Consider the following 144,179-nt stretch of genomic DNA (forward strand, 5'->3'; position numbering starts at 1 on the left):
AGCTGATTCGCAATGTTTACAGCTTTGATGGGATATATACAACTGAATATACCTCCAAATAAGCGAATCCCTGATGTGTGGTTAATTACGGAAAACTAACACAAATAAAAAATACGACAGCCATTTTTGCCTCGGAGCCGCTATGTCCCCTACTACGTCCGCACTCGCTGTATAAATAAGCCGACCGTGAGAGAAAAAAGTCAGTTACCGGCAGACTGCCAACCAAAGCGGATCGCCTCGCTGACGGTATCAGCAACAGCAGCCACGCCAGTTCCCCTCAGCTCTTCCCAGCAGCAGCAGCAGCAGCCACGCCAGTTCTCTTCAGCTCTTTCCAGTAACAGCAGCAACAGCAGCAGCAGCAGCCACGTCAGTTCTCCTCAGCTCTTCCCAGCAGCAGCAGCCACGCCAGTTCTCTTCAGCTCTTTCCAGTATCAGCAGCCACGCCAGTTCTCCTCAGCTCTTCCCAGCAGCAGTAGTAGCAGCCACAGCCGTTCCCCTCAGCTCCTCCCAGCAGCAGCAGCAGCCACAGCTGATCCCCTCAACTCTTTGCCGCAGCAGCAGCCACAGCCGTTCCCCTCAGCTCCTTCCAGCAGCAGCAGCGGCAGCTCCCCTCTCGGCGACAGCAGTTGATTCAAAGGTGCTTAGTCACCTATCACTGTTCGTTCCCTGAGGCCTACCACCAGAGGACTCCAACCTACTATAACACTTGGATCCCTACTCCGGCCTTCCTGACGCCTAGTAGACTGTGTATATCAATTCACCTTGACCCTAAATAAAGGTTTGAACTGAATTACTTTGTTTGTTCTCCTTGCTTCCATACGCTCGTGTTATTATACAACACATAGAAACAGAAAATTTCCGATATCTCTGGAGATTGTTCACGCAAAATACTGCCAACCTAGAATACAGCTTTTTCTTCTCCCTTTGTCAGAAAAATCACTCATCAAAAATGGGGGCTGAGGGACAAATTAGGAGAAGTGAGAGTAACAGTGGAAGCTGCAGATAACACATCTACAATACATTGTCTACTCTCCATTAAAAAAAAAAAAATTATAATAACAATGTTAAGTTTTCTACTTTATAAGTTCAAGTGATGCGTTTAACGAAAAGTGTGGTGATAGATTCCTCTTTCATTAACTGAAAATGAATAGAATTGTCAAATCTATTTATGCTATAAAACAATCAAATAAAAAATATTTAAATTAAAAACTGAAATAAATAGAAATAATTTTAACATTTGCCTGCACTAAAACAGAGAATACATATCACAATTAAACAACTTATGTGTGACAACTAGGTGTCTCAAGAGGCCATGCTCAGGCATTACCCCCCTCCCCTTCAAATGAGGGATAGGTCTATGATTTGTTGCCCGAAGCCCCCTTATCTGTGAGAAAATGCTGACAAGCCTGTAGACTAATATTTTTGTTATCAGTGTAACAGAATGCTCCTTTGGAGGGTAGGACTGGATTTTTCGTATTATTTAGATTCTTCAGACTACTGTTCTCATTTTGAGTGTCATTTTCACAACATTTCGGTTGATATAACCTCCAACCTTCTTCGGGTGTATCTTATTGAACTCGGGAATGGTTATGTCAAACTCAGGAATTTGGATGGAATTTCGAACAGAGTCCTTTACTTACTTCACGTGTGTAGCATGCTCTTGTTCCATCAGCCATGGCAAGATAGAAGTCCTAAGTAATTCGTAATTGTATTTTTTCGGTCACTCACACTGAGAATTGAACCTTCAACCTTCATGAAAATATCACTTTTACAATTGATTTTTCCAAGTAAACCAGTGTATTATAAAATTGATATTCTTTTGAAGGTTGAAGGTTCAATTCTCAGCTTGGGTGATCGAAAAATGCAATTGCGAATTACTTAGGACCTGTATCCAGTGATGGCTGACGGAACAAGATCATGCTACCCCCGTGAAGCAAATAAAGGGTTCCATTTGAAATTCCATCCAAATTTCTGAGTTCGACAAGATACACCTGGAAATGATTGACTGTTACATCAACCGACACGTGAAAATGATACTTAAGATGAGAACAGTAATCCAAAAGTTCGAATAATATGAATAACCACTCTTTAAAAATTCAGAAGTGTGACTGGATTTTTGTCGTACATGAAAAATTGACCTTGCATGAGGAGTAAACAGACACACAAGACAAAGAAATAGTGATTTTTTTTTTTTTGCTTATTTAGAATTAAATCTATTCAAAAAAATTAAATTGCTGAAAATTTTTTACGATGTATGTACTCGTAACGGAACGAAGATGTCATATTCCAAAAAATCACGTAAATTTATCAAAAAAATATTTAGAAAATCATTTTTTTTTAATGAATTTTAGCGATTTAATAGGAAATCGTAGCCATTACAATGCTGATTTTTTATCTCAATAGTTTGAATTGAGTTGTCTCTCCCTTAGTTATAAAATGTGGCGGACCAAAACACAACATCTCGCTTCGTCAGAAAATTTGATTTCTATTTTTAGTTAAAAAATAAAAACAAAAAAGCTACTTGATAAATTTACGTGTTTTTGTTTTTTTTTGGAATATGACATCTCCGTTCCGTGATTTTTGTTTTGTTTTGAAAATAGGTTTAATTATAAATAAGAACTGATGTTTGGAAGAAGAAGAAGAAGAAGAAGAAGAAGAAGAAGAAGAAGAAGTTGAAATAATAATAAGGAAAAGTAGAGAAAGAAAGTAATGAATGAATAGATTAAGTTCATCCATTTCACCCTCTCACCCCGTTCTAACACATGTAGGCGTATTTTGCGAATGTCTTTCACTCACGCACGCATACATGTGTGAACACACACATACACACATGTGGTAGGATTTAACAACAGCTGTTAGCTGAGTGGATGCTAAAAATTCATAACAAATCTCGGCTTTTCCCCCCCTTTCTACAATGGTGACAAAAACTTCTGACTTTCATTGGAAACCAACGAAGGTAAATAAATAATTGTCACTAGTTTTTATTTATTTATTTATTTTTACTTTATATCAAAGTCCACTTCATATTTGTCCCCCCCCCCCTTGTTTTTCTTTTTTAATCGTCAGCAGTATTTTTTGTGTGTGTGTCCTATGTTTGTTTTGGTTTGCAACCTTGCAAATTCGGGGATCACTTTTCAACCTAGGTTGCCTATTAAACAGGACCCTGACTTTTTGACCGTTTTTTGGTTCGCTTTCGTGTTCAACAAATCGTGGACTAAAACTGATCCCTGACTTTGTGGCCTACAAAATGGCGTATATGTATCACGAAGGAAAGCAGATATGCGGCAGCTAATTGACTTTGGTAACTCTTTTCTTTATTATTTACTCGATTTTCACTTGTAAATACCTTACAAAATCCAAAGCTCCCCCGAAAGGCGAATTTAATGGTTGTTCGATAATCCAATGCCATGCAAAGAAAGAAAAATAAACGACTACCGTGTTAGCATAGAATTATAAATAAATGCACAAGCCAACGTGGCCACAAACTGGAGGATCATTCTGTAATGTTGTTTACGTTTATAATTGATCCCTGATTTTGTGGCCATTTTTAGAAATGTTCTATTTTGTTTAAAAAAAAAAACTAGTACAAAAGAAATAATAATTTGATTATTTTTGTACATTTTTAAAATTTCTATTTTGTTGTGATTTAAATCTATTACAAATGAAGAGTTAATTAAAAAAAAAAAATTGATGTTTTTTTAATTAAAAAAAAGTCTGTCTTTAAAAGAATCGGACAATTATTGTGGGTTTTGTTTTCGATTTTGCCAATAATATTTGTTGTCCGTATTTTATGTTGATTGCCTTATTTGTTTCGTTCTCGATGAAACCCGACTTTTTTTACTCGTTTTATTTGAATTATTTTTTACTTAAATATTTTATTTTTAATCATGAAATATCGATGCCCCCCCCCCAATTATGTTTCGGAATTTTTTTAGATGACGATGATCGCTAATTTCTATTTGAATTATTCTCTGCTTGTTATATTCATAATCCTTCGGTCGATGTGATCTTCGACCTTCTTCAGGTGATTCTTTTCGAACTTTGAAATCTTTATGCCGAACTCGTGAATTTCGAACTTGTACTTTTTCGCCAATTCGACGAGACGGTTTCTAAGTTCGAAAAGATTCATCCGAAAGAAAGTCGGAGATTACATCGGCCGAAACGTTGTGGAAACTAGATGAGAATAGTAGTTAGAAAAAAAATCAAAATTATGATTTTAATTACGAGCAACTGCTAAATGGTTAAAAACAAACAACTTTATATATATATATATATATATATATATATATATATATATATTTTTTTTTTTGGCGTCGATTTTTAGCTACTATCTATACAATCCAAAGAATTGCCATTTTTTTTTTTTCTTATTCCTTTGAAAATTGAATAAAATGGTCGATTTAACTCTTTTCATTGTGAGTTCGTTTTCAATTGAATCTAGTTTCCTTGCAGATATTTTTTTGCTTTTAATCCGGAGCCCCCCCCCCTCCTCTCTGTTTGGGAACTGTATTTTCTTCACATTAAAAACTGACCTTGTGCCTAACTTTGCTCTTGTTGGGGGGGGGTTATTATATAGGTTTTTAGCATTGAAAATTCTCTTCTAAAAAGACCATTGATTTATTCGATGATTCGAAGTTCTAAAATAATAATGGTCTAACAATGTTAGACTCTAACATTAACAAAGAAATATTCAGAGGTTTACATTCATTTTTATTTTATTTTGTAGAGAAATATGTGTGTGTGTGTTCTTTTAAAAAATCGGTGCTTATGCACTTTTGTTACCGCGCTAAATCATGTTAAATTCCAGTTTCACGATATCTTTTATTATTTAATTGTTATGTAGAAGCACAGAATAGTTACAATGTTAAGAATGGCTTTCAAAATAACGTTATTATTTCAGCACGGTTTTTGATCTATCGCCTTTCTCCGTATCTGTGACTACTTGGGTTCTTTTTCTTTCTCTCCCATTAATATTATTTTCTTTCTAAAGTTTAAGTTAGCAAAACAAAATACTAATCGATCTTTTAAAAAAAAATCGATATTAAGTATTTATCGATATTTTCCTTTGTTGCTAAAGCTTAAATTTCGAAGTAATTTTAAAAACTACGGTTACAAATGAATAATGACCGTCTTTTGAGAAAAAGACCTTGGTTACGTTGAAAATGCACAAACGTTGCTAGAAAAATATAAATATATTTCCAAATACTCCTCTGGCCTTTTCGTAAATTAGTGAGTAAAACCATGCCCTTCTTTTCACACTTTGTTTATTTCAGCTTTATATATATATATATATATATATATATATATATATATATATATATATATATATTAGTACTAGTGCAGAGAGTGGATCCGGACGTAAATAATAACGTTATTATTTAAAAAGCTATTCTTAACATGGGGAGGGTGTTTTGTACCTATTCTATACTTCAACCTTACAATTGAATAAAAAAAAAACATATAAAACTTTAATTAAACTTGGAAATACGATTTAAAAAATAGCGCGGATCACTCTCTGCACTAGCATCATGTATCGCTCGAATTCTTTTATCCCAATCACCCCCCCCCTTCACCCTTAACAGTAAATTCTGCCAAATATTTAACAGGAGTGCATCAGTACTAAATACCCTTTAATTTATTCAGCTAACAATTTAATAAACAAGAAACCGTCTTGGCCAAGAAGATCACAGTGTGGTATCTGTTTCTACACTTCACCTTTTCTGTCCTCAGTCAGTGAAGGAAAAATCCTTCATAACTGAGACTTTTTGCTCCTATCCAGAGTGGCAGTGCCCCTTTTTTGGGAGCTGGATTTTCCCCACATTGAAACACCGATCTTGTGTCTAACTCTTCTCTCAACATAATACCGTAAAACATTGGATATGACTTGAAAATACGAGCTTAAAAAATATAGCAAGCCTCGTAAACTGCACAAGTACACATAAAAAAATCAATAGCATAAAATAACCTGGATTTTTAAAAAGTGCTGCTTTGAAAAAGATTTTATGGCAAAATTAAATCCACTATAATGTATTTCCGTTTTATTCGTAAACAAGTCCGCCATGTTTAACCTTTTTAATGATTGTGGGAAAAAATGAATTATTTTGTGGCCCAACAAAATTGGGAAAGAATTTCGAAGCATTTGTACATTCGATTAGAAAGTCGTTTTTTTTTTTTTTGTTTTGTTTTTTTCCATTTTGTTTAATTTTCGATTTTTGAACGATTTCTTCAGATGACCGTCTCATGTCGGCCATCTTTTTTATTGTTCTAACTTTAGAATCAGCAGCAGCACTACTTGTACTTCAAACTAAATAAACGCTTTAAAATAAGTTAAATCATACACACACAAAACATCTTGTCTTTCGTAACGTTTATTTGATGTGTATTTATTTATTTTTACCACTTTTCGTTTTGTTGTCTATACTGCAAAATGCCTTAAAATTTCTTAATCCGCATCTAATAAAAGGTTGAAAGTTTTGGAAAATGTTTTCGTTTTACATTCAATAATTTCATAAAATTTTTATTGGTTTTAAAACCATTTGATTCAATTAATAATTTAATGGCCAAATGATAACTTTCAAAGTCCCATTAAAAAAAAAAAACAAATACAAAAAAAAAAAAAAAAAAACTCTCAGGTTACTTCTGTAGGTAAGCCAATATATTCTTGTTCTTATAAAAACATGTACGTGTATAATAACTAATTAATTCTCTGTGTGTGTGTGTGTGTGTGTATATATATATATATATATATATATATATATATATATATATATATATATATATATATATAAAATAATTTCATTTGTAACCACGTGTAATTTGTTTTGTTTTTATTATATTTTAAATTATAACATTGTTAAACAATGATTTATTATTTATTTACGTATTTTTAGATTAATTCTAGGACATCATTTTGTATTCATTTGCTTTCCGCGTTGTTTTTTTAATTCAAACTTGCTAGTAATAATCGTTTTTGTTGTGTGCAAATAATAAAGAATCGTTGCATGTTTTATTTATTTTTATTTTACAAATTTTTGCCATTTGTTTTGTTTTAATATGGTCAGACTTGGAGTTATCTCCCCTTTTGATTTATTTATAGTACTATATTTGGTACGTGATCTTTAGGTACCTTCAACGCGCACCACAGATTTAACCCCTACATGTAACACGATGTAACTAATTTAATATATCTTTTGTAGGGTTTGTATTACTGTACACATAAATTCGAAAAAGTTATCAAAAAGCAAATATATAACAAATAAATGTTATCAAAAACAAGATAAGTTACTTTTCTACCAAACTGGATATATTTTTCGTGTTTTTATTCAATGTATTGTAGCAATGTAGCATGTTTATTCAGCTCGAAAAACATAGCGTTTACCGATGTATTGGAAAATTCAAGATGGCGTCTGACTCCCTCTTTAACACGGTAAGTTTGGGAAAAGGTGTTATAAATAAAAAACTAGACAACATATTATTAAAAACCCGCCGAATATATGTCAACCTATGTCACGGTAACATATATTGAGCGAGTTTTAACAGTATTTTATCCAGTTTTTATTTATAATACCTTTTCCTAAACTTACCGTATTAAAGAGAGAGTCAGACGCCATCTTGAATTTTCGAATACATCGGTAAACACTGTATGGTTTTCGAGCTGAATAAACATGTTATATTGAATAAAAACACGAGAAATATATCCAGTTTGGTAGAAAAGTAACTTATCTTGCTTTTGGTAACATTTATTTGTTATATATTTGTTTTTTGACAACTTTTTCGAATCTATGTTACACAGTAATACAAACCCCTTTTGTACCATTTCAAAGAAAAATATACAAATAAACTAGTATTATTTTATTTTTTTACATCGTACGAAAATAATGAAAATGCGAGACTAAAATCGTGTTTACATTATCGACGTTTTAAAACAACGTTCTTATGTAGTGATCATTTCGAAGCTATAAACACACCCATGTTTAAAAAATCTAGCAAAAATCAACTAATGATTAGATTTTCATGAAATTTTCGATACGTATTCAATTTTAAACTAACATTTAAATGCAGTTTTCGTTAAATATGTGAGGGGGGGGTCTTAGGCGTTCTGCCCCCCCCTCCTCCATGTTACGAAGACTAAACAAAATAAAGTTAGGTTGATAAAAAATTGCAACATTTTTTTAAAGCTGAAGAGTTTAAATAATTAAAAATAGTTTTATATATATAAACCATTATTTATTTCACTTACCTTGAAGTTGTAAATAAAAATGGGACATAAAATCAATATTATATAAAAAAAAATCGGTAATCGTGAAGAAAGAGAGAGCCTGTTTCCTCCGTTCGACTATAGGTGGCGTTACTGTCTGTCCACCCAGTTACGGAAGTACAAAATGTATATAATGCCACCCTTGAAATAAAAATAAATGTTTTTGTGATATTTTAATTTTAAACATGTTTCTTTTTTCTTTTTTTGTGCAAACATATTTAAGTTTTATTTTTTTGCAAACATATTTAAGTTTTATTTTTCCAAACATTTACGTTTTGATGCTTGTTTATTTTTAAACATTTACGTTTTTTTTTTTTTGCAAGCATAAACTAAATGTTTTTGCTATATTTTTCTTTTAAACATATTTATGGGTACAACCGTTTTTCCGCGAGTATTTTTTACGCTCTTATGATAATAATAAAAAAATCAACGTTTTTTCTTTTATCTTTTTTATGGACCCCCCCCCTTTTTTCTTAATTTTTCTGCACTTATTTTACCAATGTTTATTTAAATAATCGTTCGGACAGGTTAATTTCGGCCACCGATTCCGTAGTCAATGGGGTAGGACTGCCGACTGTCATCACGACGGTTCTAGGTTCGATCCTCGGCTTGGGAGAGGTGTTAGTCTAGCGGCACTGATGAGTTGTGATACAACGAAACAGGTCTGTATGTCGATGACTAAAATATATTTTATATATATATATATATATATTTGAAAAAGGATATTGTAAAACCTGAATCTTACTTGAAACTACTATTAAAAAATAGCGCGGTACCAATAAGTGCATAAGCAAACTTTTCAAAAAGAAAAATATTTCCAAAATATTTAGTTTATGCTTGCAAAAAAAAAACCGTAAATGTTTTAAAATAAACAAGCAACAACACGTAAATGTTTGGAAAAATAAAACTTAAATATGCTTGCAAAAACAAACAAAAAAAAACGTAAATATGTTTGAAAAAACAAAAAACAAAACTTAAATATGTTTGCACCCCCCCCCAAAAAAAAAACATGTTTAAAATAAAATATAACAAAAACATTTATTTTTATTTCAAGGGTGGCATTATATACATTTTGTGCTTCCGTAACTGGGTGGACAGACAGTAACGCCACCTATAGTCAAACGGAGGAAACAGGCTCTCTCTTTCTTCACGATTACCAAAAAATCAACCTTTTTTTTTTTATCAATATTATGAATATTATAATTAGTTAAATTACAAAAAAAAAAAAAAATAAATAAACAATTCTAAAAAATTAATTTTTAAAAGATAAAAATGACTATTAGCAATTATAAAATAGCAAATTCAACTACAACTTAATATTAATTGTTAAAAGATGTTTATTTGGGAGTGCGGGGAGTCAGCGTGAAAAAAATGTACAGAGGTCTCTCATTATTAAAATTAACACAAACCATAAATAAATAAAACGTTGCTTTGCTTCCCTGATTCAATTAAAGTATCTAGCGGCTTCCGTAAAAAGTATGCACAATTATACGATAGACACAGTATGATGACGTAGCTGATAGTGCGTAAAATGTTGGTCATTTTACACAAAACTTTGAACATCTCAACATCACTAGTGATGTGTATTTTATTCATCGGACTACTGTTCTCATCTTGAGTGTGATTTTCACAACGTTTCGGTCGATATAATCTCCGACCTTCTTCAGGTCTATCTTGTCGAACTCAGGAATGTTTGTCGAACTCGGGAATTTGGACGGAATTTCGAGCGGAACCCTTTATTTACTTCACGGGGGTAGCGTGCTCTTGTTCCGTCAGCCTAGTGATCTTCTGAGCCAACGAATTTCAGATTACAGCATTGCATTATTACCTACTTACGTGGCATGTCGAAATTAATATAAATTCAAAAAATTACGAAAAATAATCCAGTAAAATATGTGATGTATTTTTAACAAAACAAAAACAAATCACCCACAATTACGTTTAAATAAAATCCTTAATTTAAATCAAATGCAATCAAGAGGTATAAGCCAGCTAGAATTGGTCACACAATTGTTCCCCATTAAAACTCGATCATTCGGTAAAATCTTTTTTTACTTAATTTTCTGCTGGATCATTTTTCGTAATTTTTGGAATTTATACTAATTTCCACATGAGTATGTAGTGTTTTCACCTGAAATGCGTTTGTTTACAAGATTACCAATGTAAACAAACACCATGGTTTTAAGTAAATGTGAGCAAACAACATCTAGCTGCCCCTCCCTCCTCTCCTATAAATCTGGCCTCTACCACAAATAGCCTCTACTTGCACTTCAGTGGCAATATATCTTTTGGGAGATAAATACAAAGTGGGAAATAACGGTACTTATTCATACGCAGGTGAAAATCACAGTTCTATTAAAATTAACAAGAAAGTCCTTTGATATAATTACAAAATATTAGGCAAAAATAAGTATCTACACAAAAAGTTATATAAAAAAAAAAATTGAGTAGAATTTTAATCGAAAATCAGTTTTTATTGTATTTTTCGCATTTGCCATTCATTATGACTGCGAAATGGCAGATTGACTTATCTCCCTTGTTTTACATATATTTGTGTCCTTATCAATGCCAAATCGGAAAAATACTGTAAAACTGAGTTTATTTTTAATTAATTAAACAATAAAAATTAATTATTAATAATAATAATAATAATAATAAAAGATTCGAAGACGATTTTAGTGAAAATTAAGTTTTGGCAAAACAAAACAAACTGGAGAGTTCGAATTGTAACAAAAGGGAGGTAATTATTTTATGAAGACAACACTTTGGCCAATTGGTTATAGTATGAAGATGGGGTCCGAAAATTCAGCCTCGTTCTAAGTTCAGTTTTTTTTTACATAAGCATCACCACTTATCAAGGCCAAGAGGCCACTCAAGGATAAGGTTACGTGATACTGGTACTCTGTTACCGGTGTCCAGGGAGAACCTTTGAATAAAGTGCCGAGTTGTTAATTTCGAACAACAGGAAAACAGAAAAGGTGTAATATACAATAAATAAATGCTACCAAAGGTAAAATAAGTTAAAAAAAGAAAAGTGATTCAAAGAATTAAAGAAAGAAGCAGTTTAAAGAATTTTCGAGCATTTATTACTATAGACATTTTTTTTTTTTTTAAATTAAACAGTTCAAAGAATTCGAATTTTTTTTTGTGTGTGTGTGTTTATGCATTTTTGTTACCGCGCTATCAAAGTAGGTTTCGTTAAATATATTAAAGGAAATATTTATTTATTTATTTTTTTTTTATTTTATTTTTTTTTTTTTAGGTGTTCTATCCTCCCCCTATATTTCATGTTATGAAAACTAAACAAAATAAATGTAGGTCCATAAAAATTTCAACATTTTTTTAAAACTGAAAAGATTAAATAATTAAAAAATAGTTATTTTAATTATTATAGTAAAAAAAAATAATTATGACAGCCCCTTTAAGAAATACGTTTCTTATCGTTGAGCACTTTCTGTTGAATAAAAGTCGGTCAATTTAGCTCTTATGCGTAGATCGTCGTATAACGATTTGATCACTGTCTGTCTGACGTAATGAACATTTAAATTAAAATGTTTAAAATTCAACGCTATTTCACACGATTAATGGTAGCCGAATGGATACGGCCTCCGCTAATCGAGCCAGAGATGTCTCGTGTCGCGGGGTTCGAATCGTTCGACTGGTAGTAATTGTGACACCCTGCACTGAAGAATCCCGAAAGGATGAAACACTAGTGTCTGTAGGTATTTAATTATTATAGTAAAAAAAAATAATTATATATATATATATATATATAAAAAATCCTTTAAAGTTGTAAATAAAATTGGACATAAAATCAATATTATGTTAAAAGAAATAAACACTTTCTTGATAATTTTTTTTTTTATAATTACTTGAATTACAACAAAAAAAAAAATTCTAAAAAATAATTATTTTTAAAAAGCTTTAAATGATATTAAATTCCAATATTTTGCGATATGAAGTTTAAACAAAGATTTTTTTTATAACAGTTTTCCAATATTAAAAAATATATATTCATATAATAGAATATATGATTCCTGATATAATAACAATCCAAAATTGGCCTAAAAAAAGTTTGTTTTGATTTGATTATTTAAATTGATAGAGGGTGAACTTTATTTTTTGCACCTTTTTCCAAAAAAGTATGAAAGCCTTTAAGCAACATTATCTTTATGTACATAAGTGTCAACAGAAGACATTAAAATTAATTTTATTTTATTTACTCTCGTCTGTGTAGTTTGTTAAAAATATGTATTTATTTTACAATGTAAATATGAAAATCCGATAGCAAAAAAAAAAACGTAACTTCCATTAACCATTATAGCACCAATGCACATCCATAGCAATTGACAGAAACTAGTAAACACAGGAAATGATGACGTTGCTGTTATTGTGTAAAATGCTGACGCTTTACACAAAGCTGTGAAGGTGCCTATAAACCTGGCTGCAAGTGAAATGAAACTAAGAACGGGAAGTCCAGTCTGGGAAGCAGAACAATTTTACATTAGTATAAGCGCTTTTCAACTGACTCCGGCTTTGCTCGCCCATTGTTACGTTTTTTGTAATTTTTAGATATGTTTGTTACTGCGACATACCATTGCTTTTACTTGAAATTCACTATTTCGATTTTCATTATTATAATGAAGAACCTTTTGTCTTTATCACAGAGTTGAATAAGGAAGTTAAAAAAAAAAAAAAGTCACAAATTATTTTGGTGTTTGTTTCGCCGAATGTTGATTACGACCAGAGACTGTTTTTGTTTCCTGAAGAAGTCTTTTTAGACTGAAACAGTAGATTTATTGTTGTGACTAATGGTAATTTTGTTTTTGTGAGCCTGTCTTTGTTTTATTGTTATTTTCCATGGCAAGTGCTCGTCTGAGCTCCAATCTCTGGTCCCCCCTCGCCAATCTTTCATGAAAAGCACCTGTCTAGCTGAAACCACTGTCAGTGATTTTCCCCACTCTTTATCTGTGCTTAAATCAAAACGTAGATTCCACTAACAAAGTTTCTTTCTTAGAACTGCACGTCTGTGGAACTCTCTTCCATCTGCCTGTTTCCCACCTGACTACAACTTGGATGTCTTCAAGTCCAACATAAACAAATTTCTGATGAATCACCCCCTTAAGTAAGACACTTTATCAAATCTCCAATACTAACTATTACTACGATACTATCCCATTGCTTACTGTACACACAATAACCCTTATCCCTGAGTGGCTTCCAGGCCTTGATAGGTGGTGACCTCCATGTAAAAAAAAAAAATAAATAAAAAAATAAAATATCTTTTTTTTTTTTTTATTATTATTGAGCACTATCAACAACCCTGTTCAATTCAGTGGTTTTTACTTTTTGATGCTTTTAACCTTGAACAAATTTATATATGTAAATGACCTTGTTTGTCTGAGGAACAGCTTATACCAAATTCCTGTCAATTTTTGGTCTATAGATCTAAAACTATATATATCAGGGATTTGGACCTGTTGAACAAATCTAATTTAGTCTTTAGCCAGTAAAAATAACTGCTAAGGAGGTCAAAATTTAAAAAAAAAAAAAAAAAAAAAAAAAAAATGGCAGCCGTAAGTCGACTTAAAATACTCTTGTACTCGTGCGCAAATATACATGTATAGGTCAAACCTTATTTTTTGTATTCATATGGATTTAGGTCAGACGATAATGGATAAGGCTGGAGCACTATGTTTTGGTTTCGATTCTAGCTGATGGCACCCAAATCATATTTTTATTTACTTTTGAAATCACTTCTATATATTAGGTACACTAATTAACTCTGTAAGAATAAATACAAAATTTGCATGAATTTAGATATAATATCTAAGCACATTTTATGACCGGGCAATGCTAGGAAGCCTGCTAGTATGTATGTATATATATATATGCATAAATTCTGATATTTCTTTATCCTTTCAGAAAGTTTTTGATGAATTTTTATTAATTTCATATCTTGCTGCTTTATTATTTTGTGGTCAATCCCATTGAATTTTTAAAGTCTTCCAGGCCAACATGCCCTAAAGAGAGAAAACTTTCACATATGAAGTGCGATTACATGGTTAGAGTTAAAGTTAACTAGATCAACTCTGCAAGTCATTTGCTAGTTTTTTCTTTTTCTTTAATTTAAATTATTAATACTTTATATTTTACACTGATTAAAGGACATAACGTAGCCTCAATGACCTTCAACAAAACAACATGAGCCAGAAATGACCAAGCCACTGGATTAGTGCGCATTTGTTTATATACAAAGAAAGATCCTTGTATTATGCTGACTTTTCAAAAATAATTCTTATATAGCATCGGGATGTGTTGAAAAGAAATAAATGAAGTACTCAATTGAAAATGTGAAAGCTGAAATACAAATTATTTATATAAAAACTGTATTACATATTTCAGATGTACCATGGTTTCATTGCAGTAGATCTGCCGTTTAAAAGGCTTTTTAAAATTCAAACAAATCATCAGCAACTTATGAAATGAAAAACAAATCGAAAAATTTGTATTTCATTTCATGAGTTGCTCATGATTTGTAGGATTTTTAAGAGCCTTTTAAACGGCAGATCTACTGCAATGAAACCATTGTATATCTCTGAAATATGTAACATATAGTTTTTATTTAAATAATGTGTATGGGGGGGGGTCTTGGAAGTTTCTTTTAAAACTAAAAAAATTCTCCTTCGTTGGAACATTATTTTGTCAGTACATCAATTAATCTCCCGTATCACTTAATAGTTTTACTTACATGAACAAACAATAATACTAATGTTCTTAAAAGGATCATCAGTTGTTTACCATGAAACACACATACACATTATGAGTGAAGTTACATAGGAACTTTATTTCATTATCAAGTCTATGAGTTATAGAAAAGGAAATAAAGGAGAAACTTCTTTAGGCCATGGTATTTTGAAGCTAAATGCTCTTCATCAGAAGAGAAAAAGCCGACATTATACAAATGTAAAGACAAAAAGGCAAAACCAACTTTAAAACATTCAGATTAGAAATGACCAAAAAATTTTTTTTTTTAATACAGTTTATATAAGTTCAAAACAAAAATTGAGATTATCTTCACCAGAAACAAATCCATGTGACAACAATGCTTGCATGCAGCAGCCCTGTTGTTTTAACAATGTCAGTGACCACGGCTCTTCAAATTGTAGAGCCATGGTAATCTCAGGACTACAAGTAAAGACAGTAGTTTCCTGTTGCTTTCCATCTTGATTCAGGGGTGTATCTCTCTCCGTAAGTTAAACGCACCCCCAGATACCAACCTGGAAATTCCTACGACTCGGCGCAGTAGATACAGTGCCTAGCCTTCCCAAATGGTCACCCATCTGGTACTGGCTAGGTTCAATCATTGCTTAACTTTGGTGATGTGGCAAGAATTGGTGTGTCAATGTGATTGTGACAACAAGTTACCACTAAAAAGCATAAAATTTGATTTTCTTAAATAAAAAAAAAACCTACTTGATCAATTTTTGTGATTTTTGGAGTATACCATTTTCATTCCGTGACAAGTAGGCATATGATAAAAGTTTTTAAATTTTTGTTTATCGCCATGATTGCTATTTGGAATAAGCTAGAGAGATCAGGATGCTAATCTCTCCTTTTCAGTTCTGTTAATTACAGTTAAACATATCTAATTGGATGGAGTCACTTGTTCATTTTTTTTTTTTTTTTTTTTTATCTTTACGAACTCTACTCGTCTCTCATGAGGAATAAAATCTTGGCAAATATTTACTATTGGCGGCAGAAAAGATTTAAAAGAAAATATAATTGGGAAATTCGTTCAAAACAATTTATTTCTGTTTACCTACCAAGATGTGATGTATTTGCGTTAAAAATAATTTAATAGAAAACATGGTGCTGTCTAGACCCCCCCACCCCCTCGCTTCCCCTGAAAAGACAAAAATAAAGAAAATTACATACATACCCATGACAGAAAAAAAAATATTGTGTATTAGAAATTGCGTAAATTGATAAAGTAGTTTTATTTTTATAAAGAAAATCATTTTAAAGTGACGTTGAGTGTTCAATGCTCCTTCTCCACATGTTAAGAATGGCGTTTTAAAATCTTGCTTAGGAGTTATTTCCCTTTATCTTTCAGACTGTTTTCAAGATGTTGCGCGATCAACACACATAGTTGAACCATAAAATTTGATTTTCTTATTTTAATCCAATTTATGTTATTTTTAGAGTATGTTTTTTTTTCCCCCCATCACGGGTACATACATCATATAGATTTTTCTTTATTTTTTAGGGGAGGAGTAATCTGGATAAGCACCTAAAATATAAATATACCATTAATAGTTAGTCATTCCTCTAATTTTTATTTTATTTATTTATTTATTTATTTATTTTTTTTTTGACGTGAGTAGAGAAACTAAAATAAATTTCACGCTTATATTTCCTTTAAAATATTTTATGCCGCCAATAGAAACATAACCATTTGTACATTTTAGGTTTGGAGAGCAATTTTATTTTTATTTTTAAGAATTTCAAGGGGAGACAATTAAAAGAGTTTTTGGAGTTTTTCATAACGTATTGATAAAAGCAAAACAAAATAATAAAAAAAAAAAACTAAATAAAAAAAAAAACGTAAAATAAAAAATTATCTGAACATTTATTGAATTAAAAAAGAAATTGTTAGCTTTGATAAAATAATTAGAATTTCGAAATACATTACAACAGACAAGAACTTCTTGAATTGTCTCCCCCCCCCCCTGGATATCTTTAAAAACGAAAACAAAAAAATTCTCCTCCAAACCTAAAATGCACAAGTGCCGAAACATTTGTTGGTGAGCATACTGGATGACGTCACAAAAAAAATTGATAACATAAAAGGGTGAATGTAAAAAAAAAAAGTTTTATTTTTTTAAAACACTGGATGTGACATGAGATCAACCCTTTAATGTGATAAATCCCCTCCCACCCACTATAAATTAGCAAAAGCTACCATTCATTCTTTATGACGTCATCTATTTTCAAGTAAATACTTGTAAAAACATGGTTCATCATATAGGTGAGAAATTATATATTTAAATAATATTGAAACTTGGCCTTTGCGCGCAGATAACAGTATTTGTTCTGATGCTACACTTCACTTTTTCTGTCCTCGGTTAGTGAGGGAGAAATTCTTCCAGACTGAGGAAATTTTTATTTTTTTGTTCCTATCCAGAGTGTCCCTTTTTGGAGAGCTGGATTTTCCTCAAACTAAAAACCGACCTTCTGAGGAGGCAAGTAGATAGGAATATATACTAATTTAACAGGTCATGAATCGTTTATTAATAATTTATGAAAAATTAGTTTGAAACTAAAAACAAAAATATTCTGATTTTATTATGTGGGTTGAGATTTAAAAAAAAAAAAAAAAAAAAAAAAGTTGTGTTTTTAGCTTTCCTGCATTTTTAATTTCAAATATTCAATTAGTGATAAACAAAAATAATTAAAAGTGCATTTATCATGGTTATGCAACAGACAAAAAACAGATGAAATCTTGACTGATTTATACAAAAAAGTTCCTGTCTTTTTAAATTACATAGTTTTTATTTATGGCCTGTTGAATAAGAGTCTGTTGAACTGGCAAAATGAAACCATTTTTTTTTTTTTTTTTTTGTAATATACAAAAAATTTTTTGTTTTAATTAACATGACGCCTTATTTTCATAAAAAAGCAAAAAAATTTATGCATATTTTTTCATTTTTTTTTTTTTGTTCTTTTTAAGTACTTAATAATATAGCTTTAGTAAAGATGTTTTTCTTAACACAAAATAATACATTTTCACTAATATTAAAAGAAAAGAATAATGGATTCATTATATTCTATGCTCATTAATTGATAAATGAATAAAATTTGAAAATTTTATTTATTTCATGAATTTTAGTGAATTTTTTTTTAAGTGAAGGAAGAGCTCAAAATGTTTTCCAATCCCCAAAATCGGAAAACATTAATTTTGCATGTATGTAGTACTACACAGAGATTCAATTTAACAACAATCTCTTTTAATTATTAAAACGAGTGTTACTAAATTGAAAAACATTGAAAACTAAAAATAGCATAATATTGAAGGTATTTTTACCATAAATAGTGTTTGTAATCATAATTTAATTCAGTTATTAAAAACATGGTTTTTGCCTTTTTGGTTAAATTAAAATTTTAAAATTCATGAAAATGCTTAAATATTTAGACACGTCTACGCTTCCATACTTTGAAATATCTTACAATCTGCCCTGATGCTGTTATCATTTGTTTACGATATTTTCTAGTAAATTAAATTATTTGAAGTTCAGGTACTTATATTCGAATATTTTTGCATATTCTTATATCAAATATCCGCTATCTTATTTAGACATGAAAAATAGTTTGATTGAGAAATATTAAAATTTTATTTTAGTCTTCAGTTAAAATTACAAAAATTGAATCAAGTATGTTTTTTTTTGGGGGGGGGAGGGGGGGGGGGGTTAAATTCTATTAAAAATTATAGAAAAAGTATTATTCTGCTTTTAATATAAAATTCAGGGTTTTCATTTTGGAAAAAAAACAAGTTGTTCAGAAATAATGAATTTTAATAGATTTTAATTAGTTAAAATAAAAGAGTAACTGGATTTTTCTTAGTCTGTTGGCCTGTGCTATTTTAATATGTATACACAAATAAACGTAGGTATTTTACAAAAATAAATGTTGCTAAAGTAATTTTGATTTTATGTTCTAAATTTAGTTTCTCCTCCTCATTTGTTTATCATGTAATTACCAGATGTCTATTATTATTTATCTTTTATTTTAAAATGATAGCCATGTTTTATTTGTTCAGTATTCACTCAAGCGACATGGTAGCAAAAAATAGACAAAAACGGTAACAATTATTTGATATTAATTCTTTTTACTCTTCAGTTTTGGTAAATTTCGATTCCAGTCATGGAAATCATGTAGAATGAAATAGGTTTCGATATTATTCAGAAAGAACTTGTCCTGCTTTGATAGAGTTCAAAATAGACTTTGTAGCCTCGTAGGAGATGTCCTTTTCTCTTCCCTCCAACCTCTATCTCACAGAAGAGATGTTGCAAGCTTGTCTCTGATGTATCGTTATTTTCATGGAAAGTGTTCGACTGAGCTTCAGTCTATGGTCCCCTCTCGCCAAACTTTCACAAGAAACACTCGTCTAGCTGAAAACACTATCAATAATTCCCCCCACTCTTTATCTGTGCCTAAACCTAAACGTAGATTCCATGACCAAAGCTTCTTTCATAGAACTGCACGCCTGTGGAATTGTCTTCCGTTTTCCTGCTTGCCAGCTGATTACAATATGGTTGTCTTCAAGTCTAACGTAAACAAGTTCTTGATGAGCCGTTCCATATAAGTTAACAAATTTACTGAATTTTCATTACTAATGATTACTATATTTTCCAATTTCTACTGTACACTCTTTAACCCTTATCCTTGAGTGGCCTCTTGGTCTTGATAATGTGGTGATGCCTGTGTAAAAAAAAAACAAAAAAAACTATATTCTTGTGTGTGTTCAAAACTAAGTGGCTAGCTATCGAAGAACAATGATTCTACTTCATAACTCCATATCACCAACAACCAAAAATTCAACATGGCAGCGTTCATATTAACTTAGTAAAAAATCTATTATGGCGCCATGAAACTGGATATGAAATCTGTACAATTAGTGCCCTTCATTGACCCAACCACTAACCCAAAGTCAGGGTTGGTGCATTGGTTGGGTTAATTTAAGTTTATTTTTCAGAACACCAATTGTACCAATTTCAAATCCAGTTTCATGACAGCATAGTTAACTTTTACTTCATTGATCTTAACTAAACCGTGTTGGATTTTCAGGTTTTGGTAGTTTAGGACACTAAAAGTAAGCAAAAGTCAAGTATTATAATTTATTTGTGCTTCTAATCAAAAGAAAAATGTGAATTTTCGAACACATATATCAAACTTTTATATTTTGAAATATTTTTATTTATAACTAGCAGGACCCATTAACCAGCGATGCCCAGTGGGAGCATTCCCTCCTCCCTTGTAAAAATTTATAATATGGCTGCTGTTATTAATTAAAAAAATTTTTTTTTTATTTTGTTACCACCTGACGAAGGCCAGAGGAATAGTTGTGAAACAACATCTAAGAAAGATGAGGATAATAGTCAGCAATAAAATAAAAAAAATTAATAATTAAACTTAACTCAATAATGAATTCCAATTAAATGATATATATGGCTGCTGTTGTTTTTGTTGTTTGCCAACCCTCAACCTCCTCATGTTAAAAATTTCATAAGCACCAAGTTATGCTGGCATATGGTCACATATGGTATCGCGATCTGCCATCATATGCATCCGAGATCAATATCTACTTTAAAATTTGGTGTTTATGCATTTTTTTGTACCGTTCTATTTGTAATAAGTGTTTTCAGGTTAAATTCGACTTTCACGCTATTTTTTTTTTTTTTTTTTTTTTTTTTCAATTGTAAGGTGGAAGAATATTTACAGAAGACCATCCCCTCCCCATTTGTATTATTTGATTATAAATTATAAAATGAAGTACATTTACTCATTGTAAAACTTCATCTGGCATTATTTCTTTATTTGGTAAATATGAAGAATGATTACACCCTCCAAGAAATCCTTTAAAATTACCATTTTTAAAGGTTTTCGGGGGTGCTGAAAATGAAAATAATGTATAAAAATCCGGCATACGCGTAGTTTCCAAGATAGAAATAAATGTTAGTTTCTAAAAAGTGGGGGGGGGATCACTTTTTTATCATGATTTAAAGCGAAATGAGCACCCACTTTATGGCCGCAATTAGTTTTTTATTTTATTTTTTTTCAGGGGCGGGGGTCAACGTACAATGAACACAATTTAACGTAAAATGAGCACCGACTTTTTTTGTTTGGGGTTTGTGCACGTGAAATCGTTTATTAATGCCTGGTAGACCCCCCCCCCTCCTAGAAAAAATGAAATATATGCGTCTTCAGTTTACGGTAAATTGTGTTCATGGTACGCTGACCCCCCCCCCCTCCGTCCCAAACAAAATATGGCTATAAAGTGGATTTACATTAAATTATTATATACAAATAATCTCTTTTTTAATTTTTTTTATTTGAAACAAACATTTCTTCATATATGTTAAAGTACTCATTGGCCTGAATTGTAAACGTGATTCTTAAGGATTAATCGAAGGTTGAAAGAATCCTCGTATTCCCCATTGTTTTTGTTTTTTTTTGTATTTATTAAATAACGTGGTAAAGTACTTGTTTACCGGAATTTTAAACGTGATTTTTGTTTTCAGGGGTGCTGAAAACATAAGTCGTAATTTTAAAAGCTTGGTCGAAAATGGAAATAATCCTCATATTTACCCTTTATTTTTCTATATTTGTTAAATAACGTGTTTAAGTGTAATTAAAATTTAATGACATCCTCACATGTATAATAATAGTGTGATGGAAATTTATCCATTTTTATAGTTTGTGTATATAAACATGCAAACATAAATCGAATCAGAAACTGGAAAGCCAAATGAAATGAACTACTATTGAGGTATCTTTATTTATAAAATAAAAGGTTAATACAAATTAATTCTTTACCATGTCTTAACATGTGAAATAATATGGTGAATTAATTTTAGCCATTTATAGTTTGTGAAGCAGTTATAATGCAAACAAACGTGCAAATTTAAGCATCGAATATCCAATTATAGTTTGTAAGTATATAAACAAACAAGCAAACATATAAATCGGATCCGTGACCAGAAAGCCAAATGAAACGAAATAATTGTTAACCACATTCTAACATGTGAACTAATAGCGTGATTTAATTTTTTAGCCATTTATAGTTTTCTCTCTGTCTGTCTGTCTGTCTCTCTCTCTCTCTGTACCACTCAGCAAGAGGTGAATGAGTTATGTTTTGGAGTGTAATATCTTCACAAATAAACAGTAAAAGTATAGACTTCTTAAGTGGAACAATTACGTGAATGAATAAGTAATTGTATAAATGCAATCATAAGAATAGTGTGTACTTACAGAAATGGCAGCATGGTTTATAGTTGAGAAGTGTTTGTTTATTGTTGAAATAACCAAATCAGGGAATTGTAGAATGTATCATTCTCAGCCAATCAGATATGCCGGATTTATGTACGCGAGAAATCATAATTTTTGTATGCCGTAGAGGGTAAGAATATGTGTTTGTGTAGAAAATCTGTAATCACTTAATGACGGCTAACACACAAGAAAGTAAGAAAAAGTATAAATGCATTTGGTGCAGAATGGAGTCGTAAGAGGACTATGTATAGAGAGGGTGAAATTTTAGCTATTCCTCTGTAGGTTAGGATGATGATCATGGCGCTCCTCAGAATAAAAGTAATGTTTTAATATGATGAAGTAATGTGTATGTAATTGTGTTCTATAGCTAGATAATGTAATGGCTGATGACGTAAATATAATAATTTTCTATGTGCCATCTGTTGTTGTCAACCTACGACAGTTTTGTCCAGAAGGGAAAATTGCGCGTGTACTTTATTGTATACAATAAAGAAGATAATACAATAATAATCTACTGCTAATGGAGACTTGGTATCTATCTGAAGTTAAAACGATACTAATACTATCTTCTAATGTTCAATTCAGATTAATATACTATTTCAATGCTAAGTTCAGGGAGTGTAGTGTAGGGTCTGTTTTGTTGTCATGATACCATCATCCCATGCATTACATCCTTTTATTTGTATTTATATTGTTCATCCCGGATATCAACTTTGTTATTTTGATTTATTTATTTTGCTTGCAAAATTGTAAATATTAAAGTTTTCTCTTGAACTAATCCTGTTTTAGTTCAATAAAACTTGTGTTTTGTAAGATTAGGAATGTTACAGGAAATTCTCTCTCTTTTTAACACTTGGTTGATTTTTATCCAAACATTGTTGATATTTAATTGTCTAGAAAATATATCGGATTACATTGACTATTTTTTAACTTCAAAAGTATGTGTTTGAAAAAAACTTGTGCGTGTGTGTTTATGGGGGAAAATATGCTTATTCAAGTATATATTTATTTATACCAATCCTTTTATTTATGAAGCTGGATGTGTGTTAAATATAACTACAGATAATATATAAATAAACGACAAGTCTATATTCTAAATTCCAAGATGTTGTTCATCTTATCGTTTATTTCTTTTAGCATGTTAAAATGTTCAATTCTTGACAGCACCTGTTTCGTAGTGCAGAAGCAATCATATATAATTGTGTCAATTTTTTAAATATTTTTCATCCTGACTCCTCAGAAGAATAAGAACTCATTAACTTTGAAAAGAAAAGAAAAAAAGAATTCCGGCATGGATCTGAAAAAAAAAATCCAAAGAGTAATTGCAATTGTGTTTTATGATTATGCCATTTTGAATTTTTTATTTATTTAGCTCCTTACATCAAGTGGCTTCATGCATCATCTGGAGTGATTCTCCCCCCCCCCCCCAAAAAAAAAAATGTATTTAAATATCCATCTCAGGGACACTTGAAACCAGAGTTGTGGAATGGGAATGCTATGGAGTATGAATTGGATTTTTTTTTTAATCACCAAGAAATCTATAGACAGTCTGAATATTGGCAGATTTTAAAATGGGGACTTTTAGTTGGAGCCTGATATTTTGGAACTCTTAAAATCCAAGGAGTCTGAGTTAGTCAAACCTTTTTCGTTTTTTTTTTTTTTTTTCTTTATAACATGACTATAATTTGAATTATTTTTATCCAAGCCTCGTAACTCTCATTTCTCTTATTTTATTCTCTTAGTCCTCGTATTTCATGAGCAATGTTTCTGACAAAGAGGGAAGAATGGCTGCTTTCCAAATCAGAATTTATTCCGTCTAACACTTATCATTGGCAACATTTTAACCTTGAAGTAATATTTATTACATCAAGTGGCTTCATGCCTTGTCTGGAGCGATTTTCATTAAAAAAAAAAGAAAAAAAGCCTTATACCTAATAATGTTTCCACTTGAACAACGCCAAGTGAATACAGGTAGTTATTTATATAAATCTTATTGAAGGTCATATCTGTTGGCTGGATGATTATTTTTAGTTTGTGGCTATTTCTAGTCTGTGTCAAGGTTTCCCCAATAGAGAAGGATGAACAGATAAAGGTGTTATTAACGAATCTCTAGTAAATAATAGATAACTTATATGTAATTCCGTCTTTAAACGACTTTGCTGATGCAATTAACTCCTTTTAATTTTGTTAATTGATTTATAGCTAGTATTAACTGTACCTACCGTTGCCCAGGAGTCTTTTTTTTAATCTTCATTTTTGTTTTTTTTCTTCTTTTTTTCAAATTTCAAAGAGTCACAAGGTAATTATTGTTAACCACATTCTAATAAAAGAAAATTAAATGGTTGACTTGTTTAGAAACCAAAATGCATTGTGTTGAATTTGATTTCATAATTATTTTTTTTTTTTAAGTAGGATTTTTTAAACTTTCATTTTGGTACTTTATGCGATTGCACTTTTTTTTTTCATTAATGAGTATTCACTTAAGACCAAAAGCTACTCGAGGATAAAAGTTAACGAGATGAATGAATTGTTAGTTGAATGATGAAAAATATTATGAGAGGATTGAAAATAATGAATGGAATGTACATTGGAATATTCCAGTAAATTATTGATTATTACCAATCTATATAAATAAAACGTGTGCGTGTGTGTGTGTGTAAATATTTAACCAACAAACTTTTAAACTACTGCTCACATAACACTGAAATTAATTGTTGTCTTCAAGTCTAACGTAAATAAGTTCTTGATGAGCCGTTCCATATAAGTTATCAAATTTACCAAAGTTTCATTACTAATGATTACTATATTGTCCAATTTCTACTGTACACTCCTTAACCCTTATCCTTGAGTGGCCTCTTGGCCTTGATAATGTGGTGATGCCTATGTAAAAAAAAAAAAAAAAAAAAAAAAAAACTGGGAGTAGTAATCATACACCAAGGATGGTTTACAAAAGAGTAAAATCTTGGTTTGAATTGATAAATAACGTGCAAACTGTTCATATAAATTTGCTGACATATTTTTATTAGTTTGTGCATGCATAAAGCTAATAGCTAGCAGTGGTTTAATTTTAAAACTTATTTATCTGTCTGTCAGGTTAGCTGAAACAGTAGGGAACCTGGCTTGAGCGTTAAATGTTTTGGCTTTGATCCTAGTTGATGGCGTAGATATGATTTTCTTTTTTTCCACTTTTGAAATCAGTACTATATATTAGGTACAATATAATATTCAATAGAGAATTGGCTCTGTAATAATGAATATGAAATCTGCATGAATTAAAATATAATTAAGCATATTTTACGACCGAGTAAGCCCCCCACCCCCACCCCGCTAGTAGTAACTAAAATAAAAATGTGTAACTCCTTATTTACTTGCCTCCCCACGAGGGCACTTTACAATATTGGTTTTTAACAGGGGGAGAAAATCCAGCTTTGTGCAAAGGGTCACTTTGGATTGGTATAAAAATTAAAATTGACTCTGTCGTGAAAGATTTTCCTCCTGATGAGGACAGATGAAGTGTAGTATTAGAATCTATGCTTTGTTCCTAAACAAAAGGCAAAGGAATGGTTTATTCATCTCTCTCTCTCCCATGGCGGGATGATGTGACACAAGGATCATAAAGTGTGATTGAAGAACCAGCGCTCTAGAGGAAGAGCACTCAGATCTGCCAAAAAATACCTAGGCAGCCCCGTCAGTAGTTGCATCTTAGTCAATTATCAATAAACTAAACCCTAGTAAGCAAAGCGTGGGAAGATGGACCTCCTAAATCTGCACAAGGTCAGAAACATACCTTAATTAACATGGAGCATACCTTAATCAACATGGAGCATACCTTAATCAACATGGAGCAAGTCATCTAAGAAATCTCAGAGACTCTGTTGGTGGAGGGGCAAAAGTTCTGGCTGAGATTGCCAAAGAATCATAATGACTAGAAACAAAGCCATGTGGGAAGTGATAACACAAATCTTTTAATATAGAAACTAGCTGGAATATTTTTCCCGGGATGGATTCATAAATATGGGTTCATTCATAGCTAGAAGAAATCGGAAGCAAAACCAAGCTAAAATATACTGCAATGGTGATAACTTAAGATACGATTTGCATAGCTAAAGTTCTGTATTTAAAAAAGGTTTTGTTTTTATTAATCATATTCATTTTAATACCTGCTTTATATGTTGGTATGCATTGGACGGCTTTCTCTCAAGCCCATTTCTTTTCGTTTCTGACCATGTTTTCCTTGTTCATCCCCTGCAGACTGACCCTTCAATTGTTCTGCATCTAGTGACCAAAGAACTCTCATCCATTCTTTTAACAAAGTCTCCTGTTCTGCACGCATTTTTGATCCCCCCGATTTGTCACAGAGGGACCTATGTTTTCAGTGACGTCTGTTATTCCGGACGATTGCCAAATAACCGTCCATTACTTTTTCCTGAAATTTTGCCACAAATTGTAGTTCATTAAATAGATGTACACAGTAAAAAAAACTTTTTTTGCGAAAATTTCTGTTGCGTCCCCAGGAGCTCAAAAAAGGTAAATAAAATGCCCCAAAATGGCCAAAATTTACACGTTTTGCCCCATAACTTTAAATCCATCCATTAGATTTTTCTGAAACTTGGCCAAAATCTGGAGCCCATTGTTCTTAATATAATCCAATATTGGTGACCCTGGCAAAATTCTGGTTTGCGTCCCCAGGGACTTTTAGTGCTTAAAATGCTCCGTTTTGTAGGTCTTTTTTTCATATTTCTCAACAAAAACTTGATATGTCTGACTATGTAGTGTTTTTTTACGGTGGTCAACTCAAGTATACATGTGTTAAGGCCTGAAACTGCACTGTTATCCATTTACATTGGGATTCGGCATCCCCAGGGACTCAAGAGGTCAAAAATGCTCCTTTTTGCCCCATAGCATTTGATTCATCCATTAGATTTTTCTGAAACTTGGCCAAGTCGAAAGATACCCCAAAAGTAATAAAAGACAGCCTGATTTTTTGTGGTCGACAATATGAAAGATTATCAAATCGACCATTGCTATTCCATGGAAAATACGCCAAAAAGCTTTACTGAAGCAATTAATTCAGAACATTATAATCAATGAAAATTGCCATGAAAAATGAAATAGATGCTTTAACCAAAAAATAATACCTATACGGTAGTACCTCCCCCAAAAGATAAACATTTAATTTCTAAAAGATGGGTCTTTACAAAAAAGACTACAGCATCAGGCGTTGAACAGTATAAAGCTAGATTTGTTGCTAAAGGATATTCTCAGATTTATGGTATAGAATCTTTTTCTACATTTTCACTGACCACAAACCTAACTGCAATCAGAATTTTATTGCAAATCGACTCGCAATATGACCTAAACATATGGACGTAAAAGCTGCTTATTTGAATGCCCCAATTGACTGTGAGATTTATGTTACCCTTCCAGAGGGATCTATAATGAAAAATAAAAATAGCGTGTGGCGACTTAACAAATCATTGTACGGTCTAAAGCTGAGTGTTCAGTGTTGGAATACAGTATTTCATGATTATATGATGAAACAACAATTTAAACAATGCCCAGCAGACCTCTGTTTATATATCCAACACAAAGACAATAAACTACTGATTTTTATTTTATAGGTTGATATTTTAATCGCATCAAATTGTGACGTAATGTTGACCGATGTTAAGGACAGATTAAGTAAAAGATTCAAAATGACCAATCTTGGCAAAATATCCTGGATTTTGGGGATAGAATGTACTCAAAGGAAAGGACTTATTACGATGAATCAATCGAGATACATTGTCAAAATACTATTAAAATTTGGAATGGGAGAGTGCAAGAAATGCTCTACACCCGTTTAAAATGATATTGATAAAAATATACACACAGAATCTGAAATAATAGACTGGAGTGCCCCAAGGGTCTATCCTTGGACCTCTGTTGTTCCTAATATTCATAAATGACCTCCCGACAAAATTGCCTCTGAGATGGGTATATATGCTGATGACACCACACTCTATAACAGGCACGACTGGAAAACAAATGAACACATATCTAAAGAAATGGCAGAAACACTAGAGGATGACCTCCAATCTGTAGTGGAATGGGGACAAAAATGGATGGTCACATTCAATGCCGCCAAGACTAAATTAGTTTCCTTCAATAATTACAAGAAACCTTCTCTACCACCAATAGCAATGGCCAACGATTCTTTATCTGAGACTACATCTTTCAAACTCCTTGGCCTAACGTTCACAGGAAACATGAGTTGGAACAATTACATTGAAAGCATTGCCAAGGCCGCTGCAAAGAAGGTAGGCTCTCTCTACCGTGCTAGAAAACTACTAACACCCGAAAGTATCCTGTACCTCTATAAGGCCACCATTCGCCCATGTATGGAGTATTGCTGTCATATTTGGGCTGGTGCATCTGCCACTAGTCTCTCGCTCCTAGACAAGGTTAAAAAGAGTCGCCAATCTGAATGGTCCTGAACTGTCATCTAAGCTTCAGCCTCTGTCCCATCGATGAAATGTTGCATCCCTCTGCTTGTTCTACAAGTATTTTAATGGAGAATGCTCTGATGAACTGCAAGCACTTGTGCTCCCACGACGTAAACACCCTCGACAAACCCGACAGACAGCTAAATCCCATCCCCACACTGTAGAGATCCCTAGATGTAAAAGATATTTCTACTCCAGTAGTTTCTTCTCCAGAACCGCTAGACTTTGGAATTCCATTCCAGGTCCCTGCTTCCCCAACTGTACTGACGTGCAGAAGTTCAAGTGTAACGTGAACAGACATCTTGCTGCCCAAATCCCCACATAGTACTCCAGTAGATGTTGCCCCTGATAGTAGCCCCCTACACCAAAATGGCAATGTGCCTTGTTTGGGGTGAAAATGTAATAATAAAAAAATCTTTTTTAAATTCTACCAAGAAATCGTAGGAAGTCTTATGACTGCGATGAGACCCGATATATGCTATACAATGACAAAACTGTCACAAAAATTATCAAGACCGACAATGAAGGATTTAAACAGAGCTAAACAAGTCCTTCATCATTTAAAAGAAACTAAGGAACAGAATTTAGTATTTAGAAAATCAAAAAATCCCCTAAAATTAGAATTTTCAGATTCAGATTGGGGAAACAACAAAGATCGAAAATGCATATCTGGATATTGTTTCAGACTATCAGAAAATGGGCCTATTATTTCATGGAAATCTAAAAAGCAACAGATGGTATCTCTCTACGTGTGAACAGAATTTATTGCGAGCACACACACAACCCAGGAAGCACTCTACCTTAAAAATATTCTAAAGACTATTTTAGAACCAGAATTAAGTAAAAGCCCTGTAGTGATTAATTGTGATAATGAAGCCAGTATAGTCTTAGCACAGAACACAATAATCCACCAAAGATCTAAGCATATCGATATAAAATACCATTTCTTAAAAAACGAGGTGAAAAAGGAATCCATTATTCTGAATTACATATCATTAGAACAAAATATCGCTGATGTATTCACGAAACCTGCAACAAGAATCAAACATGGCTTACAACTCTTAGATCTTGTTTAAAAAGTTTCCTAATTTGCCATGTAGTTGACAAAACTCTGCCATGTCAAACACATGCTTTTTCTTCTCTCGTGTCGACATGTCTGCTCTGATAGGTGTATCAGAATTTTGGGTGAATTTTTGACACCCCTAACACAAAACTGTGAGTAAAATATAAAAATCTTGTAATTTCTCTTTTTAAAGTGGGTTGTTTATTTTCTTTTATGAAATAAACTTCCAAAATAAACTATTAAAGTTGTTTAAAAAATACTAGAAATATTATTTTTTTTAAAAAACAGAATGAAATCAATTGAATTTTACGAGTTAAATATTTTTCAATTTTTAAACTTTAAAAATCTATCAAAATTTTTCTATTGGTTCAATTTTTACGATATTTTCAGGGTCAATGTGAAATTTTATGCTCTTTCCAATAAACCAAATTTTAGACAAACGTTTTTTTTTTTTAATTCATCCCCCCCCCATTTTGAAATGTCTATTAAAATTTAAATAATTAATTTACTCACCAAAGTTTTATATATCACAAATTGAAGATTAAAGATCAATAAATAAAATATTCTAATTTAAAACAAAAAAAAAGAAGTGTTTTTGGAAATTTACCTGTAAAGTCAAAAGTGTAAAGCTTTTCTTTTTTTTTTTTTTTTTTTTATATATATATTAAGTGGAAGCTTATGTTATGGTTAGATTGTCAAGTAAATATTGGACGCTGACAATTTTTTCTATTTCATTCAATGTTTTCTTTTTTTAGATATTTAAAAAAAAATTCACTTGATAAAGAATTAAAATATATTAAATCAAAAATTCATGTATTTCTTTAAGAAAAGAAGAAAAAAAATTCCTTGACTGTTTGGTTTTTTATTTTTTTTGTTTTTTTTTTATATATTTTTTTAAAGGCAAAAACTTATAAGTAAAATGTGACTATTTTTATTCTATGGTGACACATAGTTCTTCACGCACATCCGTATTCTATCCATCCGTATTTCAAAACAAGAATAAACACCGCTTCAATTTAAAAAAAAAAATATTGCATAATTTGCTATTAAACTTGTTATTTTTTTTTTTTTAATTTGGTCTTTGCTCCTTTAATTAAAAAAAAATTTGGGTTTGAATTACATTTTTCAAGTAGTTATAAGCTTGGAAATATAGGAGGTCGAATTATTCAATTTTTTATCACACATTTTCAATGTCGTTTTCTGACACTGCTAGTGCTCTGATCTCCTAGTATTTGTGCCCCTCAACGTACATCTCTCTGACTAACCTGACAAGCCCCCCTCCTTCATTGTTGAGGTCCCTAGATGCCGGAAAGCTTCCTACTCTAATAGCTTCTTCCCTTGGACTGCTCGATTTTGGAATCCCCTCCCTGTTTCCTGCTTCCTTGACTGCTTACCTGTTTAAGTTTAAATGTAAAGGGAATAGACATCTTGCTACTCAACCCCTTAAAGTTCCCTTTTAGACATGATCCTAAATAGTAGTTCCTTACGTTCCAAATGGCAATATGCCTTGCTTGGGGGGAAGAAAGGAAGCTATTGTTTATCTATTTATGTTAATAAATTAAAGATTTGTGTCTAAAAATATGTTGGTCTACTTGTTATTTTGCTTTTTATATAAGTTACAGCTGGTGTATTTGGCCTTTTAACCAAAATTCATCTGAACTAGTAATTCGATATCTACTATGCAAGATGATGTTACCAGCATTTTCAGATATTTTTGAGGGTTTTTTTTGCCTTTCCACCACTACCACTACCACCACCCCTCCTTCTCCTTCTTCTTCTTCACTCTTACTTTGTGCTTTTTTTTCTTATTTAGAATTAGATTTCATTTCATCCAAACCTTTAAACAAAAAATGTCTTTAACTTTGTTATTTATGCTCAGAACGTATTCAGCCGCTATACTCTCTGGCTTCCTTCATATATTTATATATATGTATGTTTTTTTTATTTTTTTATTGCATTTTAACCCTAAACAAGGCACGTGCCACTTTGATGTAGGGAGCTACTATTTGGGACATAAATTGCAGGGATACTATGTAGGAAGTTGAGCAGCAATATGTCTGTTTACATTACATTTAAACTTCTGCGTCAGTACAGTCAGAAGCAGGAGCCGGAAATGGAATTTCAAAGTCATCACAGTTCTGGAGAAGAAACTAACAGAGTAGAAGGCTTTCTGGTATCTGGGGATCTCCACTGTGTAGGGGGTGGGATTTTGCTGCTTTTCGGGTTTGTCATGGGTAATTATGTCAAGAGGGACAAGAGCTTGTAGTTCATTGGAGCATCCACTATTAAAATAGTTGTAAAACAGGCAGAGGGATGCAACATTTCATCGATGGGACAGAGGCTGAAGCTACCTAATAATTCGGAACCTAATAGGTTTGCGACTCTTTTGAACCCTGTCCAGGAGTGAGACTAGTAGCAGATGCACCAGCCCAAATGTGACAACAATACTCCATACATGGGCAAATGGTGGCCTTGTAGCGGTACAGGATACTTTCAAGCATAAGTAACTTTCTAGCACTGTAGATAGTCAACCTTCTTTGCAGCAGCCTTGGCAATAACCTCAATGTATTTGTTCCAATTCATGTTGACTGAATATTAATGTTACCATTCCATTGCCTTGGATATGTGATCATTTGTTTTCCCCTCATGCCTGTTATACAGCAAATATACCCATCTCAGAGACAATTTTATCAAGGAGATAATTTATGAATAGCAAGAATAATAAAAGTCCAAGGATCGACCTCTGAGGTATATCCGCATTTATATCATTGTTTTGACATACGACCATCAAGGACAACCTAGATTCTTCTCTTACTTAAGGATTTAATTATGGTAAATATTCGTCCAGTAATACCACATGATCTGATTTTCCTGAGAAGATCATCATGCCATATCCTATCAAAAGCCTTAGATATATCTAGAGCTACTGCCCTACTTTCACCTGCTTTATCCAGTGCATGGTATATATGCTAAGAGATTACAGTTAGGATATCTGCACAAGAACTGGCTTGCCTGAATCCATATTGTTGATCAGACAGAAGTTTAGCAACTGTAAGGTGGCGAACTAGAGCTTGATTAAATATGGACTCAAATATTTTGGTGAAAAGAGGGAGGAAGGTTGTATGTCATTGATGACAGCTACTTTGCCTACTGTTCTATATAATTAAATTGTAGTTTCTGTTTGTCTGTCTGCTTGATCACAAACACCTCATGAGGTTTGGGAATCGAATAAATATATATATATATATATATATATATATATATATATATATATATATAAAATCCCTGAAACAGTATTTCATGGTAAACAATTGATGATCCCTTAAAAAATAGATTATTACTGGTACTATAGTGAATTCGAGAGAGCAAGTTCATGCAGTGATTGCAGGTGATTGAATGACTTACTGACTAAATGGTTTTCTAACGAATGGTAAAAATAATTTCTTTTTTGTATAGTTTTAAAGGTTAAAAAATTCCAAGACTATAATATATATATTAATGACCTCCCCGACAAAACTACCTCTGAGATGGGTATATATGCTGATGACACTACACTCTATAACAGGCATGACAGGAAAACAAATGAACACATATCTAAAGAAATGGCAAAAACACTAGAGGATGACCTCCAATCTGTAGTGGAATGGGGACATAAATGGATGGTCACATTCAATGCTGCCAAGACTAAACTGGTTTCCTTCAATAATTACAAGAAACCTTCTCTTCCACCAATAGCAATGGCCAGTAACTTCCTGTCTGAGAGTACATCTGAGCTGGAACAATTATATTGAAAGCATTGCCAGGGCCGCTGCGAAAAAGGTAGGCTCTCTCTACCGTGCTAGAAAACTACTGACACCTGAAAGTATCCTGTACCTCTATAAGGCCACCAGTCGCCCATGTATGGAGTATTGTTGTCACATTTGGGCTGGTGCATCTGCTACTAGTCTCTCGCTCCTAGACAAGGTTCAAATAAGTCGCCAATCTGATAGGCCCTTAACTGGCATCTAAGCTTCAGCCTCTGTCCCATCGAAACATTGCATCCCTCTGCTTGTTCTACAAGTATTTTAATGGTGAATGCTCTGACGAACTGCAGACACTTGTGCCCCCACGACGTAGACATGCTTGACAAACCCGACAGGCAGCTAAATCCCACCCCCACACAGTAGAGATCCCTAGATGTAAAAGATCTTTCTACTACAGTAGTTTCTTCCCCAGAACCACTAGACTCTGGAATTCCATTCCAGGTTCCTGCTTCCCTAACTGTACTGACATGCAGAAGTTCAAGTGCAACATTAACCGACATCTTGCTGCCCAAATCCCTACATAGTGCCCCAGTAGTTGCTGCCCCTGATAGTAGCCCCCTACACCAAAGTGGCAATGTGTCTTGTTTGGGGTGAAAATGTAATAAAAAAAAAAAAATCCATAAAAGTGAACATGTGTGTGTGTGTGTGTGTGTGTGTGTGTGTACATTTCCCTACGCAATAACTCTCTCAATTTTAAGTCTACAGACTCGAAATTTGATATATAGGGTACTGAGATTTGGGGAAATCTTTGATCGGTTTTCGGCCAGAAATTTGGCTGTTAAGGGTCAAAGTTCAACAATTTGACCTTTGAGAACTCTACCAAACTCCTCCAACAATTTTGGGTCTAAACACTTGAAATTTTAGATATAGGTTCCTTGGACATGGATCTAACTTAATAACTTTATTTGAGCCCAAAACAAATGTTAAGGGGTCAAAGTTAAAAGAATTGACTGCTTTTTTTTTCTTTTTTGGTCAACATACACCTCCAAACACCCGGGCAATGCCGGGCTGAAATGCTAGTATGTATATATATATATATATATATATATATATATATATATATATATATATATATATATATATATATATATATATATATATATATCATAATGTTTATGAGGGCCTGAAACAAAATTAGTCAAAGTATTTGATATGTTTTGATAGTTTGGTAATTCTCTGCTCACTGAATCCTGTGACTACGCATATGCAAATGTACATTTATGTGTCAAAGTCGGTTAATTTTAAATCTTTTGATATCCATCTCTCATTAGCTCAGGTGATATCGAATTCTGCTGGAGTTCTAAATGTTTTGGTTTCAATTCTAGGTGATGGCATCCAAGTCTTTTTTTTTTTTTTTTTTTTACACTTTTAAAATCCCTCCTGTATATTAGGTACAATGTAATAATCAACAGAGAATTGACTATATTAATAAATATAAAATTTGCATAAATTAAAATGCCATATTAAAGCGTATTTTATGACTGGGCAACACCGGGCAGCATGCTAAAAATTGGGCATATTTAAAATAGGAAAGCCCTTAGAGTAAATGTGGTATTGTTGTGACTGCAGTGATTCTAGCAGAGAGTAGGTTTGACAGGATGAGCATTGACTTTGCCCTACCTCCTTTCCTCACTTTTGATGACTTTGTGCCTTATTAAATTGTAGTTTAACTTTATAGCAAATAAGTCAAAGTAGGGTATTTTCTTTGCAGAAATCCTTCTAGATTGAGGCAATTTAAAATTCTCTCGACACAGTGTGCTCTTTTAGGGGGAACTGGATTTTCTTCACATTAAAAACTGACCTTGTGTTTAACTTTGCCATCATTGGAGGAGGCAAGCTTACTTGCCTCCCCATGAGGACAGTTAGAAAATGATTTCTTATTCAATCCCAGGCAATACTGGACCTTTCTGCTATATTTCAATAAATGACTTGGCTTGTTTGTAGTGCTGCAATCAGATAAAAAATTATGATTAAGTCGTTTGTTATCGTTTGAAAGCAAGAATTAGATTTAAAAAAAAAAAAAAAAAAGAAATCGCTAGTTAGAATCAAATATCATTTGTCAGATGCATTATTTATTTATTTATTTTTATTTTTTAAAATTTTTTTTTTTTTGCCATTGTTCTTTAATATGTGTCCTCCCCACCCCCACCCTCTTTTTGATTTGTGCTGAGTGAATTTTCTTTTCTTTTCGTTTTCAATATTGCATCTGAAACATAAATTTTTAAAGATTGCTAATCCTTTTCAATTTGGTTTTAACATATTACTCTTGCTTGGCTGAATCATTGTCAAAATTGTTCTCTGAATCTGATGGAAAAGCTGGTTTTCCTGAAATTTCCTTTTAGAAGCTTGTTAAATTATTTAAAAGGTTTTGTCATGCTAACATTTGAAATGGCATTTTTGCTGGTCTGTCATGCTAACATTTGAAACAGCATTTTTGCTGGTCTGTCATGCTAACATTTGAAATAGTATTGGAAGGATGGCTCAATAAATGTGTGGTCATTTGCCTTGAATATAACTATGATGTAGCCAGTTAGGAGGCAATACTATTGTATTGTGTTCCACAGATCGGAGATTCTTGGAAAAAAACAAACTGTATGGATGTTTTATTTGGTTTTAAATATATAAACTGCTATTATTCTTAAATTTTAAATAATATTGTTGGTCTATCGTTTTGAATAGCATTTTTGTTAGTCTCACATTCCAGATTGTTATAGAATTTTTATTGCTAAATATTTGAAAATTGAATTCATCGATTTTAATAAGATCCGTTTTTGTTTTTACTTCTCACCAAAGTTCAATCATCATCAGCTTGGTGACATTCGTTTATAATTTCTATTTAAAAAAAAAAAAAAAATAGAAATCATCTTGTGTGTGTTTATCATATCCATAACTTTTGATAAATACACATTGCTGATCTAAAAAATTATTACAATTTTGACCCCCTTCCTTCTCAAGGGGAACTAACTCTTACAGACTCCCACTTTAGTCACAACAAGTTATTCTCATTACATTTGACTTGCACAAATATCATATGTGCACAATGGTATTATAATTAAACAAATAAATCGAAATTACATCTAATAGGAAACATAATATAATTACTACTGGTAAAATATAATTTAATATCAAACATAAATGTCAGCTCATATTTCAACCCTAACTTATTTTTTGCGAGTTTAATATAACTTATAACTTCCGGCTCAACATAAAAATGCACTTTAACCAAGTGATATATATATATATATATATATATATATATATATATATATTGTTTTTCTTTCTGAAAAAGATTTATTTTGAAAATTCAATAAACATAACACTACTGATACCATCCTGGTTTGACACAATCACATTAATAATCAAAATTATTGAAATCTTTCGATATTGTCATTTATTCTTTTAACCTTGTCTTGTATCTAACAGTCTTTTTTTTTTTTTTTTTTTTTTTTTACCATGGTCTTCAAACACAATTCTTTATTTATTTTTAATTTTTATGAATGTCACCATTTATCAAGGTCTCATGGCAGCAGGACATATACTACACTACTTCCTACTATTTCAGATTATTGTACAATAGTCTGGCATAGTATACTTCAAATTCAGACAGATACCAAATCGCCATTATTAATAGATAAGAACAGTATGAAACTAATTCGCTTTCTGTGCATTGAATTAAACCTCAGGTGATTTTGCAAGGAAGCCAAATCTGTTATTGTTACATAATAGAAATTGTGAATTTTCTTTTTTAGTTTTTAATGAATCACAATTTACCAAAGAAATACTTGAGGATAAGGATTATGAAAGTGAATAGATTGACAGTTAAATGATGATGAATATTATGAGAGGATTTAAAGTCTTCACATAACACTCTCTCAAAACAGCTAACCCAAAAAATGGCAACTCTCCCCCTCCCAACCCCGTTGTTAGTAACATTGCTTGTGGAACGTGAAGACAAAATAGAGGCAAAGCAAGGGTTACTAGACCATTCTATTTTCCATTATTAATTGAATAGTTATTGAAATCAAAAGTAAAGGGGGGGGCTAAAACGTATTTTTAAAGATGTTATTTAAAAAACAAAACAAATGTGAACATGACTTTTGGATTTTTTTTTTTTTTTTTTTTTTTTTGGGAGTCATCTCTTATCAAGGCCCGAAGGCCACTCGAGGTTGGGAGTTAATGAATGTAAGGTGGTAGTGTAGTAATCATTAATGGTGTAAATTGGATAGAATTTGATTATTTATGGAGACGGCTCAACAAGAACTTGTTTACATTGGATTTGAAGGCTACCATGTTGTATTCAACCGGGAAGCAGGCCAGTGGAACAGTGTTCCATAGGTGGACAGTTCTGGGAAAGAAGCTTTGTTCATGGAATCTGCGTTTAGATTTAGGCACAGATTGAGAGTAGAGGAAATCGTTTACAAGGGTTGTAGCTAATCGAGTGTTTTTTTGTTTTTTTTTTTTGTGAAAGTTTGACAAGAGTGGGGAACATAGATTGGAGTTCTATCGAGCACTTGCCATGAAAATAATGATAGAGCAGATTACTTTTTCTCAAAACTAATGTTTCAGATTTAAAATAAAAACGACCTTGTTAACATTTCAAATAACCTTCATTTCTGACAAATGTTTTTTTTTTTAATAAAATAAAGTCGAGTACCTTAAAGTAGAATAACAACTTTTTTTTAATGTTTTTTTTTTCATGTTTAAAAAAAACATCCCTTATAAGTGTTTCCTTTTTTTGTTCAGCCACTTCCTGTTTATGAAATTCATATTTATAATCTATTATATAAAAGGTGAAAGTTTATCTTTTTAAATTTTCTTATTTTATCTTAGTTAGGGATGGGGCATCCTATCGGATGCCAGACGGTCACCTGCTATCTCATATATTCCAACTGTCCGTTTACAGAAAACTAATTGTCGAATTATTGATGGTCAGAAAGCCAGTGATTATTTTACATTAAAATTAAAATGATTCCCCACTATAAAATCTGATAAATTATTTAAAACAAACAAACAAAAATGACTGAATTCTCCAGTGACATAATCGGTAGTTGTAAACAGATAAAAAAAAAAAAAAAAACAATTGACCTAAAAAAAAAAAAAAATGCCAATAGTGGATTGGATGAAAATTAAAAAAAAAACTAAAAAAACAAATAAAAAAAAACTAAAAATAAACAAACTAAAAAAACAAATAAAAAGTGCTCCTGAATAATATAGCGTTCTCTTATTTTTATCATCATTTTGGTTCTAGGAGGTAATAGGGCATCCGACTGGATGCCAGACATCTGCCTGCTATTTTATATATTCCAATCGAGAGATCTTTCTAAGATTTTAACCATCCTTTTAAGTGAAATTGTTTTTCTCTCTCTTGCACTTGGTTCACAGGGTATATTTACTAGGTAGGTTTTGAAGCTTTTTTTTTTTATGAGCCCAGTTTCTCATATGATAACTGTAATGATGGAGATCTTTCCAAGATTCCAGTTTCTTTTCATGTCAGACACAAGACCTTGGTATTTTATCTTTTACCTCTAGGCTGTTTTTAACCCAGAATCATTAAGGACACTAACTTCTAAGATTTATTCTTTCTCAGTCTTGACCCGATCACTGTGTGTGTGTGTGTGTGTGTGTGTGTGTGTGTTTTCAGCTAAAAGTCAGAAACTGCACAAGACGCCCCCAGGAAGTTGTAAATTAATTTTTCATCATTGCCTTGGGCATGATATGAACAATTTTGTAATAATTTTTTTTTTTTTTTTTTGCGCGCGGGGTGGGGGGGGACTCACTAGGAACATATTTAGTTAAGTGATTCTTATCAGCATATCAAGTGATGATAACTTTTTTACTCTTTTTCATCGACCTTTGCAAAACCGTAAATAAAATATCCTTGGAGCCCCCAATATCAAAAACCTTCCTGTAATGATCTGGTCCCTGTTAATTACTATGTAATGATGGTTCTGTGCAGTCCTAGGAGGTTCACTCTCCCAGGCTTTGCCCTTTCTCTTTGTGAGGGGGTTGGTTTATTACTAACCACCTGAGGCGCCCTTACAGGGGAATGCTGAAAGAGTTGCCTAGACATTTTTTGCATGTCGGAGTGCTATTTCTTGGGGGAACTGATTTCTCAATGCCACTTCCTGACCCTTGTGTCACAGTTCTTGCAGTAGAAGAAAATTAAATACTTAAAATATACTGTCTTGGCCTTCTGGCTAGGATCAAAGTGTAGTAATGAAATTAGCTTGCTTGTTTGTTAATAAAAATGATTTATTTAATTTTGTACATATTTAAAAAGAACATCAATTTAGGTTTTTAAGGAGGACAACCCCTGGAGTGAATGTGGTATTATGGTGATTGAGGATTCCAACTAGGAAAATCTGACAAATATTAGGTATAGTGACAAGAATGACCATAGATCCCCCTCCCCACATTTTTGAATGGCCTTGTGCCTAATTTATGTTTTGATTATTGTAAAACATTTGTAAATAGATTTTTCAGAGTGTAGTATATCTGTTCTGTGTTCGATCTAAGGAAGTTAAAAAAAAATTTTTAAAGAAAGATGTTACAATAGTTTTTAACTCTTTTATTTTGTTGTCTTTCCACTCACACCTATCCCGGGCAACGCCAAGTAGCCAATTATGATGTAATGTAAACACATTTGCTTAAAGGAAATTAGGTTAACTTTAGAAGAACCAGGCGTGGTTGTGAGAGGGGCGGTCAGTTAAAAAAAGAACTGAATACTACTTTCTTGAGTTTGTGTAATTAAATTTAGTGGTCATTCCCATAAAAAGAAAAAGTAAATTTGCATGACTCAACATCGTACGACTTTTTGGAATGGCTCGATTCTATTGTTGGCATGGGTTCCCCAATTCTTTTTCTAGAATCTGCTCAAGAAAAGGTTGCCAGCATCCATAGTGAAAGAGATGCTATTGAAATGACTAGATTCTTACTTGGCACACCGAGGTTGTCAGTCAGCGTCTGTATACACTCACCATCACTACCACCTCCTGGTCATTCTTGTAATCATTATAAATTTTGGAACACAGCTGTTAGGCGCAAGGGGTCCAAATGTGGACGATATTTAGTTTAATTTGCATTCATGCAAATGGAGCATAAAAGGAGTGGACGCCTTTTATTACAATTCAGATACCTCCATTTTTTTTTTTTTTTTTTTTTTTTTTTCTCTCAAGATTTTAAATATTCTCCAAGTTTCAGTTGCTTTGGTTTTTTAGGGGGTCATGATATGGGCACAACCTCCCCATCCGAAATTCAAATATATTGGATCTGCATTGAATTTGATTCCTGCTTATTACACACCAATTATGCAAGACTAGCGGGGGTGGGGGTTGCTTTGCTTGGGAGTAAAATACGCTTAAATATGATATTTTAATTTGTCCAGATTTCATATATATTATCGTCGTGATTTCAAAAGTAAAAAAAAAAATATTTAGATGTCATCAGCTACACTCGAAACCAAAAGTGTAGCATTCAAAGCTGGTGACGTTACCACTGTACCAATGTGACACCCATATAAACCGATTAAAAATAAACTAAGACGAGTGTACAAAATGTTTAACCATTTTTTTTTTTTTTTTTTCAATTTTGACCCGTTTTTGATCCTCTTAAAAACAATTTTAACCGGCTAAAGATCCATAAAAGAACGGTCCGTAAAAAATCCAATCATTTGAGGCCCCTAGCGCTGCTCTGCAACTTTAAGTTTCGGAAGAGATAGAGTTTGAAAATATGGAGACAGACATATAGCTGTTTATATATTAGATTTCCTGAATTGCAATTTTCTTAAAACTCTTTACGCCTTAAATTTTAGACACTTTCTAAAATCAAAATAACTTAATGGATTTTGATCAAAACTGAAATTAGTATTCTAGACATAAGGTTTATTATCATTATCTGTTGATTTTAATATTTGTAAAGAGACAGAAAAGTGGCAGAAAACTGTTCTGTTATTTTACCTTTCCTGGGACAGGTACTCTAGTTATTTATATATCCTCCTTGTAGATTACAACTCCTTATTGATAGCGTTTGACAAGAGTAAGCTATCTTTCGCTCTTTTCACAGATGACAAAACATGTTTTTCTTAACAAGTTATGGCCTGTTTATTGAAATTATAAATTGAGATTATTGTATTGCAAAGACTAACACTTGTTCCTTTTGGGTAACGGATAATAGTAATCTTTTGAGCTTTAGTTTTAAGCTCACTCTAACCGTTCCTTTTCAATTCTGCATGGTATTAACTCTGTATTAACGTTTATCTTGCCGACCATAGAATTTTTTTTTTTTTTACTTGGAAGTCACTACTTATCAAGGTCCAAAGGCCACTCGAGGATAAGGGTTAATGAATGTAAGGTGGTAGTGAAGTAATCCTTAATGATGTAAATTGGGTGGAATTTGTTTATTTATGAGGACGACCTAACAGGAATTTGTTTACATTAGATTTGAAGGCTACCATGTTGTATTTAGCCGGGAAGCATGCCAGCAGAAGAGTGTTCCAAAGGTGGGCAGTTCAAGGAAAGAAGCTTTGTTCATGGAATCTGCGTTCACATTTAGGCACAGATAGGGAGTGGGGAAAATCATATATAGTGATTTTAGCTAGTCGGTGTTTATTGTAAAAGTTTGAGAAACAGGGATCATAGATTGGAGTTCAGACGAACACTTGCCATGAAAATAGCGATAGTTGAGACAGGCTGGCAACATCTCTTCTGTGGGAAAGAGGTTATAGGGAAGAATATAGGGCATCACCTAGGTTTTGAAGCCGGTTTTGAACTCTATCAAAAGGCAGGATATCTAAAGCAAATTTATATATCTACATTTTTTTTTTTTTTTTTCAAACCCCTATTTTAACTTAGGTTTATGGTACTCCCTTGCTCCCCAAGATGCTCCTCTAAGGAGGAAGCTGTTCATATTCTTACATAATGATTAGTTATTATTCCATGTTTCATTAAATTCTGCCATTATTTCAATTCTGGCTTTATCATTCTATTATTTCAGGTGTTGAAATGATCCTTTTTCTGATTCATTTTTGAAAATTAATTCCTTATGATCAAGATTAAAGTTTTTTTATTTGAATATTCATTCTATATCTAGTAACTATGAAAAAAAAAGTGGGTTTAAGTAAATAACTTGGTACATTTCTGTGGCAGTTTCTTATGTTTATGCCGTACAAGGCATAATCACGTTGACACACCGGTTCTCGTCAGATCACCGAAGTTAAGCAACGTTGAGCCTGGTCATTACTAAAATGGGTGACCAATTTGGGAAGACCAGGTGCTGTATGTAGGAGGATGTCGACACCTCCCTACAAAAAGTTGCAAAAACCTTATGTCGTCATCTCCCCTAACGGGGATATACATGCGACTGGGGACCACGTGTGAATTTCATACTCCCATGAAACTTCCTCCTTTGGAGGAAGCCAGTTAAACCCTGAATAGGGTTGGTGCTGACTGCACACACAAAGTTTCTTATAATAAAAATACTTTATGTACATTTTATGATATACGACCCATTTTATCATCATAATCCTCTTGGTCAGGGGTGTGTCATTTTCTAACAGTCTTCTATATCAGTCTCTAAGCTTGAGGATTGATTCCATTCAAGTTCCACTAAGATTTTTGTTAATGGTTTGTGTTGTGATCCGTTTTATGAGTGAAAGGTAAAAATATGTAGAAATAAAATGGATGAAAACGATTCTATAGAGATCAAGAATATAAAATGATTTATTTAACAATTTTATTACGAAAAGAATTACTTTCAGATGAGATTTTCTGCGCTAAGGCCGATTTCAGTAAACGTTCTTTTATTTAACTTTTCTATTGTTGTTGTATGGTCAAAATCAGTGGCAGATAACTCTTGCTTAATGTCTTTTGGTAAGGGAGATAACTTTGAGATACAATAGTTATTTTCCTTTTAAAACATAAAACCATTATTTCTTAGATGGACTATGTTATCTGAGAGTTTGCATTCAAGTTTTCTTGGATCATTTAACTTTTCTCCAGCTTTCTGCCTAAAGATTTTTACATTTTTGTTACTCTGTTTAGCGTAATCAAACCAATGTAACCAAACGATGGTCAGGAGCTCATCAAGCTTTGGTATATTCAGCCTCAGTAACAGCGTGTTATGGTCGATCTGCTGATTCTTTGGCATTGGATGGCCAAAAGGGGTTGATGTATCATAGAACAAAATAACCAAACTAAACCTATGATTTTTTTTTTTTTTTTTTTTTTTCATGGCAGTCACTACTTATCAAGGCCTGAAGGTTACTCGAGGATACGGGTTAATGAGAGTACAGTAGTCATTGAAACAACATATTAATAGTTAGTGATGAAAATAGTGTAGAAATGGATTTAGGAGAGGGGAGCAGCTGAACAAGAACTTGTTTGCATTGGACTTGAACTTGAAGATGACCGTATTGTAGTCAGCTGGAAACCAGGCCAGTGGAACACTTCCACAGGCAGGCAGTTCTAAGAAAGATTATTCGAATATTATTATACCATGTTTGAATAAAACAGATACTCCATTTTGATCCTAGATCAATGACCAAGAAAATGTATTTTCATGTTCGACATAATAAAAGCATCAGATGAACATTTAAAAATTTCTTTTTCATCTTGCATCTTCAGCGATCAGGTGATCCCATCTATTAAAGAAGAGGTGGAGGAGGATAATGTACTTAGGAATGTGATATTGCCTTTGAGTATTATATAGAGTGGATGTGAATATGCATTGCTTCGAGAGTTTTAAATCTTTTGATTGAATGAAGATTTGCTAAGAATTTTAAAGCCAGATTAAATGACTTAACGCTTAACAGTTTAAATGCTTCCAAATTCTTTGTATACAACATAATCACGTTGACACATCAGTTCTCATTAGATCACCAAAGTTAAGCAACATTGAGCCTGGTCAATACCACATAAGTGACCATTCTGGAATGCCAGGTGTTGTATATAGAACCGTCCTCTCCCCTAAAGAGGATATACATGCGACTGGGACCGCTTGTCAATTTGATATTCCCATGAAACTTCCTTAGAAAGAAGCTGATTTAAACCGCTTCAGGTGAGTGCCATTTGTTGAAAAAAAAAAAAAAAAAAAAAATTCATTTCTGATCTGGCATTGCATGTCCAACTGTTATTGCCCTGCGATTATACTGAAGAGTTTCAGAATAAAAGTATGGCATAATCACCTTGACACACCAGTTCCTGTTTGATCACCAAAGTTAAGCAACATTGAGCCTGGTCAGTACCACATGAGTGACTGTTTGGGAATTTCAGGTGCTGTATGTGCTCTCCACTTATTTTGGCATTGTTTCCAGTTAGTCTTGGACTTCTTGCCACTAGATTCAGGCAGTGCCAGTTCAGGAGAAATGGGATTATGCAACCCTTGCTTCACAATTTTATATGCAGCTACCTTACAGGGCGTAATCATTGTCTTTCAGGACTGAATGGCGGCATCATCGTTGAGGAATGACTAAGTAGGAGCCCACCTGTAACTTCAAAAAAGCATCACATCCGGTTGCTGGGAGAGGAAAGGGATAGCTTGCAATATTATATAACCTTGCATTCATTTTGGTTAATAATGGTTCATGTCATGAACTGTAAGATTTTTTTTAATCATTTTCACTCCAAACAAGGCATATCGCCACTTGGACGTAAGGGGCTACTATTTGGGAGTATGCCCAGGAAAGATTAACAAGATGTTGGTTTACGCTGCATTTAAACTTCTGCATATCAGTACAGTCAGGGAAGCAGGCAGCAGGAAGGGAATTCCAAAGTCTAGCGGTTCGAGGGAAGAAACTATTAGAATAGAAAGCTTTCTGGCATTTAGGGACTTCAACAATGATTTTGCTAAACTGGTTTATCTGGGATATGTAGGTTAAAGGGGTACAAATGCAATGAGTCCATTGGAGCACATTCTATTAAAATACTTGTAAAATAGGCACAGATGTAACATTGTGGCGATGGGACAGGGGTTAGAGCCTAGTTGACAAAGTGGACATATTAGATTGTAGATCCTTTTTTGGACCCTATCCAAAAGGGAGAGGCTAGTGGTAGATGTATCAGCACAGATGTGGCAACAATACTCCATGCATGGGCGAATGATAGCTTTGTAGAGGTACAGGATACTCTCAGGTGTGATTACTTTTTCTAGCATGATAAAGGGAGCCCACCTTTCTTGCTCCAGTTTTTGCAATGTCCTTAATGTACTTGTTTCTTGTAATTGTTAAAGGAGAGCAGCTTCGACTTGCTCAATGTGGATTTCTGTCTGAGTCACTGATCATTAAACACCTGAGCTTCTTTTTATTATGTGCTTATCGGGTATTTTCTTGTAATAATTTAATCAGATATAAAGAGTAACAGGGGGATGTAGACGAGTACAACTGCTGGTATCTATCCATCAATCCTCATAAGCTACTTTTCTTTATGAACAGAAAAATAGTAATTGTGTTCAATAGCTGGATGATCAAAAATTTAGATTTTTTTTTTTTTTTTTCTTTTTTGACCACAACTAAACTCTGCATTAATCTGTCACTGGCTCAATCCTAACGAGCAAAATGTATACTCGTATCTGAGTTCTGGCAATAATACCCAGGAGCATTGTGAAGTGGGTCCTGGATATAACCTTAAACTATATCCAATGGTGAGGCCCCAGCTTGCGGGCTTTGGGAGTGTGGAGTCACCCTTTAATTGCAATTGCTCCCAGATCTACTCTGACCCGGAGTGGTAGTACCTGTTAGGGTCCCAGCTATGGGTTAAATAGAAACTGACTTGGAAAAGAACAAATATATTCTATTAAAAGAATTTTCTTCCGGATTACTGGATCCAGCATTAAATAACCTGAAAAAGATTGATATGCCGTAAAACAAAACCAACCAACAACCATTGTTAAGTGAGTTGGCTCCACTGCCACTATTCAAAAAAATGCCTTGAGCCTGTTCTCAGCCTACTAAGCTAGTTGTACATCTGATGAAACTTTCTGATATTTGCACATTTGAGTTTGAAAAAAGAACATTTTGTTTTTATTGATTAACTGTTATTTGTTGCTATCGAATAAATATTTATAATTTTCATCAAAGTAAATGCCACTAATGGATGCTGAAAATGGATGACATCACAATGGATGAATGGTTGTTTTATGGCATTATTTTCCTTATCTGGTGTCATCCAATGTGCATGGTGACAAGATGTTTCGGTCCTGATCAGTTCTAGGAGATCCATCCTCCCAAGCTTTGCCTTCTCACTATGACCCAAAGTGGTAGTAAATCAATAATTTGTATATTAAAGCCAGTCTAAACATTGGGTAAAATTCCATTACTTATTAATAGGGATATGACAACAGCATATTCTTTTTATTGTTTTGACTCTCTAGTATATATCCGACACAGTTAATCAATTGAGAACCACATCACTCTATATAAAAACAGAAGATATTAACTGATATATACTCGAGAGTCAAAATAATAAAAAGAATATTCTCTTGTCATAGCCCTACTTATCGATTATTCATTAATTATTCCATTAAAAAAAAAAAAAAATACAGCAATGCAACTTTGATTTTTTCCTATAGGATTCATTTAAACACTTTGAAGCTTGATACGATTCATAACACCAAAAACCTTCAGATGTAGACCATGTAAAAACGAGCAGAAACACAATTTGATAATAGTATAATATAAAAACCCACCTTCTCCAGCTAAGATATAACACAAAGAAGACCGAGGTGTTCACCGGTCACAAATGTAGTCCTAGGTGGTTTTGATTCGAACACCCACAGAAGTCCGATGATACAGAGTTGATGTGACTCTTCAGGCTGGATGCCGAACAATACTTAGGCGATCTGCTCTTCCTTGCCAGTCGTTTGCTGAAAAAAGATTACTTCAATATGGTATCATTTCTCTGTAGTTATTAATAAGTTGGCAAATGAATAATCGACTCTGATGCAAGTTTTGGTTTTCATTTTAAGGATTGATTATCAACAATTCTGAGTACAAAGAAAAATGGTATTAATGTACAACTAGCAGGACCCTTTGACTGGTGGAAGTCTACCCCCCTCCTTGCAAAATGTAAACTATGGTTAGGCATTGCTGTCCCTGAATAATTGTGGACGATGGCAGCCGTTGCCAAAATGAAATAATCTGGCTTTCACTGGCAATTAGTGATTGTTTAGGGCGATAACATGCAGGTACTGTTTGAATTTGATAAAAGCAATTAAGGGAATGCATAAATCAGTATGAATAAATAATAATGGAAAGTAAAAACAAGTTTTAGAGGTTAGGGATTCTCACTGTATATGAGCTGTTTAGGGTGATCGAAATCAATGGTAGCAGTCCTAGCTGTTTCTGTTTGTTGTTAAAGTCTTCCTCTTGTCATTTCTTCCACCAATAATAAATTCCAGTTTTATGTCCTCTTTTTAACGTGTAAAACAAAACAATTATGAATTTTTCACTTCACCTCACGGCATTTGGAATACACTCTCAATATCCCCATGTAAAAAAAGACAACCCCCTTTTTTGTGGTGTGTGGAGGGAGGGATGTGGAAAAGTAATTCCCCCCAAATTTTACTGTGATAATCATTTTCAACGTACCCACCTGCAAATGCCAACAAAAAAACAAAAAAATTGAAGAGTGGAAGGGTGGATAGGAGAAAAGTACAAACCTGGCAGCGAGTGAATTACAGTGCATAACACAGGTCTGTATATCTCTATAAGTACTTGTCTCCACAAAATTTTGTGTTTTCGTAATCAGCGTAGTTGAAAACCTGAAAAGGTAGTCATTCTAAAGAAAATTTTGGAAGTGGACCTAATGTACAAATCTCCCCCTCTCCCAGTTAACATAACCTGCAAACAGGCATGTAAGTCTGTCAATTGATGTATGGCAGCAAAAAAATGGAAAATAACCAAACAGTTTGACAAAATAGATAAGATATTAACTTAAGTTATTATTTATATTAGAAGATATGCGATCAAAAACAAAAAAATCAATTGCTAAATGTTTATGTATGTTTTATGCGATGCGATAAAAAAAAAAATCAATTGCTAAAAAAAGTTTATATATAAGTTTATTATAAGGGTGGTGAAAAATAAAACGGTTAAACTCGCGGAGAACACTCATTTTTATGTTTTTTGTAAAAATGAAATGGAAATTAAAATTTTGTTCCATTTTAATCTTTAACTTGCCCCCCACCCCAATTGAAAGTAATGGAAAGAATAACATCACATACTTTTTGTATATATAAAACAAGAAAGATACTTTTTTATAATATTTTAACAAACCCGAAATAATGTAAAAATAGTTTAACAGTTTTAAAATGTGAAGAAGATATAAATGTATGTCGAACTCGGCAGTGATCGTAATAGATTGCGCAAGTTTAAATAAAGTATCTATAAGTAAACTGTAAGAAAGAAACGTAAATATTTTTATATAATTAAATACTGGAAAGGGCAGACGAAGTCAGCGAGTAGGTATCATAGTGATGCCATGTTTGATTGGTAAAGTAGCATTCCTTTAGCATGGTAATACCGTTAATCTGGAATTTAGGAACTGCCAGAGCTCTTCCAATCAGAAGGAGCAAAATTAATCTGGGAAGAAGTTATTTTCTGTAGTAAGAAAGGTTATGGTATGTATAATTCAATAACTTGAGTGTTATTTCTTCCACCCGTCACACCAATAATTTCCTGGGTAAGGTTGACACTGTTGTCCAAACTTCCAACTTCCTGTATACGTAACGCACCTTCTCTCAACTCCAAATGAACTTCTGCAAATTCAACTTATTTCTTCGAAATCCAACTTCAAAATGAACTTCCCTCTAAAAAATCAACCCTCTTTTATCTCCAACCAGGAGCATCTCATTTGCATATCGGGTGGTCACATTGCAGGCATATAAAGAGATAAGGCAGCCATTTTTGTTTCTTTCTTCTTCATTTATTTCATTCCACGACCGACCCGTTGAATTATGCACACGTGCTAGTTAGGTAAGTCGCAATTTTCCCTACAGTATATCTAAGAGTTTATGAATTAGTTACGAAGGGTGAAACCTCATATCTGTCCAAATTGCAGAATACCTCCCGGAGTTGATTGTGAGTGTATGAGGACTTGTTATTTAGAGGGGAAAATAGTAGCTACTTCCACTATAGATGGTTGTGACTGTGATGATGTTGCGCCTAAGATGTAATGTAAGATTTTACTATAAGGAATAAATGTGTCTATAATGGCTAATGTTCTAAAGTTACATAAGATAGTGCATAATAGTCTAGACATAATAAATTTGTATGTGGCATCTGTTGTTGCAAACTTAGTGTACTTTGGTCCAGAGGGGAATTTCTGCAACCAAAATATGATATACGGAGATTATCAACAGGAGAAAAATAAAAATATATGCCATATTTTCTTTACTGGCAGTCTCTCGGTAGTAATTTAAATGGGCCTTTTTTGTTTTTAACAGCCATTTATTTTTTTTTCTTTCCTTATCGGTTGGTCAGTGAACAGTGTTTGTTCTACACAAAGCCTTCACCACTATAAAAAAACCACCTGTGTGGATTTCCGAGCAACTTAGTTGTTGTGATGAAAGCTCATACGTCGAAATTGACAGGAGAGTCCATCATGTGTGTGTGTGTGTGTATATATATATATATGTGTGTGTGTGTGTCTAGTTATGGATTTATACGTGTTAGTTTCTTTAAATATTTTGTTATTTTCTTTACTTATTTTTAATATGCATTTATTTATTTATTTTTTTATATATATGTATATAATATTAACTCAAAAATAAGGAATGAAGACTACATATAACTTTATTACAACATCAGATCAATAAAGAAAATAAGGGAGAAAAAAAAACTCTTTAGGCCATGGCATTTCAAAGCTAAATGCTTGTCATCAGAAGAGGAAAACCAGCATTATACAAAATATAATATATAGATAAAAACTGCTTACATTTTAGATTAGAAATGAAATGTATAGTTTTACATATATTTGAGAAGAAAATAAAATAAAAGCAATCAAAAAAACTTAAAGTATAAGTAGATGGAAAAAATTAAGCGTATCTAGAAAGGGAGGTAAAATATTGAATGAAATTTGCTTACATGTTTCTGGAACCCTTGTTTCAGTGATACTTAATCTTCAGGCTGGGTATTCATTGTGACCAAATTTAAGAATATTAAATTCTTCGTACAAGTAAAGTTTTTATCCAACTTTACTTAACGGAGGCGGGGGGGGGGGTAAATGAAAAATTGTATGAGGTGACAAAGGATGTGTGTGTTGGTCAGTCATAAAATCGGACATGTATGTTTTTATTTTTTATCTTTTGGTAAAGAGACTTTCTTTTCGTCTTTAAATTCACACATTAAGGTCACTTTGCTTTGCTCGCAATGGCACTTAATGTAAAGTGTTCTGAGCTCCTGGTTATCTTGGTGTGATCAATATCAAAATCAAATCCACGGTCAAAACTCCTGCCGATAAGTAAAGCCCACTTGCGTAGCACATAGACAACACGTCTACTGTCCACACATCCATATACATTCAGGTATATATTTTCATGCACATGCAATACATACACCTTATTACATTGGCATGTGTTTATACGCATCTACACATATATACAAAGATATTTACACTTACATTTGCATTTTATATTTAAAAAGTGTGGTTGGTTGTACACAGTCTTCACCACTATAAACAAATCATCTGTGTGGATTTCCGAGCAACTTAGTTGTTGTGGTGGAAGCTCATACGTCGAAATCGGAGATTCCATCGTATATATATATATATATATATATGTGTAGTTATGGAATTATAGGTGTTAGTTTATTTAAATATTTTTTATTTTCTTGTTTTTTTTGGGTTTTTTTCAATATGATTCCGCGCACACACACACTCTCTACTAGGAGGGGAGGGGGGTGCTTTGCCCGGTAATTTTAATTTGTTCAGATTTTGTATATATTATTATAGAGTTAGGATTTCAAAAGTAAAAAAAAAAAAAAAATATTTCGGTGCCATTAGCTAGAATCGAAACTGAAACTGTAGCATTCAAAGCTGGTGACGTTACCACTGTACCAACGTGAGATACATATGTTTTGATTAAAAATTCAAAATAAACGAAGATGAATGTACAAAATGCATAACGATTTTTTTCAATTTTGACCTCTTTAAAATTATTTTAACCAGCTAAAGACCCATAAAAGAACGGTCCGTAAAAAATCCAATTATTTGAAGTCCCTAACGCTGCTCTGCAACTTTTTAGCTTTGGAGGAGATAGTTAAAAAATGTGGAGATACAGACAGACAGACAGACAGACATATAGCCTTTTATATATTAGATATGCAAATAAATGTATCCAATTTTATGCATGCAATTATATATAAATGTAACCTTATATATCTATATTGAGTATCGCCCACACTGAAGATTGAACTCTCAGCCTTCAGAAGAGTCATTTAAAACTGAATTTTATCAAGTACTTGATCCTCACGCCACAAGCCATTACACCTAAAGAAGGTCGAAGGTGACCAAAATGTTGTAAAAATAACTCTGGTTGAGAACGGTAGTCCAAGTAATACAAATACACTTGTGTATGGTGTTTTTGAGACCGCGAACTTTAAATTGACGACTCTGTTTTCTTTAATTACAGATTTGACAATTATCGGTTATTTTTAGTTCAGCTTTGTAGCAGAATTCATCATAAAGAGACAGACTAACGCGTAAGCAGCTTTGGCAAATTGCAAATGATATAATCACTTTACCGAGAGAAACATTTGAACGAATAATTTCACAAAATGGACCTGTCAACTGGCCACCTCATTCATGCGATTTACCCATTATTTTTTTTTTTTTTGGGGGGGGGGGTATGTAAAGTCCCATGTCTATGCTGATAAACTAGATACAATAGATCACTTGGAAAACAACGTTCAGTGTGTTATTGCCAAAATACAGCTTATTTTGATGCATAGATTTTGTAAAAATTGGACTTCTAGCTTACATGATATACCTGAAATTGTATTTAAATTATAGATGCCAAAAACTTAATAATCGAAATAAACCACATATTTATATTATAAAAATATTTGTCCATGATTTATTTTTATTTAAAGTTTGCCACTTTTAAAAACATTTGCCTCTTAATATATTATAAGCAATTTATTTGCCTCAGTATAATCTGTCTTTTCACCTGTCCTTTTTTGTTTTTCTTTTCAGATTTAACCAATTGTGATCACCATGTTGAAAGAGTGGAGCCTCTCAAGAGCCTCCATGTTGTCAACTGATGCAGGACAGTTGTCACGAACCGTCCTCCTCTTAACAGACATCCTGTCTTTAACTTGTTAATCTTGTTTTTGTTATATCAACTGCACTTTTACTTTGTCATCCGTGGATGGCATCTTTATCCATTGTGTGAATAGATTGTTGATAGTTGAACTTTATACGTCTTGAGTCGCAATGGCAGAATCAGGGCTCAAGATGGACGCCATAAACTGTGATGTAGACAACAGCGGCAACAGCAATAATCATTGCACTAAAGAGAAGAAACTTTCAGAACTAAAAGACCCGACAGACAACCATGTCGGCGAAGAGAACCGGAACTGTAAGACGGGGAAGAGTAGCCTGTCTTCAAAGAAGCATGACCTTAAAATAGATCTTGAAAAAAACAACACCACTGATCTCGAGCTTTCTTTGTCATCTATGAAAAAAGATGACAGCGGAGTAGACTTTGAAAAATCTCCTGCTAGCATGAGTGCCCAAGAGAGCACAATTCTTTCGGACGGTAGCGAAAGTATAAGTGAGTCGCTCACTGACAGCGCTGCCTGTTCTTGTACAAATTCGGTAAGTGATACGAAATTAGAAGAGAAATCTAAAGCCAACATCTCTGACGACGATGATGATGACGACCAAGATGACTTTCCGTCTTTGGACGTCCAGGACAGTAAACTGGACTCGAAAGAGGGTTCGAGTAACCGACAGCGCACTGCTGAAAAAATGGACTTAGACGCTCAGGGTGTTGATGATAGTAATTCCGATACCCAAGCCGAATCTTCAGAGAAGCGGAAACCAAGGCGTACGCTCGCGCTCATTGATTCCTCCAACAGTGATAGTGATATTGAGGATAATAAAGATGACGACGATGATGATGATGACGATGTAGATGAGGATCTTTATGCTGATGATGACGATGATGATGACGACGATAATGATGTTGACAGCAAAAGGCTCTCTTCTGACTCTGAAGAGGAAACTGAAATGGACTATGACAGCAGCAAAATGCCAAAACACACGTGGAAAGCAATAAGTGACCTCTCTAGTAGGGAGTACGGACACTCAACTAAAACTCCTGCCAGCATTTTCAGGGAAAAGGTGACTTCGAGTTTACAAATGGTGCAACGTTTTTGCTTACAATACAAAATGGAGTACCATGACGGTTGCGTGAATGCGCTTAATTTCAATAGAATTGGTAAGTTGACTTTTTTGTTGTTATATACTAGCAGAATTAACTGACATTGCTTGGGTCGAAAGTGTAACATGACTTCAGTCTCTCCTTTCCCACTCTCTCCTTTTTTTTTTTTTTTTGCCTAGCCCATTCTACTCTCTAGACACACACACATATAACTAAAGTCATCATAAGAGAAATAACTCTGAAAAAAAAATAAAGATCAGTTACTTTACATAATAACATTAAAAATCATGTTTACGTCTTGATAACATTAAATGATATAAATGGCCATTTGACACACTGCCCCCATTCCAAGAATAGAATAGATCTTTTCTAAATTTAGGTATTATTTTTCTGGGGCTATGCTGATTTAAAATAAATATATATATATATATATATATATATATATGTATATATATATATTTGAATGACAAAAGTCTATATTCCAAAGTTCATGATGTTGGCCATCTTACAATTTATTTCTTTAATTCAGTTGGCATTTACAATTCTTGACAGTATCTGTTTTGTAACACAAAATCAACCACTTAATTATTATTATCAGTGAATCTATTTTGCCCTTAACTCATCAGAAGAAATAGCAATAATCAATCCATTAAAAGGAAATGGAGTGCGTTTTGATATGATTAAAATCCGAAAATTGGAAGAGAAGCTGTAAATACCTTGTTTCCATTATGCCATTTTGGATTTAGAAAATTTAAGGGCAAAATAGATTCACTGATTGATATAATAATTGATTGATTTTTTTGCTAGAAAACAGACACTGTCAAGAATTGTAAATGTCAACTGAATTAAAGGAATTGTAAGAGGGTCAACATCATGAACTTTGGAATACAGACTTTTGTCATTCATTCACTATATTACTCTGTAATTACACTGAGCTTCTTAAATAAGGATTGGTATATATTATAAAGAGATAAAGTATATTTCCACAAATATATATATATATATATAAATGACAAGTCTATATTCTAAAGTTCATGATGTTGACCATCTTACAATTTATTCTTTTAAGTACATTAATATTCACAATTCTTGACAGCTCCTTGTTTGTAGCTCAAAAATCATTCATTTAATTATATCAATAAATGAATCTAATCTGCCCTTAACTCCGTACAAGAAATAGCAACTATCAATCCATTAAAAGAAAATAAAATGCACATGGGCATGACTACAAAATCCGAAAATTGAAAGAGAAGTTGCAATTACCTTTTTTCTTTTATTACGCCATGTTTGAATTTTCTAGCTTCTTCTGAATAGATTAATTGATAATAATTAAATGAATTTTGCGCTAAAGAATTGTGAATGTCAACGTATTTAAAAGAATAAATAGTAAGATGGTCAACATCATGAAACCTGGAATTTAGACTTTTTTTTTTTTTTTTTTTAACACAGTGATCACCACTTATCAAGGCCCGGAAGCCACTCAGGGATAAAGGTTATTGCAAGTACATTACGTTAGTGTGGAGATTTGATGAAGTGTTTACTTAAGGGGGCGTTGTCATTTATTTGTTATATGCACTGTAATTGCATTAAGCTTTATAAATTATGTATTGGTATATAAATAAAAAGTAAAATATAATTGAAAAGAAAAAAAATTTCCGCAGATATATATATATACTAATATTGTCAGTGTTTGTGTATTTTTCATGTTTTAGGAAGACATACATACAATCATTTGCTCTTATATTATTATTTTTGGAATATAATTTAATCATAATTTAAAAACATATTCATATATTAAACTCCATTTGCTATAAAATGTTAAACTTTTGAAGGTTTTGTGTAAGCTAATAAGTAATATATTTGAATAACTTTAAAAGGGGTTTTAATTTATTTTAAATTAGCCTGGATGCCCGATGTTGCCCGGGTGTTTGGAGATGTGTGTTGAGCAAAAAAAAAAAAAAAAAAAGTTCTAGTAGGTAAGCAGGCTCAAACCCGTGACGTGAAGGCAAAAAAGAAAGTGGCGGTGTGTGTGTGTAAGGGTTTTTGTTGAGCAAAAAAAAATAAAATAAAAGTAGTAATAAGCAAGCTCAAACCCGTAACGCGCCAGAGAAAAAGAGGTGAAAAAAACAAAAGAAAGTCTTATCAATACGCCCACTGTGGTTGTGACGTCACAGGTGGTCAAAATAATGCCTTTTATGTGACATTGTTGAAGTGAGGTTTAAATGACTTGCAAAAAATTTCATTGAAAAAAAAACGACCCTTCCTTGTAGAAAACTGGCCAGTTGAGAGTGAAGGAATTAATGTTTTTGGCCAATTTTTCTGTATTTGTCGTCCAAATCGTGAAAATCGGTCGCCTCTGTTAAAAGTTTTAGGCAGACATAAAAACATACATACATACATCCATACATTTAAACAGACAGGTGAGATTTATATTATAGATAACTCTTGTGTGGATGTATATATCTATATCTGACCATAAAATAGGAACTCAAGAATCATCTCAATGTTTCGCCCAACTGGTAAAAGTGCTTTATCAAGAGTGAAAATGTACCAAAAAGTAAGATCTTCTCGTTTTTTGTCACCTTTCTCCTAATTTATCATTTATTTCATCCTTTATTTGTGTGTGTGTGTGTGTGTGTGTGTGTGTGTGTGTGTGGCATAATCATGTGGACTCACCAGTTCTCATCAGATCACCAAAGTTAAGCAACATTGAGCCTGGCTAGTATCAGATGAGTGACTATTTGGGAATTCTAAATGTTATATGTGCTCTCAGTTTATCTTGGCATTGTTTCCAGTCATCCTAAACCTTCACTTGCCACTGGTATTTAAGAACACCGACTCTGGAGAGGTGTGGTTGGTGATTGTGCAACTCTTGCCACAAAAAAAATCCACACGCAGGCACCCTTACAGTGGGTGTTGAGTCTGTCAAGACTGAAAGAAGCTACTATGTGTATATATGTTTGTATATATCTGTCAACTATTTACACACGCATATACATTCTTATATATCTAAATGACTGCAAAAGTTAGATTTATTTCTCATACAGTAGGATCAAAACGCTCTATTTCAAGTCAATTCAATTTAATAAACACACCATCTTTTTTATATAATGTTTTATGCATTTGTGATATCGGTCATAGGGTTAACTAATTTGCATATCGGTTTTGCAAAAGAACAGTTTGTTTATTAACTATTATTTTTTATTGCTTTTTAATTCAATGATTGTTTTGATTTTTATATAAAAAAATAATTTTGTTTTGGATTATTTGATTTCTTGAACAAATATTTTGCAATTGTTTTCAAACCTGAACACTCACCGAAAGATTGGAAAGAAAATTAGACAGCATGTACACCTGTATGCTACGAACGATGTTAAATATATCTTGGCAAGATCATTCCACGAAGCAGCAACTTTATGACAACTTACCTGACATATCTACTACCAACGCCTATGATTTGCCAGTCACTGCCAAGGAAGAGCTGGTGATAAATGTATTGCTGTGGACTCCATGGCATCAGCGCATGAGCATAGGACAACCTAGATGCACGTACATCCAGCAAATTGCACATGATGTTAACTGTGATCCTGAAGATCCGAGATACCTGATGGAGGATAGGGAAATCTGGAGAGAGTCCGAGTAAGGAGCCCGACTAGATAGATAATTTTCAAACGTTCCATTTTGATTGATTTGATTTTCAACAACTTGCAAGTGAGAAGGCAAATTGATTTGTTTGTTTTTTCTTACAGGCACAATTATTTGGTAGTCAGTGTTTGAAGATGTTTTGTTTTAGCAACTTCTCTATTTTTGGCAGTGGCTGTGCAACTCCATAGTTTGTCTCAGATGCTCTGTGGCGCTAATCTCTGGCAGCAGTGAGATTCTAGTGACTAGCATCCTCAAAGGTGACAGTAGCTTTGTGGATGGTAGCTTGCCAGTTTGATCAATCACTAGCACAGTCCTCTAATTCCTTTGGTCCAAGTTTGCACTATTATAGATTTGTTTTGACTGTGTCCTTGTAGTATTATTTTGAATGACCATGGTTTCTATTTCCTTTTTAAAGTTCTCCGTACAATAAGTACCTTGGCATGCGGTATTCTTCCATGCAGATGGCATGACCTACGCATAACAATTTGGATCTGATAAGCATTCACTCTCTATTTGATGCTTTGGTCTAAGATCTCAAGATTAGTAATGTGATCCTGAAACATAAAACGCGCATGTAGAATTTCTCCAACATTTAAATGTGTTTATGGTACAGCGTCCAAGTCTCGCATACATAGAGAAGGTAGTGGAGGACCACTGCATTGTACTTTCAGTTTCATACTCAAATGTATTTTGTGCTGACTGAGCACTTTATTTCAGAGTTTCCAAAAGCTTGACTGGGTTTGCTGATCCGTGCATCGATTTCTCCATCCAAGGAGTTGTTAGAGGAAATGGTACTTCTTCTTAGATATTGGAAGTATTTCACATTCTTCAGTTGAATGTTGTCGATAGGGTTGGATCAAATACAATTGTATTTGTATTTCAATTGTATTTAAATACAATTTGAATGTAATTGTATTTGTATTTTAACATCACAAGAAAAAGTAATTTGTATTTGTATTTGTATTATGGCATCCAGGAAAATAGTACTTTGTATTTGTATTTATATTTGAGAGAGAGAGAGAGAGAGAGAGAGAGAGAGAGAGAGAGAGAGAGAGAGAGAGAGAGAAGGAAACTTTCAGAGCTCTAATGATAATAAAATGCAATGCGGACATGATATAGAATGTAATGTAAATGTCAAATTTGGAAGGAAATATTTCTTTTCTTTTTCTTCTTTTTTTTGTATATTTTCAGATTTCTTTATTACTTTGAAAAAAAAAAAGTACTTATATTTGTTTTTGTTTAAATCAGTTATTGTATTTTTATTTGTATTTTGAGATTGAGGAATAAAAGTATTTGTATTTTTAGACTTAGGAATAAAAGTATTTGTATTTCTGGTAACCTAAACGAAAGTATTTGTATTTCAATTGTTAAAAGTCAGTATTTGATCCAACCCTAGTTGTCAATGACAATGGTGAAGGTTTAGGGGGAGTTGTTTCTGGTACAGGTTGACAAAGCACCACAGTTTTACTAAGGCTGATTGTTAGGCTTAAATTAAAACATAAGGAAATAAATTAAATAAGATACGTATCATATACGTTTGAAGCCAAAACAACGCATTGTTACACAATAAACATTTATTTTGTTTCAAATTTGTGTTAAAGTTCATAAATATATTTTGAAGGAAACCTTCATCTTCAGTATGTCTTCTTTTTTTTTTTCTGAGACTTAAAAACTACCGTAGAAACAACAGATGGCTAATTCTCTGCTCCAACAACAACATGGCGAAAAAAAACAAAAACGACATACTGAAGATCAAGGTTTCCTTCGAAATACGTTTATGAACTTTGACATAAATTTCAAACAAAATAAATATCTTTTTATTTTGTAACAATGCGTTGTTTTGGCTTCAAACGTTAATAATTATTTAATTCAAATTCAACCAGCGCTTCTAAGAAACAAAATCTTATAATGAAATAATGTTAACTAATCGGACCAGTGTAAATTCCACAGTAGTTGAACATTTTTAAAACACATAAATAAATAAAATAAAATCAATAACGATGAATTTAAAACAATTTTTTAGCAAATTCTTTTTTAACGCTTTTAAAGCTGAAAAGAATTGATTTAAAAAATTGTTTTTTTTTTTTTAATGAAAATTCAACACGCAACACTTTTTTTTTTCTAAATAATTTTTTATATAAATTATAAAGGAATAGATGCCAATTCACTTGCACATTTTCTTTTCTTTTTTTTTAATTTTAAAAAGAAAATATAAAAAAAAAACGTACCTTCCTCTCAACAGAAATTTTTTTTTTAATTATGAAATAACAAATTTGAAACCGTAAACAGACAGCCATGTTTTTTTTGTTTTGTCTTTTTGAAAATTTTTGAAGAGGAAATGGTTTTTAATGATTAACTGATAAAGAGTGACTATAAAGATAGGTAATTTGTTTCTCATTAATTAATGTTTGTGAAAATGATGGTGATTTTTTGTGATACTGGATCTAAGTAAATTAATATTTAGATATTTACAACAAATAAATAAAATGTTTATTATTTTTAACTAATAAAAAACAACTTGTAAAATAAAATTAACAGAGCTACTTGGCATTGCCTGAGAAGTGAGTAATTTACTTTTACCAATAACAATCTATTATGTTCTAGGTAAACCTGTACATTATTATTTTGAATGCATGGAAACAAGAGGAATGAGTTGGGCAGAGGTGAAAGAGGGATGGGAGATAAGAGTGGGGAGAAAAAAACTGAGAAAGAGGGACTGATTGAGCAAAGTAGAGATAAAATGTAAAGATATTATGTAGTATTGGGAATCCCAGCTTAATTGCTATATAGGTAGTTTTAGAAATAGAAAGTTATGTAAGTATATTTTCATTCTCATCAGCGAATTGGAAGGGTCACAAAAGGTTAGGTTTGACAGGTATCAACCTAGAGAGAATGTACCAGAAATTAGGAGTGACACAGGAATTGTGGTCGTAGGTTTCCGGTTGATGACCACATGGGCTGAGAGTGGTTTAGGCAGCAGAGGAAGCAGATCGGAGATTTCAGGTCTCTCCCGACAATCAGGGTTCAAGATGATAGGCTTGCCTTGAAATAAAAGATTGAAGCTTCAAATCCATCTTGTTGTTTATCAATGCGTCTGTCTGTAGTGACCACTTCCCAACGAGATGGCAGACCAGCGTCCAAGAAGATATCATCCGCTGGCCAAGGCAAGCAGGTATGTACGCATTATGTTATTTGCACATACATGTCTCGAGACCTTCCAAGGCAAGAAACGGTGTAAGGATAAGAACACACACACACACACATACACATATAACAGTGAACTGCACGTAAGATATGCAAGAGCATACACACACATATATAAGTAAGAACATTGATAAGAACACACAGACCTGTAGAAGTAAAATCAATAGGAGTTCTTGACTCCTTCCTCCCTCCGTATCATAATAAGATGTTGACGCAGAAAAAGCTTCATGCTCTCTGCTTGTTTGTGATTGCTGAAAGCATGCATATTTTTTTTGTTTTCTTTTTTTTTTTCTTTTTTTTTGTAGGATCCTAGGAAGGGCCATGGTAGGTATTAGTTAGTCAGGGTTTGTTAAGGCAATTAAAGTTTCTCAATAATATATATGGCAAATATTAAAAAATACTGGCAAATATTAAACTTAATATTATTAAAAATACTGGCAAATATTAAACTTAATTAATATTATTAAAAATACTGGCAAATATTAAACTTAATTAATATTATTAAAAATACTGGCAAATATTAAACTTAATTAATATTATTAAAAATACTGGCAAATATTAAACTTAATATTATTAAAAATACTGGCAAATATTAAACTATCAAAAATCAATATCTGTTAATGTAATAATCTACGTTCATGCTTATTTTCGACGTTGTTTGTGCCATATGATGAATACCCCGGAAAAGGCATGCCTGATTAATGGGACGGAGTTGTCTAGTCATAAAAACAAACAGGACTTGGGTGCCATCAGCCAGAAACAAAACCGAAAGCAACATTTTGTAAGCAAAAAAACCCCAATGCGTGCCAGGTACAAACTTGTAAAGCATAAGACCGTAAGCAAGCGCCCTATCCATCTGACTGAGATTCTAACGATGTTATCACATTGTAAATTTATCTATTTAAAAAGAAAGCTAAAAACTCGCGTTGTCACATTGTGACAATGGAGACAGGGGGTGTTGCCTGGTCATAAAAAAAATTGATGGGGGTGGAGGTGGGGTCTCCATTGCATGGTAGTATAACCCGTTTAAATATATTTTAATTTATTATGAAAAAAAAATGTGATGGGTGTGCCATCAGCCAGAATGGAAACCGAAAGCAAAATTTGTGAGCAAATAAATGCAGATAGCTAGATAGTTGTGACATAATAAGTTGAAGAAATGGAGAGAAAGGGGTTGGTAAGTGCACTTTAAAAACGAAAATGCTGCGTCACTATGTAAAATGGATGAAAAAACAAAAATAAAAAGAATGCGATTGTTCGGCAATGTCAAAAAAAGTTTAATTTATATTTATTGTGTTAAGATAGGATAGAAAAAACTTGCTTATCGTGTTAAAAGAAAAAGATGACGTGTGCAGGACGTAAACTCACAATAAATAAAAAAATGCGTGTTTAAGATCCACTACCGTAGCGAAGATTTTTATCTGATTTCTGCCCTCCCCCCAACACACACACACTTCAAACAAAACGATATATGTACATAAAATAATGGACGATTTTTTTTTTTTTTTTTCCAATTTTTCTATATTTTTTGTCCGAGAGCTTACTCTTTCTAATGATGCTGCGTTGGTGCCTGTACGATGTGCATGACAAAAGTTTTTAGCCGACATACAAACGCACAGACGTTTGAGATTTATATAATTGCTTCTCAACTCTGATACTTTCTTAGATCATTATAAACAGTAAGCAAACTGATAGAGATGTGGTTGATTATGTGACGAATGCAAGGAGGATGAATCTAGCATGTACTTTTTTGTTTTGTGTTAAGAGGAAAGAGAGTAAAGATCCATTAGCATTAGCTCTCATATGTTCTAGTGAACTTTTTACTCTGCCATTTTTCGTTTTCATTGTTAAATTATTTGTTAAATACAATTTTAAAGTTTATTTTTGTACTTTGCCCATTGCATTTCGTCGCCAACAAAGAAGTCCGGCGTCGCTGCAATCTCCAGGCAATTACTGACCTACTGCGAGCCCGACGCCTTCGATGGTTCGGCCATGCCTCTCGCCGTGATGCAGGGGTCTTTATCCACGAGGCTATCTCCCCACGTCCTCTACCCGGCTGGAAAAAACGTGTCGGTGGCCAGCTAAGAACGTGGCTCGGGACTATCAAAACCGACGCAGAACTTATTTCGGGCCCGCTCATCTATGGCCTGTCTCGTTGGAGACGTGACTGGCTGTTGCTCACTCAGGATCTTGCCTCCGATCGCCGGGCTTGGGCCGCAGCGATACGAGATGTGCATCTTCATGAAGCCGACTCAACTCCTCCAGGGTGAATGTCGTTTCAAGTACAAGTACAAGTTTTCCCATTGCATTTGTTTTTTTTTTTCTATAATTGATTCATTGCAAATAAGAAAAATTTGTAATTGTTGGAGACACACCCCTACTAACTGGAATAATGAACTATACCCTGACGTTACTTCCGGGTAACGAGGACTGGTTTACCAAGTCGGTCAGAGACGGACATGCAGAGAGTATGGTCGTCACCCACTAGTCTAGTAGTTGAGCAAAGATATTGCTCAGTTTAGCTTTTTTATGTATTTTCATTAATACATATTTATTTTACTGTTACGGTGTTATTCCTCGTCAATTATTCAAATATTAACACCACACAGTAAGTCACATAGTCATGAGAAACACAAACACACAAGTGATCACACAATTTTCTTAATATAGAGATTGTTTCTTTTTTCCAGGTACTCTTTTGGCTAGTGGTTCAGATGATTTGAATATAGTATTATGGAATTGGGTGCGTAGTCGTCCTGCTCTCGTATTTGACAGTGGTCATCGTAGCAACATCTTCCAGGTGAGTAATTTCTCTACTCTTATGGACTTATGAATCAATTGATAAGGCTAACATGAATTAAACAGAGCTCCAAAAAAGACGTCCGGACCCAACTAGCTCAGCTGCCAAAGAGTAGGATTATGTTATCTTCTTCACAACTTCTCACCTCAAACTTCCTGTCCGTAACGTCATATTCTAACATGTAACTTTAATCTTAAGCTTCTAACGGAATTTTTCACTTTTCTACTTAATTTAACCTTCTGTAGAAAATAATGTTTGCAGCATTATTTTTACACACCAACATTTAATATTCCAGCAACACATCCACCTCTCAATTTTCATTCCTATTTACTGGCCTTCGCATGACAGACTTGAATACAAGATCGATTTTTAACAGCACCTACATTTGCATAATTGCCTTATTCTTGTATTTGAAGGGTTCCAGGTTTGCAAGCTACTGCTTCCTTACAGTGGGCACATGCCAACTGTGGCCGCTTATATTTCTATGATTCTCCACACTGTTAACGCACTAAGTTTTAATAATTATTTCAGCATCCCTTTACATAACCATGTCTAACTAAGTGCATCAATTGTATTACAACCAAACTCACCATCCAGTCGTCCTGGGTATGACCTTAAAAGACATCCAGTGATGGGACCCCATTTGGGGGCTGTGGGTAATGTAGAGTTGACCCTTGGTTACCCTTCCTCCCAGGTCCACTTACTCCAGAGTGGTCATACCTGTTTGGGCATTTGGTGCTACCAGATCAGGCTGTCTGAAGATACTGGACTTTTGAACAAAAATGCACCAAGCATTGATGTTATTGTTTTATTTTCCCCTTTGCAAAACTCAATCATGTTCTGCAAAGTCAAAAACAAAAACATTTTTTCTTTACAAAACAACCAAACACCATGATTAAATATTGAAAGATATAAAGAACTTGAAGCATAAAAACTTCTTTCCAAAATTACTCAATTTGTCATCAAATAAACCCAAAATGATTGATATATCGTAAAACAACGGCTAACCAGCCAAATCACGATCCAGCTTTTTAACAATTTTTACTGAGTATACCCAGTCTTTTATTTATATAATCAAACAACAAAAATAGAACATTTATTTTTTTATATAAATAGCCTCATATTAAAGAACAAAGTCTTTCTGGCCATATTGTCAAGTTTCCTAAAGTTAAGGGCATTAGACATATTGAAAATTAAAAAAAAAGAAAAAATAGTTTTAGTTTTTTTTTGGGGGGGGGGATTACTTACCCGTCTGAAGAAACTCTTTCAATTTTTGTGGTGTTCCCTGGAGCCTGAATGATGAATCTCCCTAAATTTCCAGTATTCTCATGAACTACTATTACTAGCTTAGTGTTTTTTGTATAATCCGTTCATTATTGAGTCCTTTCTGATGTCGAGTTGTAGCTTCCCTGAAATTAGAGTGACAATAAATCTCCAAGATTTCAGTACTGTATGCAGTATTGTATCAAAGTTTGGACGATGCTGGCCTTACTTAATTGTTCAGACCCTCTTTAGTTACTGGCTGTGATACCAACCAATGTGGGGGTAGATTATATTATTTTTTTCTGCCTATCCACTCGCAAGTGAAAATATATGCTGTAGAATTTGTAAAGATTAAGATTTCCACAAACATCCACCCAACAGATCTCCCACTAAAAAAGAAAATCATGAAGAACATTTTTAAATAAACATAAACCATATAAACTGCACACAGACTACTCTTCATTGTGTCATTTTGTCATGAAAAGATATACTTAATTATCTACAAAAATGTGAGGGGTGTACTCACTTTTGTGATAACCTAACTTTAATTTATGTTTACTAAAGTAGAATCCACACTAGAGCACTGTAATGTTTTATATTTTTTTTTTTTTTGAGGGGCAGGGGTATCAACTAACTTGTGATACATGTTATATGTATGTATTATATAAATAACCTAACTTTAAGTAGTTGGTACAAAATGAAATATAAATGATACAAAAACTGTGGATTTATAAACGGAAAAATTATAATTTTGTTTACATCCAAATTTTATCAAAATAATCCCAAAAGAAATAAACAAGATATCACAAGTTAAAATTAAAGAGAATTTTACTAATAAAAAGTTCTATCAATTGACCTTGTTACATTTCAGTTTGAAATAGCATTTTCTTTGGTCTGTCATGCTTAAGTTTGTAATGGCATTTTTTGTTGATCTGTCACACTTGAATCAACATTTTCTTTAACTAAATACAAATCGAATGGATGCATCATAAATCATTCGTTGGCATCTATGCTGATGACACGACCATCTACGGCCACACATCAAAGGCCGTAAATGACAAAGTTCTCTCTAATTCTCTCTCCTCTGATTTTGAGCGCATGGTACAATGGGGGAAGAGGTGGCTGGTCACTTTTAATGCATCCAAAACCAAGCTTCTATCTTTACATCATAAACGCTCTGATCCCCGTCTGGCATCAATTGAAATTGGGGAGGCTCCATGTTTTGACAAGCTTCTGGGTTTGACCTTTACTCCTGATCTGAAATGGAACATGTATATCAAATCTGTTGCCAGGGATGGTGGGATCTTTCTACCGTCGCTCCAGAAGATATCTCACTACTAATGCAATTCTCTATCTGTATAAAAGCCAAGTATGTCCAAGGATGGAGTACTGCTGCCACATCTGGGCAGGAGCTGCTAAAACAGCCTATCCTGCCTTGACAGAGTACAAAATAGACTTCGTGGTTTAGTGGGGGTGCCCTTTTCTCTTCCCTGCAACCTCTCTCCCACAGAAGAGACATTGCGAACCTGTCTTTGTTTTATCGTTATTTCCATGGCAGGTGCTCATCTGAGCTCCAATCCCTCGTCCCCCCCCCCTCGCCAATCTTTCACGAGAAACACCCGTCTGGCTGAAACTACTGTCGATAATTTTCCCCACTCTTTATCTGTGCCCAAGTCCAAACGTAGATTCCATGAGCAAAGCTTCTTTCTTAGAACTGCACGCCAGTGGAACTCTCTGCCGCTTGCCTGTTTCCCACCTGACTACAACTTGGACATCTTCAAGTCCAACATAAACAAACTCCTGACAAACCGCCCCCTTAAGTAAGACACTCTATCAAAACCCCCAATACTAATGGTTACTACAATATTATCTCATTGATTACTTCACACGCAATAACCCTTATCCCTGAGTGGCCTTCGGGCCTTGATAAGTGGTGACACCCCATGTAAAAAAAAAAAAATCTTAAAAATGTTTTTCTTTTTTTGAAAATTTATTAATCAAAATTTGTCTCTTTTACAAATTATTTTCTTCCTCATCTTTCGTAAATTATCAGTATTTTTGACTGAGTTTTTTTTTTCTTTTCTTTTATTTCACCAGGCCAAATTCATGCCATTTAGTGGTGACTGCCATGTGGTCAGTTGTGCACGTGATGGCCAGGTACGCTTAGCTGAACTTTCTCTGACTGGAGTCTGCAAAGGTACAAAAAAACTGGCACAGCACAAAGGAGCAGCCCACAAGGTAAATAATATTCGTAGGTGTTTTATGAATGCGAAGATGAATTATTAAAGATAATTGAAGGAATTCAGGTGATTGTATGGATTGATGATCTTTTATACCAACACAGTTCAGGTGAAAACATTATTACCTACTTACATGTCATGTTAAAATTAGTATTAATTTCAAAATTTACAAACAAAAAAAAAAAAATGTAAACATTTTTGTAAAAAAATTTACAAAATGTGATTGAGTAGAAAAAAAATTACAATTAAAAACGAAAGAAAAAAATTTATCAGATTATCATGTTTTAATGTAGAAGAGTTGTGCAACCAATTCAGTATGACAAACTGACTTATCTCCCTTGCCTTAAATTAAATGTCTGCCATTTTTAAACACAAAATATCAGAATGTAATTGTAAATGTATTTTGTTAAGAATACATTTAACTCATCTACTGGATCATTTTTATAAATTTTTGTAATTTATACTAATTTCAATGACACATGAGAATGTAATGTTTTCACCTGAAATGCGTCGATTTAAAAGCCCACTAATCTACACACTCAACAAAATTCATCACTAAAATATGTTTGTTCAAGCTGTATATTTTTCAGGATTATTTACAAAAAAATTCTTCCAAATTGGAATAAAATTTGAAAGTTTTCAGGGTTTTTATTTTTTTATTTTTTTTATTTTAATTAAAATCCTCGGTTGTTGTCCAGAATCCCCCCTATATTAATACAAAAAAAAAAAAATGAAAGAAAAATCTGTATGATGTACATACCTGTGATGAAATTAAAATATCATCTTCCAAAAATCATGTAAATTGAACAAGCATTTTTATTTTTAAATAAGAAAATCAAATTATTTTGAGTAACAGAAGAGCAGTCATTTTGTCCACCATTTTGAAAACCATCTAAAAAAGAAAGGGGGGGGGGGATAACTCAATCAATTCAAACATGAAATTTATATCTTAATACCTACAAATTTTCATTAATCACTTGAAGATTTATTTGTTTATAAAAATAAAACTAATTGGTTAATTTACATAGTTTTTGGAATATGATACTTTAGTTTTGTCACAGGTACATTTGATACTGTGGTTGACCTGCAGCTATTAAAGAAGGAAGTAGGAAAATAAAGTAGGAAATAGATTTATCAATAGACAATGAATAGAAATTTGTTCTTAATATAGACAGACAGGTAAGGGTAGATTTAAATTTGGGTATGACAAATGACTATAACAAAATAATTGAACAATAGAGATATTTAGTTTTATAATGCTTGGGAGTGCCATGAGGTGCGACAGCCAATGAGATTTTAACAATAGAAACGTTTTATGGACAACAAAAGCCAGCTTATGATTGACTGACGATAGTGTGAATCTGACTTTTCACAACAGAGTTGAGAATACAGCTGGACTTTGACTATAGTTGGAAAAAGATCATGGTTTGAGCCAAGTCGGAAAATCTATAGGAGATTGAGATGAAGTGGCAGTAATAGATGTATGCAACCTCGACAGAACGTAGATGTGAATCATAGCATGTAGACTCATACGCCAGAGTCCAACCGACAGATATGTAAAGCATCAGAGTCTGTGTTTTTCTTGTGTTGTTTTGTTTTATTTTTCTACTTGTGGATCCATGTATCCCCATTGATAGTTGCCAGTGTGAAAAAGACAACACAGCCAGGACAAGAATGATGAAAGATGGAGAACAAAGCCATGGCACACAACGTTTGGGGTCAGCAACTTGTCGGTGGGGCTACCTGATGTCGTACATACATCATACAGAATTTTCTTTATTTTTGCTTTTAATATACAAGGGAATTCTCTACAAGAACCAAAACCTCTTTTTATATATAGATCAGTCTCCCCAGCCAGATCTATAGCAACCCATTTCAAAGAAAATTGATGTAAAACTTGCTCAAGTGATTATCTTGCTTTTGCATGTCTACGGTTTATAATCATGAAGATTCATGTTTTGCAAGAGTTTGACATCATAATCGGTCCAACAAGGGAAGTGTACGCAGTATCATGTATAGAAGCGAAACCTAGCCAGTAAGGGTTGAGGACATGTGTTGCATAGAGGATACAATGGATAGATCTGATGACCTCAAAGGAAGATTAAATCTTGATTTTTTTTTTTTTTTTTTTTTTTTTTTTTTTACTTCAGTAAGTTTTAAGAGATCAAGGGGCTCCTTCCTGGAGCTAACACTTGATTCCGTTATGATTTAAATTTATATCCGAGGGCTCTTTTAAGAATAGATGCTGTTCCCTTTATGGCTGCTATCTGTATTTCATTACAGCTTGGTCTACCAAGGATTGCTTCTAAGTATTTATGAAGATTCTTTTTTATTAAGCTAGTTAACCGGTATAATGTTTATTTCTTTCAGAGACCATGTCGTTTTTAGATCATTTTTTAGGTCCTGATATTTCGTTATCTTTTCCCGTTCAGCTCTGTTAAGGCCGAAATCATTTGGGACTGTGACATCAACAATGAGTGCAGTTCTTTCAGGTTTGTTCCATATAACAATATCTGGTTTGATGGCCTTGTCTTTTATGTATCTGCCTGCCTGTATGTCTTTGTCATAGAACACGGTCACATTTCTGTTTGATGTTATTGGTGGTGGTTCATGTTCCCAAATGTTCGGCGATCTGTGTCAAGTTGCATCTCTCCACAGATCTTCCAATGGAGGTACTTGCATACTTTGTTGTGACTAGCAGTGTAATGGCCATCTGCCAATAAGATTGGGCATGCAGACATTAGATGGCTTATAGGGAAGTGTGCGTAAATCAAGTGAGTTTGCTAGTATGGTCACATTGAGAGAAGGGATCAGATTTCCTTGGTTGAATGTAGAACAGTTGAGATATGTATAGCAACCTAATTTCAAATAGCTGATACAAAATAAAATATAAATGACACAAAAAATTGTAGATTTATAAACAAAAGTTTTAATTTTGTTTATATCCAAATTTTATCAAAGTAAATCCAAAGGAAATAAACAAGTTAAAATTAAAGAGAATTTCACTAATAAAATGTTCTGTCAATTGATCTGTTATGCTTAAGTTTGTAATAGCATTTTCTTTGGCCTGTCATGCGTAAGTTTGTCATAGCATTTTTTTGTTGATCTGTCACACTTGAATCAACATTTTCTTTTACTGAACACAGATCGAATGGATGCATCTTAAAAATGTTTTTATTTCTTTTGAAAATTTATTAATCAAAATTTGTCTCTTTTACAAATTATTTTCTTCCTCATCTTCCGTAAATTATCAGTATTTTTAACAGAGTTTTTTGTTTTTTAAAAAGACCCAGCCAAAGATAAGTTAGTTCAGAAGAATTATTTCACAGGAGAAGGTCAAAGAAAACGTGTGAGGAAGTGATAATGATGGACTTGAGAGAAAGCGGAATAAAGACTTTACCAGAAGTAGATTAGCATGAAAATCATTGTATGAAAGCCGTCCAACACATGCCAGCATGTTAAACCGAATGTTATGATGTTAATGTAATTTTCTATGGTCTCTACTAGGAATGAAGCTTAACATACCATGTTCTAACTAATGCAATAATTTCTTCTCTTACCTAGGAAACGTTGTTAGTCTCTCTCTGCTCATTATTTTTGTGGAAAGTGTTTGACTAAGCTTCAATATCTAGTTCCTTCTACTAAGGCATTAATAGCAAGAACTTGTCTTCCTACCATAACAGAAAAAAAAAACTTTCCTTCCTCTGTTCATCAAGTGGATTTTTTATGGACGGAGTCTCTTTATAAAGGCTTCCCGTCTGTGTAAAACATGTTACTGCAGGACTGTTTCCCTGTAGATTACATGGTTGTCTTCAAATTTGGTGGCAACATGATCGCAAGCATTAGGAGTAGACGAAGCAAGTTCAAGGAAACTTGTGTCATTACTAACCAGCAGAGCGTTACTGCTGTCAACAAGAGTCTATAAGGCATGTGTATGCAATGTGGTGATAGACAGTGAAGTTCTGAAATTTTGAGATGAGGATTGATTATCTGTGTTATTTGGATTCTTCTGACTACTGTTCTCATCTTGAGTGTTATTTTCACAACATTTCGATTGATGTAACTTTTGACCTTGTTCAGGTATATCTTGTCAAACTCGAATCTTTCTATCGAACTTTAAACCGCACGGAATTTCAAACGGAATCTTTTATTTAATTCATGGCAGTAGCATGCTCTTATTCCATCAGTACTCTATCTACTGCGCCACAAGTTTTTGCGGTAAAATTCTGTTGTTGAATGTTTAATCATCAGTGTAGGCGACACTCAAAAAATACAACTGCGAATTACTTAGGACCTCTACGCAATCATGGCTAACAGTAGATTTAATAAAAGGTTCCATTCGAATTTTTGGGCAGTTTCAAGTTTGACAAAGATTACAGCATTCGCTACTATAAACCTCAAGAAGGCCAGAGGTTATATCGCTTGAAGCGTTGTGAAAATAACATTCAAGATATAGACAGTAGTCGAAGAATTCAAATAATATGAATAGACAAGAACAGTTGATAACATACATCACGTTGCGTGTAAAAAAAAAAAAAAAAAAAATTCAATCTGTAATGTGAGCCTTAAAGACGGGCAGTTCTGATGACCTGAGAAGATTAAATCTTGACAGTATAGTGAAATGTGTGTAGATCATGTGACTCTGATGGTATTGTCACGTTAAAAGAAGATGAGTTTCTGGGTGAATAGATGTAAAACAGTTGAGGCAGCAGGGTTAGTTCACAGAGAAAGGGGAAGGAAAAACATGGGAATGATAAAAATGGATTAAAAGAAAGAAGGATAAATAAAAACCTGGCCAGAGATGAGTTAGTTTAGAAGTCGATTTATAAAAGCCGTCCAACACATGGCAGCATGTGAAACAGATGTTCAAGTGAATATGATGCTGATGATGATGCTGATGATGATTCCAATTTCTTTTCAGTTGGCTCTCGAGTTGGATTCTCCACACGTTTTTCTCAGTTGTGGGGAAGATGCAATGACCTTTGAGGTCGATCTAAGACAAGAAAAGCCCAACAAGTAAGTTGACAAAAACAGACCTATTTTTAAGTGACCTTCATTTTTATTTAGGCATTGATAATCGTTTTAATTTCCGAATTTTATTTACTAGTAATTAATATATTTAAAGACATAGAGATAACTTGAAGCATAAAAACTATTTTTTCAAAATTACTGGATTCGGCATTAAGTAACTCAAAGGGTTGATATGCCGTTAAACAACCAAACCAAACAATATAAACAAATATTTGAAAATATAAAGAACTTGAAGCATAAAAACTTTTCAAAATTACTGGATTCGGTATTTAATAACCAGAAAAGGGTTGATATGCCATAAAACAAAAACTACCATCGTACATATCTGGTTTGATCATCCGCACAAAGGTTTTAAACTTCCTATCTAGCAGGGCCTTTTATTATGTTACGCAGATGATACAACCATATATTGCAGCACTCTGAAGAGCATTGATGATAAGAATCTTTCTGATTGTCTTTCCTCTGATTTGGGGCATGTACAAAGATGGGGAGGCTGGTTTCTTTTAATATCTCTAAAGCCAACCTTCTATCCTTTCACCACCAGCGCTTGGATTCATATGGCCCTGATTGAAATGAATGGTTCTATCCTTGAGGAAGCGCTCTGCTTTAATTAGCTCATGAGACTGATTTTCACTGCAGACCTAAAATAGAAGTCATACATCAGATCCATTGCTAAAGTAGCTAAAAAAAAAATGGTTAGCAAATTCTATCATTCAAGAAAGTAATTGACTCTTGCTACAATCCTTTATCTATAGAAGAGTCATATATGTCTAAAGATGGGGTACTGTTATCACTACTGGGGAGGCACAGCTCATAGCACTCTTTCCTGTATTGATAGAGTACAAAATCAACTACACAATCTAGTGAGAGATGATCTCTTTTCTCCTCTACTACCCTATTTCTCACAAGACATTACTAGTCTTTCTCTACTCCATCATTTTCATGATATATGCTCAACCGAGTTCCCATCTATGCCCCCCCTCACTGTAAAATATTTATAATGGAAACTCTTCTAGCTACCACCACTGTAAATAATTTTCCATTTTTTTTTTTTTTACTCTGTGTACCTAAAACTAAATTCCACTTCCATAAACAAAATTTTGATTCCAAGATTTATTTTTATGGAATACAATACCATGTGTTTGTTTCCCATTTGACTACAACATGGTCATATTTAAGTTGAATTAAAAAGTGGATCTTAGATTTACTTTCAGCAGCAATGTAACTATCACTTCCCTTATTTTGTCCTTTAGTCCTCACATTCCATGAGCGATGTTTCTGACAAAGAAGAATTGCTGTTTTCTGGATCAGAATCTATTCATCTAACACTTATCGTTGGCAAGTTTTTGACCTTCAACTAGTATTTTTGTTTGTTTTTTTTGTTTTTGCTCCTTACATCAAGTGGCTTCATGCCTTGCCTGGAGCGATTTCCATAAAAAAAGAAAAACATTCTAGTTGGGTCATTCACTTAATCAAATTATCACCATTTTACATCTTTCCAATCTTCTCGGGTTTTCATCACCAACGGACAATCTCATTGACTTATCCTCAAGTGGCTTTTGGGCCTTGATTAGTGTTGATCTATTTGTAAAAATGAAAAGGTATCCCTGATAACTGAAATCTAATTTAAGTCATATGATTAAACTAACTAATCGTAACCTACTCTTATATTGGGGCACTACTGACTCCAAACTTTATTGATTGTACCTAATTAATCTTTTTACAATTTGGCAAATCCTATTGAACTTCTAAAGTGTACTGATACTAAGTAATATGTAACCCTTGTTTTCCCATTGCAGTTTTTTATTCTTTTTTTTTTTTTTTTTTTTTTTTTTTGTCTTATTTCAGATTAGTGGCAACCAAAGAAAATGACAAGAAAGTGCCTCTTTATTCCATCCACTCCAACCCTGTCAATTCTTTTGAGTTTTGTGTTGGTGGTAGAGATCATTACCTCAGGCAAGTCATTCATATCTCTCCCTCCCTCTCTCCCTCCCTCCTTCCCTCCCTTCCCCCCTCCCTGTAAAATTAAACAATTTTAATAAAGTTAAAAAAATTCTTTAAGCGCTTTTTTCCCTATCTTTTAAAATTATAAAAAAAAGTTTACTTTCCTGGTTATTAGCCATTCTGTTTTATCTTTTAAAGTTTTTTTTTTTATTATAGAATTTGCAGGATAATCTGAGAGTTGCAATGATAATGCTTCTGTTATACTCGCATCCCATGCATTGTTATTTAACCAAATACAAAGAACTATTTTTTTTTAGTATTTAATTTAATTCAAACTTGTTGAAAAAAGTAAATTTATTAAATATTTAATACATAAAATTATTAATATTAAATAATATTAATATTAAATATTTAATACATGAAAATGTAAAAACAAAGGAAGAATAAAAGAAAATCAAAACTCAACAGGAATGTTTTACTTTTTTTTTTTTTTTTTTTCTTATCAGGATTTATGACAAGAGAAAGATTGCAGATGTAAGTAATTTTTTTGTTTGTTTTTCCAACATAAAATGCAGCATCCACTTGATACCGAACATATATCTAAAAGTAAATCTCTCCTAATTTGGTCCTGTATATTACCTTAAAAGTCATTCAATGGTGTGGCCTCATTTCTGCTTCCCTACGGCTTATATTTCTATCCATCTCCATGCTGCTACCACACCGAGTCATAATTATTTCAGCATTTCTTTACATAACCATGTCTGCAGCTAAATGCATCAATTGTATTGAGAAATAAGTGTTTCTGATTGGTTGAGCTAGGTCATGTGTTAGGAGAAGGAGTTTGTTTGAAAAAGTTAGATTTAAATAACAGTTAATATTAGGCAGTTTAACTAGGCATAGATCCAAAGGATCTGTCATCATAACCACTGCAGAAGGGAAATGTTGGCGAACAATTTCTAGGAGTCAATTCTACAACAAGAACTCGTCTGTAATAGTATCATCAATGTATCTCGTTAAAAAAAAAAAAAAAAAAGGTGTAAGATTTAACTATTTAAATGACATTGTTGATTCAGGAAAAACAGAAGACAAAAATAGACTAAAAGGAGTAGAAAGTGGGCCTTAGGTTTCTTTTCAGCAACCTTGTAACTCCTGCTTCCCTTATTTTTTGTCCTTTTAGTCCTCGCATGCCATGAGCAATGTTTCTAACGAAGGAAGAAGAATTGCTATTTTCTTAGTCAGTCTATCCATCCAACACTTATTGTTGGTTAGTTTTTAGCGTTGAAGTAGTATTTTTTTATATTTTTATTTTAGCTCCTTACATGAAATGGCTTCATGCTTTGTCTGGAGTGATTTTCATTAAAAAAAAAATATCATGTGTCTTCTATAGACACACAAATGGCTTAAAGGGAAATTTCTTAGCAGTGGTGGCAGCTAGATGTATTCTTGCTGTGAATGTTTCACAGGGATGAACCAGAGATTGAAGCTCAGCCGAGCACTTATGGAAATAACAATGGAGTAGAGAAAGACTAGCAACATCTCTTCTGTGAAAAAAAAAAAAAAGGTGGGGACTGTATGGAATAAAAATAAAGATAATCTCTCACTAGATTGTGGAGTCAATTTTGTATTCTATCAAGATAGAAAAAAGTGCTCTAATTGGCACCTCATCTGATATGGCAGCAATACTCCATCTTACGATGTATCTGACTCTCGTATAGGTTGAGGATTGCATCAAGAGTCAGTTGCTTTCTGAAGCAGTAGAATGAGCTAACCATTTATCCAACAATATCGTTTGTAGCACATTTGATGCAAGTCCTCCATTTCAAGTCGCGAGTGTAAGTCTGTTTTATAAGCTTTTCAAAAGGAGAAGTTTCTCAAGGAGCAAGCCATTGGTTTCAACGGAGGCAAGTAAAGGATCTAAGCATTAGTGGTGAAAGGAGAGAAGTTTTAATATAATAATTATGCAATCCACTTCTTAGAAAAATGGAGGATATAGTCTAACGATAATTTAGTTAAAATTCAGCGTTATTGTTGATCGCACTGATTGCAATTATGATTGCTTCATCGCAGAAGTGGAAAAACAGGAAAGTCAGCCTTGATATGCACATCACATATTGCAGTTTCATTAGATCCTATTTAAACTAATCTTCTTGACTTGATCACGTGTCCAAGACTCTTTGCCTACAATTCCTTCTGTCGTTCATCTGTCTACTGCGAAGACTTCCACTCTCATGGATTCCCACGTGACATGTTCTGACCTTTCGTGTACAGTACATCCTGTCTAAGCGTTCATATGTACTAACCATTGTATCTACTAACCAAACTACCCACTCCAATATTTAATACATGAAAATATTGTCATAGTTTTATAGAAAAAAAATCTAGCTACAATTAAAACAAAATAAAAAAAATAAAAAATTTTATTTTTAAATCAATTTTAAATGTCAAAACTGAAAAAAAAAAAAACAGGCTGTATATTTATATTTAGCTGTTTAGTGTTTAATTCACATAAGTTCTAATCTTTGTCTTTTACAGAATATCAATGGCGGGGTTCTAAAAAAGTTCTGCCCTCATCATTTGGTAAGTAACTATATTTTCAATATTAAATGCTAAAAAGCTTTACAATTATTTTTTTAAAAAAGATTTTTCTTTTTTTAATTTGTGACTTTTCTCTTTACTTAGAATCTCAAAAAAACAATTCATTTAATTGTAAATATAAAAATGTGCATTTATCAAATATGCAAGAAACACATGCACAGAAATTCAATATGTTGTCTGATAGTTTTATTAATACAGAAAAAAATTATTTTATAATAATGATCATACCTAATTTTTTTTATTAGATTGACAGCAGCATAAAAGCCAACGTAACATGTGCCTGCTACAATTATAATGGAACTGGTAAGTTGCAATTTTTAGTTTTCTTATTGAGAGAGAAAAGAACAAACTATATTTTTCAACATTTTTCGATCCTCCATTCATTATTATTTGATTAAATGGCTTCTTTTTTGTTATTGTAGCAAAATTCGAAAATTGAAATACCGAATTTCAAGTGAAACCAATGATATCTACTGAATTGTCATGTCACAGTAATGAGAATATTAAAAAATTACAAAAAAACAATAAGGTAGATAATTATTAATGCAAACAGCTTTCGAAAACAATTAGTGAAATTAAATTTTGCTAAATTGGCCAAAGATTTTCATTATTCAGAAAATATTTACCTCCCTTTTGTTACAATTAGAACTCTCCGGTTTCTTTTTTTTTTTTTTTTTTTTTTTTTTTTGCAAAACTCAGTTTTCGCTAATTGTCCTCAAAAACTATTTTCGTTAATAATTAATTTTCTACTATATCGTTTTTCATAATTTTTGAATATGTTCATTGCTGTGACATGACAAGCCAGTAGATACTATTGGTTTCACTTGAAATTAAATATTTGAATTTTTGAATTTTGCTACAATAACGAAGAAGAACCATAAAATGACACTGACTTATCTCCCTTTGCTTTATGTGTATTTCTTCTCTTATCAATGGTGGATCAGTAAAATCGGAGTATGGAGGACTGTTGTCACATTTGGGCTGGTGCATCTGCTATTTGTCTCACTCCTGGATAGGGTGCAAAAGAGTCACCAACTTGATAGGTCCTGAACTGTCATCCAGGCTTCAGCTTTTGTCCCATCGACGAAATGTTGCATCCCTCTGCCTGGTAAATGCTCTGACAAACTGCAAGCACTTGTACCCTCTCAACGTAAATACCCCCGACAAACCCGACAAGCAGCTAAATCCCACCCCCTACACAGTAGAGATCTCTAGGTGTAAGAAAGCCTTCTACTCCAATAGTTTCGGCCCCAGAACTGCTAGACTTTGAAACTTCCTTCCAGGATTCTGCTTTCCCAAGTGTACTGACATGCAGAAGTTCAAGTGCAATGTGAACAGACATCTTGCTGTTCATCTTCCTTCATAATATCCCTTCAAATTATGTCCTCGATAGTAGCCCACTACTTCAAAGTGGCACTGTGTCTTGTTTGGGGTGAAAATTGAATTTAAAAAACAAAAAAACAAAAAAAAACTGATCATTATTTTTAATTAAACTTCTCAATTTTACCTAATTTTGATGAAGATGCTTACTTTTTGCCCAATATGTATATTGAATTTTTACTTGGAATGCGATATTGATATAACAGAACCCGTGGAAATTCCACGATAGTTGAAAATTTTTAAAACCCATTATAAATAAAATGAATAAAAATATAATAAAACAAATAACGAATTTAAAACATTTTTTTTAGTAAATCTTTAACCTTTTAAAAGCTAAAAACAACTAATTTTTTAAATTTACATTTTTTTTTTTTTTTTTTTTTTTTTCAATGAAAATTCAAAACAACACTTTATTTTTAAATTAGTCTCCTCAACATTACTTTTTTTTTTTAATTATGAAATAAAATAGTCAATTTGAAACCGTAAACAAACAGCCATGTTTTTTAATTTTTGGAGAAGAAATGTTTTTAATGATTTTTAACTGATAAAGAGCGGCTATAAAGGGAGGTAATTCGTTTCTCATTAATTAACGTTTTCGATGATGATGATAGTTTTTTGTGATGTTGGACAAATAAATTAATATTTAGATAATTGCAAAGAAAAAAATGAACGTAGGATGTAACTATTTATTTTTCATGTTAGGAGTTTTTAAGAATGAAAGATTTAAATTCTGATAATCTTATTGATTGCTTTGCAGAGGTTTTGGGTACATACAATGATGAGGATATTTATCTTTTCAACAACTTGCACTCAGATGAAGCAGACTATATTCACCGTTACCAAGGACACCGTAATAATGCCACAGGTAGGTTTGGGAAATAAATTATATTGGACGTACATTTCACATCTTTTCTGTTGAGAATTTGATTTTTCAAAAATTTTGTACCATAAAATTAAAATGCTTAGTATTAAATTTTAACGTTTTGATTGCACGCGTGTTGGTAATATATATATTCAACTATTCAATTCTTATCGTAGCTACTACAGACGTATCAAAAATAAAGGATAATAGAGTAATAGTTTATTATAGCCGAGGGCAACCTGAAAGCTTCCTTTTCATTAATTGCTACACCAAGGTGTAGAAGAGGGTGTTACTTCATCCTTAGGATTACTGCTCCACTTGTTCTTGATACTCCCCTTATAATACTGAGTGTTTAGTAAGGGAGCATTAAGTACCATTTCTTTTTTTTTTTTTTCTTTTTTTTTTTTTTTTTTTTTTTTTTAAGTCTCTGGTTATGACTTAACCAAGGATTGAACGCTGATCTCCCAACTTATTAGCAAACATACTTACTTACCATTATGCCAAATGGGATTGTCAATTTAAGAACGCAAAAAAAAAAAGTGTTCAGAAAAAATGAGTCCAAGGAGTCAAAAAAGCTAGTTGTTTAGTATGTAAGAAAAATATTGAGTTTAAAAAGGAAAAGAATTGCCCTTTTTAACTCTCAATCTGTTCATCTAATTAGGTTTTATCTTTGAGTGTTTTTGACATAAGTGTTGATTCATTAGTAAAAAAAAAAATAAATAAATAACAGTTGATGCGATTCTGAAATAAATTAAGAAGTTAGTGACGAATGCTGGTGCTCATATTGAATTCTAAATAAAGGTTCACAGAGAAAGCAACACAGAAGTTCTAAGCAACAAGTGCAACAAAAATAATGCACGTTTTATTCATTTTAAAGAATGAACAGAAGACAATATGCATTGTATGGTGTAAAAATAAAAATAACATGTCTTCAGTTGGATCTTCTTTACACGAACATGAAGACCATGTTTTGTCTATTCAAAGTTGGGCACTAAAAATTAAAATTTCATTTTGAATTTCACCCAGATGTTGGGCATGAGAGTACCATAAATTTTGTAATCCTATCAACATCTCGTACTAGGACAAAAAAGTCTGGCCCTTACAATATCATTAAAAATGCAAGTCTATATGAATGAGAGATGTCTGTCCGCATACAAACTATTAGTCTATTTAAAATTTTGTAAAAATTATGAAATTTGGGTAAGAATACGATTTTAATCAGATTAAAAATAAAAATCATACAAAATGATTGAATTTTGTTTAAATTTTGAGGAAATTGATTATTTTGAAACCCTTAAATTTAAAAAAATAATTTTGTTAATCATTTCAATCATATCATTTCAATCATTTAATGTTTTTAATTGATTGGAAATATTTAGTGTTGACTCTTCCTTACTCTCCAAAAATTAAGGGTTTTTTTTTCATTGTGAACTTGTTCTGGGACAGTTGTTTCAGCTTGAAATGGCTTTTTAATAATAAAAAGTCACCGCTGCAAGAGAAGATAGAGAAATAATTCTGTTTGACTAAGAGATTCATTTTTTTTTTAATTCTTAAATTTAATTTTTTTTTTTTTTTTGGAACACTTAAACCAACACAACTTAGAGAAATTTTACTTTTTAATAAATAAATAAAAGAGTAAAAACTGCAAAAATAAAAATGTGACAATAGTTGCAAAGAAATTGAGATTTTTATTTTAAGTGTTGTGGTCCTTTAAATTAGAAAAAAAAAAAAAATTTTAATGTTAAAGGCCTTAATCTTTCTCGTTTTATTAATGTTATAAACTTTGTTAAATTAAAAAAAAATAAAAACCAAACATTGCTGCGGTTTTTAACGAAGTTATCTGACTCTAGATTAAATTAGTATTCGGATTAATTACAGGGTGGCCCAAAAAACGGGCCCTGTATTCTTTTTTTTATTTTGTACTACTTTGTTTACTATTTGACTTTTTTTTTTTTTCCTTTCCAGTAAAAGGTGTCAACTTTTATGGCCCCAAAAGTGAATTCATTGTCAGTGGAAGTGACTGTGGTCACATCTTCCTGTGGGACAAAAAAACAGAATCCATCGTCCAGTTTATGAAAGGAGATGATGGTGGTGTGGTAAGTAAAAACAGTTTCAGTGTCTCCCTTTTTGTCTAACTTTCTTTTTGTCTTCCTTTTTGTCTAACTTTCTTTTTTTTTTCTTTTTTTTTTTTTTTGACTCCTTTTTTGTCTAACTGCCCTTGTGGGGCAGTTAGACAAAGTCGTGAGGAAAATCCAGTTCTCCTAAAAGGGTCACTCTAACTTGGTGTTACATGCACCTATGTTGGGGATATTAAACACACAACAAATATAAAAAAACTAAAAACTCTAGTTACAAAAAATAAGAAATATTTCTTGTACAAAACAATGTTTTTATTTCAAAGATCGAGTAAAAGAATATTGAAATAATATTTATTATTTGGTCAGAGAGAAAAACAAATATTTTCTTACCAAAAGTCCAGTTTTTCTTCAAGGGATGCAGGTAATTGATTCTTTTAAATAGGTTTCTTTCGGCTGGAGGATTATCTTAGGAATTTTGCCAAAGTCAGCAGTAGTTAGCGACTGACAACTCAACTTGCTGGTTATCTTCTTTACTAACTTAACTGCATAATTGAAAAGTTTATGCAAACAGCATTCTTTCATAGTTTTAATGGATGGAAGATTCCAGAATCACTCAAAATATCACGCTTTAATATTCCACATTTTAGTACATTCCAGAATCTCTCCGAATAGAATACCTTAACATTCCATATTTTAGAATGTTTCAGAATCTTTTCAAATGAAATACTTTAATATTACGTATCGTAAAACATTTTAGAATCTCTTCAAAAAGAACATGCTTACATTCTATGATAAGGTAATATTTTTAATAGTAATAATTATACATTTTTTATATTTAAGAAATTGGAATATCTTAATACTTTTATAAGGAAAATGTCCTCCCATGACACTTGGGAAGAATAATAATAAGATGACTATATAATAATTTTCCTTTTATTTCTTATTGTTTCATTTTCAACTGTGTTTTATGGTCTATTGATTGTCGATGAAACAAAAAAAAGCAAAAAAAAAAGGGGGGGGGTAAAAAGAAATCATTTGACAATAATTCAAACTTGCAAGATTTATGTTTATAATGTCTACAAATTCCTATTAATGCAAGTGAACGTGTATTCAATTGAAAATTTCTAGGTAAAAGCAAGAAGAGGAACAAGTATAAAAGTAGAATAGAAAAATAATGTATCTTGTCTAACTCTGAATCTTTCTGTTAAATTTAGGAATCTGCACAGAATTTCGAACGAAACTGTTTATTTAATCCATAGGGGTAGCATGCTCTCGTTCCCTCGGCCATGATTGGATAGAAGTAATTTGCAATTTTATTTTGAGTGTTGCTTGCACTGAGGCTTGAACCTTCAACATCCAGAAGACTATAAATTTACAACTGAATTTATTAAGTGCTTTATCCACTACACTACAGGTCCTTGCTATCCCTGTGGATTAAATAAAGGGTTCTGTTAGAAATTCTGTGACGATTCCAGAGTTCAACAATATACACCTGAAGAAGGTCAAAGGTTATATCAACTGAAACATTGTGAAATATGCAACACGAAAGAATCCAAATAGTACGTATTTGAATGCATGTTGGAATTTGTTAATATAATCCTTGTGTAGCATGTTATCTGGACAGTAGCTCATAACGTAGTTAACAGGTGAAAGATCTCAATTATATGTCGTTATGAAATTCTTGTACATGTAGCTCTAACTCTAACTTCTAGTGAAAAATTGTATCTTGCTTAAATTTTCCTTACCTAGAATTTTATATTTTGTAACTTCATTTTTCCCCATGCACCTGCATATTTATACTGTTGTACTACCTCCCCTCTATGGGGATATTTAATGTTTTCGATGTCACAACCAAATAAAATATATGCTGGTTAATGAATGCAGATCAGCTGATCATAAACTGTACAATTAAATCATACTTGTGTCTTCAACGCTAAACTACAACAGTCCTTCAAGACTGAGGATACTTCATCCAAGATTCTTTTCTCCTAATGGTTACCTCTCTGTTGAGGTGCATTCTCACTCTGGAATCAACGTTGACACAGCAACATATAGAAAAGAATTAGATGCTATATTTGAAAAAAAAACATTTTTTTTTTTTGTATGGAAACCGCTACAAACAAGAACCACTTGATGCGTAAGGAACTTAAAATAAAACACTGAAACAAAACTATTACTTCCAGATCAAATAGTACCTAACAATAAGTGTCAAATGGATAGATTCTGACCCAGAAAACAGCGATTCTTCCTCTTTTGCCAGAAACGTCACTATGTGAGGACTAAAGGACAAAAGCAAGTTACGAGGCTGCCAAAAGTAAAATCAAAGTACACTTTCTACTTTATTATGCTGTTGACGTTGCCTTCCTCTCTGCCTGATCCCCTTCCTTTATAATCAATTCTTAAGTCATTATCACATCTCAGCTTGGGATTTTTATTATCTGGTCCCTTTTGATTATGGTGTAATGCTAATTCTGTGCAGTTCTAAGAGGTCACCCCCGTAATAGTCTTGGCCTTCTCTGAGAAAGGGTTAGTTTATTGCTAATCATCTGTGGTGCCCTTACCGGGGCTGCTCAGTCACTTTTTGCAGGTTTGTGCCCCTTCCTCTGGTGCTGACTTCTCAATCCCAGTTTCCAAACCTGTTGTCACAGTTCTTGCAATTGAAGAGAACTAAATACCCTTCTGATCACGTTTTGTCTCTTCAGGCTTATAACTCGGTTTCCACTCTTCACACCTATCGTATCTCATATGAGTTCATTTATCCTGTGTTCTCGGCTTCTCAGTAGAATTTAAATTATCAGACAAATACTAGCAGGCATATCTTTATTGTTCACACTACATCTACGTTGGTTCACCATATGTTCTGGATGCTTTTTATAATACATCTTCATCATTAGCCATTGCTTTTTTTTTTCACAAAGGAGTCACCACTTATCAAGGCCCAGGGGCCACTCGAGGATAAGGGTTAATGAGTGTACAATGGTTAAGGGGAACATGTTGCAGTCATATTTAGTAGTGGAACTTTGGTAAATTGGATTATGTTGGTCTTTTAAGCATTTGAAGCCTAAGATTTAATTTTGAAGCATTTCAAATGTTGATGTTTAAGTACCAAAATTACCATTCAATAAAAAGATTTGGTTCTTATCGAAAATTCAACCTGTTTCAAAAATAACAAAACAAAAACCTACAAAAAAAATCTTTTGATGTACATACTCATCACGGAATGAAAATATCATGACTAAATAAAATTTTATGAGTAAGCAAGAGTTTTATCTTGATCTGCCAGGTTATTTTAAATATAGCAAGACAACTCAGTTTGAACTACTGAGATCAAAATCAGTCTTGTAATAGATACAAATTACTATTAAAATTGCTAAAGAAAAAAAATCATTAAAAAAAAAATTTCTATATATAAAAAAAAAAACTACTTGATCAATTTACTTAATTTTTGAAATATAACATCTTCGTTCCATGATGGGTACGTACACCATAAAGATTTTTCTGTATTTTTATTGCAACAAATCCTATTTATGTGGAAAATCTTTATCCTCCTTAATTTTTTTTTTATACTTCATTTTTAGATTAACGTTTTGGAACCTCATCCATTTGCCCCGTACCTTGCCACCAGTGGTTTGGATAGTGATGTCAAAATTTGGGCTCCAACTTCTGAGGAGCCAACCAAACTAAAAGGATTAAAGAAGGTAAGATAAGTAACATTTGAGGGTATACGGAGTACCTTCAATAAATTTCCAGGGTATTTTTCATATGGCCACTTTTATTGATAGCACACACATGAAACTCTAGTCCCCTTCAAAGTAATCTCCTCCGGCTGCAATGCACTTGTTGTACCGTTCAAACAACTTCTAGAAGACTCCATGGAAGTCGTCTTGTGTGAGTGTGTCAGTGACCCGCATCACAGCCTCTTTCATCTCCTCAGTTGTCTCATCACAACATCCTTTAAGGTTTTCCTTGAGCTTAGGAAATAATTAAGTCACAGGGAGCAAGGTCTGGACTATAGGAACGGTAAGGAAGTCTTGATGCCCATCTTGGTCAAATAGAGGATCTTCTCTGAGAACACTTGGGATAAAATTTGCACAAATCTTCCACATCTTCAGTTCCTCGTGAATAATTGTGTGTACACCTCCAACTCTGACATTAAACTGTACACTTATCGTCTCTATAAACACACGACAGTCCTTATCTATGAAATTCTTTATTTGGCCAATCAACACTGGTGTTCTGACTTTCTTACTCCTCTCACACCTCTCATCATCATTGGCTTCCTTGAATCTCTTATACCACTCAAAAACTGATGCTTGATTCATGTAAGATGATCTAAAAGCAGTCTGAAGCATTCCATATGTTTCTGTGGAATTTTTTCCAAGTTTAAAACAGAATTACTGAATTTTTAGGAGTCTACGAGGATTTTAAATGCCTGTACAAAAAGTCTGAAAATTTATTTAAGGCACCTCGTATGTGTAGAAGAAAGAGCTCAACAGCCAAACACGATAGACGGTCAAATGTTATTGTTTTGAATTAAAAAAAAAAAAAAAAAAAAATGAAAACAAAAAATATACTTGGTTAATTACAGCATGATACTATCGACGTTGCTCCCTTTCTCCCATTCACCTAAGTGTGAAAAAAAAAAAAACGAAGAAAAGTATAACAAAAATGAGTAAATAAGTTTATTAGGGTAGGAAAAAGTTTAGGAAATAGGGTTGGTGAAAAGAGAAAGGCATAAGAAGTTGTTTACCTATGCACACAAAGGAGAGCTGAGGTAATCAGCTGGGAAGCAATCCATTGGAATAGTGTTTCATAGGCAGGCAGTTCTAGGTAAGAAGCTTTGTTCATGGAATCTGCATTTAGATTTAGGCACAGATAATAAGGGAAATTGTTGATAGTGGTTGTAGCTAGTTGAGTGTTTTTTGTGAAAGTTTGGCAAGAGGGGCACCCTAGATTGAAGCTCAGACGAGTACTTGCCATGAAAATAACAATAGAGCAGAGACAAGCTCGCAATGTCTCTTCTATGGGGAAAGAGGTTGCAAGGAAGAGAAAAGGGCATCACCTACAATGTTTCGAAGCCAGTTTTGAACTCGATCAAGGCAGGATAGGGTGCAACGAGCAGCTCCTGCCCAGATGTGGCAACAGTACTCCATTTTAGGGAGTACCTGGTTCTTATACAGATAGAAGATTGCATCAGCAGTGAGATATCTACTGGAGCGGTAGAATGATCCAACCATTTTTCTAGCGATCTAGATATATTTTTTTGCTTTGTGAGTACGATGGTCGAGACGGTTTGCGACAGTTAACAATAGTTATGAGTTGCCATTTGGACATAGTTGGGGACAGTTACCAGTTTGACTTGGACAAAGGCAGATCATGGTTTGGACCAGATCGGGAGAGTTTTAGGAGATTGAGATGAGCTGACAACTGGTAAACTCAATCTCGAGAGTAAAACTAAGATATGAATGTTAGCACTTTGAGGTTAGTTTCCCATGATGGCATAACGCACACACCCAGAATGCAGCGTAATATTTACAGAAAGTGTCGAAGTCTGTGTTTCTGTGTGTGTGTGTGTGTGTGTGTGTGTTTTTTTTTTTTTTTTTTTTTTTTTTTTTTTTTTTTTTTTTGGTGTGTTTCAAGTTATTTTATTTTTTTATACTTGTGAACCTGTGCACATGACAACATAGTCATAATAAGAGAAAATGAAAGGAAAAAAAATCCACAGCACACAATGTTGTGGTTGGCGATCATTGTCAAAACAGCTTAATAGCTAAACTATTGGGGGGTGGGGGGGTATTATAATAAAAGGTCTGGTTTTTAGTTTAACTAGCTGTACCTATCTAATATTGTCTGGGAGTAATTTTATTAGCATTTAAGTTTCCCTCCTAATAACCTGACAACTGTTTATTATCGTAAATTATCCTCCCTCATATTTCTATGTATTTATTTTTTTTTTCTTTTTCTTCAGACAACAAGAATGAACACAAAACAGCGTGAAATAGAAAGAGTCCAAGAGCCAAACATGATAGATGGTCAAATGTTATGGTTTTTAATGCACCTTCAAAGGAGAAGAGTAAGTTAAATATCCTTCTATTTATTACATTTGTTTGTTTTTTTTGTTTTTTGTTTTTTTAAATAATTGTTGCTTGTTGGATATAAAAAAAAAATCATTTTTCGTAAAAACATTTTGATGCTAAACTTGTTTGTTTAAACATTTTTCTAGTTTTAATTTTTGGTTTTTGTCCAAAATTCTCCCAATATAAAAAAAATAAAAATAAAGAAAAATCTGTATGCTCCATATGCCAGTGACAAAACGTGTGCATCATATTCCAAAAATTACTTCGATCAAGTAGCTTCATTTTTTTATAAAGAAATTTTTTTAAGCAATTAATGGAAATTTCTAGACACAAGAACCCAAGTTTGCCCAGAAAAATATCCAGTAAATAAAACGTTGTTTAGTAAATCATTACTTTTTGCATTTCCATACACCAAACAGTGATATAAATATCACTAAGACATGTGCTGGGTCATAAGCTTCATTTCAGTACCTTACTTGCCTGGGTGGATTGTTGGTAGGCTGAGATAAACCGCTTTTTATATATATATATATATATATATATATACAAACAAACACACACACAGTGAATACCGGAAAAATATCTAGTAAATAAAACGTTGTTTAGTAAATCGTTATTTTTATTATTTTTTTTTTTTTTTTACATTTGCTGGGTCATAAGCTTCATTTTAGTACCTTACTTGTCTGGGAGGATTGCTTATAGGCTGAGATAAACCACGTCTCACACACACAGACATTAGGAAAATTTATAAGATTACAACATAAAAAACATAAAATCTATTGAGTTATCTCCCTTGGGTTTTGAGGATTTCTTCTTTTCAAACTGGTGGGCAAGACATTCACTCCTTGGATACTCATAAACTTTGATTTTCTTATTTTAAAGATAAAACTACATAATTTTTGGAAGATACTATTTTCATTTGGTAACAGGTAGGTGTATCCTACAGGTTTTTATTTTGTTTTTTGATATAGGGCAATTCTAGACAAGAACCCCTGTTTTATATAATGTTAGTTATTCTCAACATCTTGATTTGGACGTCATCTGCAGAGGGTGATTTGCCTGAACATTCTTCATCATCAAAACTAAAATCTCCAATTCTAGACTTTACGGGCCACTTCCATACATTTCAGTTAAATCAGGGGTTCTCAACCTTGCTTGGCCCATGCACTCTATTCACCATTTATAAGAATGTCATCCCCCTTCCCCATTTCTCGCCCTTTCCAAGATTGCATGTCTCAAAAAGTGCACTGCTTTGCTATTTCATGTGCTACGACAAACAAAGCTTCAGTAACTTTTTGGTTTTCTTCTTTAAAATCTTCTGTTGAAAACAGCTTCATCTTTTTGAGACCATTCCCATTTTTGTTCTTGTCTTTGTGATGAGGATGAACATTTTGCAAACGTTGCTTTATCTTTGCTTCATTTGTCAAAACTTTACTACAAATAACACACTGGGGCCTTTCTTCTCGATTTATGATGATGGATGTGAATGTATATTCAATATATGAACGATCATATTTTCTTTTATACTTTTTTTTTGATACTCATGATGGACTCTAAATTCTGTAAATAAAAGAAAGAAAAAGTTAAAACTGTAAATGGTTTGAAAATTCACCTCCTGATGACCCAAAATTCGTCCCTGCAGAAAACGTGTTTGAGTGCTCTGTCTGATGGAAGGCAGTCTGCATGGCGTGGCTCGGTTTAGCAAGAAATGTTATATACTCATCTATATATAACAGGTTGTATTTGTATTACAATCCACAGAGGTACAAAAAAAATTGTCAAAAAGCAAATGTTATCAAAGGCAAGAGAAGTTACTTCTCTACCTAACTGAATAAGTTTTTGGTGTTTTTTTTTTTTTAATGTAAAATATTTATTCGGTTCGAAAAACAAGTAATATTGAGAGCTACTGAAGAACAAGAAAAAATGGCCATGATGTCCTGTTACATCTTTGAAGTCCCGATGATCACTTCAGAAGAAAGAAATAAAACAAAATGATAGAAACCCACCCAAGAAATGTCACGTTAACATTTATTGTGTGGGTTTCTACCACCATTTTGTTTTATTTATTATTTTGAAGTCTTTGTCGAGACTTCAAAGACATCGCTGCCATCTGTTCTTATTTTTCGGTAGCTCTCAAAATTACTTGTATTTTTTTTAATCAAATAAACATCTTACATTAAATAAAATTTAAAAAAAAACTTATTCAGTTAGGTAGAAAAGTAACTTCTCTTGCCTTTGACAACATTTATTTGTTTTTTTTTTGTTTTGATTTTTTTTTTTTTTTTTTTTTACAACTTTTTCGTACATCTGTGGATTGTAATATAAACCCAATGGGTATATATATAACAATTTACTTGTGTCGTCTAATGTTTGTGTTGACGTGTATAAAATTTATGAGTGTTTTTATGATTTGTGTATTCTTGTTTGTACATGTCGATGGATTCACAGATACTGTTCAATAACAGACATATAACATTTACAACAAAGGGATGGATAATAGTTTTCTGGGGATTTAACATCTGGCCAATCGGATGAAGATACCTGGTCCGTCTTTGGTCTTGTTTTAACGGAAAGCTGCAAAGAAGATTCATCCGAAGGATCCAACAAGTCTCGAGTTGTCTTTCAGCAACTTTATTAGAGATTTTTCCCCATTATAAAGTTGCACGCTAGTCCTACGTTCCTTACACTTGATAGGCATTGGATCTTTTGCTTCCTCGAGTATTCAAAGCCATCACAACCGATCAGCTCAATTGTCTGTCTGTCTCGAATGACAACCAAATTTTAACTACCAACTGACTAAAATCTACATATATCAAAAACATATCTCCCCTCCTCTGTTTGATAGCATTCTCATTTATTGTAAATATTTTATTCTAAAAGCTGCCATTCTATTTAAAAATCGAACAGTCATAATAATAATTGACTAGTTTACTCTTTGGCGTTGCCCTAGAACCATCAACATAACGGAAGGTCTGTTTGTCTTTTTTCATATTATAGCATAGTATAACAAGTTGTTTCCAATGTTTTTTTATTTTATTTTTTTGTGGCTCTCATTTTAAATAAACTTTGTTTTATATAAACCTTGGTATCTGAGGGGGTTTACCAATAAATAAAAAGAACTTGGATTCATGACGATGGCACAGACATATAATGGTTTGGTGCTGGTGCATAATCACCACCACCCCAAAAGAAAACAAAAATAAAGAAAAATCTTTATGATATATGTACCCGTGACAGAAAGAAATTGTCATACACCAAAAATCGCATAAATTGCTAAAGTAGTTTTATTTTTATAAAGTCATTTGTTTGTGAATTTGAGTTTTTCCAATGTTCATGTTAAGAATGGCTTTCTAAAATCTCACAAAAGTTTTAATTATTTGAAGCTATTTCCCTTGTCCTGCAAAATGGCGTTAAGAAATTATTTGTTTATTTTTTTTTTTAAAACTACTTGATTACATGATTTTTGGTGTACAATATTTTCTTTTCATCACTGGTGCATACGTCATACAGATTTTTTTATTTTTAATGGAGGGGGGAGTATAGACCTACGTCAATGGTTTAAACACACCAATCCGTAAGTGAATTCGTTGCACAGGAATCTTCATTACAGAAGAGCAACATTCTGTCTTTATCCAGAATTCACCCATAAAACAACAAAAAATAAATCTGTATGGGGTACGTACTCATGACAGAATGAAACTATCATATACCAAAAATCACATAAATTTATCAAGCAGTTTTCTTTTTAACTAAAAAAAGTCAAATTTTATGAGTAAGAGAAGAGCAACTGCCTCACATCACCATCTTGAAAATAATGTCAAAAAACAAGGAAGATAACTCGGCAATAATTCAAACATTTATGTTGTAATCTCTACAAATTCCCATTGACTGCTCAATGGGTATACACATCACATTTAAATTTACTTTTCAAAATGTTCTCTTTGATGCCGCACCAAATCAGTCATCGTGGATACAGATGTATCACTGTCAGTTTAATATTCTATAGATGGTGGCATTCAGGAATATTGATACAGGTTGGAACAATAAAATTGTCGCGCTAGAAAGCACAACATGATTCCATTTCCGTTTGATGAAAACCGGGTTTTCTTTTTTTTTTTATGTTGCAGACCATCTACTAGTTGGCTCGTTGTGTACAAATCCCAAGAGTGATAGGAGTCTTCTATCATGTCTGAAAGCGACACAATGTTCACCGAGTGAGATCGAAGATACGCCACTGTACAACTCATGCTCTCTACCGATCCAAGTTATGACAACAGGACCATGTAATGCATGCAAATCCGGATGGTTCAACTCTTGTAGGCGTGCTCAGGATGGTGAAAACAAAGTTTCCAGCCACGGTTATGGTCTTTGGTGTGGTTTCAAGTGAGGTCCACATCATGCCACCTCACATCTTCAAAGTCTGCTTGAAAGTCAACACCAAAGTGATCTTGATGTGCTGAAGAGTGTGGTGATCCCCTGGTACAACCAGGTGGCCGCTGGCAGACCCTGGGTGTGGCAGCAAGACTCGGTGCTGGCTCATGGCCAAAGAGACCCAAACTTGGCTTCAGAAGGAGTGCTACGACTTTGTACCTTTCTCTCACTACCCCAATCTTCTCCCAACCTGAATCCACTGGACTACTTTGTTTGGTCATATGTCGAGAACATCACGAATATGATCTCCCACAACACCAAAGCCAGCCTGATTGCCGCCATCAGCTGAGTATTCATAGAGCTCCTGCTGGCAGTTGTGAAAAAGGCATGCTCCCAGTTCTGCACCCGTATCGAGGCGGTGATTGAGGCTGAAGGCGGCTACATTGAATAGATGTCAGCTCTACTACATAATCAAGTTATCTGAATTGATTTTTTCAATAAGTTTTAAAATAAAGCTGTAGTGTTGTTTTCTTTAGGGCGATAACTTTATTATTTAATCCTGTAAATTGAGTAGAGAACAAAATACTTTGCAGATCCCTCTCACTGTATAATATTTTGCAGATCCCTCTCACTGTATAATATTCATGGATGTTTTGAAGAAGATTGCAATTTGATAGAAATAAAATGCTGAATAAATTATATAATCATTTTTTTTATTTACCTTTTTCATCTAGGCTCGACAAGATGGTGATGATGGCTTAAGTTCCAGCTATGATAGTGACTTGGTATCTGATGATGATGAAGATGAAGAGGAATCTGAGAGGATCCAGTGTTCTCCATCTTAGATGGATCCCCAGGAAGCACTGTTCTCGTTTTGACCTCATGTTATCCTCCGCTCTATTCATCTTTTTTTTTTCTTCTGTAATTAGAAGTGGTCTATGTGCAAACTTAGACACACAAACTCTCACCAACCACACTTTTGCCGTGCTAAAATAAGTCCAAGCTTGGCAACAGTTGCTGAGAGGCGCAACCTTTTTTTTTTTTTTTTTCCAGCCTTCTTCTTTCATACCCCCCTTCTTACACCCTCCCTCTGAGGAAGAAAGAAAAGAAAAGAGAACTGCAGACATTGTTAAATGACCAATGAAGAATATTTCCCTCCTCTTTTTTTTTCTTCACTTTTCCTCCTTTTTTTTTTTTTATTCTGATCAATAAATTTATTTGATTTTATCCTCTCCCCCCTCTCTCTCTCTAAGTTTTAATCTACTTAATAAGAATACACTATCAAATCCTAATTTGATGAAGTTCTCCCTCTTTTCTCTCTCTTTTTCTCTCCTCTCTCTTTGTCTGTGTGTGTGTCTCTCTCTCTCCTCTCTTTGTGTGTGTCTTTCTCTCCTCTCTCTTTCCTCTCTGTATATGTGTTTCTCTCTCTCCTATCTGCCTGTCTATGCGTGTCTCTCTTTCCTCTTTCTCAGTCTGTGTGTGTGTGTGTGTCTCTCTCTCTCTCTCTCTTTCTCTTCTGCAAACCTTGTCCTTTAAAAAACAAGGAAGAAAACTAAAATTCCACAGACAACCTTTTCTCTGATATTTTTTTTTTTTTTTTAATTTATATCATTCTCTTTCTTTTGAGGTTTTCTTTTTCTCTCTCTGTCTCGGTTTTGGTTGTTAATCATTTTTATTTATTTTCTTTTTTGTTTAATTTTTATCTTAAAAAAATATTCAAGAAAAAAAATCCCCTCCTCTAAAAAAAAAAAAAAAAAAAATCGATCCTAATTCCATTTGGATCTTTGCATTTTTGCCAGGACAATGCACCTACCAGCTCACAACTGCCAACTTGTCCTTCTCCTTAGGTGGTGGTGGGGGTGGTGGCAGAATATAGGAAGCTTTGCTTCTTAAAAAAACAACAACAAAATGTTCAACTTCTTGCTTTAAGAAAAAAAAAAAACTGTTCCTTGAAATAAATTGTACAAACTGACAAATTACATATTTTCTTTTCCTCCTCCTTTTTCTCCTCCTGCACAGATTTTATTTTACTTCGAGTTTGTTTAATAGTTTGTTTGTTTCTTTTGTACGATTTGTTTATTCCTAAAAAAAAAAAAAACATTTTTTTAGAACTGGTTTTTTTAAAAAAAAAAAAAAAAGATAAAATTGCTAATAAATCTAGCCAAGACTTACTTTCCCTCCTTTTCTTTTTGTAATTATTGCAGTTCGTTCTCTGTATTTTTTTTTTTTTTTTTAATTGCATTTTCATCCCACTTTGATGTAGGGGGCTACTATCTAGAGCATAATTTACTATGTACGGAGTTAAGTAGCAGGATGTCTGTTTACATTACACTTGAACTTCTGCATGTCAGTACAGTCATAGAAGCAGAGACCCAAAAGGGAATTCCAAAGTCTAGCAGTCCAAAGGAAGAAATTATTATAGTATAAAGTTGTAGGGGTGGGATTTAGCTGCTTGGGGGGGGGGGTACAAGGACTTGTAGTTCTTCAGAGCACCTAATACTTGTAAAACAGGCAGAGGGATAAATTTCATTGATGGGACAGAGGCTGAAGCCTAGCTGACAGTGCGGGACCTATTAAGTATATGCTCAATCTGTTAAGTCCAAAGTAGCTGAGCAGCGGCTTGGTTCCCACCAGTTTTGGCAAATTGCAAACAGAATCCTGAACAGAAGCGTGTGCTCCATCCCAACTATTATCAATGGACCTGAGGTAATCTCGTCAGCATCAGACAAAGCCAAACTCTTTGTCAAGAACTTTGCAGCTAATTCTACCCTTTGTGACCAAGACCGCCAACCCCCAATATTTCCTCCTGTATCAGAAAACACGCTATGTGATATTCGTATATCTGTACGTGATGTTGCGAAGCTAATCAAAAACCTTGATTCGAGTAAAGCAACTGGCCCTGACGGTATTCCAATTATAGTACTCAAAAAACTTCAACCTGAACTAGCGCCCATACTTACAAAACTGTTTAAACGTTGTCTTAAGGAGAATAGTTTCCCATCTCCCTGGAAAATCTCATCAGTATGCCCTGTATTTAAGAATTCAGGTGATCGCTCATCCCCCTCTCAGTACAGGCCAATAAGTCTCCTGTGCATCATGAGTAAGTTGCTAGAATCTGTGTTAAATACAGAGTGTTAAATACAGAAGTAATCAACCATCTAAACAAAAATAACCTTCTTAGTGACACTCAATATGGTTTCCGTTCTGCTAGATCTACTGCAGATGTCCTTACAGTTATATCGCATAGGATTAGCAAATCTCTCGACGGTGGCAATCTTTCTAGGGCAATTGCTCTTGACATATCTAAAGCCTTTGATAGGGTATGGAATAAAGGTTTACTTCATAAGATCGCTAGCTATGGTATAGCTGGAAAAGTCTTCTCAATTATTAAATCATTTCTTTCTGATAGGTTCATAAGAGTAGTAGTTGAGGGGCAAAAATCAGAAGCTCACAGTATTAATGCCGGTGTCCCTCAGGGATCCATCCTGGGCCCAACTCTTTTCCTGATCTACATTAATGATCTTCCAAATCATATCCTTACATCATTTGTAGACATTTATGCTGACGACACTACCATTTATGGTACCACATCTAAGACAGTAAACGACCAAGTTCTCTCCAATTCTCTCTCCTCTGATCTTGAGCACGTAGTACAATGGGGAAAGGAGTGGCTGGTTACTTTTAATGCATCTAAAACCAAGCTTCTCTCTTTACATCATCAACATTCTAATCCACATTTGTCATCAATTGAAATGAATGGCTCTCGTCTTCAGGAGGCCTCAAGTTTTGACAAGCTTCTGGGCTTGACCATTACTCCTGATCTTAAATGGAACACGTACATCAAATCTGTTGCCAAGGCCGCTGGAAAAATGGTGGGATCTTTCTATCGATCCGATAGATATCTCACTGCTGATGCTATTCTCTATCTATATAAGAGCCAGGTACGTCCAAGGATGGAATACTGTTGCCACATCTGGGCAGGAGCTGCTAGAAAGGACTTGTCCTGCCTTGATAGGGTTCAAAATAGACTTCGTAGCCTCGTAGGAGATGTCCTTTTCTCCTCCCTGCAACCTCTATCTCACAGAAGAGATGTTGCGAGTTTGTCTCTGATGTATCGTTATTTTCATGGAAAGTGTTCAACTGAGCTTCAATCTATGGTCCCCCCTCGTCAAACTTTCTCAAGAAACACTCGTCTAGTTGTAAACACTATCAATAATTTCCCCCACTCTTTATCTGTACCTAAACCTAAACGTAGATTCCATGAACAAAGCTTCTTTCTTAGAACTGCACGCCTGTGGAATTGTCTTCCGTTTTCCTGCTTTCCGGCTGACTACAATATGGTTGTCTTCAAGTCTAAAGTTAATAAGTTCTTGATGAACCGTTCCATATAAGTTATCAAATTTACCAAATTTTCATTACTAATTATTACTATATTAACCAATTTCTACTGTACACTCTTTAACCCTTATCCTTGAGTGGCCTCTGGGCCTTGATAATGTGGTGATACCTATGTAAAAAAAAATAAAAAAATAAAATATGAACTTATGATTCTGAGAGAAAAGGAAAAAGGGGGCTCATCTTCAGATTTCTGGGCTCAACTTTCTCCAACACAGATTTTTTTTTTTTTTTTTTTTTTTAATAATTTATAAAGACTAAAAGCCACTCGGGGATAAGATTTGCCAGTTGAATGATGATAAATATTATGAGAGGATTTAGAATAATGATGGAATTAATAAAGTTTGATTACTTATGAGGACCATTTATGAAAAAGATTACGTTAGATTTGAAGTTGACCATGTTGTAGCCCCAATCAAAAAAACAATCTAATGGTAACGTGTTTCACAAATTGAAAGTGCTTGCAAAGAAACTGTTTATGGAAATTTCATTTAATGTTAAACACACAGAGGAACAAAGAAAACTTTGCAGTTGTGGTAGGTAGACAAGTTTTTGCAGTGAATGTTTTACAAAAAGAAATTGGAGATTGCAGCTCAGTGGAACAACGTGTATAAAAATAACAAAAGGGCAGAGAAAAACTATTTCTCTTCTGTGATAAAGAAGTTCTAAAGAAAAAAAAAATAACTAAAATAAAAAGCCATCATTTGATCCGATTTGACAAAAAATAAAGCAAAGGACTTGGGTTTGAAGGCTATATCAATGTGGTTCGTAGGAAACGCTGTGGATACGAGTTAGCATATAAAAGAATAATTACAATATTAGAAATTTTCAATTTTTTTTTTTTTTTTTTTTTTAAATAATTTTCGATTATATTATGTTATTTGCCAACATAATGTGTCCTACAAGATGTTGATATCCCTAATTTTCGAGAGTAGTATCTCTTCTTCAGGGAGGGAAATTAAAAAGAAATGTATACAACTGTTCGGCGAGGCTTTCTTTTGTTTATTTACTTTTTCTTATTATTTATTTCTTTATTTCCGGAAGTCAGTGTCACAGACTGGCTGTCAAATCAATTCCCAGGATACGAATTGTGATGCATATTAAGTATTGTTAGGAATTATTGTAGCTTTTATTTTATTTATTTATATTTTTTAAATTTATATAAATGATTCATTTTTGTGTATTACACTTAGTGTGTATTTAGGAGTGTTAACGACTGCTGTATTGGTGTCGTGTAATATCCGAACATTTGTGCTTCAATTGCCATATAGCTAAAGGGTGGTAGAAAGTTACAAAAAGGATATAGCGTCCAAATTCACCTTGAATTGCGTTGTTGTTGGTACAGTTATTACCTCATTTAGAAATCTATTTCAAGGTCCAAGGATCCTGATTGAGTTTATTTAAAATCAGCGTCGAAATAGTTCCTTATAGTGTCTGTGTCGACCACTTTCTTGTTCAGTCATGAATGGGTGCTGTTTGGTTCTCTCGCACTGCAAGAACTCTGACACCAGGGTTGGAAAGTGGGATTGAGAAGTTAGAGCCCCGAGAACGGCACACTCTGAGCTGCAGAAAGTGCCTGGGCAGCCCTGTCGGCATTCCCAGTGAGCGCGGCTCAGGCAATTAGCAATTAACTAACCCTCTTCTCAAAGAGAGAAGGCAAAGCTTGAGAGGGTGGACCTCCTAGAACTGCACAGAACTAAACTCACGTGGCAAAATCAACAGGGACCGGATCATCACAGGAATTGTCTAATCTCTGTTGATGTTGGGGGCCAAGAATAAAAGTCCCTAGCTGAGTTCTTGTGCAGTAATAAATAATATGTCCTGAGATATATCATAATGACCATTGAGAAGACTCTAGGCTAAAACGAAATTTTTTTTTTTTTTTTTTTTTTTAGTCGGCTTTCATAGGGCAGATCCAATAGATCCTGCATTATTTGAGTAGCTGATCTTCGAACTCTCTCCAGATGCTGGTTATCATGTATTTAATATGGAGAAGAGACCTGGACATCAGACTCTAACAATATAATATCAAAAACTCTGTTGTTGATAAAACATTGCAGTTTGTGTTCAACTAATTGCATACACTATTAGTTTTCTAATATTTTCAAATTATGTTATGTAATCTATATATAAAAGCGAAAATGTATGTATGTATGCTTTTCCTCGATGTCCACAAAAGGCTTCTTTCAGAGAAGCGCTTACTCGGTTCACAACTTCTTAAAACTTTTTATATCATCTATAAATTGTAATATCTCAGAGTTACCCACGGAGCTCGCCTATTTCATTTTATTGACTTTCAAACGTTAATTATTCGACATTTCCCGCATCGGCACACGTTACATTCGGTTTTCGGTGTAAAAAAAAGCGACTCTAATCATAGGCCGAAAGCCAGTTGTCTCAAGAGAGCAAAGTAACGTTTGTTCAATGTCGACTTTGTCATATCAGACTGTAGCTTTCATTTCGCTTCTCCCAATAAACAGGGAGCGGGTTTTTAAAAACAGACAAACCGATTTATTCACCTCATTCAAAACTGTCCTGCACAAAATACTAACTGCTGAATACCTATCGCCGTCACGTCAATCAAAAACGCACACCTGTCTTTTTTAACACTTTACTATGTACGGGCACCTGTTTTTTTTTTTTGTTTTTTTTTCACATTTTCGGGATTTTTTCACATACCCCGAAAAACACCCGGGCAACGCCGGGTACCCCTCGCTAGTCTAATATATAAAAGGCTATATGCCTGTCTGTCTCCATGTTTCCAAACTCCATCTCCTCCAAAACTAAAAGTCGCAGAACTGCACCAGGGGCTTCAAATGATTGGACTTTTTTACAGACCATTCTTTTATGGGTCTTTAGGCGGTTAAAATAGTTTTTAAGGTTAAAATAGTTTTTAAGGTTAAAATAGTTTTTAAGGTTAAAATAGTTTTTAAGGTTAAAATAGTTTTTAAGGTTAAAATAGTTTTTAAGGTTAAAATAGTTTTTAAGGTTAAAATAGTTTTTAAGGTTAAAATAGTTTTTAAGGTTAAAATAGTTTTTAAGGTTAAAATAGTTTTTAAGGTTAAAATAGTTTTTAAGGTTAAAATAGTTTTTAAGGTTAAAATAGTTTTTAAGGTTAAAATAGTTTTTAAGGTTAAAATAGTTTTTAAGGTTAAAATAGTTTTTAAGGAGTCAAAAATGGGTCAAAATTGTTATACATTTTGTACATTCATTGTAGTTTATTTTTAATTTTAATTTTTCATCAGTTCATATGCGTGTCACGTTAGTACTGTGGTAACATCACCAGCTTTCAATACTACAGTTTTGCTTTCGGTTTCGATTCTAGCTGATGGCACTCCAATACTTTTTCTGACTTTTGAAATCACGATTCTATAATAATATATATGAAATCTGGATAAATTAAAATATATTTAAGCGTATTTTACGCCGCTGCTATTTTATTAAATGATTAAACTTTTTTTTTTTTTTTTTTTTTTTTTTTTGCTTCTGGGACTTTTTATGTAGAAACCTTTTTTCTTTTTTTCCAAAGGAGATTGTTGATTCTTTGATGTTTTTCTTTTTTCTTTGTTTTTCTGGTGGTATTAAGCCAGAGGGGGCAGGCTCTTGTGGAGAGAGAGAGAGAGAGAGAGAGAGAGAAAGAGAGAGAGAGAAAAAGTATACATCCGGTTTTATAGACGTTTGTTGTCTGGTTGAAGCGATGTGTGCATGGCTGATGCGAATTTTAAATAGAAAGACTTTAGTCAGATCTTTCATTTAATCGTTTACAATAGCCATCGTTTTTTGACAACAAAAAATACAAGAGCCGAATAAAAACATGAAACAAAAATCACGTCTAAAAACAAAAAATTGCCAAGTTCAAAAGAGAGGTGTAAGCTATGGTGTAGAGGGGTACAAGTGATAGCAGTTCATCAGAGCTGGTTTCATTAAAGTACTTGTAAAACAAGTACAGGGATGTGACATTGTGGCGATGAGACAGAGGTTAGAGCTTGGATGACAGTGTGTGACCTATTAGATTTGAGACTTTTTTTGACCCTATTTAAAAGTGAGAGATTAGTGGTAAATTTTAAATGCTTCGGGAGAGGGGGACAACCTGTTCCAAATTCGAATGGCAATGAGACATCTTGTTTAAGTGTTGGAGTATCTTCAAACAGGCAGTCACCATATTAAATATGTATATAGAGAAGAGGGAATAATACTGATAAAGAGACAGTTCCTATTTACAATGCCTCCCCACGGGACAGAGTTAGACACCAGGGTCGTTTTTTAATGTGGAGAAAAGGAACAAAAATAAAAATTGTCTCAGTCGTGAAGGATTTCTCCTCCACTGACAGAGAACAAGAAATTGAAGTGCAGTATCTGAAGAACAGATACTACACTTTGATCTTTATATTTAATTTATTTCGTTTAAAGAAAAAATTACAATTAAAAAAAATTCCAATATAAAATTAAAACATTTAAAAAAGTAAAATCTCCAAAAGACAAAACAAATTTAGGCACAAGGCCCTATAAGATCTGGGGAGGGGAGTGTTGCAGGGTCTTTGTAACTAAAGTAAAAATTGGAGTCTTTGGCGACTTTACTCTTGACTGGCAACATTTACCACATTACCTCATTCACTCTGTGGACTCTAAACTAACTAATGAAAACCCCAGCGTTTTTGCAAAAAGGATATATATACAATTTCTGTGTGTGTGTGCATTTTTTTTTTTTTTTTTTCTTTCAAAATAAAATGTGCGTGTGTGTGAAAAAAGTTCAATTCATTGGAAAATAAAAAGTTCTTGAATTTGGAAGAAAAACAGTTCGTGTTGGGGAGTGGGAACTTGTCCCGAAGCCCAAGTAGTTATAAAGACACAGGTGAATTGACATATATTTATTTCTCAGAAGGTTTGAGGTTTGTCAATGTAAGATAGAATCAAATTTATTTGGCAAAAAATAGCAAACCGCAGCAAGCCATGTAAATAAACAGGTGTTAGCTGTAGTCATCCTCACAACGTCCAGTAGACTGTTCCATTGAGCAGAAACACTGCCAGAAAATGCTGAGTTTCTCTTATTTCGAAGACATCGACTGTGATACATGTTTTGTGGGTGCTAGCAGAGACTTGGACTTGATGCTGGAGTAAAAAAAAACAAAAAAACTCCTCCTTGAAAGATAGATTAAAATTTTTGTTGATGTTATTGTATGCCAGAATCATGTCTCCTAGCACTCTCCGCTGCTCAAGTGAGAACACATTTAGTTTTTGGAGCAGATTTTTGTTACAATTCAGTTCAATTAATAAATTAATCACCATTGTGGCTTTCATCTCAACAGAAGCATTTAAACTATCGGATAAAAATTATACCAAAAGTAATGCTTCTTATTTTTTATTCTGCCAGGATGGATCGGAGGGAATGCAAATTGCATTGTTATGATGCCTGAACTTGTGCATTCACTACCTGAAAGTTTCATCTCTGTTGCAGATAATGACAGTGTGAGACTCTAAGAATGCAACCTGTCATGGATGTGCATCAGAAGCAGAGATACTTCATTGAATTCCTGGCAAAAGGGCAATTTAGAATGGTGATGACTATCTAGAAAAATAAATGTTTGAGCACAAAAGGTCGCTCATTTTAATTGTACCGCTCCCAGTTTTATAGCTATTTAACTTTTTGAGTTAAAAAAACAAATAGGAGCCTTGTACTAAAAGTAATTTAAACTGGCTTTAAAAATCTTAACGAATCCTCATATATTAAGAGTGAAAACTTTCACAAGAAACAGTCGTCTAGCTGAAAACACTATCAATAATTCCCCCAACTCTTTATCTGTGCCTAAACCTAAACGTAGATTCCATGAACAAAGCTTCTTTCTTAGAACTGCACGCCTGTGGAATTGTCTTCCGTTTTCCTGCTTTCCAGCTGACTACAATATGGTTGTCTTCAAGTCTAACGTAAACAAGTTCTTGATGAGTCGTTCCATATAAGTTAACAAATTTACCGAATTTCCATTACTAATGATTACTATATTGCCCAATTTCTACTGTACACTCTTTAACCCTTATCCTCGAGTGGCCTCTTGGCCTTGATAATGTGGTGATGCCTGTGTAAAAAAAAAAAAAAAACATTCTATAATTTTACAGAGATTAAAAAATGACAGTAGAGCCCCGGGATATGGTGGCCCTAGGATACGTTTTTTTCAGATTACAATGTGAAATACAATGTTTTCTGGCCCCTGGTTATGGTATTTGCTCCACCTTACGATGTTATTCATAATGTTATTTGATTATATACATGTGTATTATATGCTGTACTGTATTTTGTTACTAATTTTTAATGCCGTATCCTGGGGTTCTACTGTATTGTAAAAAAAAAAAATATTCAATTCATATTTATTTCACAAAGAATAGAAAATTGCAATAAGCCATTAGAGATGGATGGAAAATATTCACATCCAAATTTAGTCTGAATGTTACCCAAGGCTTCTTTAAACCTGGATATCATTGTCATTGTCACAACTTCCTCCGGTAGGATGTTCCACGGAGTAGACACGCGGACTCAAAATGCTGCATTTCTTGTATAAAAATTAAAATGACAGTGATACATCTTTTATGAGTGCTTGCCAAGATTGCGATTCAGTATTGGATTGGAAAAAAATTTGAAAACTAGATTTAAATTTCCGTTGTTGGTGATTGGTGATGTACGCAAGAATTAAATCTCCTCGCATCCTCCGCTGTTCAAGTGAAAACCAATTTAAACTTTTCTGTCGAATTATCACTGATTGGATTAGAAAAAAATTATTGAACATTTTATTGTGCTTTTTTTTTTTTCGTAAAGAAATTTTATATTTTCTTAAAGTCTAATCAATAATTTTCTCCTATTTTCACAAATTTTTAAACCCATGATAAAAGAAATCTGGAAAGATAGATCCATTTCACAAAGAAACGACTCCTGCAAGCTTTGGTGTTCTCAATAGCAACATATGGAGCAGAATGTTGGGTCTTGAAGAAAGTCGACAAGAGGAAAATTAATGCTTTTGAATTGTGGTGCTACTGTGGACTGCCTATTTCATTACAGGTCGGTCTTCTAGGGATTGCTTCTCAATATTTCTGAAGATTTTTTTTTTATTAAGCCAGTTGCTCCTATCACAACCGGTATAATGTTTATTTCTTTCAGAGACCATGTTGTTTTTTGATAATTTTTTAGGTCCTGATATTTTATCTTTTTCTGTTCACCTCTATTAAGGTCAAAGTCATTTGAGACTGACATTGATAATGAGCACAGTTCTTTCGGGCTTGTTCCAAATTACAATGCCTGGCTTCCTGGCCTTGTCTTTTATGTATCTGCCCGCCTTCGACGATCTGTTAAATTGCATCTCTGCACATCTCTTCCAATGGAGGTATTTGCATACTTTGTTGTGACAGACAGTGTAAAGACCATTTACCAATGATTGGGCATCCAGATATTAGGTGGCTTAGGCTCTCAATTGCTGAGTGGCAAAACCTGCACTGGCCATTTTCTTGTAGGCCAGCCATTTTTTTTTTTTAATCCATTTGTGAGCAAGCCCTGATCTTGACTGGCTACAATGAGCCATTCTTCATCAAATGGAAGTCTCCCACTCTTGAACCATTCCTGTCTGGTTAAGCTTCTCTGGGAACTTTTCTGCTTTTTTATATTGTTCCCATCCTTATTTTCTTGTGTCCATCTCAGTTTTTGTATATTTCTTTCTTTTCTTTCTTGAAATCTGTGTTGCTGGTTCATCATACACTTTGGCAGAATTTTCCAGTATATATATATGTGTGTGTGTGTGTGTGTGTGTGTGTGTGTGTGATGTAATACAAATTTTTTTATTCTGTTTGAATCGATCAGATGGTATTGCAAAGTGTATTGTTATGATGTCTGAACTTCTGCATTCATTACCTGAAAGTTTCATTTTTCTGTTGCAGATATTGACAGTGTGAGACTCTAAGAAAGCTACCCTTGTCATGGACATGTGTCAAGCAGAGATGCTTCATCGAATTCCTAATGAAATTGCATTGAGAATGGCGGTGATTATGCGGAAAAATCAATTCGGCATCACAAAAGGTTGCTTGTTTTAATGGAATTGCTTCCGTTTTTGTAGCTCTTCAACGTTTTAAGTTAAAAAAAAAAAAGGGGGGGGAGGCTTTACTTTTGGAACTATGTATGAACAGATCCATCAACAACGTTATTTGAAAAAAATTAACATGATTTGAACATGTTTGCCAGATACCAGACTCCAGCAATCTATCTATATATCTATAAAAGTGAAAATGTGTGTGTGTGTGTCTGTGTACATTTTCCCCACCGAATAACTCTGCCAATTTTCGGTCTAGAGACTCTAGATTTGACATAAGGAGTATTGACATTTGAGGAAATATTTTTAATCTGTTTTCAGATGGAAATTTGGCTGCCAAGTGGTCAAAGTTCAACGATTTGACCTTTGAAAACCAACCAAATTCCTCCGCCAATTTTAGGTTTAAACACTTGAAATTTTAGATGTAGCATTCGGCATGGATCAAACTTTTTACTTTGATTTGAGCCCAAAAGAATAAATGTTAAGGGGTCAAAATTGGGGTCAAAGTTAAAAATTGACCTTTGCAGTCTCTACCGGTCTAAACATTTGAAATTTTACATAAAGTGTATTCAGACATAGAGCAAGCTTTTTAATCGGTTTTTGGCTGAAAATTTGGCTGCCAAGAAGTCAAAGTTTATAGAATTGACCTTTGCAGATTCTACCAAACTCCTCACGGTTTACAACCAGAAATTTGGCTGTCAAACTCTACCAAACTCCTCCGCCAATTTTAGGTCTAAGCACTTGAAATTTTAGATGTAGGTTACCTGGACATGTCAAACTTTTTAATATATATATATATATATATATATATATAAAGTTATGAACAGTACATAGAGCGTGAGCAAAGCCAGGCTGAACTGCTAGTGTAAAAACTTTTTAAATTAAAAATAAATTTTTAAATAAAAAAAAAATATGATCAAGAGGACGACCACCAAAAAGATGAGCTGACCACATACGGGTTGAGATTGGCATGCCGCTCCTGACAGCTGAAAAACTGTTCCAAGACTATAAGTGGCAGAATTTTGTTTTCAAGCATGTGGCGAAGCTCTGTGGAGTATACAAATAGGTAAAATCAAGTCAATCGTTGTCCTTTTCAAAAATAGAAGTGTACAACAAAAAAAGAGTCTAAAAAGAAAGACAAAAACGGCAGACAAAATTTGGTAGCAATATTATTTATTAAAGCAGCAAATCACAAGAACAAAGAAAAAGAAGAAAACTTGAATGATAATGGACAATACAAAAAAAGGGAGGGGTGGAGATATTTTGGGGCAGCAACCAAAGTTCTACATGAACTGCTTGGTCTGATGCACCTACAGCTGAGCTTAGAGACCACATCAAGAAAAACAAACAAAAAAAAAACTACTTCACATAAAATATTTCAAATATAGCAATTATTACATAATCAAATATTAATCGATAAATTTTATTGGCAAAAAATATAGCAAAGTGCAGCAAGCCATGTAAAAAAAGATATTACATCTCTATACCATCTGAATGTTTGTTCAAGGTGACTTTTAAACTTGATTATAGTAGGCATTGTTACAATCTCTTCTAGCAGGCTGTTGTTCCAGGAAGCAGAAATGCAAACAGAAAATGCTGCTGTCCTCCTGTGGAGACGAAAGTGACGCTGGTATATCTTCTGCGGGTTACCGCAAAGACCACAATTTACATTTACATTCCTGTTGATGCTGCATGCCAGAATCAGGTCTCCCCACATCCTTCGCTGCCTAAATGAGGGCAGATTTAGTCTTTGAATCTGTTCTTCATAGGTAGTTTTTTTTTTTTTTTTTATCTAATCATTGCTAAGCAGTTACATATTTTAAATTTAAGGGTCAAATCAGATTTTTATGGTGGAAAACAATTCATCTTGTTTAAAAAAAGAAAAAAACTTTCATAAGATTCTTTTTTTAATTCTATTGGGTATTTTGTTGAATCTGTACTTTTATCTTCAATTTCAGAGTTCAATCTTTGGATAAGTCATATCAGAAACTTAAAATATGGTACTAGATTCCTTCTTGCTAAACATTCATCATTATAAGATATACATCAACGATAAGTAAAATAAGGAAAAGTGCTGCCCTCCCTACATCTCGATATCACAGCCAATGAAAAGAGGAGTCTTTGGGTCGTCCTCAACTATGGCCAACTTACTTTAGGTTAATTAATTAGTTAATTAATAACCTTTTGACAGTTAATTATGAATTAAATAAAAAAAAACATAGATTGCGTGTTTCAAATAAAATTCATATTGGAAGTCATATCGATGATTGACAAAAAGATAACTCAATTAACACATAACATGTTTTTAGTTTTATACACAGACTGAAAAGAGAGACACATCAGCTTTATTTACAAGATCAGACAAGAAGAGGGCGATTACACACAAATACTACTTTATATATACAAAGGGAAGATAACTCCAATTATTCAAACGTTTAACTAACATCTAAACCCAGACAAGGGAGGCAACTCTTCACACATAGTTCAAGGGACAAAACTGTTATAATCTTCAGTATTAAAAACCCGACTAACACTGACAAATTTCCAATACTTTCCTACACTAAAACTTGCAACATTACTTTCTATAATACTACATTACCTACCATAGTGGGAGTAATAGCGACTAAGTTGTTAATGATACAGAGTGAAAGCCTGGATGTTCTAAGTTCGAATCCAGTTCATTCCACAGAAACACTTTCATCAAACCAATATTTGACCTTGTGTCTAACCTCCTGAAGAGGAGGTAAATAAAATACTTCACATACCATTAAAATCAGAATACAATTCTAATGAAATTCACAGAAATTAACGATTATTAAAAAACGAACCGGTAGTACCTGGGCAAGCTATACCAGTTTCCTCCAAAGAAGGAAGTTCATAGGGAATATGAAATTCACAAGCAGTCCTCAACTGCATATATAGCCTGGTCATGAGAAAACACATACAACGCTTACCATTCCCAAATGGTCACCTATCTTGTATTGGCCAGGGCCCATGTAACTTAACTTTGGTAATCTAATGAGAAACAGTGTTTCAATACAATTATGCATCTAACACAGTGGTCTCATAAGAATTATTCAAATTCTGTTTCATCGGGAAAAAATGGTTGTGATATGCTGATTTTAACTGTGAATATCAAGACATATATTGTTGAACAGTGGGGTCGCCCAAATTTTCCAGTGGTCTGAGAAAACATTTAAAAGTCCATAAACTCGTTTTAGCCAACCATAAATTGAAGAGGATAATTATGTTCAAACATCCATCAATCTGTGTCACTAATCTGTGTTACTGTTTCATCTGAAATCATCGAATATAATCTTCTGTATTTGATCAATGGTTTCATGTTAAATATATTCTGGTTGAAAAGTAAGAATATTTAATCTTCGATTTCATCAAGAAGAATAATGTGTGCATAGATAATTTTAAATCAATCCTCTTAGCATGCGTAATGCTGCTAAGAATGGCTAGGCATTACATTGGCTATGCACACATGCCAAATGATGCCAAAAAACCTGAGGGGGACAAAGGCATTTCATTTATTAATACATTGCCTACGACAAATTCCATTAATATAGTAACTGTGACATAGCAATATTTTCCCCGATTCTGATACAATTATAGATTCTGATTCTTTTAAAAGCTCTAAATACTTGGCTCTACAGTTGTTGATTTTATTTATATATATATATGTATATATATATATATATATATATATATATATATATATATATAATATGGATATATTTTTGCAAACATCAAAAATTCACTTGTGAGGGATAGACATATAGATTTTAGTTTAAAATAAAAGACATATAATCATAGTACCAGCAATGGAAAATTAAGTAAAAAAAGAAAAAAAAAAAAAAAGTACAATTAAAAGAATCGTTTTTAGCATTAGAAAATAGACACAGATTTTTCTGATTCCGGTACCTTAAAAAATTGTGATTTTTTTTTTTTTCCGATTTCCAATTACGAATAATCATCCCAACACTAATAGATTTAAATATATAATTAATTACATTGTTTCCATGCAAATAAGAAATGCACAAGTTATTCACAAGAATGCAAAGAAAAGACCAGATTTAATATTTTCCCCATGATGTTTTTTCTTTAAGCCGTTACACTCAAAACGTAGTTTCTATCTGTAGCATGCTAAGAGTGACCAAGTAAGAATTCTAGTTTTACTTCTCGACCACGTATTGGTACAAGAGTTGCTATGAGATCTTGTGTTTGCCAACAAGATTTTGGGGATCTATCATCTGTTATGATAGGTTCCAGGCCCACGAGTAATAACTCTACACCTATATAATAATTTCTTCTTAAGGGAAGATAACTCTTGTTGCTAGATAATTCTGTTCTCTACACAATTTATGTTAATTCACAAATCTAAGAGGATATTTTATCAATATGGAGGTAATCCTACAATTTGACTCTAATTAGATTTCTTCCTTACTTCTTTAATAAGTTCGGATTTATAGTGGGGTTATCTTCTTTGATTCCTTCTAAGGTATTAGAGTAATCAAAGCAAAAACTGTTGATCGGATTAAATATAACAATCAGTTGGTTCAAATAAAAATGACTTTTTTTTTTGTTTTGTAAAAGACATACTAAAAATTGCCCTAAATCAATAAGAAAACAATTTTTCTTATGCAACTTCTGTTAAAGAAGCTATTCTGGTCAAATGCAGGGGAAATCTGCGGCTTATATATATATGAAGATAAGATTATTTCTAATGACATCAAACCAATATTTGACACCACATAACTAAGATTTATATAGTTTTACTTTTTTTTATTTAATTATACAATTAAGTCAAATCGGCAAAAAATATGAAAATTAATTATGGTATGAATTGTAGGTTTGTCTTTTAGACATGGCATTGTAGTAAAAACAAAACAAAAACGATTGTGTTTTTGTATCAGCCATGAAAAATTATTGTACTTTTTATTAATAGAAATGCGCTTAAACATTCTAAATAAAATAGTTGTTTCTTCGGCAAAACTTTCGGTTTCTGAACAGAAAATGTTACATTTCAATTAAACGTCATAAAGACGTTTAGATGTCGATAATTTATCGCCAATAGGCAATATACAACATGGTCAATTTATATATATATTATTTAGATATGCTACACTTATTAATGATTTTATTCTAGAGAATATGCCTAGTTCTGGCCATGTATTAACAGAAATAACAGCTACCCAAGCGGGGGAAAAGCTTTAAAAGATGTCATTAAAATCGTTTCCCATTACATTCTATTTCGTTTGAACATGATAGCAATAACAAGTCGGCCATTTTAAATCTATAATTCAGTATGTGCTTGTAATTTAAAAATTTTTTTTTTTTTTTACATAGAAATCACCACTTTTCAAGGCCTAGAGGCCACTCGAAGATAAGAGTTAAAGACAATATCATTGTAATTGCTATAAGTGGAAATTTGGTAAAATGGATTACTTAAGGGGAACGGGTCAAGAACTTGTTTACGTTGGACTTGAAGACGACCACGTTGTAATCAGCTGGAAAACAGGCAAACGGAAGAGAGTTCCGCAGGTGTGCAGTTCTATGAAAGAAGCTTTGTTCATGGAATCTACGTTTAGGTTTAGGCACTGATAAAGAGTGGGAGGGGGGGGATTATTGATAGTGTTTTCAGCTAGACGAGTGTTTTTCATGAATGTTTGGCGAGGGGGGGCACCATAGATTGGGGCTCAGACGAGCACTTGCTATGAAAATAACGATAAAGCAGAGACAGGCTCGCAACGTCTCTTCTGTGTAATTGTTTTATTTAGTAATGGATTTTCTCGTCCATGCATGTACTCATTATATCTAGCAAGTTGATTTCAAATGTAGCATGAATAGATTCGACAATTCTATTTGTTTTCAGTTGGTGAGAGGGGAATCTATCACCATACTTTCCGTTGTAATCTTTCAAAATTAGAAAGCGTTTTTAAAGCCTTTTAACTGCTGATTAGAAAGTCATTTCCGTTTTGAATTAAAGTTATATTGCACAGTTTATTTTTACTTTAAATCAAGAGAAGAAAAAAAAAACAAGCATTTGTATTTTTTCTTATGATAACCGGTCGTTTTAAAAACCTGCTTAAATACCTTGCCATTTTTATTCTTATCAAAGTGGAAAAGATTTTGTTTTGAAATCAATTCATAAGGATAATAATCACAAGACAAGCCAACCCCTTCATTTTCTTAATTACTTGTCTAGAGAATATGCCTGATTCTGGCCATTAACAAACAAAAAGCTAAAAAGTGAAAAAGCTAATGTAGTTCGCTTAAAGCATTGTTTAGTGTGTACATGATGGTGATTTGTAGGAGGCATTACAATACAGAGATGTAACGGATCGGTACGAATTGAAATAAAATTAGAAGACATATAACGGTGGAACAAGCTATGCAGATTCATCTTTTATTAAAACGATATGTATTAATAAGATTATTATGTATACGTTTCTTTATCCTTTTATGATATCTATATATAATATATTTATACTTTTATAATATCTATCTATCTATATATATATATATATATATATTTATACTTTTATAATATCTATATATATAATATATTTATACTTTTATAATATCTATATATATATATATATATATATATATATATATATATAATATAGTTATACTTTTATAATATCTATATATAATATAGTTATACTTTTATAATATCTATATATATATAATATAGTTATACTTTTATAATATCTATATATATAATATAGTTATACTTTATGATATCTATATATATATATATATATAATATATTTATACTTTTATGATATCTATATATATCTACTATTATTTATACTTGTATAATATATATATATATATATATATTTATTATATTTATACTTTTATAATATTTATATATATTTTGTTGTATGCTTATGATATTCTTACTTGCGTCAGTGTGATCTGATGGAAGTTCTGTATGATATATTTCGAGAACATGAAAAAAAACACACACACACATGTGGCTTAAGACACACACATACACACATGTGGCTTAAGACACACACATACACACATGTGGCTTAAGACATGGATCTAGAAGAGAAAAACTGATGTAAAACCTGAAGTCTACTGTCTACTCTCTCTTGTGACAATCATTGCACCAACAAAGATTAGCAGTTGTACCAAAAAGTGTGGTTGGTTCTGCACAAAGCCTTCACCACTATAAAAAAACATTGGTGTGGTTTTCCAAGCAACTTATTTGTTGTGGTGGAGCTGATATGTCGAAATTAATGGGAGGTCCATCACACACACACACACACACCATAAATATAAATAAAAACTGTAAATCAGAAATTTACATGTACAAATTTATTTTTCGTTTCAAAGAATGTAATATTCTTCTCATCAAAGGATAGAAACTGGTTAGCAGATAATATATATATAGCGCAAAGCTAGCATCTGCTGGTTTTACTTGGTTGGGATAATATAAACATTAATACGTTTATTGAACTAAAGCTTACTTTTGTATTTACCTAGTGAACTTCCCGTATTAATTACATGATTATATATATATATATATATATATATATATATGGGGAAATATGTTTATTCAATTATATTTCATCTTTTATTTATACCAATCCTTTAATTTATGAAGCTTGATGCAGAGCATATACCAATAAATGATAAAAGTCTATATTCTAAACCTCAAGATGCTAATCATCTCACCACCTATTTTTTTTTTTTTTTCAGTACGTTGACATGTACAATTATATATATATATAATGCGGAAATGGAAATTTAATCAACTTTTTTGGATTTTACCGTCATTGGATATTTTACCCTTCACCAGACTATCCATTCACGCGAAATCACCTTTTTCTTCACCCTATCCCCTATGCTTCACTGTTTGTTACCAAGTAACATCTATGACTTACTTGTAGTTTCATTAAATACTTTTGCAAGCAAAATCCGATCCTGCATTTTGCTAAATCCTACCCTCTGATAAGAAGGAAAGTATTTCTTTGAAACTCTATGGATTAAGAACTATCCACTTATTTTGTACTTCCCTTTTTTAAATTTAAATATGTTTTAACTCTTTTTCAAAATATTTTTTAACATGTTTTATTAACTACTTGCTCTTATATATATATATATATATATATATATATATATATATATATATATATATATTGTATTAAAGTAAAGGTTAATCTGCATAGCTTATTCCACCAGCATATCTTAATTTGCTTCAGTTTATGTCTGTCCGTTACACCTTTACATTGTATTGCCTTCTATAAATTACCTTTATAAAAAATAGTTTCTATGACATTGATGTCATAAATGAAAGTTCCAACTGTTCTACAGTTGCATATATACACAAATAGAAAATAGTCTTGTTTGATATGTGCATTTGTGGATCCAAATTATCAAGGATAAAGTGTAGCTGTGACATGCCGCAGAAAAGAATGTCGTACAGAAGTTTAAAGATAAGACAAAAAAAAAAAGTAAAGCAAAAAAATGGAGCCCAACAATTATGTGTAGCACCAGATTTGCACTGAATATTTGTCAATAATAATAATAGTAATAATAATAATAATATCACATTTATCAATGATATCACTAAACGTGCATAGATAATAATATCACTTAGAATATCAAACACGGATCGAATAGTGTTTAGTCATGGCCGTCATCGTAAACAAATAGATTCTATCTATTTGTTTACGATGGGCGTGGTTTAGTCCTCTTTTAATTGACGCTCTCTAAATAAGAGAGACAAATAAATAAATAAAAATAAAATCATATCACACTCGCACACACACTAACTTTTTTGATTACACAACGTCAGAAAATAAAATACTTTTATGGTTTTGTGATCAAGCATTTTTTTTTTTAATTTCAAATTTTTTAGACAAAGTGAAATTGAAAAAAATATCAGTGGTTCTTACATTAGTTTTTTTTTTTTTTTTTTTTTTTCTGGAATCAGAAAATTGGTTTTGAATTTGTTTATCATTGACTTGTAGAGAAAACTGGTGATTTAGAGGAATCGTAAAAAAAATGCAGGCTCGGCATTTTTCAAAACAGCTTATTATTGCATAAAATTTGACATTTTTGGGATAAAAAGAAAAAAATTAAATTGTATATCTGAAATACTGTAAAAAGCATCTGATCACACTGGAAGTATGATATGGCGATAAAAATAAATGATGTAAGACACAAAGGGAAACAACTCTGGTCATAATATGCCACAAGGGAGGTAATCCTGAAGAAAATAAAATCTTCATAAGTAATCGAATTTTGTTCATAGTCTTGTTTGATATGTGCATTTGTGGATTCAAATTATCATTTTTAATTCTCTCATAATTCAACTAGCAATACATTCATTTCAGCAACCGTTACCTTCGAGTGGTTTTTAGCCTTGATAGGTGATGATTTATTAGTAAAAAATGTGTTTATTTTTTCCATTTTATAAAAACAAAATGGGTGCAAACTGCAACTGAACTAACTACACTAATAGCGAAATTCGAAAAACAAAAAAATTGATTTAAAATTAAACAATAGTATCTACTGAGGTTTTGCGCCAATTTCAGCTAAAAGCAACGATATCTTTTTAATTAGCAGTATTTAAATATTACCGCATTATATATATATATATATATATATATATATATATATATATATATATATATATATATATATATATAAAAGATAAAAAAAAAAAAAAACAAGTATTTTCATTCGGATCACGTGTGAAGGGAGGTAACTCAGTCATGTTAAACCAATATATTTATTTGCTCCTCCCCCCCCCCCTTCCGAGATCAAATTAGGAATGAGGCCGTTTTTTAATGTGGAGAGGGGGGAAGGAAAAAGGGAACCAGATCCCGAGAGGTGGGAAATGGGAGTTGGATAGTGAGAGCCTCTTCGTATAATAGGGTTGCCCCTACATGGACCAGAAACGATTGCCACAAAGACAATGGTTTTTGATTGCAGCATCTGCCGGAACAGATACTACACTTTGATCTTGGCCCGAAGGCCACAAAGGTCCCTCCTGCGAGAGTTATGCTAAAACTAAGATATTTACGATTCAAACATTTTATTTTCGCTAAAATTCGTCAAGAGATGTTTCCTTTAATAATTGTTTTTGTACCTCATTGTTTTTCGTAATTTTTGGATATATTCATTACTATAACATGGCAATCAAGTAGAATTAGTTCGCCTTGAAGTTCAATGTTAAAAATTTCGAATTCCGTAATTATAGTGTAGGTGACCCCCCCCCCCAAAAAAAAAAGAAAAAAATGTGGTCTCCCTTATGGTATACTAGCAGGGCTGCCCGGTATTACTCGGGTCCGTTTTTAGAAATTTTTTATTTCTCTACGTCTCTCTAACCGTCTCTCTTTCCTTTTGTCAACTATGTGTGTATGTATGCCGACTGATAAGTTTTACGATTCCTCTAAAGTTATTGTTAATTGCTGCTGAATTAGGAAGCCATCGTGAAATGGTCGATAGAAGAGAGTGGAAAGGGAAAAAACTCAAGAGAGGAAGTTATTTAGCTACTAAACAATCAGGTTAGGCCAGATGAAAAAGTAGGTAGATTGAAATTCGTTTTCTTCCTTCAAACTTTGACTAGTATATGAAGATGGGAAAAATTTAGGTTGATCTCATTTTTTAATTTAGGGTGATCTCATTTTTTTTTTTTTTTCAAAATAAATAAAATAAAATAAAAATGAAAACTGCCTCCCTTACTAGCACTAATAATTGAGGACAGGAAATGTGTTTTAAAACAAGGATAGCCAACCAATGATACACGTGCCAACAATGGCTCATTAAACAATTACAAGTTGCATAATGCAACCCAGAGATAATTAAAAAGAAAAATGTCCGCTCAGGCAAAAAAAAAAAAAACATAAATTGATTTCTAGAAAAAGTACCACAAGATTATAAGTTATGGCTAAGAGAATTTTTAAAATATTATTTCTAGTTTAAAACATAGATTCTCATTATTGAATTGCATGCATCTATTAATAAGTGTGGCCAAAATTTTGCACTTTTTAATTCTCATAAAAAAACAACAAAAACAATGCTTCTTGAATTCAGCAACTAATTATAATTGCAAATTCAGAATTGTCATTGGAAGTTCTTTCCTTTACACTGCTATCACACACACACACACACACACAGTAGTATAAAAATATACTTATGGTAAGTGAGTTACACAGAAACGTGTATGTTTCATTCCAAAGAAATTCGTCAGGTCAATTGTGAAATTTGAAATTTTACCAACTTTTTTATAAGTCAAGATTTTTCTATATATAACTCTTACTGCTCCAATCTATTAATCATTGTTCTCTCTCTCTCTCTCTCTCTCTCTCTCTCTCTCTCTCTCTCTCTCTCTCTCTCATATGTGGACGTTGGATTTACTTTTATCAGCCTTGTAACTCTTACTTTTCTTATTTTGTCCTTTAGTTCTCACGTTTCATGAGCGATGTTTCTTATAATGAAAGAAAGATTGCTGTTTTCTGGATTGCAATCTATATATCTCACACATAGTGTTGGCTGATTTAGACCTTGAAGTAATATATAATATTTTAGCCTCTTTCATCAAGTGGCTTCATGCCTTGTCTGGAGAGATTTCCATTAAAAACCTGAGTATGTATAATCGCCAAATATGTCCATATTATTATATTTTAAGGAATTCAGGGGAGTCCAAGTTTGTGTAGAGCATCTGAATTAAAAAGTGACAAAAAAAAAACATGGATGCATAGGATATCAAAGGTTGGCTATTCCTGGTTTAAAATATTAATTTCTGTTTTTCTTTAGAAGGGGGGGGGGGCAGATGTACAAATTTGGAAATAGAATTTTGTCAATCAACCGTTTTGATCTTTCTTTGTGGAATTTTTTGTCATCACAGATAATAAATTTGTAGTAATATTAAACCAATACAATTCGCAAAATCAAAATTTATACTATTTTTGCAATCTATTTATTTTAGGGGGATTGTCATTTTTTTCTGGATTTTTTTTTTTTTTTTAGCAATTTGGTCACATAAAAACTAAAGTAGATTAAAAATGAAGAAAAAAATTGTAAAGAAAATTTTTTTTATCGCCTTCCAAAATAAATGAATGTATTTTGTTTTATGAAAAGCATGTTAGCATTCAGCAACAAAATATGTTGCGGTAGGATGGGGTTTGCAAACATCCAACACAAAAAGTAAAAGTGTATAAATATAACAAGAAAATAGTAAAATGTATGCAATTGGAATAAGAAAAAAAAAAAAAAATTATACTCATTTTTTTATATTCTTTTCAGCAGTAAAATCTTTTTCATTTTTTTTTTCTTGTTGAGCAGATGTCAGAAATCATAAAAATAAAAAAATTAAATAGACTAAAAGTATTTTTTTTTTTACAAAATTGGAAATAATAAACAGTTACAAAATGATAAACATATCCACCATTTTTATTTTCGTTGAAATCAACATTGGTATATATTTCTTGATTAAAAAAAGATAAATAATAGACAGACATTAAAGAGAGAAAAAAAATTATAAATATCAAATTTTTATTATTATCAATATTTTTTTTCGGTGATACATGACTCGTGGGAAAAAGTCCATGGAAAACAAATCCAGCGCAATAGCACAAACATTGGTGGATAGAGCAGTTAAATCCTCGTCTCCGATAAAGCATGCTTTAAAGAACTTTGAAAATTGTTTAATGAAAATTAGATTTCACTATCCAGAATTCAAACTGTTTTAAAAAACAAAAATACATAAAAAATCCTTATGATGTACATCTCCGTCAAAGAAAAAAAATGTCATATTCCAAAAATCACATAAATTGAGTAAGTATTTTATATATATATATATAATTAGCGATTTTATTAGGAAATTGTAACAATTACAATGCTGTTTTTACCTCGGTAGTTCGAATTGAATTGTCTTCCCCCTTATTTATTAAACATGGCGGATCAAAACACAATATTTCACTTTATCTTAAAATTTGATTTTCTTAGTTAAAACAAACAAAAAAAAAAGGACTTGATCAATTTACATATTACATATTTTTTTGGAATATGATATTTTCGTACTGTGAAGGGCACGTACATCATAACGATTTTTCGGATTTTTTTTTTTTTTTTTTTAATTAGGTTGAATTCTGGACTGAACTGAAAAATCAGTAATTTCGGTGCTTGTTGGAAGGCATATACAAGTGAACTACAGCAGTTCAAATCTTTCCAAAAATAAAGAGAAAATATCAAGTAAAAGTTTTTCTTTTTTTAAATAAAAATCAGTTTTATCGTCTATGTTTGATTCTAGGTTGGACAGAATTCATTTTTCATTTTTATGTAAGAAGAGTTACATAAAAGAGATAACTGAGTAAAATGGTCCGATCTAACATAAAACTGATTTTTACTTTTTCCTTATACGTAAGCACATAAAGTTTTCATGTTAACTTGTCTAGAACTGCCATATTTCATTTCCAACAAGCACGGCCTTTTCTTTCATTGTCGTTTTTTACCAAAGAAAAATGAGTTTACAACATTTTTACCTGTATAAAATGAGATATTTTGAACACCGTGACATTTGTTGAGTAAATTTTTATCAGTTTTATTTATTTTTTAGCGATTATCGAGACTCCAAAGATGACAGCCTCGTGTCCGCCATGTTTTTGTTGGCACTATTTGAGTTTCGAACTAAATAAACGCTTTAAAATAAATCAAAACACCAAAAACTTATTCAGAAGAGTAAGTTATATTGCCTTTGACTACCGTTTTGTTTTTTTGTCTATGCTAATAAATGCCCGATATTTTTTTTTTCATAGATTTTTATTTCTGGTCACCTGGCCCAAATGCCTTGGAATTTTTAATAAAGAATAAATTATTTTAAACGTCACCTTTTCATCAGAATGTTGTCTGCTTTGTTTTCTTATATAACAGTTTTTCTTTTATTTGTTCTATAAATCTACAGCATATCACAGTTATTTTGAAAATGACCACAGAAAAAAAAGGAAGTTCATATTCTATAAATAAAAAATAAAAAAAACTTTCACATTCAGAGACAATAAAGCTATAAGACTTCAATTTATCCATTTTTTTTAATGGGTAAAAAATAAAACTGGATTTACAAAAAGAATTTCAGTTCAATTACAATCATGGCTGTATTTTGCCCATTTCACTAGAATTTTGCTCAAATGTTAAAGGAAATTGATTCCCAATCAGTTGGTACATAATACCCAAAAGCTGGTATTTATACCCCTCCCATGGCAGATAGATGTGACACAAGAGCCGAACAGTGGGATTGAAGAGCCAGCCCCCTCCCCCCAATGAGAAGGAACACTCTGGCCTACAAAACATGCCTGGGTGCCCTTTTCAGCATTCCTTGATAGGAACGCTTCAAGTGATTAGCAATAAACTAACTCCTTCTCAAAGAGAGAAGGCAAAGAACTCCTAGAACTGCACGGGACTAGCAACATAGGTAAAGGCTGTTTCATAGATGGAATATACTCTGTTGGTTTTTGGTGCTGAGGGTAAAAACCCCAAAGTTAAACGAAAACTAAACGGAATGAGTTGAATATTCCAACTGTTTCTGTCGTACAACTGATTTTTTTTTTTTTTTGCTGTTCACATATTTATAAATTAGAAAAATAAATCATTAAAACGCAAATAAAAAAAATCAAATAAACAAACATCACTTCAATGTAATGTCAGTAAAATATCTTGAATTGTTTTTTTATTTTTTTTTATTTTCGATTTCGTTAAACTCATAAATAGATGAAGTACAGAACATTTAAATCCAGGCCTCCTCCTGTTAAGAATGGGTTTCTAAATAATCACGTTATTACTTAGTTATTTAAAAAAAAAAAAAAAAAGGTTCCAGCAGAGCGCTCTATTATAAGGAAAAAAAATTCCGAAAATAAGCGTATTTTTTAAATTTTTTCTTTACAGAAAGTTTATCTGAGATAAGTCCTCGGTACCGTCGGTTACAAACCTGATAATAGGGGACTGTTTTAGATACCCATATTAAGCTCTTTTCAGTAGATACCCATCTCTGTTAATACATATTACACAAAAGCTGGTATTTATATGAGTATCAGCTGAAGAGAGGTTGATACTCGTATCTAAAACGGTCCCCTATTATCAGGTTTGAAACCGACGGTACCGATGACTTATCTCATATGCTTTCTGTAAATAAAAATATGAATAACAACGTTATTATTTAGAAACCCATTCTTAACATGGAGAGGGGAGGTGGCTTTATTAGCTATTCTGTAACTTCATGTAAAATGTTTCTAAACGAAAAGGATGAAACAGAACGAATACGTAAAGAAAACCATACGCTATTTATTACACGAACTGAGCAGACGAATATAAAGGGTTGAGGTTTTTCATGGGGGAACTTTTATATTTCAGACCAAATCTACTAAAAATGTTACCATTTTTTTCCAAGAAGGATAGACACAAGAAGTTTTAGAATTTAAAAGAAAAAAAAAAAAACAGAAGCAAATAAAATATTGGTTAATATAACTTGATGGGAATCATATGCATTAGCATATTTTTTTTTTTTTTTTCTGTCAAAATAGAATTGAAAATAAGGATTTTAGCTGCTGAAAAAGCGTTTTCAAATAGTGTCATTAAAAAAAAAAAAGCTGCCCCGAGTTTATATTAACCAAAATATTTTATTTGTTAAAAAAAAGACAAAAAAAAACTGACATAAAAACTTTCAGCTGTTGTTTAGAATTCAACATAAATAATTAAAAAAAAATCTTTATAATATAAAAAAAATTTTTTTTTAAATCACATGAATTAAGTAGGTTTTTTTTTTAATGTAGAAAAGCATCCTTCTTTTGCAATTTTTAACGAATCTAATAGAAAATCGTAGGCATTAAAAGGCTTATTTTGATCTCTATTTCTAGAGAGGTTGTTAAGAGAAGATAACTAGTGATGAATTTTAAAGATAGGAGACAGACACACCATGTTAGTTTTATTTTTCATAAAATTTGATTTTCTTACTTACAAAAAATATACTCAATCAATCAGTTAACGTAATTATTTAGAATATGCAATTTTCTTTCCGTGATAGGTACGTTCACCATAAATTTTTTTCCTATATTTTTATTTATTTTTTTTTGACAAACACCAAACTTTCTACTGATTGTTAAAAAAAAAAAAGCTATAATTTAGTTTAATGAATAATATTTTTATATAAAATTTATATTTTATTCAATTATTTTTATCTTTTATTTACTATTAGGCATTTTCTCTTCAATTTTTAAATCAGGAAAAGATAACTCCCAATCATTTTTTTTTTCTATGAAGTAAAAAACCGAAAGAATTTATGCTAAATCAAAGGGAGATAACAACAAAATTCAAAAACCTTTTGATTTAGCATTTCGGGTTATTTTTTTTTCTTCATAGGAAAAAAAATGATTGGGAGGTAAATTTTTCCTGATTTTAAATTATATATATATATATATATATATATATATATATATATATATAATATTTGGCTTTGCGGGAAAAAGAATTATAATTATTTGCATTACTTTTTTTTTTTTTTTTCAAACTATTTGTCGGTCTGTTATAATTTTTCCGACTATTTATGTGTAGTATCCAGTATTGCTTAGATGTATTGTATATTTTATTGTTCAGAAAAAAAAAATGACATTAAAATTCCAAATGATATTTTTTTTAAACACAAAAGAATACCACAGTTTAGTTTGATGAAGATGAAAGTATTTTATTTCAACTATTTCTTTCGTTTATATCATTTTTATTTGATATTAAATTGTTAAAATCAGGAAAAGATAACTTAAAATCGTTTGAAAGGGGAGATAACTCCTCAGATTTTTTTTATTTTTAAATTTAAAATTTAAGTAGCTTTTCTCTTTACCGTTGTCTGAATTTATGGGGGGGGGGGAAGGAATTAATTGCATAATTTGTTTTCTCCAAGCTAATGCCTTTATCACTGCTTTACTTTTGTTACGACTGATAAGTTCTCTGGTCTTCTTTGCATGTGTGTTTTATTGTTGAAAAAAAAAAAAAGGCATGAAAGCCTTTAAATGGGTTTAAAGAAGAAAACAAAAACAAAAAAACTCCAGTATAGTTTTTTTTTTTTTCATGTAGATTAAAGTATTTTACTTCAATTATTTCCCCTTGTGACAATATTTTCTTTCTTAGATTGAATAGGCAACATGGCCGATTGACCCTGACGTCATGTGGAAACTTAAAATTGTAAAATGCGGATATCAGAAACGAAATATAATTTAAAATCATTAAAATAAATAAAATTAAAATAATAATTAAATGAACGAATCTCTTTTGGAAGATTTAGGTAATAAATTGTCAGAAAAATGCAATGAACGAATCACTTTTAAAGACTTTCGGTAACAAATTGTTTTAAAAAAGAAAACATAAAAAAGTTGGTATTACATATATATATATAGAGAGAGAGAGAGAGAGAGTGATAAAAAGTAAAAAGTATTTTCTAAAATTCATGATGTTGATCATTTCATAATTTATTCCTGTAATTCAGTTGACATTTACAATTCAATACATTTACAAAATCAATCAAAGAATTGTAAATGTCAACTGAATTAAAGGAATAAATTATAAGATAGTCAACATCATGGATTTTGGAATATAGTTTTTTGTCATTTATTCACTATATTGCTCTGTAATTACATTGAGTTTCTTAAATAAGGATTGGTATATATTATTAGAAAATATATTTCTACAGAAATATATATATATATAATGTCCAAAACTATTAAAACGAATTTCGTTCTTATATCCACATGTCCCAATTTTAAGTTTCCATGTGACGTCATCTCTCAGCTATGTTGTCTATTCAGTCTACAAAAGCCCATATCATTTCTCTGGTTTATAATCATATTTTTGTTATCTTCAAGTTTAGTTCCCCATTGTTTATAAAGGATTTCTGCAGATTTGTCGGCTGCATGGTGAAGACCCTAAAAGTCCCTTTATTTACTTTATTTTATTTATTTATTTTTTTTGCAAAACTCAATTTTCAGTAATTGTCTTCGAAAACTATTTTCATTAAGAATCAGTTTTCTACCTCATCATTTTTCATGAACATGTTCCAGTCAACGTTAATAATCGTCACGGTGTTGTCTCACCATCCAGCCGATTAACTCATTAACCTTATTATCGAGTGACCTTTTGACCTTGATAAGGGGTGACTCATTAGTACAAACAAAGAAACAAAAACTGTTTCCTACGACTGACTTCCACTTCAAATCTAAAATGGAAAACTTTTATCCAATCTGTTGCTAAGGTCACTGGAAAAAGTAGATTCTTCTAAAAAGTATCTTACTCTTGATGCAATCCTCTGCCTATATATATACTAGCCTGAGTGCCAGCCGTTGCCCGGGTGTTTGGAGGTGTGTGTTGAGCAAAAAAAAAAAAAAGTGGTACTAGGCAGGCAGGCTCGAACTCTTACCACAATGGAGGAAAAGAAAGTGAAAAAAAAAAAACGTCATGTCTTTGCCGTTACGTCCATCACCAAACCAGAAGTGGCGAAGGTTTAAATTAAGGCTAGTCAATCTAAAAGAGGAGATGACTTTCTAAAATATCGGAAGCAAAATCGACTTATCAATCTAGTGAGAGATTACCTTGTAGCAGTAAACAAAAATAATGATCTATTTTCTCTTATGAATCAATGCATTTCTCTTGCTGAGTGATTCGGCCACACACTGACCAATCAGCTGATGGAGCACACTAATTTATCTGTCCCCTTGTTGCATAAGCACACCCCAGGTAGGAGGTCAAACAATAAATTTGTCCAGAGAACGTGACCTAGGGTTACGTGTTGAATCTTTGTGTGGTTAAGTGACAGCAAACAAAAAAAGTTGGTCACAAGTCTATGCAGAAGCCTTGGAGATGATGTCAAAATGAGTGTGACGCCATTTTTGCAAAATAGTGCCGACGGGATTGTCGTCTGATCAGAATGTTGTCATCTAGGCCAAATAAAAAGAGAAACAGCAAGAAGAGGTGACACAACAACGACGAGAGGGGTGCTAGCAAAACAGTCTTCTACACACCACCACTGCCATCCCCGTCACACAGGCATTAGATTTGTGAAGCTGTCATTAAAAACTTATATGTACAGAAATAAACGGCGACATATTTTTATTACTAGCTGTGTGTACTTTTCTATTTTCACCAAGGAGTGTCTAAGTTAAAGAAATGACAAAAATTGTTATTTTTGAAATTAAATAGACATGGCTGACGATTCGCCAATCATCAGAGTGAAATTTAACAACCTAAGGAACTTCTTTAGCCTTTTGGGAACTCCAGTCAGCCAGCAGAGAGAACTAAAGTGGCGAGCAAACAGATCTCTTTCTCTCATTTGCCACCATCCATCGGATGGAATAACTTATCAACCTTCACTGTATAAGCTGACGACCCACTGGACGCCTTGCCAAAGAAATGGTCTACTATTTTCTGGCTGGTCTACTTTCTTTTATTGAATAAACTTTTTCGTTGTTTTGTTTAAAGAAATTTTTGTTACCTGTTCTTTTTTTTTGTGTTCATAAATTTATAATTAAGAGGGGGGGAAACAAATTTCTTTTCTTAAAACCGCTTCTATTCTATGCAGCTGCTTTTTTTCACAGAAGAGATGTAGCTAGTCTTTCTCTACTTTGTTGTTATTTCTATGAATGGTGCTCAACTGAGATTCAGTCCTTGCTTCTTTTCTGCAAGACATTCACAGCAAGAACTCAATTTCTACCACAGCGGCAAAAAAACTTTATTTTCTTCCTACATTTGCCTAATGTCAATCAGAATTTCCAGAGTTTCTTTCCAAGAACTTATTATAACTAGAACATGTTCCTACAAGATTTCTTCCCTGAGGGCTACAACACGGTTACCTTCAAATCCAATGTTAATAAACACTAGTCATAAACTGTCCTCATAAGCCATAACATCTTATCCATTCCATTCAGTATTTCCAGTCTTCTTATAATATTCGTCATCATTCAATTAAAAATCTCTTCATCTCAATATTTTTCTTCCATTCGATGGAAGGAAGATGTGATACAAGGTCGGAGAAAATGGGACATGAAAAACCAGCTCCCTAGAGAAAGAGCATTGGCCTGCAAAACATGCCTGAGCAACCCTATCGGCATCCCTCAGTAAAGGTGTCTCAGGCGATTAGCATTAAGGCAAAGTTTGGGAGAGTGGACCATATCTTATCTTACAGAGAACGGAACAAATATATTGAGGACACTGTGAAGGCTGCTGCAAGGAAGGTGGAGTCCCTCTATCATGCTAGAAAACTACTGACACCTGAGAGTATCCTGTACCTCTACAAGGCTACCATTCATCAATGCATGGAGTATTTTTGCCACATCTACCACTAGTCTCTCCTTCTTGGATAGGTTAAAAAAAAGTCTCAAATCTAGTAGGTGCCGCTTTGTCAACTAAGCTCCAACCTCTGTCCCATCGCCGCAATGTTGCATCCCTGTGCCTGTTTTACAAATATTTTAATGGAATGTGCTCTGATGAACTCATTGCACTTGTGCCCCCTCAACGTACATATCCCTGACAAACCTGCTTAACAATAAAATTACATCCCTTTACTGTTGAGGTTTCTTAATGCCAGAAAGCTTTCTACTCTAATAGTTTCTTCTCTCGAACAGCTAGACTTTGGAATTCTTTTCCTGCTACCTGTTTCCCTGACTGTACTGATATGCAGAAGTTCAAATGTAATGTAAATCAACAACTAGTTAATCTTTATTAGGCATGGTCGCAATTAGTAACCCCTTACGTTCAAGTGGGGATATGCCTTGTTTGGAGTAAAGGTGAGTTTAAAAAAAAAAATAGGGAACAAGGCACCTCAACAATGACTCTGGACGTTTTGGGATCAAAGCAAAATCTCTTTATCCCTAACTCTCAAGTGACTTTTATTAGCTAGACGCCTAGCGTTGCTCGGTCGTAGAATAAGCTTAAACATAATATTTTAATCTATGCAGATTACCTATGTATTATTATAGAATCAATCCTCTATGGATTATTATATATTATGAGGAATAATTTGTTCGGTGGACTAATTAGCCAAAAAAAAATTTTTTAAATAATAATGATAATATCAAATTCATCAAATTTTGTCTGTGTTTGTTTACAATATCACGTCAACTGATATTTGGGCTTGATGACCTTAAAAATAGTGTTTCTTCTCTTATAGATAAAAAAGAAGAATTTTTACAGGTGAATATTTTACGTTACACCGGTGTAACGTAAATTATTCCCTTGTAAAAATTCTTTTTATCTATAAGAGAAGAAAAACTATTTTTAAAATAGTTTTTTTTTTTCGATTTTCGATACTTATCGGATGAATTTCTTTACAAAATATATCTAAGAACACCGCCAGAAATATAAATTACCTTTGTATGAAATTTGCAAAAGATCGGCTCAGCTGTTTCAGAAACTATGAGGAAGAAACTCACATACAAAGTGACTTTTATACAATAGTAAAGATAAAAATAAATAGTAATTCATGTGTAAGAAATACCACAAAATCAATAACAGTCATATTTGATTATAGGCAGAACATCACCATGGAAACAGAATGCATTTGAGAAAAGACTGAAAAATATATCAGCCGAAATGCACTAAAAAAAAAAAAAGTAGCAATAATGGGGGCAATAGCCTATGAAAATAAATAATAATGATAGGGACAATAGCCTATGAAAAAAAAATGAAAAAAAACAACCTTTAATAATGTTTTATTAGATATATATATTATATATTAAGAAAAATAAATAAACATATCATAATCATGTTGACAAGCCAGTTCTTATTAGATCACCGAAGTTAAGCAACATTGAACTTGGTCAGTATCAGGTGGGTGACTATTTGGGAATACTATATATATATACATATATATATATATATCCGCGGATTAAGGACTATCCATTTATCTAGTGTTTCCTTTTCAGATTAAATATGTTTTTAACTCATTTCAAAGTGTTTTTTAACATATTTTATTAACTGTTTGCTCATATATATATATGAGAAGATAACATCTCCCCTTGTTGGAATATGCATTCAGCTTATATGAGATCGCTTGTGAAATTCGATATCTGTTAGAATTTATTACATGGCTCTAACGTTGCCCTAATCCTGTACAATACATGGAATGGTACGTCATTACCATTTTAAAGAATATATAACTAATTAACGTGTGGATATAAATATCGCCGAAAATTTATACACAAATAAAAAAACAAAACTAATACAATTTTTTTTTTTTTTCATCATTTATTTCATCCTATTTTTGGCTGACAAAAAATAGCAATAATGCAGAAAATTTTTATAATATATGAGTGAGGAATTAAGAAATAATACTCAAAGAATGAATTTATAAGGACATTTTTTGGACTCTATTCAAGAGAATTTTATCTGTATATATATATATATATAAAGAAAATCAAATTTTATGAGTAACAGAAGAGTGTTTGTCTCGTCTGCCATTTTGGAAACAACCTAAAAGGGAGATAAATCAATAATTCAAACTTATGAGATTTGTGTTGTAATGCATACGAATTCCCATTTATCATTGAAGAACGATTTTCTTTATAAAAATAAAAGTACTTGATCAGTTTATATGGGTTTTGGCATATGATACTTTCATTTGGCATCATACAGATTTTCTTTATTTTTGTTTTTTAATATAGCGTTAGTTCTAGACAAGAATTAAATTTTGTTCACTGGCTTTAACGAGAAACATCGTTTTTTACCATTATGCTTATTTAGTTCTTTAGGATATGGAAATACGAGATGAGTGACCATTCGGGAATACCGGGCACTGTAAGTGGAGAAGGGGACAAAATAAACTTCCTTAAACAAAAAACACAAAAAAACATACACCCTTGAAGATGCCTTTAGAATGTACTTCAGTATAAACTAAATACTAACAGATGTGTTGACATAATTGAATAATTGCCCCCTTACCTGGCAGAAGTTCTGTTATCAATCATGTGACGAAGCTCTCTAGAAAGAGTATGTTATTGGGTTTTTTTTGTTTGTTTGTTGGGCAACAAAAAATCAAATTTATGCTTAAATAATATTTAAGACAGTATAGTTTTTCATAATAATTAATGTTTTGTGTCTTATCTTTGCCAGATTTCATATCGATTATTGAAACAACATTTATTTCACAATTCATACAAACTGCCAATAGTGGTTCGATTGACGATACAGAATTTGAGCACTTTGAAAGCATACCTGCTTGATGAGGTCTACGAATTATGCAATGACAAATGTACAACAATGCGTGGCAACTGTTTTTGCTGAACCTCTATTTGTGTAATATTTAGGCATGTCATTCGAGCAACCTGGGATTTTTATGTTGAACATTAAGAAGCAACCAATTTTAATTCAGACGAACTGGCATGCTGTTTTGTTTTTCTTTTTTGTTTTTGGCTAAAAATCCTTGTAAAAAATAAACAAGTTTTAATTTTTTTTTTTTCTAGATTGATCAGCCGAGATTTGAGGGGATTAAATAATTTGTTGATATATTTACTATTTATTTTTATTTTTTTAAACATTTCCTAATAAAAAAAGTACACAGAAAAGCACTATAAAAAAAACTAAAAAAAATATTTCTTTTCTTTTAATTTAACATTTTTTTCATTTTATGTTTGATTCATATTTTAAAAAAATATTCCCCCTAAGTTTGAAATAAAATGTTTTTTTTACAAAGAGCTTTTAGTAAAAAAAACTCAAAAGAACAGCATGAGTAATTTGTCATGCCTCAATTTGTCGTGACTTAATTTATCATGACTTAATTTGTTGTGATTTAATTTGTTGTGACTTAATTTGTCGTGACTTAATTTTCGTGATTTAATTTGTTGTGACTTAATTTGTCGTGACTTAATTTTCGTGATTTAATTTGTTGTGACTTAATTTTTTGTGACTTAATTTTTGTGATTTAATTTGTTATGACTTAATTTTTTGTGACTTAATTTGTCATGACTTGATTTGTCATGACTTAATTTATCATGACTTAATTTGTTGTGATTTAATTTGTTGTGACTTAATTTTTTGTGACTTAATTTTTTGTGACTTGATTTGTCGTGACTTGATTTGTCATGACTTAATTTGTTGTGATTTAATTTGTCGTGATTTAATTTATCGTGACTTGATTTGTCGTGACTTGATTTGTCGTGACTTGATTTGTCATGACTTAATTTGTCATGATTTAATTTGTCATTATTTAATTTGTCATGATTTAATTTGTCATGACTTAATTTGTTGTGATTTAATTTGTCGTGATTTAATTTATCGTGACTTGATTTGTCGTGACTTGATTTGTCATGACTTGATTTGTCATGACTTGATTTGTCATGACTTGATTTGTCATGACTTGATTTGTCATGACTTGATTTGTCATGACTTGATTTGTCATGACTTAATTTATCGTGACTTAATTTGTCATGGCTTAATATCAGACAAATAGAGAATCAATAGGAGCAGTTGTACATTTCTGATGCTATAATTTGTCATACACCAATAGTAAACCCACCTGCATGACGGGTGGTTTATAATGTAGCAATAATTTATGCAAACCACAGAAAACATGCAATTGATATGTATTGGTAGATAAATATATAAATGGCTATAGATGTAACTGTGTATGCGTTGACTTGTGAATACATTGATGAGAAAGAAACGAAGAGAAGAATATTCACACACACATTGTGGTCTGATGGGATGTCTTGGATCGAGAAGATGAAACGTTACATTTGATCATTACATGTCGTTTAGACTAAACTCATTCATCTTTCTTTATGATAATCAGTACTTTCTTAAATTAATACCCAAAAATTTCTCTCACAAAGAAAAATTATTTACAACTTTTATTACAAATATACATACATACATACATACATGTGTGTGTGTCTAGAGAGAGAGAGAGAGAGAGAGAGAGAGAGAGAGAGAGAGAGAGAGAGAGAGAGAGAAAGACGAAGAAGTCATACAACTTTTTAGCAGTTTGATGATATTGAACTTTTTAACTAAACACGTGTGTGTGTGTGTGTGTGTGTGTGCGCGCGTGTGTGTGTAATTCATGTAAATATATGACGATTAAGTTATATAGAATTCTCCGCATTTCATCTCGATAGGTAAGAAATATTCTGTGAAGTTTAATCACCATATATTTTTATAACTTACTATCTAGCTCTACTCCCTATTGAGCACTCTTGAAGTAAATACTGAGAATTGATACATAAAATATATCTTCTTATAACCTATGTAAATGTATAAATACATGGAATAATGCGCTTTTGCAATATCGTCATTGGTTAGAGGGAGATAACTGAGAAATTTTTTCCATTTTTTCGTACAAGAATTTGGGACGCTAAAAAATTTAACCTTACAAAAGTCGATATTGTAATTTTTATTAAACAAAATATTCATCTATTTTATTTAATGTAACAAAGTTTTATAACATTAATAAAAAAAAAAAATGTAAAAATAGAAAAAAAAAAAAAATACTTTCATATAATGCCGAGTAGGTGTAATGTTTACAATTAGCTATAGAAACTTAAAAAAAATTTTTTTTCATTTTTCACTTAAATCGTTTCTGTGTTTCCTTTTATCTTAATTCTTCACTTATCCTCATAATAATATTATTTAGATTTTAATTCCTTATTTCGTCTTAAAATTTCACAACATTTCCTTTTTTTTTCCTCTCAATCTTGAAACTGAATTTTGCAAAACCTAACTTACAGACATAAAAAAAAAAATGGTTGTGACCTCTTATTTTATTTATTTTCGTTCAAATAAAAGCTATTTTACATTATGTGTCATTTTTATTATTTAATTTCTTCTTGAGGGATCTCTGATTATTATTATTTTTTTTTATTTTGACTACTTATTCCCCAGAATATTGAATTGTATCAAGAAGCAATATTGTTTTATGTAAAATAGAAAATGTTGTTGCAGTTTCCTTTAATAAAAAGTAACTTAAATTCTTACATTAAAAAATATTATCGCAGCCTTTTTTTTTAATTACAATTCCTCTGCAATTACCATTGCTTTTTCTCCCTTTCTTTTTTTTTTGCAATATTAATGACTATATTTTTTTTGTTATTTATGTTATAAAACTTTGTTACATTAAATAAAATACTTGAACAAAAAAACATATTTTTACAATTATTTGAACGTTTTGTTTAATAACTTTCGTTACATTAAATAAAGTAGTTGAATTTTTTTATTTAATAAAAATGACAATATCATCTTTTGTAAGATTACATTTTTAGTGTCCCAAATTCTCGTACAAAAAAAAATGAACGAATCTCGGTTATCTCCCTTTACCCAATGAACACACTCTCTCTCCTTCTCGTTCTCTCTCTCTCTTTATATATATATATATATATATATATATATATATATATATATATATATAGTTAGTAATTTATAAAATATATATGGCGATTAAGCTATAATATGGTTGTCTTCAAGTCGAACGTGAACAAGTTTCTGATGAGCCGTTCCACTTAAGTTAACAAATTTACCGAACTTCCATTACTATCGATTACTATATTATCCTTTTGACTGCTGTACACTCTTTAACCCTTATCCTTGAGTGGCCTATCGGCCTTGATAAGTGGTGACGCCTATGTAAAAAAAAAAAAAAAAAAAAAAAAGCTACACTGAATATTCGGCGTTTCATCCACTCTAAGATTCGTCAGGCTTATGCATAAGCCTGAAGAATCCTAGAGTGGATGAAACGCCGAATATTCAGTGTAGCTTAATCGCCATATATATTTTATAAATTACTAACCAGCTTTACCTACATATTGAGCACTTTTGAAGTAAATACTTAAAGTTTACGCATAAATTTATACTTTTGTATATTAATTTTATGTGAGTAAATGAAGTAGTTATATATTCAAAATGGAAGCACAAAGATGGTAAAACCTTATTCCATTTAGAATCATGAACATCATTTTCAATATCCTTTTATAATTTAAATCACTTTTTCTACAATTAGAATTTTCAAAGTTTTCAATTTTAATACAACTCACAATTCTATATTTTTATTTTGCTAGTTATTTCCTTTGAAGGAAAAGGCCTAAATTTTGAAACTTCATGGAATATGGAAATAATCTTATCTTTTGTATTCCTTTATTAAATTTCTATTTTGCATCATTTAATTCCCTTTTTTATATAAAAATATGTTTATTCTTCAATTATATTTCACTTTTTATTCATACCAATCCTTTAATTTATGAAGCTCGATGTAATTATAGACAAAAGCCTATATTCCAAATTTCAAGATTTTGTCCATCTCACAATTTATACCTTTATGTTGACATGCACAATCCTTGATAGCATCGTAGTGCAAAATCATTCATTTAATTATTATCTCATATATATATATATATATATATATATATATATATATATATATATATATATATATATATATATATATATATGTGATGTTGTTTGCAATTAATTAGAGCTTATAAGTATATTTATTTCAAAATTTTTATTATTATAGTATAATAATTTATACCCCAAACAACTTAACAGATTTACAATTGTTTCCAGAAACACTGTACTGGAAACAAAATAACCGGGTAATTTACCATAAGAGATGGGATCCTATCTCCAGAATCCTTATATATATATATATATATATATATATATATATATATATATATATATATATATATATATATATATATACGAGCAAACAGTTAATAAAACATGTTTATATATATATATATATATATATATATATATATATATATATATATATATACGAGCAAACAGTTAATAAACATGTTTATATATATATATATATATGTTTATATATATATGTATATATATATATATATATATATATATTTATTTATTTATTTCATATATCCATATGAAATGTTATAAAGAGATATAATATTTTCTTTATCGATTTTAACTATTTATTTAAACAGTGCTTAATACGTGAATAGAGCAATGCAATAAGTTATAAAAACATATTTATGGCAATTAAGCTACACAGAGGCTTCTATGTTTCATCCTTCTATGTGATTTTAGTCTAACGGTTCCTTACAGTGATGTAATATGGAGACCTTTGTGTAGCTTAATTGTTATAAACGTATTTTCATAACTTACTACACACACACACACACACATATTCCACAGTATCTATCCCAGATTCAGAACATTGCTTACAAGTTGTTTGGAACTAAATTCTTTTTATCTTAAAAGTTAAAGCATGTTTATCAAATTTTCTTAAGACACTCATCATAGTTTTCTAATAAAAAGAAAAGAAAAGAAAAGAAATCATTAGATACTACTTAAATTATGTTGAAATTATTATATCTTGACTCAAAGTATTTTTTTTTCTTCTATAGTAATGCATTATTATAATAAGCATTATTATTGGCGATAGAAAAGATTTTAAAAAGAAATATAGTTGACTCATTAGTGCCAAATAATTTAATTTGATTTACTTATATTTAATAAAAAAATATGAGCACACGAAGTTTGTTATTATTTGCCTTGAGTATTTAGGGATTTGTCGGCCATGTTTTTCTTCTGAAAAACAATATTAACATTAATTAACTTTATATGCTTAGATTTTCTATTAAACATTAGATTAAAAAAAAAAGAAATGTAATTGTAAAAAATTAGTTTCAAACAATTTATTTTAGTTTACTTACTTTTATGTCGCATATTTGCATTAAAATTAAAAGTGATTTAATATTTAATAGAAGATATAAGCATGTTAAGTTACTGTTAGGATGTGGTTGGATTAATGAATAGCACTAATGTGAAGTTTACGTCCAGAAGAAAAAAAAAACACATCTGACAAATGACTAAAGACGAAAAAAAAAACCACATCTGACAAATGACTAAAGACTATTAACAGTAGCTTAATACGCTTATATTTTATATTAGATATTAAATTGTTTTTTGCTGTTGTTGTTGTTGTTTTGTTTTTTTTACTCAAATACTTAACACAGTAATAGGTAACTAAATTGTTTTTAAACTAATTTCTCTATTTTATTTCCTTAAGAATCTTTTCTACCTCCAATAGTAACGTATACCATAATGTCCTACATGAGAATATATTTCAACAAAAAAACTTTTATTCATTTATTCATCAGAAAATTAATTTAATTCATTAAGCACAACCTTTTTTTTTCTTTCTCAAGATCCAAGATGGAGTAAGTGCCACAGCCGTGTTGGTGCGTTCTGGGTGCAGAGTGTCGTGAAAACTTCAGTCAGCTGTCATGGGGGGGAAACGGCTGATTCACCATCTTGGTAGCATGCCACCATCTCTACAGGGTTTCTTTGGAGTAACATTGCGGGGTTCGTTCACTCCAAATTCTCTTTTCTGTCGTTTTGTCAGGTGGTGGCCACCTTCTGCCCCTAAAAGAGAACAGATCGGTACAGTGCCTTTGTAGTAGATAGATAGATCTCCGGGTTAACGAAGGTGTGTGACAACAACAAATAACACACAAAGACAGGTGCACAGTCACTCACTCAGATATAAGAGGAAGATCTGATACCAAAACATACTGTGGTTTTATTAGATTAGAAAATTAAAGAGAATTTATGTATAAGCATGTTATGTTTGGGCCAAAGTGATCTACATTAATAAATGCAAACACTGAGGCCATTTCTTGCATTAACAAAAGCCCTTGTACTCCTTCTACATAAATATGCCCGATAAACCCAACAAGCAGCAAGACCCCATCCCTAAATCATAGAGATCCCCACATGCCAGAAAGCCTTCTGCTCTAATAGTTTCTTCTCTTGGACTGCTAGACTTTGGGATTACCTTCTGGGTTTCTGCTTCCCTGACTGTACTGACATGCAGAAGTTCAAGTGTAATGTAAACAGATATCTTGCTGCTCAACCTCCTACATAGTATCTCTTCAAATTATATTCCAGATGGTATCCCCCACCCCCTAATTTATCCTCCATCTTTATAGTTGTTGTTTCACCACGTTTTTATCCCATTGTGGTTAATCACCTGAAGAAGGTCAGAGGATTAGTTGGCCGAAATGTGGTGAAATAGCAACTATAAAGATGAGGATAACAGTTTGCAAAAGAATGAGATTTTGTTACGTGTTGACAAGAAAGTTATGAACAAAATGTTTATTATTTTAAATCAATATTTCAAGCAGCAGACTTGGCGAAACAATAGCGAGCTTCCAAAGCTAGCCAGTAAGACGTTTTAAAAATTAAGTAATTTTTATCACTTCTTAATTGCTGTGATTGAAAAGGAGCATTGCAGATGACTGCTCAAGAATGAAAAGAACCCTGAACCAACATCTAAAAGCAGAGGAGGAGACGCTGATGTAAATGTTGCTACTATTACTAATTGAAAAAATACCATATTAATAAAACTAATAGAATAGATTAATAGAATTTGATAATATTTTTTGATAATGTATCACATTGTTTTGCTCATCTGAGTTGCTTCCCTTTGCATAACTCTCCACTTTGCTTTGGTAGCTTTTGGTATACTCACCAATCTTTTAAATTTCATGAACCACTAAATGTCTCATTTTAAATCTGGAGAAGATTAATATGAATTTAAATAAACAACAAACACATTTATGTTGTTGTTGTTGTTGTTGTTGTTGTTGTTGTTGTTGCTATTATTATGATTATTATTATTAGTAGTAGTATAATAATAATAATAATAATAATAATAATAATAATCATCATCAGCAGCAGCAGAAAATTTTTATTTTGTTGATATGAATAATAGAGGAATGGAATGATTGGCCCTGCCACACAGAACTTCCTCAACATCCTTTATTAATGAGGTTCTACACCGAGTATCATCACAAATCTATTTGGCTCTACAAATGCTTTTCCATTGTCAATATATAATAAAACGACTTGAGCTTGCTCTCAACTCACCAAGCTAGCAGGACCTATGATGAAATGGTAATCAGAATATGGATTTAAAAAAAATTTCATGGACTTTTTAATTTAAATCATATTTTGTCAAATGTTAGATACTGTGTATAAATTAAATAAATTAACGTGTAATGGTATATTTATTGAAAGAAAAATATTAAGGTGAGTTTTTAAAACAATCATGCCTTGAGCTTTGTGTATGCTTTAAGAATGGAAGGAAATGTCTGTTTGTTTTTAAATGAACAAATTGGAATTTTTAAAAATATTGGTGCAATTCCACAGTGCAACCTAAATTTGAAAAAAATTCAGAAAAATGTTTATGATGTATGTATCCGTCACAAAATGAATGTGATATTCTAAACATCACATAAATTGTCTTGTTTTTGAGAATTTTTTTTCTTTTGCATGAAGAAAATAATCTTTTAGCGATTAATGTGAAATCGTTTGCAATCAATCTCACATGTTTGAATTATTGCGGAGTTACCTGTCCTTGTTTTTTTTTTGTTTTTTTCTAGATGACGATAGGAGACAATACCTTTTTACTTGTAAAATTTGATTTCCTCAGTTAAAATTAAAACTACTTGATCAATTTACATGATTTTTGGAACATGACATTTTTGTTCTGTGATGGGTATGTACATCATAATTTTTTTCTGTATTTTTTGTTTGTTTTTTAATTATGTTGAATTTTCGGCAAAAACCAAAATATTCAACAAATATTTATAGAAAAGACACAAATGTACAATCTAAATTGAAAGAAATGCAAATCTGAATTGCAAATGATTGTCGATTGTTAAAATTGAACTGATCAACTTCACAGGTGGTCGAGAGAGAGGGGGAATGAGTGTTCAAATTTTTCTTAATAATAGGAATTAATTATTTTTCTGTGTTTTTTGTTTTTTAATTATGTTGAATTTTGGACAATATCATATTCCAGTCCTCCTGTACATTGATCAAGTAATTTTGTTTTTCTATAAAGAAATAAATAGTGTGTATATATTGACTAAATTAAATTAAATTGTGTATATATTGAATGAATTAAATTAAATTGTGTATATATTGAATAAATTAAATCAAATTGTGTATATATTGAATGAATTAAATTAAATTGTGTATATATTGAATAAATTAAATTAAAATGTGAATATATTGAACGAATTAAAGTAAATTTTGTATATATTGAATAAATTAAATTAAAGTTTGTAATATTGAAGGAATTAAATTAAATTGTGTATATATTGACTAAATTAAATTAAACTTTGTATATATTGAATGAATTAAATTAAATTTTTTATATATTGAATAAATAAAATTAAAGTGTGTATATATTGAATGAATTAAATTAAATTGTGCATATATTGAATAAATTAAATTAAATTTTGTATAAATTTATTAAATTAAATTAAATTGTGTATATATTGAATGAGTTAAATTAAATTGTGTATATATTGAATAAATTAAATTAAATTGTGTATATATTGAATGAATTAAAGTAAATTTTGTATATATTGAATAAATTAAATTAAATTGTGTATATATTGAATAAATTCAATTAAATTGTGTATATATTGAATACATTAAATTAAAGTGTGTATATATTGAATGAATTAAATTAAATTTTTTATATATTGAATAAATTAAATTAAAGTGTATATATTGAATAAATTAAATTAAATTTTGTATATATTGAATAAATTAAATTAAAGTGTGTATATATTGAATGAATTAAATTAAATTGTGTATATATTGAATAAATTAAATTAAATCGTGTATATATTGAATACATTAAATTAAAGTGTGTATATATTGAATGAATTAAATTAAATTTTTTATATATTGAATAAATTAAATTAAAGTGTATATATTGAATGAATTAAATTAAATTTTGTATATATTGAATAAATTAAATTAAAGTGTGTATATATTGAATGAATTAAATTAAATTTTGTATATATTGAATGAATTAAATTAAATTGTGTATATATTGAATGAATTAAATTAAATTTTGTATATATTGAATGAATAAAATTAAATTGTGTATATATTGAATGAATTAAATTAAATTGTGTATATATTGAATAAATCAAATTAAAATGTGAATATATTGAACGAATTAAAGTAAATTTTGTATATATTGAATAAATTAAATTAAAGTTTGTAATATTGAAGGAATTAAATTAAATTGTGTATATATTGAATAAATTAAATTAAACTTTGTATATATTGAATGAATTAAATTAAATTTTTTATATATTGAATAAATAAAATTAAAGTGTGTATATATTGAATGAATTAAATTAAATTGTGTATATATTGATTAAATTAAATTAAATTTTGTACAAATTGATTAAATTAAATTAAATTGTGTATATATTGAATGAGTTAAATTAAATTGTGTATATATTGAATAAATTAAATTAAATTGTGTATATATTGAATAAATTAAATTAAATTGTGTATATATTGAATGAATTAAATTAAATTTTGTATGTATTGAATGAATTAAATTAAATCGTGTATATATTGAATACATTAAATTAAAGTGTGTATATATTTAATGAATTAAATTAAATTTTTTATATATTGAATAAATTAAATTAAAGTGTATATATTGAATGAATTTAATTAAATTTTGTATATATTGAATAAATTAAATTAAAGTGTGTATATATTGAATGAATTAAATTAAATTTTGTATATATTGAATGAATTAAATTAAATTGTGTATATATTGAATGAATAAAATTAAATTGTGTATATATTGAATGAATAAAATTAAATTGTGTATATATTGAATGAATTAAATTAAATTGTGTATATATTGAATGAATTAAATTAAATTGTGTATATATATTGAATGAATTAAATTAAATTGTGTATATATTGAATAAATTAAATTAAATTGTGTATATATTGAATGAATCAAATTAAATTTTGTATATATTGAATGAATTAAATTAAATTGTGTATATATTGAATAAATTAAATTAAATTGTGTATATATTGAATAAATTAAATTAAATGTTGTATATATTGAATGAATTAAATTAAATGTTGTATATATTGAATGAATTAAATTAAATTATGCATATAATGAACGAATTAAATTATGTATATAATGAATGAATTAAATTAAATTGTGTATATATTGAATGAATTAAATTACTAATTTATGTTATTGCAAACTATTTTTCTCATCCTTTTTTTTTTAGTTGTTGTTTCATAGTATAAAAATGTATAGCAAAATAAACAAAAATGAGAATAATAGTCCGCAATAAAATAAATTAATAAATAATATTCATCTTAATAATGAATTCCAATTAAATAATATAAATTAAATTTCTTTATGAAATGAGTAGAGCAGAGATTCTCATCTAGGGCCTACTGTTAAAGAATAAAATGATGACTTGCAATTTACAAAATAAAAGACGAAATATAATTGAAAAAAAAAAAAAAAAACATTTACACACACACACACACACATTTTTTATTTCTTCACACACTAATTTTATAAACTTATACAAAAAAAGAAACAAAATTTTAGTTGTAAGGAAGGCAACTCTTTTAATATTCTTCAGTTCTTGTCTAAAATTCCACCTATATTAAAAAACAAAAAATAAAGGAAAATCTGTATAATGATGACACAAGCAAAAATCGATTCCAAAAATCACATAAATTGATAAAGTAATTCTATTTTCAAAAAGAAAATTCTTTTTAAGTGATTGATGGAAATCCATAGGTATTACAACATAAATTTCAAGTTTCAGTTATTGAGTTATTTCTCTTTGTTTCTTTTTTTTTTTTTTTTTTTTTTTTTTTTTTAAATTGTTTTCAAAATGACAGACAAGATGGCCATTCTTCTGTTACTGGTAAAATTTGATTTTCTTATTTAAAAATGAAACTACTTGACAATTTACATGATTTTTAGAATATGATATTTTTGTTTGATCAGTGGTATGTACATCATATAGATTTTTTTTTTAATATAGGGCAAATTTTGGGCAAGAACCAGAAATCAAAACTATAAATTATTCTCTTCGCAGAGTTTGATTGTTTGACCATAACTGAAAAACGTTTCTGTATTACGAGTTGTCCAGGTGGGATTATAGTAAAAAATTAGATAAATAATGTGACAAAGTATGATTTTATAGTATCAATAAGATTGTACCACAACAGCAACTGGAAAGTCACTAATTAAAAGAGACAACTTTATATATTCTTTAATTAAAAATGAGTTGTTTCCCTTTGCTGATAGTGACTTTTTTTTTCGGTCATAATTAAAAATCATTTCAAATTATCAGCTATTATAGCACCAATAATAACAACTGAAAATCCGCTCATCAAAATCAATGTTTGATATGTCAGCTTAAATGCTATTTAGGTGCAACTTTAAAAATCTTACAGAATAACTTTAAATGTTAGGTTGGTGCAAAAATAATGTCATTTTTTTACGTTCAACTATATAAAAAAAAAACAATATTTTTGCACCAACCTAATAGATTGAACCTTTTATTTCGTTTTGTGCTATGAATTAGTCTGTCAACCTCCTCCTCAACAAATAAATGAAAGTAAAATATGTGACTAGGTACAATTTATAGTGCTAATAAGATTGTACCACAATAGTAACTTGAAAGTTGCTAGTTAAAAGGGACAACTCTTTTATATTCTTTAATTTAAAATGAGTTGTTTCCCTTTGCTGATAGTGACTTTTTTTTTTTTTAGTCATAATTAAAAACCATTTCATATTGTCAGCTATTATAGCGCCAATAATAACAACTTGAAATCCGCTCGTCAAAATCAATGTTTGATATGTCAGCTTAAATACTATTTAGGTGCAACTTCGAAAATCTTAGAAGATAATTTTAAATGTTATGTTGGGGCAAAAATAATGTCGTTTTTTGAAGTTCAACTATATATATAAAAAAAAAAAAAACATTATTTTTTCACCAACCTAATAGGTTAAACCTTTTATTTCATTTTGTGTCTCCATTAGTCTGTCATCCCCCTCCTCCTCATCATCATTAAATAAATGCAAAAAAATTAAAAAAAATAATATGTTGTGTGAATGAACTGTTTCCATGAAAGATTACTTTTAACAAAATTTTTCTTAGATTCTCAACCAGGGTCCATATGGATCCCTGGAGTTCCATGAAAGCTTCAAGGAGACCTATCAAAAAAAAAAAAAAAAAAAAAATGGCACAAGTGCACTTTAACTTACTGGAAGTTTTCTTTTTTTTTTTTTTTTTACAAAGGAGTCACTACTTATCAAGGCCCAAAAGCCACTCGAAAATAAAAGTTCATGAATGTATGGTGGTAGCTTAGTAATCGTTAATGGTGTAAATTAGGTAGAATTTGGATTATTTAAGGGGATGGCTCAACAAGAACTTGTTTACATTGGACTTGAAGATTACCATACTGTAATCAGCCAGGAATCAGGTCAAAGGAACAGTGTTCCACAGGCAGGCAGTTCTGGGGAAGAAGCTTTGTTTATGGATCTGCATTGAGATTTAGATAGATAGATAGTGGGGGAAATTGTTGATAGTGGTTGTAAATAGTCGAGTGTTTTTTTTTGTGAAAGTTTGGTAAGGGGGACCATAGATTGGAGCTCAAACGAACACTTGCCATAAAGATAAAGACAGAGCAGAGACAGGCTTGTAGCACCTTTTCTGTAGGGAAAAAGGTTGCAGAGAAGAGAAAAGGGCACCACCTATTTGGTTTTGAAGCCGATTTTGAACTTAAGCATTTTTTTGTTTTAATTTTCAGAAGAGTGATACTAGCAAAAAGGAAAGACAATCCAAAATTAAAGTTTTTTTTTAAATATTCTAAAATGACTAACAATTTTTAAAACTTTTATTTTATTTAATAAATCAAATTTTTCCCTCCTAAAAACAAAAAAAAATCATACAAAAAATATGTTTCATCCATTTTATAATATTCTAAACTGAATATTTTTATTTTATTTGTGCAATTCAAAAAATATCTACTTTAAAATTTAATTATTCCAAAATATAAAAAAAATGTTACGTTTTATTTGTAAAAACTGTCCATTTTAATTTATGCAGATTTCATATTTATTATTATAGAGCTAATTCTTTAATGATTATTATATTGTGCCAAATAGATAGAAGTGATTTCAAAAGTTAAAAAAAAAAATGACATGTGTTATATCAGCTAGAATCGAAATCAAAACATGTAGCCCTCCAGCCATATTTGTTAGCGTATCCATGTGTACACAAAAACTGCAAATAATAATCGTGTTTGACCAATAACGTTTAATTAGTGCATGTGCTGAAAAAATATAGGCAAAGTCAACATACGCTAGGTCAGTTATTTATTTTTCATTTTTCACCCCTTAGCAACTATTTTACAGACTAAAAACCAAATTGAAAGTGTGCTACATGTCCAAATACCCTATATATCAAATTTAAACTCTGTACACCAAATATTTAAAGATGAGTTTAGGAACTCCCTTCCAGGATTCTGCTTTCCTAAATGTACTGACATGCAAAAGTTCAAGATTAATGTGAACAGACATCTTGCTAGTCATCTCCTTTCCTAATATCCCTGCAACTTATGCCCCAATAGTAGCCCCCTACTACAAAGTGGCACTGTGTCTTGCTTGGGGTGAAAATGGAATAAAAATAAAAATGTAGAAACTTTTCACACACTGACAAAGTCACTTGTATGCGTGTGCTAGAACAAAAAAAAAACATAAAAAATTAATAAGTAATTTATTAGCGATCGTTTTTCAAAGTAATATGCTCATTAGTAAACCTTTATGTAGTCGCTCGCATATTTATGACTGAGTATATTAAAAAGTTCATTTCAATAACTTTTTAAATAGAAATATATTAAAAAGAAAAATATTCCTGTATGACAGCTGCCATTTTTATCCTCTTTTACAATTTAAATTAATTTAATAAATGTTCTCTTAAGTTATGCTTGTGTGTGTGTGTGTGTGTGTGTGTGTGTGTGTGTGTGTGTGTGTGTGGTGTGTGTTACTTCGTCACTTGTTTTGAATTTCCAGAAAAATTAGGTTAAAAAAACATTAATTTTGGATTATCTCCCCTTCCTTTCCTTTCGAAAATTAAAAAAAAAATAAAATAAAATAAATACTTTCGGCGAGTTTTGTGCTCCTAAAATTATCTAGTCTTTATTTTGTTTACTAAAAGATGTACGTGTGTTTATAGAAATTTTCAAGATTTGGATTTTTTTTTTTTTTTTTTTTGGTATGAATATAACAAAATTGATTCATTGCAAGGTTTTAGTAACTTAGAAACAAACATATGACTTAAAAAAAATATTATATTTGCATATATGACGCCCATCATGCATCATGATAACATAGATCGCAGCTATTCAAGATTAGGAATCCCTGGTGTGGAGAGTTTAATCAATCAATTTGCCTAATGACACCTTCAGCTAACAAGGCTAAAGTTAAAGATATCTCCCTTGATTCTAAAAGAATTTTGGTTCTTATCCAGAATTCAACCTAATCAAAAAAAAAAAAAAAAATACAGAAAAATCTTTATAATGTGTGTACCTGCCATGGAACTAAAATGTCATATTCCCAAAATCATATAGTTCGATTGAGTAGTGTTTTTTTTATATAAAGAAAATCATTTTTATGAGTTTTAGTGATTAATAATATGTTATAACCGTTACAAAACTGATTTTAAAATCTTGGTAGTTCGAATTGAGTTGGCTCTCTTTATTAAACATGGCGGATCAAAAATCAACATCTTACCTCGTCATAAAATTTGACTTTCTGCATTAAAAGAAAAACTATTTCATAAATTTACGTGATTTTTGGAATATGACATTTTCATTCTATGACAGGCACGTGCATTATAAAGATTTGTCTGTATTTTTTTTTTTAAATTAGGTTGAATTCTGGACAAGCACCAGACTGCTTTTAATGAACTGCCGCAGCTGATTAAAATCAGTCTGAAGAATAACTGTGCAAAAAATGGAGACCTCTCCACCTGAAACATTATCGGAGAGAAAAAAAAATCTTTAAAACAAAACAATAAAATTTAAAAACAATAATAATAATAATAATAATAGGACGGTCAAGGAAGATGGAAAGACCGAAGAAGGAGAGCACTAGCCAGACCTCCATTGGATGAGTGCAAAGAGAACTAGAACCTTAGGGAGGCCTATTGCTACCTAAATTTCAGTGAAGACCAATGGTCACTACCAATGAAAAATCAATGGTAGGTGGCTGTTGTGATAACGCAAATTAATTTGCAAAAGTTATCGAAAAAGATGGAGAGTACTGAAAATCTGGGGAGGCTTGTTGTCACTCAGACTCCAGGGAACACCATAGGTTGTTCTCAGAGAAAGATTTTTGATGATGGCCTGTGTGAAAAACTCCTAGTGAGTTGATAATGATAACGACGGCAATGAAAATATCATAAAGATTAATAAGAATTCTACGCACATATTTTGGCAGATTGAGGAAAAAGACGCAAACAAAAGCGCTTACTTATGTAGGAATTGAATAAGAAACATTTGGAGTCGGGGTCATCATAGCCGACGGGTCTAGCGGTGGTCTATCAAGTGCCAAGTGACGAGGAAAGAGACGCTCGCATTGAGGACATCGGAACCTCTTCTCATCAACAAATGTAAATAGATCGCGATAATGCTCGTCTAAATCGAAGAAATGTTTACAAATCTCGCACTTGACCTTTTTGTCAGTCGGCACCAAATCTGGCCGGTTTACGGCCAAAGTCAAAAGTGGCTTATTAACAGCCAATGTTTCATGACTTTTGAAATGACTGGCCAAATCTTCATACTTGTTGAAATATTTCTGGCAAATCTGGCATCGGTAATTTTGTGGACTGGTAGCGTGAATGCGTATGTGCATGGTTAGATATTGACTCTGTGTGAACGATTTTTCACAGTAGGGGCATTTGTATGGCGTGTCATCGGAACTGACCCTAAGGTGCTGATTTAAGTGACCCCTCTGAGTATAGATTCGACCACACAGCTCACATGAGTAGCTCTTCTCGTAGGAATGCATAGAGGTGTGTTCGGTCAGGTGACAGTTGCGGGCGAAGGCCTTTGTGCAATATTCGCACTTGTAAGGTCGGCTGACATTGTGAATGCGTCGGACATGTGCGTTCACGTAACGCTGATGAAGGAATGTTTTGCCACATTCTTCACACTGGTACGACCTTTCACCTGAAACAAGAACGAGCAATGAGAGACGACAGGTAAAAAAAAAAATAAATCGTCGAAAACTGTATCACCCAGACGAGATTTAGTTATTAAAATTATAAACAATTTAGGGTCAGGGAAAACGAAACAT

The 144,179-nt window shown here is 32.1% G+C and overlaps 2 protein-coding genes and 1 pseudogene across 3 annotated transcripts in view; 2 read left to right on the top strand and 1 right to left on the bottom strand.

The window, feature by feature from the left end:
* The first annotated feature begins 2,667 nt into the window (after positions 1-2,667).
* LOC145248810 (DDB1- and CUL4-associated factor 8-like) lies at positions 2,668-92,605 on the top strand. 2 transcript variants are annotated; one of them, XM_080110462.1, is made up of 14 exons: positions 2,668-2,956; positions 52,839-54,087; positions 63,570-63,679; positions 67,040-67,180; positions 72,104-72,198; positions 74,062-74,169; positions 74,664-74,691; positions 76,690-76,734; positions 76,998-77,055; positions 78,890-78,997; positions 80,960-81,090; positions 84,651-84,770; positions 87,041-87,145; positions 92,255-92,605. In XM_080110462.1, the coding sequence occupies exons 2-14, from the start codon at positions 53,079-53,081 to the stop codon at positions 92,363-92,365; spliced, it is 2,169 nt and encodes a 722-aa protein (XP_079966588.1). In that variant the 5' UTR covers positions 2,668-2,956; positions 52,839-53,078; the 3' UTR covers positions 92,366-92,605. The 2 variants fall into 2 exon arrangements, with proteins under 2 accessions (XP_079966588.1, XP_079966589.1); XM_080110463.1 differs by lacking the exon at positions 2,668-2,956 and adding an exon at positions 3,093-3,301.
* Positions 42,818-42,936, top strand: LOC145249306 (5S ribosomal RNA; annotated as a pseudogene).
* Positions 92,606-132,919: 40,314 nt separating the features above from the next.
* The window catches only part of LOC145248811 (uncharacterized), a 67,613-nt gene continuing 56,353 nt past the window's right edge, over positions 132,920-144,179 (bottom strand). Inside the window, exon 3 of the mRNA XM_080110467.1 lies at positions 132,920-133,360. Coding sequence (XP_079966593.1) covers positions 133,242-133,360 — 119 coding nt within the window. The 3' untranslated portion in view covers positions 132,920-133,241. The remainder of the gene's footprint in view (positions 133,361-144,179) is intronic.

Source organism: Euprymna scolopes, chromosome 27 (genome assembly GCF_053919585.1).
Source record: "Euprymna scolopes isolate OS-2025 chromosome 27, ASM5391958v1, whole genome shotgun sequence".
NCBI lineage: Eukaryota > Metazoa > Mollusca > Cephalopoda > Sepiida > Sepiolidae > Euprymna > Euprymna scolopes.

Bases quoted from the DNA above. Each gene is read 5' to 3' on its own strand.
- LOC145248810 (XM_080110462.1), top strand. From the start codon at position 53,079: ATGGCAGAATCAGGGCTCAAGATGGACGCCATAAACTGTGATGTAGAC. The intron at 74,692-76,689 runs GTAAGTAATTTT...TGTCTTTTACAG, and splicing joins ACAAGAGAAAGATTGCAGAT to AATATCAATGGCGGGGTTCT. The intron at 77,056-78,889 runs GTAAGTTGCAAT...ATTGCTTTGCAG, and splicing joins CTACAATTATAATGGAACTG to AGGTTTTGGGTACATACAAT.